The following is a 144,179-nucleotide window of genomic DNA, read 5'->3' on the forward strand; positions in this document are numbered from 1 at the left end:
ACACTAATACTGACCTTTGTGCTGGTTTGAGTAGCTTCGTCTTGTGTCTTTGGAGATGATGGTCTCTGTGGGAGCTTGTTTTTAGACAAGAGATGCAGACTGAGCGCCAGTGCTTCAAGTCTTATTCACTTCCTATGGAGATAAGACCTGTTTGAAGTGATGTAAGATGTGGAGGCCCGATATTTAGGTATTGCACAATATCGGCCGATATCTGCTGTGTGATGGAGACTTCCTGTTGTTCTGCCTTGGAAAGAGCTCAGTCACAGCCTTAAAATGAGTCACTTTCCTGTAGGTCAGGGGCGGACTGGCCTTATGTCCTGTATTCTGGAAGAGCACAGAAGGGCCACCGGTCTGGCCTCTCACTTTACCTTATACCCTCACCCCCAGTAAGCTTTACCCAAATCTAAAAGCTTAACCTCTTAACTCCCGCCTGAACCGAGAGCATCTTCCTCACGTCATCAGAGTTTTTTTCCAGCATTTTTTTGTCGGGTATTGTCATTTTTTTTGTCACTTTTGTGTCTTTTTTTTGTCACTTTTTTGTCACTTTTTTGTCATTTTTTTGTCACTTTTTTGTCATTTTTTTGTCACATTTTTGTCATTTTTTTGTCATTTTTTGCAATTTTTTTGTCACTTTTTTGTCATTTTTTGTCACTTTTTTGCCATTTTTTTGTCACTTTTTTGTCACTTTTTTTGTCACATTTTTGTCATTTTTTTGTCATTTTTTTTGTCATTTTTGTGTCATTTTTGTGTCATTTTTTTGTCACTTTTTTGTCATTTTTTTGTCACTTTTTTGTCATTTTTTGTCACTTTTTTGTCATTTTTTGTCACTTTTTTGCCATTTTTTTGTCACTTTTTTGTCATTTTTTGTCACTTTTTTGCCATTTTTTTGTCACTTTTTTGTCATTTTTTGTCACTTTTTTGTCACATTTTTGTCATTTTTTTGTCATTTTTGTGTCATTTTTGTGTCATTTTTGTGTCATTTTTTTGTCACATTTTTGTCATATTTTTGTCATTTTTTTGTCATTTTTTTGTCACTTTTTTGTCACTTTTTTGTCACTTTTTTGTCATTTTTTTGTCACATTTTTGTCATTTTTTTGTCATTTTTTTGTCACATTTTTGTCACATTTTTGTCACATTTTTGTCATTTTTTTGCCATTTTTTTGTCACTTTTTTGTCATTTTTTGTCACTTTTTTGTCACATTTTTGTCACTTTTTTGCCATTTTTTTGTCACTTTTTTGTCATTTTTTGTCACATTTTTGTCACATTTTTGTCACTTTTTTGTCATTTTTGTGTCATTTTTGTGTCATTTTTGTGTCATTTTTTTGTCACATTTTTGTCACATTTTTGTCACTTTTTTGTCATTTTTTGTCACTTTTTTGTCACTTTTTTGTCATTTTTTTGTCACTTTTTTGTCATTTTTTTGTCACTTTTTTGCCATTTTTTTGTCACTTTTTTGTCATTTTTTGTCACTTTTTTGTCACATTTTTGTCATTTTTTTGTCATTTTTTTGTCATTTTTTTGTCACATTTTTGTCATTTTTTTGTCATTTTTTTGTCATTTTTTTGTCATTTTTTTGTCATTTTTTTGTCATTTTTTTGTCACATTTTTGTCATGTTTTTGTCACTTTTTTGTCACTTTTTTGTCACTTTTTTGTCATTTTTTGTCATTTTTTGTCATTTTTTGTCACTTTTTTGTCACTTTTTTGTCACTTTTTTGTCATTTTTTTGTCACATTTTTGTCACATTTTTGTCATTTTTTTGTCACATTTTTGTCATTTTTTTGGTCACATTTCCATCATTGTTTTCGTCTCAGTTTTGTTGCTTTTTTCCAGAAGCTTTTGGATTGGGGTAAAGCCAAACTGGAGAAAATGTGCTCGGTTCAGGCGGGAGTTAAGGGGTTAAAAGAAAAGCATCCAGAAACAAAAATGTGCTGGAAAAGCGACAAAAAAGTGACAAAAACACAACAAAATGTGACGAAAACGTGACGACAAAGCGATGAAAAAACAACAATAACATGAAAAAAACACCGAAAAACAAGTGACGAAAACAGGCCAAAAAGCCACAAAAAAGTAATGAAAAAGCAACAAAAAAATGAGACGTTACAGTGTTGCTCTCCAGTCAAGAAGCTTTTAGATTTGGGCAAAGCCGAACTGGAGAAAATGCTCTGGGTTAAGGCGGGGGGTCAGAGGTTCACATGTGTATTTGTGGAAGTGTCACATTTACGCTCATTTGGGCCAGACTGACCAGAGTCCAGGCTGGTTTTCAGTCCCAGTCCGGCCCTGCCCCGGCCTCAGGAGCAGAGAAACATCACGGGGAAAACCTGTCACACATTTGTCCACCTCGAAGGCTCTGATTGTGTTTTATATGTTACATGTTGCTCATAATTACAGAACCATAAGTTTTGTTTTGGAATCTGCTGATTTGATCTTTCAACTGAGCTCCCTCTGAAGTACTGACGAAACCTGATTGTCCTGATTAAATGCTAATAAAGCGGCTAGAGTTCAACACCGACACATTTAGTTCAGAAGCATCATGCACAGGGTTTTATACACTGCGTTCCAAATTATTATGCAAATTGGATTTGTGTGTCAAAAAGGTAAAAAAAAAAAGCAATAATAATGAAACTCATGGATGGTGTCGTGTCTCGGGTTCTATGAATCACTGACATTAACCTCAGAGACCTTAGTTGTCGGGTTAAGCCCAGTTAAGGGAAAAACTGCTGAAAAAGGATGTTCCACTTTATTATGCAGATCATCATTTTTAAGCAATAAGGGAAAGAAAAAGGATCTTTCTGCTGATGAAAAGCGTGAAATAGTTGAATGCCTCGGTCTAGGTGTGAAAACCTTCGATATTTCATGAAAAATTAAGTGTAATCATCAAACTGATAAGAGATTTGTGGATGATTCAGACACACACAGGTTTGTGCAGATAAAGGCACAATATGGACGGATGCTACAAAGCAGCAGACAGGTATTTGAAGCTGCTGGTGCCTCTGGAGTCTCCCGAACATGAAGGTGTCGGACCCTCCAGAGGCTGCAGTTGTGCATAAACCTTCTCTCCGGCCTCCCCTGAACTGTTCATTGAAGCTGAAGCAGAAACGGCTGCAGTGGCTCAGAAATACATGAGACTCATTTTCAAACAGTCTTGTTCACTGATGAGGCCGTGTGACCCTGGATGGTCAGATGGATGGAGGAGTGGATGGAGGTGAATGGCCACATGTCCCAACAAGGCTGTGACGTCAGTAAGGAGGGGGCGGAGTCATAGTGAGAGAGCTGGTCGGCCCCTTTAGGATCCCTGAAGGAGTGAAAATGACCTCTTTCTGACTGACCACTTTCTTCTATGCTACAAAAAGAACAAAATCCTCTTCATCATGACAACGCACCATGTCCTGCTGTAAAGAAAACCTCTGCATCACTGGCTGCTATGGGCAGAAAAGGAGAGAAACTCATGATGTGGACCCCCTCCTCCCCTGACCTCAGCCCTATTGAGAACCTTTGGAGCCTCAACAAGAAAAACTTCTATGAGGGTGGGAGGCAGTTTTCATCCAAACAGCAGCTCTGGGAGGTTATTCTGACATCCTGCAAAGAAATCCAAGCAGAAACTGTCCAAAAACTCACAAGTTTAATGGATTTAAGAATTTTGAAGCTGCTCAAAGAAGGTTTCAGTTAGCTTTTGATTTCAGTAAATATGACCTCCTAATGCTACAAATACAACAAATGACCATTTTCAGTTAATTACAAGCTTTAAAATGTATTGAAACGATGAGTTGCAGAATCATTTGGAACAGTGGATTTTGAGGTTTTTACTATATTCATTTTTGAAAAAAATAGGACATTTTTTCCACCACATTTAAATGATCCTCTACCAGGTAAAGACTTGAAAATGATGCTGACTCTCATTTGAGTTGACAATTTAGAAGATCCCTGAGAAAAGCCCATGTCGGTCCTCAGCAGAGATGACGCCTGCGTTGAGAGAGGTTGGAGAATTTGTTACAGTTAAAACTGTACATGAGACTATTGTTTTTGGCAGATTTGTTCATTTGTTCAGCACTATATTCATCAAATTAACGCGAGCCTGAATCTGCAACACAAACTTACGAAGCCTCTACTGAAGTATTTCCATCCCAGATCAGGCTGGCAGTGAGTGATCATGGACCAGGAAATGGCTGTCCACCACGTGATCTTTAGAAAGTCTCAGGTCTGAGCTGATGTTAAGGGGAAATGAACTGGAGTAGACACATCACGCAACGAGCCAATAAGTGAATACTATATATATTTATTTATTTGACAGGGACATTGCACAAATGTGTTGCACAGACCAGAGATGAGACAAGTTAATTTTCATCTGTGGTCCGTGGGCAAAGGCAAAGTGACAGCAGGTTTATACCGGGTCCAATGAGCATCTGACTTTAGAGTCCATTCACAATATAAAACACATAAAGCACCAGCCAAAGGATCACATCAACAAACATTCAGATCCAATATTTACCGTATTTACACTGGCAATTACAATTATATACCGTCTTACACTTTTAACACTAGCCCGATTAACCAGTTTTGTGCTAATGCTCACAAATCTGACCGTCTTTCAACCACCGCTTCAGGTTAAGTTTGAACTGTTGTAAAGTGCTGCTCTCCCGAACAGTTAATGGCAACGAGTTCCACATCCTGCAGTTTCACAGAGAAACTGGAGGAGGCTCGCGTTGTTCTACGTCCTGCCTCGTCACAAGATTTCACAAACATTAAACTAAGCCTCTGCTGAAGTATTTCCATCCCAGATCAAGCTCTTGATACGCAGTGAGTGATCATGGACCAGGAAATGGCTGTCCACCACGTGACCTTTAGAAAGTCTCAGGTCTGAGCTGATGTTAATGGGAAATGAACTGGAGTCGACACATCACGCAACGAGGCAATAAGTGAATAAGATAAGATGTGTACAATCATGTGTTGTGTTTGTGTTGCTTTTTTCATATATAATTTACTATACTGTAAATAACAGAGGTGGGAGTCACTAAGTGCAAGTCTCAAGTCAAGTCAAACTTTTCAAAAAATAATGTTTCTGGATTTAAAGTGTAATTAATATTCAATCGCCACAAAAAAACATATATTGTGACTGCTTTCGTCTATGCACAAAAGTACTGGGGCAGCAGTTTCAGGCAGGAGGCCCGGAGGAATTGAAACAAGAGCTGCTTTTCCAAACAGTCTGAAAGATAAATCTATAATGATATTTTTATTTTTGTTAGATTGTGAGAGTTTTTCTGTCAGTGGTTCCCCTGTAATAAGCAGATTCCACTCAGCCTTCAGTCTCGCTGTCACTGCATGGGCTGTAACTTTAGTGTGAACGCCTTAAACACCGAACTGACAAGATTTGTGTCATTTAATCCAGCTCTTACACACAATACACACTAATGGAATCACGAAGAAGAAGCTAACATTCTAACGGGCAAAGCTAACTGTGGGCTAGTGCCACTTAAACAGTATTTACAGCCAATTTTGAGTGAAAAAAATATCTCCATTGTGTACTTACAATATATATATACAATATCCCTCTCTCGCTTTCTCTTTTCTTTCAGCGTAGTATTTACTCTCACGGACAATTCATGAGTAAAAAAAAACATGCTACGACACCTGCAGTGGCGCTAATGGCCTCTAGGGGCATGAGTTGCTTAGTACTGCTTTAAAGGAATAGGCCACCGTTTTTCCATACTGAGATATGTTCTTACCTAACCTTAGTCGAGTTAATATATCCCCGTCTGGTCTTTGTCCATGCGCTCACACATACGCAGCCTCTCCCACATGTCATATAGCTCCAAAAAAGCTCACGATAGAAGCTACCAAGCTCTTCCACGTGTTCCCTATTTAAATAAAGTTACGTGAAGTGTTTTCATGCCAAGTATATTTACACAGAAATGTAACATGTCGATTTTATAAGCAGATAAAAAGGGGAACTATATTGTGAGGCGTAATGATACGAGGAGTAAAACGTCCGCGCAGTAACTCCTAAAGACTTCCCCGCTCACTTCCGTCAATAACCTTTAGGAGTTACTGCGCGGACGTTTTTCTCCTGTATCATTACGCCTCACAATATAGTCCCCCTTTTTATTTGCTTATAAAATCGACATGTTACATTTCTGTGTAAATATACTTCGCATGAAAACACTTCACGTAACTTTATTTAAATAGGGAACACGTGGAAGAGCTTGGTAGCTTCTATCGTGAGCTTTTTTGGAGCTGTGTGACATGTGGGAGAGGCTGCGTATGTGTGAGCGCACGGACAAAGACCAGACAGGGATATATTAACACGTCTAAAGTGAGGTAAGAACATATCTCAGTATGTAAAAACGGTGGCCTATTCCTTTAATATCTATGAATCTTCACCTCTTCACTCAATGTAAAAATACTTAAATGCATCCAAAGAAGCACACATTTCCTCCTGCCTTTTCGCGAGTCAGACAGTTACAGTAAATTAATAACACATATAATGTTACAGCTATTCACGGAGAGTCTTTGGCTTCAAGTTAAGTCTCAAGTCACAAACGGCAAGTCCTAAGTCAAGTCTTTTTGGAGCTTTGGTCAAGTAAGTTTGTGACTCGAGTCTCCCGCCTCTGGTAAATAACAAGTCAGTTGGAATAAACGTAATATAAGATCCACGTCATTTCAAAACGGCCTCAGTATTTCATCACTGCTGACAATCTAAAGAAGTTAGTTTGGTCTTAAGATCACAGTTATCTAATAGATCCACATGTACTGCAAATGAGGAAGTAATGTGTAAGTGTTTGCCTTGCCCTTTGTCTGTGTGTGTTTGAGGTTATTTTCGGACATGCATGAGAAGTGCCAGGGCTCAAACCTGTTTTTAATAGATGGTTTTTAGCCGAGCCTTTGTCCTCACGGCGCCCTGGCCTGTACAGGCGGCTCGGCTCGTTCATTCAGTTTCCGTCTATCTGATAATGGCCAGTCAGAGGAATGTGACCTGGTTCTTAACCAAAAACCAGAAAAGTCTCTCTGAATCTCTCTGAATCAGCTCTTTGCTACAGTGAGGGCTTGACACACCTTGAGTTGTTTTATTTCATCATTTCAAGCAGCATGCAATTAGTGCTTCATTTCCTTCAATACACAATGCCCTTGAACCCACTTTTTTCCCTTTACAATACATTTTAAATGGTCAAAATGCCTGAATAAACATTATATTTTTACAATTTCATATTAGTTACCTTTTAATTATGTTTTTGAATCATGAAACATATATTTAGGATATTGTGACACCCACCATGACTCATACATGAAGTGTGAGACTCCAGTCATGCAAAAACATGACACCACCTAAATTCTGCTTAATTCTCTTTCTAATAAGTGTTGGGACAAACAGTAAAGTTTCACATCCTGGTTTTAAATGAACCTGTCTCAGACTGTGAGAGGAGAGAGCTGACACAGAGCAGATCTAAATTATAGAACGATCTCTAGACTGACACATGATGGCACAGACTCTTAAAACTATAAATATTGTAATACTTCATTTCCAAAAGTCTTTGAATCGGCCATAAAACACTGTCCTCTTCAGACCCCGGGGCTCAGACATGGAGATGATTTCTTTGAGACTTTTCCTCTCTGCTGTGATAGATGTTTGTTTGTTTACTTTATTGTCCCCGTAGGGAAATGTGTCCTCTGCATTTAACCCATGCTTCGATGCCGCTGGGGCGACCCGTAATGCCCGGGGACCCGCCTCCAGGATGTGGAGCCAGGCTGGTGCTCAGAATCACCTGGCTGGAGGATTCACCTATTGTACATGTTTTTAGTGGCAGGGGAAACCGGACCTTCTAGCTGTGAAGCGAGAGCACTAACCGCTGCGCTACCGTGCTGCCCACAGCTAGAAGGTCCCGGGTTGGATTCCCACCTGGACGGGCCTTTCTGTGTGGAGTTTGCATGTTCTCCCCGTGTCTGCGTAGGTTTCCTCCGGTTTCCCCTACCACTAAAAACATGCACAATAGGCCAGGATGAATGATGTGTGAGTGAATGTATGGTGGTGTCAGAGGGTCCGTTGGCGCAGACGTGTGTAGTCGTGAAAGCGCTTCTGTCAGTCTCCCCCAGGGGGCGCTGAAGCTACAAACGTAGTTTACACTGAGTATGGAGTGAATGTACAATTGTCTCATGTAAAGCGCTTTGTGACCATGTCTGTGAAAGGCGCTGTATAAATAAAGATCTTCTTCTTCTTCTGTGAAGCGGAGGCGCTAACCGCTAACCGCTAACCCTATCAGATTATTATGCTCCAGTTTATCTGTCTGTAAAGAAGCTGCCTTCAGGAGTGTTGATACCCTGTATATTCACATTAATCCCTGTATATTCACATTAATCCCTGTATATTCACATGAATCCCTGTATATTCCTGTTTAATTCCATGGAACATTTTCAACGTTGAAAATGACTGAAAGTGAATTTTGCAACTTTATTCCTAACTTTTACAACGCATTTCACAATTTTTCCACAGGGATGAGTTAACCTCTTACTCTCCGCCTTAACCGAGTGCATTTTCTCCAGTTCAGCTTTACCCAAATCTAAAAGCTTCGACAGGATCTTACAGCCTAGAGTCCAGCGACTCATTTAAAAAAACTAAGGCCTATAAAACTGTCTTTTTCATCACTTTATTGATTTTTTGTTGCTTTTTTGTTTTGTTTGCGTCTGTTTGTCGCTTTCTTATTGTGTTGTTCATCGTTTTTTTATTGTGTTTTTGTCGTTTCTTGTTGCTTTGTTGTTTTTTTTTTAGATTGCTTTTAAGATGCTTTGATTTGTAGTTTTCTTGTCACTTTTTTTCTTAGATATTGGGGGCGGGCGCTTTTAAGCTCTGCTGCAGCGAACTCCTTTTGAGCAGAATGTTTACAAATAAGCTTAACGAAACTGTTGCTTTTCTTGCCCATTTTTGTCGCTCTTTTGTCACTTTTTCTTGTGCTTTCGTCATGTGCTCAGTTCAGGCGGGGGTTAAGAGATTGAAGATGGAGAAATATCACCATGTCAAAGCTAACAACTATTCTGCTATTGATCAAAATGTTTTCTTTTTTTCCACAAATGTCTTTTGCCTTTACAATATACTCATAGAGAACAAAACTAGTTGAATTTCACTATTAAACATATATAAAAATCTGTTCCAGGGCCTTTGTTTTATAAAGTCAGAGATTTCCCGTAGCAGGCAGGAAGAAAATGTCTTGTCATGATCTCAAATTGTACACTATAAAAAGTAAATATCAAGCATTGTCTTAAATGACTTGAATTGAGGAAATCTACCTTGTTTGTTCAGACCAGTTCTAGGGTAAATCTCACTTGAAATAAGAAAGTAAAATTGCCAATGAGATAAGACCAGTTTTCTTTCCCCATTGGCAAAGAAAATGAGCTGAAATAAGGACGAAATGTATCGAAACGAGTCAGAAACATCTCAGAACAAGTGAAAAAATCTGGGACAAATGCCCAACAACTTCTTAACCAGTCAAAACAACTAAAATTTGGATTATTGTGCTCAAACTGAGATGTTTATACTGATCTAATACTTTTTGCAGTGTATTTATTTTATTAGGTTTTTCACTGTGGTGTTTAACTTTTCCTGATTCCTAAATCCTCTGGTTTGGACTCCAGTTGCAGGAACCGCAGACGCTGTACAACTTCAGTGTGCACAAACATGGACGCTACCGGTGGCAGAAACGTGTTATTCAGGTAAAGTTTTTCATTTTTTCTGGTACAGCAATTTACAGCGGCGCCGCTCACAACCTGATTGGTCCATGTGTTTCCCCTCACTGGGATTAGAAATGTCACCCTACATGTGGAGGAGTGTTACGACCCGGCTCTGCTAGGTATAGGACGTGACAAAAACCAAGATGTAAAATGGATATATACAATTGTAATTTAATAAAAGGAGTGTAAAGGTAATTTTAACAAAAATAACCAAACAAAGGCTATTTGGAGTATGTACAAAGGGTAACCGAAACAAAAGGTACTAAGACTAAAACGCAACACGAACAAAACTAAGAAGTGTCTCAAACAACGAGTGTCACAAACAGGCCTACACAAAAAAAAGTGACACAGAAAAAACACACACGAGAGACACAACTGAACGAACTGGAAACGAGTGTCTCTGAACACAAACGTTTACACGAAGAGACACAGAACACAAAATGGCGTCCTGGCCACAAAGACCAGCAGCCCCGAATGAGCCACGGTGGAGTCCTTTTATAGGAGTGGCTGCACAGGTGGCTTTAACGAGCTCTCCCCAGGTGTAGAACTGCTCCCCCAATCAGGCGGCCAGGACCCCAATGCGCTCCACCAATCGCAGCCCAGGACCACAGCAGCAAATTTACATGGGGGAAAAAACAGGTTTAGGCCACACAAACAAAAATACACAAAAAGGAGGGAATCTTATTGGACTGCACAATACAGTTGCAGTATTAGCCAGTGCTATATACAAGCCATTACATACACAGCCTAAAAACAAAACCGCTATTTACTTGAAAATGTACGAAAAAAAGCAGATAAAATCAATAACTACAGCTAATATCTGAGGCATCCATCATTCTACTTTAGGTTCTGTTTTTCATGAAAGTCTTCATTTGTAACTTATGGATTTAATTTCACATTGGCCAGTTAAAGTGACGTATAAGTAATATATAAAATAACTAGTTTTAGAAATGTGTATTAAAGGAACAGGCCACCGTTTTTCCATACGGATATGTTCTTACCTGAGTTTAGACGAGTTGGTGCGTAACTGTCTGGTCTTCGTGCGTGCCCTCAGTCACGCTAAAAGACCAAGACCGGTGGCCATTTTGAATACCGACGTAGCATTATGCAGTACTACAACAATATCTGTACTCAGGATGAAAATGAAAGACGACTGATTGACAGTGGCATTTTTATGTACTCGTAATCATTGCTCAAGAAGATTTTGCGTTTATGTGATATAACCGCAAACGTGGCACAGACGTAGCAGCTCTGTCTGTCGAGTGAAGCAGGATTTACTAAAGATCTGCCTCAGACTAAATGAACACATCAAAGAGGAAACGGAAAACCTTTCTCTGTGATTTTTACAGTTTGTCATGTCAACAGTCTCAGTCTGAGTCAGTGTTTAAGCTGCTCAAGACGTTAGCATGTTACCGGTTAGCGACTGTCAACCAACTGTCTTCAACACATGTGTGGGTCACAATATACTATACTACAGTAACAGACCTCTGTCCCAAGGCTAGATGTTTGTGGTTCAGGGCTTTCTCTTGGAGAGGTCAGAGCTGTTGAAGCTAAATGCTAACCGGTAACATGCTAACATCTTAAAGAGGGGGTGTTCTGCTTGTGTCAGTCCCACAGCACCAGTCTATATCACACTACAATGATGACAAACCTTCTGTCGGTCTGTAAATGCAGTAAATTAGAATAACTGCCTTGTATAAAATGTCTCTCTCAAAATGGCTGTAGTGAATGTCTTGAAATAGGCCTCTGTCTCTTTAAGAACCTCTGAGCCTTTAGACACGCCCCCTCCACACGCTGTCTGTGGCATCAGTGGGGAGGGGGTTCTGCTGAGGAGCAGTGGTTGGTTACTCGGCTGGTGACCAAAGCTCGGAGGCGTCTCCAGGAGGTGGGGGCGTTCCTAGGAGGACTCAGGCAAACCTCTCCCTAAAATGGCCGCCATCAGAGTTTTTACAGATTACTCAGAAATACGTGAATGTGCCAAGGCAACACTTCAGCCATGTTTTTAATGAGGGAGTGACAGAATAACATGATGGAAAGCCTGGAAAAAGTCAAGTTTGCAGAATACCCCCCTTTAAACACTGACTCACTGGTTTCTTCACATAAACGTGCGTCTCTTGAGCAAAGATTCCGAGTAAATAAAAACGCCACTGTCAATCAGTTGTCCTTCATTTATATCCTGAGTAGAGATATTGTCACATATTGTAGTACTGCATAATTCTACTTCGGTATTCAAAATGGCCGCCATAACAACAAAAGTCACATGACTGAAAGGGATGTATAGTTACATAAAATTAAACATGTCGATTTTCTAAGCGGATGAAAAGGGTTACTATAGCTGGAGGAGTTCAAGTTCAAGTGTAATGGTTTTGTAGAGCCCAATATCACAACAGAAGTCGCCTCACAGCTGCACCAAACATTAAGGCAATAAAACAGAGCAATAAATATGACAATTAAAAGTTCAGGTGAATCCAGGCAAATATAACGTCCAATAGGAGGTAGCGACGAGCGGCGTGGGCGTCCCCCGTCCTTAGACTCTCCAGCACGGCAAGGAAAAACTCCAAAACCCGGCAGGAGAAAAGAGAAACCTTGGGGAGAACCACAGAAGGAGAGATCCACTCCCATGGACAGACAGGCTATAGAGACCCAGGGCCGAAGGATCCCTCAGCAGACGGGCCAAGATCACAGACCGTCCAGTCCTCAGATTCCAGAATGCAGGTTCCTCCGTTCACCCAGGTTCCTCCGTTCGATCTAGACAGGCACTCCCGAGGGGGGGGGGCAGGAGACACCATGTGAATAGTGATGAACAGACTACAGATAAATTAAGGGAAGAGGAAGCCTTTGTGGGTGGGTGAGGCTAACGGCTAACACAAAATAAAAGTTACATTTAGTGCGAAGTTTTGAACGAGCCTGTGTAAAAACGAATCGGCCCCATCACTATTAAACACTGTACCTTTGAGCCTGGCAATGTTTTTATATGGTGAAAAGCTAATGATGTTATTGACTGTTTAAGTTCAGGTGTGATTCCATGATTACTCAGAGATTTCTAACCTGACTTGACTTTAATGTAACTTTAACCTCTCGTGAGGAATCTCTGACAGTCCTACTAAACTTCAGCCTTGAGAAAATGCTAACCAGCCTCCTCTTCTGTGCGTAGTTCGACTTCAAGACCAAGTTCCTGTGCAGCATCGAGAAGGGCATCGTCAAGCGGCAGCTGCCTTTCTCCATCGTGAAGAGCTGTGACGACGGCGCGGGCTCGAGGTTCAGCATCTCGTTCAAGGCGCACCACGACTACGAGCTGGAGGCCACGTCGCTGGAGGACAAGTACAAGGTCTGAGCAGGCGAGCCGTGCGGAGCGTGTCATGTCAGCCGCTCCCCGCTCAGGTTTCCTCATGGTTCTGTTTAGATGATGGAGCTGGTGAATAAGATCATCTATGGAAACATCTACGCCGGTGATGACGAGGGCAGTGCAGAGACGGCTCAGAGGCCCACGTCATCGCAGAGCATTCGGGAGGGGGTTCTTCTCCTGCACAGGGGCGGGCTGGCCTCCTTCAGATGGGTCAGGTACAGGCAGTATTCTATTGTATCCTTTTAATACCACATATTATCCGGCTCTTCACAGCGTAAGTAGAAGCTCCGTTGATTTGAATGGGATTTCCCAACGTTCTCCCGGTCATTATTTTCTGATAAAGGACGTCTGAGAAAAATAATGACGCTGCCAATGGTAACGGAGTTGGTGCTTTCATATCACTCCGCACGTACGTAGCAGCGACACTATCTGTCCCGTCACTGAGAGAGAAGAATCGCTCGTGAAGTTAGCGTGAGTCTGACTTTCAACTTACCCAGAGATTCAACATTCCTCCAACTGCACCTTCAGCTAAGTAGCTAGGCTAGCTGCTTTGTAGCGATCTTGCAGGAAATAGTAATAGTGTAATAGTGTTTGCCTCTGTTATTATGTGAATAGCTCAAACAGTGGTTGTGAGTCAAAAAGCTGTTCTGAAAGGAAACGAGTTCTTCATTTTTTGTTTTGTTTCTTTGCTATTGTTCCTTGTTGTTGTTTTGTTTACACTGATTATACTATGAGAAATGAAAAGTTCATCATTTTGAGTTGGGGGGAGGCGCTCATAAGCTTTTGCTTCAGCCTACTCCTTTTGAGCAAAATGTATGCTCAAATAAATAAATAAATAGCCTTGCTGCTTCTAGCCTAGCAAAACGTTACCGAGCAACGCGCAAACTTTTGGGAACTATTTGTTGCAGAAGTCATTAAATAAACCTTTCGACCTTCATAAAAGTGTACGAAGTTTATGTTGTGTGTGTTCAGTTGGCAAATGGCTGAATAATAAGCGGATAATGTATAAAACTCTGGTCATTATTGGGAAAATAAGTAACCTATTATATAGGTTATATAACCTATTTTCCCGATAATGACCAGAGTTCTATACATTATCCCTTACATATCGCACATGTAGTATTACACTTGTATTGGAAAACAAAGGTTATCATTCAGTCACACCAGTGATAATTTCGTCGACTAAAATATTTAGTCTTAATTTTAGTCAAAGTGATATTTTTGTGACTAAAACTGGACTAAAACTAAATTAAAAGTTTCTCATGAGACTAAAACTGTGACTAAAATGTCCAGATATTTGAGTCGACTAAAATCAGACTAAATAAAAATGAAAAGGAGAGACTAAAATCATCCAAACTTGTATTGAGCGTCTGAAAGAGCCTCAGATCATGTTTAAAGGATCAGCTCTGAGCTTTGTTCATGTGGAGCAGAAACATGAAGCAGAGGAACAACATTAAATATCATTATAATTAGGGCTGGGCACCGTTAAGCGATACCAGTACGGTATCGAAAACAAAGGTTTAGGTACTACCGGTATCGGAAAAAAAAAAGTATCGAAAGCAGGTACCGAAAAGAAATATAAAATCTTTATATTCAAGTTTTTATGCTGTTGGTTATACAAATGTAAAAAGAAAAAAAAAAAGTGAAATGCAAATGAAAATTGTGTGAAAAATTGGGAAAAATTTGGGGAATCAAAAATATCAAAAAGGGAAATAACGTGGGAAAAAATTGAAGAAATAAATTTGGGGGTAAATTTTGGGAAAATTGGGGAAAAACACCAAAAAAATTGGGGAAATATTTGAAGAAAAAATTAGGGGGGATATTTTTCTTTTAAAATGTTAAAAATGGGGGGGGAAAAATAAGAAACGTGGAAAGTTTTTTTCCGCCTGTTGTTAAAGGAAGTTTCATCAACAACTAATACGAATGTAAAAGAAATTAAATGGAAGGAAAAGAATAAATTAACATTATTCATCTGTTTTATGGCTCTAAATGAAAAATAATTAAGCACCTGTACCGAAAACTAAGTATCGTTAAAGTACCGGTATCGAAAAAAATGTAACGGTACCCAGCCCTAATTATAATGAATATTGTCAATGCAAAGTCCACTCAATTAGTCTTAAATTCAGTCGACTAAAACTAGACTAAAATTGAAACGTTTTTTTTTGACTAAATCTCGACTAAAATTAAATTACAAGACTAAAACTAAAAGAAGATTTGTTGTCAAAATGAACACTGAGTCACACTCCCTTACAGACAACGTAATGTTAATACCAGCTTGAGATATTGATGATTTGCACACGTGACTTCCTGTAATTTCCCTTTGTTACTGGTGGCGTCTTGTCCAAATGGACAAAAATCTGACAAAAGTCACATGGCAGGCGGCTCGTTACTGGTGGACAGTCACTGTTAAAGACATCACGTCAGGAGCAAAACATTCTAAGACGGAAACTTCCCGCTCATCAGTGTTTTTGTCTTGAAGCTAAAAGCTCATGTAAAAAAAAAATGTAAATGGCAAGATTTTGAACGAGCTTTACCCACATCTAAAAGCTTCATAAACGCCTCATTTCAAAGCTAAGGCCTTAAAAAACTCATATAAACAGATCTTTCTCTTTGAGTTGGCATCACTTTTTTCATAGCTTTTTGGTTGCATTTTTGTCACTTTTTTGCCATATTTTCATCACTTTTTGTGGCTTTTTTGTTGCATTTTCATCACACATTATGTCACTTTTTTAATACTTTTTTGTCCTCGTTTTTGTCGCTATTTTGACGCTTTGTTCAAGAAGCTTTTAGATTTAGTGTGGGGGTTAAGAGGTTTATGGGATATTTCAGGATTTTTGACATAGGGCCTCATTCATGCAGTCCTTATATTTGAAGAGTTTAGTGGTGCTAGGCTAATGCATGTCTATGGTAACTAGCAGCCTGCATTAAAAACAGTCCAAGCACAGAGCACCTGAGGCAGATCACTTAAGACCAGACTACCCATGTCTGTGTTGACTGAATAATCTTTTAAATATAACCAGTGCTTCATTTGATCCCTCGTTAATTTCCAATTTTTCAGGGTGAAGGATCCGGGAAATATTTAGTAGGATCCGGCAAAGATTTGATCCGATATAATGGCGTTTAATGAGTTTTCCGGCAAATGTTTTGCCCGAATCCATCACATCAGACCGAAAGTGTTCCTGAAAATACTAATTTACAAAATAAGCACTGAATATAACCGTTTTGCATAGAAAATAACTGACATTTGAGCAGCTTCCTGGTTGTAGCTACGCAGCGGCGGAGTGATCTGCAGGTGACCGGATCTACAGTAGTTTGTTAGCCGGCATTACTACAAGTGGAATTCACAAAGGAGCTTCTACAAATCAGATATGGCAACGTTTGGAGGACGAGCCCATGATTTTGAAGAGGTTTTCAGGCTACTAGTTACCATAGACATGCACTAGCCTAGCACTAGCCTAGCACTAGCCTAGCACCACTAAACTCTTCAAATATAAGGACTGCATGAATAATAAAAAAAAAAGATAAATTTGATTGATTTGAAAGATTTGGAGCTGATCATCCATGCATTTGTGTCGTCACGTTTAGACTATCTAGGCAGCGAGAATTCTGACCCGCACAAACAGGAGGACCCACAGATCCCCTATTTTAAAACAGCTTCATTGGCTGCCAGTGTCCTATAGGATCAAGTTTAAAACTCTGGTTCTAGCCTTCAGAGCCGTGCATGGTCAGGCTCCTTCTTATCTCAGTGCTCTGGTCCAGCCTTACACCCTGTGAGGCTCTGAGGTCTGAGGATCAGAATCTGCTGAAGGTTCCACGGGTGAGAGGCGACCGATCCTCCCAGGCTCTGGAATGATCTTCCGCCCTCTTTGCTCTATTGACTCTGTTGATTCTTTCAAAAGCGAACTTAAGACACATTTATTTGTTCAAGCTTTTAATTAGCTACTTTTGGGCTGCTGTGATTTCTGTGTTGTTTTGACCCTTTTTATATTGTATGTAATTTCTGCTTTTAACTGTGTTGCGAAGCACTTTGTGGCCTTTGCCTGTGAAAGGTGCTATATAAATAAAGATTACTTACTTACTTACTTACTAAATAAAGATAAATGAGGCCCTATGTCAAAAATCCTGAAATATCCCTTTAAAATCCCAGCCGTTTGCTCTGAAAACACAACCTCTATGCCTTCGGGGTCTTCACAGGGATGAGTTTATAAGCATTTCCCCTGGAGTCAATAAACGGCAGCGACGAGTCTGCAAGTTCACCATTGATAAAACCAAATTTGCCTCCAGTATTAAACCAAAGTAAATAATCAGATATAAGGCCTTTGCTCTGGATGTGTTTTGTGTCTTGTGTTTTGTAAGGTTTCTGTAAATGAGTTTGTGTTTGCAGGAACGAGGTGACGCTGCACCCCGGTCAGCTGATCATGGTCCCTGTGAAGCGCAGAGCTACAGCGGAGGGAGAGATGGCGCCCGCCGTCCCCACGGTCATCCACCTGTCGGACGGAAACGCCGCCGTCCAGAAAACACAGAGCTCGGAGACTTTCAGCCTCAGCACCAACAAGAACCAGTACCAGTGAGTCAGATTCAGATTCATATTAACCTCCTGCCCCCAGCCTGAACCGAGCGCAGTGTCTCCAGTTTGGCTTTACCCAAATCTATACGCTTCTTTACTGTTTAATGCCTCTCTTTTCAAGGAACTTTTAGATTTGGGTAAAACTGTACAAAATGTGCTTCGTTCACTTTAGATGGAGGTTAAAGGATATTATGTAAAATCTACTTATTAGAGTTTTTACCATGTTGTTCTTCCATCAAAAACAGACCTTGAGCTGTGTTTCGACCCACTTGCGCATCTTTCAGTGATCTTTGAATCTTCTCTAGAGACCATTGTAGGCAGTGCGGCGGGACCGTTACATTTTTTTAATACCGGTAATTTAATAATCCTTTTTTTGGTCTTTGATGCCAATACCTGAACAAGACATTTTCCGATGCCTATACTTAAATATTTGTCATAGCAGCATGAACAATAATGTTAATTTATTCCATAGAAGACTCATTCTTTCACATTTGTATTGTTTATTAGAGGTGAAACAACCAAGTAACTTCCTTTAATGCTGTTCCTGGATCAAATAGTTTAACGATGCCCTGCCCAAACTGCCAAAAAATTCCTCCTGAGGTTCTACGTATCCAGGAAATGCTTTCGTCACGTCTCCGTCTCTCGCTAAGCGTAATTGTTTCATTGTGAAGTAATAACATTCACATTTTGTCACTACAGCCAGAAGAGCCACTAAAACAGCTGTGCCGCGAAGGGGAGCAAGACGAGGGTGTGTGAGGGGCTTACGGTGACATCGCTTGAAAATTCACAGGAAGTGAAACCATTATGCTTCATCAATGTTGCATTTTCTAACCCAGTGGTTCTTAACCTGGGGGTCGGGACCCCCGTGGAGGTCGGGAGACAAATTTTGGGGGGTCGCCAGATCATTTAGATAAAATATACATATTTTCATAAGCAAATAATCTAATGTTTTATTGTAGCATTTGTTTGCTATTGTACCAGAGTGCCATTAATTGTAATTATTATCCGGCTCTTCACAGCGTCAGTAGAAGCTCCGTTGATTTGAATGGGATTTCCCAACGTTCTCCCGGTCATTATTTCCTGATAAAGGACGTCTGAGTTGGTGTTTTCATATCACTCCGCACGTACGTAGCAGCGACACTATCTGTCCCGTCACTGAGAGAGAAGTCGGGGAATCGTGAGTCTGACTTTCAACTTACCCAGAGATTCACCACCTCCTCCAACTGCACCTTCAGCTAAGTAGCTAGGCTAGCTGTTAGTCTTGCTGCTTCTAGCCTAGCAAAACGCTGCCGAGCAACGCGCACACTTTTGGGAACTATTTGTCGCGGAAGTCATTAAATAAACCTTTGACCTTCATAAAAGTGTACGAAGTTTATGTTGTGTGTTCAGTTGGAAAATTGCCTGTATAGAACGCTGGTCATTATCGGAAAAATAAGCACCTTCTAGTTCTATACATTATCCCTTACGTAGTTTCATGAATTTTATTTCAGCTATTTGTTTTTTTTCTTTGTTTTTCAAGAATTATGTAGGCTATTGAATCCTATTTCTCATGGTGTGACCCGGGCGGGGGTCACGAACCCCTTTACCTGTTATAATGGGGGTCGCGGCTCCAAAAGGTTGAGAACCACTGCTCTAACCAATAAAGTGTAAGATAGTGATACAGATGTGTTTGACATTATTAGCAAATACCTGCAAAAAGCATAACGCGTAACATACAAGAACAATAAAATAATAGAAAAATAAATATAAAAAATGTATTTGAAATGGATATATCAGGGGAATCAGGTTCATTGTGTAAACAGTTTATAATGAGCAGTGTTTACAGCAGGGATGGAAAAGGTAACAGTGTAAAAGATGTGGCCTTCAAAAGAGGAGGAAATACTCTGTCTTTATTAAGGGGAGACACTACAGGCAAAAGTCAATTTATTCAGTTTTCAGGTTTTGGGCCAAATCTGTCTCTGAACATACAAGCTTTCACCCGGAAACAGAAAATATGCCTAATCTTCACAATAACATGTTTAAATATTGCGCTGATTCAATGTTCCCCCATAGACTTATATGGGAGAACACAATTTCAAGGGCCTTTTTCTCCAAACACATGTTTCTGTCATTGTGGCGACACTATGTCCACGTCAGTCGGACCTAAAGACTTCACATTTTCCAGCCTCGGACTGAACTATATTTGGAACATTTTCTCAGAGGGATTTTTTATTATTTAATCCCTTAAGCCCCATTTATTGAGTTTTGAATGTCAAAAAATAAGGCGAAAATTACATTTTTACAATTTTTTCAACTAAAAAACAGCTTATTTTAAAACTAAACAAGAAATCCTGAATCCGCTCTGAGAAAGTCTTGGCAACTCATTTATCAATAAAATGAAACCATACATTTGAATGTAGCTCTGTCCATTATTCAGATTTCGTCGCTGAAAAGATGGGAAATTTGGGGATTTTTTAGGCATAAAACACCTTGTTCTGATATGAAAAGATAAAATGACATAAAATTGCCATGTATTTTTTCTCACATTTATGCCAGTGATCGACAGCAACAGTTTCAAATTGATATCTGTAAATATAAATTTTTTCCCTATTCACCTGCAGTGTCTCGCCTTAAAATAGTGCGCACTGTCCCACCTGTAGTCATTTCTCTCCTAAGTTGATGTCTGTGTTGTTGTTTTCCTGCAGTTTCCGAGTTCCACCAGCAGAGGGATCCAACCTCTCCGGCTCCGTGAAGAGCGAGTGCGACGCGTGGGTCCAGGTTCTCGACAAACTGTGCTCGGACTGGAAGAGAAAGTCCTACAGGGAGCACTTCGGAGCGGATAAAGTGACGCTGCGCAACAACAGCATCGCGGAGGAGGAGGAGGAGGAGGATGAGGAGGATGAGGAGGATGAGGAGGAAGACCTGAGCAGCAGCAAAGAGGCAAACAATGATGCAAAGGCCAGTTTAGACGTCACTCAGAGTGAAATGTCCAGACCTGTGCCGAAACCGCGGGTTGTTTCAGCTAAACCAGGCTCCCCCAAACCAGCAGGCCACGCCCTCTTCCCCCCCTCCAGCCCTGGACCTTTTTCCAGAAATGCCCTCCCACTTTCTCCCATAGCCATCAGATCTCCCCTTTCGCCGTTCAGTCCACACTCTGACATCATTTTACCGCCGGTGTCGCCGACCAGTGAAAACCCGCCGTCTCGCACGAGTGTCTTGCCGAATTCCCCCGGTGATTTGCACCCACAGACTCTGGTGCCAGTGCTGCCCCCGGCGCCTCTTCCTCCCCCCTCTGTTCCCCCGCCTGTGGCCCCTCCCTTGGCCCCGCCCATGCCGCCGCCGCTGCCCTTCAAAACGAGGACGCTCCACAGGCAGAATCTCACCAAGGCTTTCCACTGGGACGTGATGGGAAATGAAAAGGTGAGTTTAGTCCACTGGGGAAATAAGTCCTGCAAAACTGAACTTTTTTTTTGGTTGAATCGTCGCCGCTCTTTTGTCAGATTTTTTAAACGTTTCAGTCGTGTTTTTAGTCACTTTTTGACGCTCTTTCTTTTGACGTTCTTTTTGATTTTTTTTGTTGATTTTTAGTGATTTTTCATCACTGTTTAATTGACTGACTTTTCCTCCGTTTTCAAGATATTGACAACATAAATATTTGCAAGAAATGTCACTTGAGCCTTAAAGGGGCTAGATACAAGTTGGTCATTTTATACTCACTACTGCCACCTCAGGTCTTATGCGTAACTGCAGCTTCTATATAAAGCTCGTGCATGACGGCCTTTCTGAGCGACAGTGCAGGATTTTAGAGGCAGTTGAGGTGAACAGGTCTGAGCTACACATTAGACATGGAGGAACATGTAGGAAAATACTTAGTTTAAAGGGACTATACAGAGTTTAAAAATGTTAAAGTCTTTAAACCAATGCCCGTTAGCCTTATAATTCACGGTTATGGCTCAGTATTAGGGATGCAGCGATACCGATACCAGTATCGGGCCGATACCACATGCTTGTACTCATTCATGAGGTCCCGATACCAGAAACAGATACCATTTGACGTGTGGCCGGCGCAGCTACGAGGCGCAGCTACGAGGCGCAGCTCTCAGCTGAGGAGAGAAGAAGCAACAAACTGGAGAATTGTTTAGTGTAAACACAATAATCCACATAGAGCTGACTTTATTACAGACTGCGCTCTCTAAACCAGAGTCTGAGCTGGATTTAACCAGAGCTAATGTTGTTAGAGCTGCAGCGTCTGCAGTGTTTACAACATACAGGCTAACGATGCTAACTCGCTGCAGCGTCTGCAGTGTTTACAACATACAGGCTAACGATGCTAACTCGCTGCAGCGTCTGCAGTGTTTACAACATACAGGCTAACGATGCTAACTCGCTGCAGCGTCTGCAGTGTTTACAACATACAGGCTAACGATGCTAACTCGCTGCAGCATCTGCAGTGTTTACAACATACAGGCTAACGTTGCTAACTCGCTGCAGCATCTGCAGAGTTTACAACATACAGGCTAACGATGCTAACTCGCTGCAGCGCCTGCAGTGTTTACAACATACAGGCTAACGATGCTAACTCGCTGCAGCGTCTGCAGTGTTTACAACATACAGGCTAACGATGCTAACTCGCTGCAGCGTCTGCAGTGTTTACAACATACAGGCTAACGATGCTAACTCGCTGCAGCGTCTGCAGTGTTTACAACATACAGGCTAACGATGCTAACTCGCTGCAGCGTCTGCAGTGTTTACAACATACAGGCTAACGATGCTAACTCGCTGCAGCGTCTGCAGTGTTTACAACATACAGGCTAACGATGCTAACTCGCTGCAGCGTCTGCAGTGTTTACAACATACAGGCTAACGATGCTAACTCGCTGCAGCGTCTGCAGTGTTTACAACATACAGGCTAACGATGCTAACTCGCTGCAGCGTCTGCAGTGTTTACAACATACAGGCTAACGATGCTAACTCGCTGCAGCGTCTGCAGTGTTTACAACATACAGGCTAACGATGCTAACTCGCTGCAGCGTCTGCAGTGTTTACAACATACAGGCTAACAATGCTAACTCGCTGCAGCGTCTGCAGTGTTTACAACATACAGGCTAACGATGCTAACTCGCGGCTAGCAGTTTTGGCCATTCTGACGCCGTTTAAAGCCCAGGGGTTTATTCATCTGAAAAACTAACCCAGCGACTAAAAAGTCCTCAGAAAATCCAGATTAAAGACATACAGCATGTTTATATTGAGGGAAAATGAGCTGCAGCAGAAGAATGAAAACGCTGTAGCTTCTCGCTAAGTTACTACAAACACACGAGAAAATCTACAGGAGCTGAAGTAAAGACGAAAAGAGACCATTTAAGAAACATCTCAATACTATTGTTAAATAAAAACACATAAATGAATAAAGCTCAGGCATTGGGAGCTTTAGGACATGGGCTTTTCTGTCTGTGATGGACAGAGACATAAAAATAAAAAATTATATTGAATGAAAATACAAATAAATAAATAAATGGCATCAGCACAATTCTAATATAACTGCTCTTAAATGTGTCGCCTACTTTACTTAAGGAAATGTACATGAGTAAATTAAGTAACTACAAACCAATCTGAATGTTGAAGAAAATGCCTTGTACTCGTATCGGTATTCGGTATCGGCGAGTACTTAAATCAAAGTACTCGTATCGGTTTTAGAAAATATGGTATCGGTGCCTCCCTACTCAGTACACTTCAGTGTTCACGCTCTGCTGCCTGAACTCGCTCACACAGTTCAGTGGTGGAGTGGTTTTGTTTGGACATTTAGGAGCCTGATTGAGCCACGCATGTGCAGTCGAGCTGGGCATTGGGCTTATTGGCAGTTTATTTTAAAAAACAGTCCAAACGTACTCAAAAGCAGCATAAGTTGTAAGATGGCCTTTTTCCCTCTGCGGTCGAGCATTTGACTTTATTATTATCATCAGTATAACGTATAAGTTATGGTTATATCAGTGCTCAGACATAAGGACCGAGGCTATATTGATAGAAATCTGTCCAGAATAGAATGAAGTATGACATTATCAAAAGGCAAAATAAAGGGTGTATCGATTGTGTGGCTGTTTGTGCTAAAATAGTTTTTACTTTCTGATTAATGGTGCCAATATTAGTGGAGGCCTCTTCGATTCATGTTTCTTGTTTTCCAAATGAAATCCGATTTCATTTTCAGCACAAACCTTTCATCTTTTGTTCCTTTTTTGTCGTCGTCGTCAGGTCTCAAAGTCTTTCTGGGCACAAGACGGCGCCAAGAAGATTGAAATCGACACATCGCGCTTGTTGGAGCAGTTTGCTGTGAAGAAAACGGAAGTGCTTGGTCTTTCCGAGTCCAGCCACAGCCAGAATATTCTGCTGGATAAGAAGGTTGCACATAACTTTGGTAAGTAGGAACTCTCCTCGAAAAAACAAAGTCTGTGCATAACTCGCCACATGTTCGAGGCACGTACTGCTTTGATCACGGCACCAGACATTTGCTAGCAGGTTTAAGAAGCAAAGCAATACTAGACTTCTCCTCGGCCTTCAATACAATCCAAGCTGATCTCTCTTTTTAATGTGGATTTTAATCTTGTTGGCTGGATTGTGAACTTCCTGTCACTCAGATCACAGTGTGTAAGAGTGAATGGAGTTGTGTCCTCCACTGGATCTCCTCGAGGCTGCGTCTTATCGTCTTTGCTTTTTATTTTATAAACCAGTGACTGCAGAAGTGCGTATGGGAACAGGCGTGACGGCGAGAGCGCCCATGGACCCATCGCTGATGATTTTACTGATTGGTGTGAACAGTTTCATTTGTCTATCAATGTGTCAAAGACTAAGGACAGGTTGATAGATTTCCGCAAGGCGCCCCCTAGTGGCACCAAAACTGTGATCCAGGGAAAACCAGTTGAAGTAGTCTCCGAATACAAGTACCTCGGGACTATTATTGACAAGGACTTGCTTTGAGTTTTAGGCTGCTTCCGAAACGGGCAGATTGCTAAGAGCTCTTACGCCAAACCGGATGTGCGTCAGCGTCCGCCATGGCAAGTTGCCTCCGAATTGGTAAGTCAGTTAGGAAGTAGTTAGGAGAAGGAGCCTTGATGCTAACTATCATAGCCACTTTAGCATAGGGACCTCTGATGCTAACTATCATAGCCACTTTAGCATAGGGACCTCTGATGCTAACTATCATAGCCACTTTAGCATAGGGACCTCTGATGCTAACTATCATAGCCACTTTAGCATAGGGACCTCTGATGCTAACTATCATAGCCACTTTAGCATAGGGACCTCTGATGCTAACTATCATAGCCACTTTAGCATAGGGACCTCTGATGCTAACTATCATAGCCACTTTAGCATAGGGACCTCTGATGCTAACTATCATAGCCACTTTAGCATAGGGACCTCTGATGCTAACTATCATAGCCACTTTAGCATAGGGACCTCTGATGCTAACTATCATAGCCACTTTAGCATAGGGACCTCTGATGCTAACTATCATAGCCACTTTAGCATAGGGACCTCTGATGCTAACTATCATAGCCACTTTAGCATAGGGACCTCTGATGCTAACTATCATAGCCACTTTAGCATAGGGACCTCTGATGCTAACTATCATAGCCACTTTAGCATAGGGACCTCTGATGCTAACTATCATAGCCACTTTAGCATAGTGACCTCTGATGCTAACTATCATAGCCACTTTAGCATAGGGACCTCTGATGCTAACTATCATAGCCACTTTAGCATAGGGACCTCTGATGCTAACTATCATAGCCACTTTAGCATAGGGACCTCTGATGCTAACTATCATAGCCACTTTAGCATAGGGACCTCTGATGCTAACTATCATAGCCACTTTAGCATAGGGACCTCTGATGCTAACTATCATAGCCACTTTAGCATAGGGACCTCTGATGCTAACTATCATAGCCACTTTAGCATAGGGACCTCTGATGCTAACTATCATAGCCACTTTAGCATAGGGACCTCTGATGCTAACTATCATAGCCACTTTAGCATAGGGACCTCTGATGCTAACTATCATAGCCACTTTAGCATAGTGACCTCTGATGCTAACTATCATAGCCACTTTAGCATAGGGACCTCTGATGCTAACTATCATAGCCACTTTAGCATAGGGACCTCTGATGCTAACTATCATAGCCACTTTAGCATAGGGACCTCTGATGCTAACTATCATAGCCACTTTAGCATAGGGACCTCTGATGCTAACTATCATAGCCACTTTAGCATAGGGACCTCTGATGCTAACTAACCGGTGATTAGGAGCTATGTGCCGTCCCATAAGCCACTGCGCCAAATCCCCCACCCCCCTCGGCCCCACCCTCAGTGATTCATGCGCAACCACTGTTGATTGACAGGAGCACATTTAATAATAAAAATAATAATAATTAAAAATTAAGATTCTGCACAAGCCAAACTTTATAAAGTGATAAATCCATGTTGTCGTCCCCACAGCTCAGTCACATGTCAGTGTTAAAGAGGAAACTCAGGAAACAGATTAAATGCTTTTGTTTTCATTTAGTAGAAACTTAAGCCTCATGGATCATTTGCTGCTGTCGCTTTAAGAAACAGCTGCTGAAATAAAATAAGACTAAAGGGAAATGTTTGGATCATTTGGATTTATTTTTCTCCTTAAATGTCTTTGTTTGGACACTATGTTGTTGTTGGACACTAGGGGGCGACATGCACTTTTGTTTGGCTTGCACTCCACCAATAACTTTAAAGAAGAAGAAAAACAGCTGTTGGTGATGTCACTTCCCTTTCCCCTGTTTAAGGACGGACGGATTGTTCAAATGCAGCTGAAGCTCTAGTTCACTAACTGCAAAGATCTAACAGTCGACCCATGAAAGGTTAAGGAGTTAGATGCTCGTGTAAGAGTTTAGAGGCTACGATTTGATGGTTTCGGATTGAGCCCAACACTGACGCCATCTGCAAAAAGGTGCAGCAAAGACTCTTCTTTTTTAGAAAAATGAATTAATGTAGAGCTTGTAACGTCCTCATGACGATCTTTTACCTCTTTTACTGAGTCAGTTTTAACATTTTGTTTGTATCTTGGTTTGGGCTCTTTCTGTGAATTTGAAGTTGGTCAGAGTAGCAGGTGAAATCATGACCTCTACAGCCAAAGGGTTGTACGTAAAGCCCAACAGATAATGGAGCGCTCGGACCATCCGCTTTTTAAGGAGTTGAACACACTCCCCTCCGGACGCAGGCTCAGAATGCCCTGTACTGGAACTGGTCGGGCCTCTTTTATTCCAGAGGCTGTTGCGAAGGTAAATGATCATATGTTGCTCAGTGAAGCTGCTGCAAATGAGGCTTTATTGGATCTTATTCTGATTGTCTCTCAGCTTCAGAGCCGGACTGAGGATGCTGTGACTGTAGGATCTTTGTCCCAAACACAATTGTCCCACTGTGTTTTTTTTGGTTTCTTTTTGCTTTATTATGTGTGGACGCCTGCGGCATAATCATTTCCTTCTGGACATTAATACAGTTGAACCTTGAACCAAAAAAATCTGTTCTATCAGAAGACGTGTGCACTTTAATATTTTAGGGAAACAGCGCTTTCTACTTGGCAAACATCCAGCAATCTGTCCTGATCGTGAAGCTGTAGCTAATAGTTTCATTTCACTCTTGAGTTCTGCTCGTTCCACTCGAGCAGACTGGAAAAATGTCTCCAGTAAAAGCATTTGAGGTTGTTATTCTGGGTGAGAGTCAGCAGGGGGCAGTGTGTCACTAACTTACTGCTCCTTCATACATTCTGCAGAGCCTTTGTGAAGAGGGATGTTTTCAGGGTGGTTTGTTTGTATATTTTTGGACAGGAGAGACTGTTAAAGATTCCACCACATCAAGTGTCATGTATGAAAAACAGATTGTTACTGAATAAACATGAATTAAGCTTGTCGTTTTAACCCCTTAACCCCCGCCTGAACCGATCACATCTGGAAAAAAATGCGTCAAAATAGCGAGACGTAAATGAGGAGGCAGCAAAAAATAAAGAAATAAATGCAGCAAAAAAAAAAACGAGAAAGACGTGACCAGAAGTGACAAGAAAGGTGACAAAAGAACGGCAAAAATGTGATGAAAAAGTGATCAGAAAATGTGACGAAAACATACCAAGAACATGACAAAATATTGAAAAATGTTCCATGTTTTTGGTCCTGACTGACCAATGGAGAAACGTCTAGACTACATGGTTTAGCAAGTTTTCTCTCCACGGGGAGCGCATGGAAAGAGAATATATTTGTTTGTAGAGGATATTACAGGGTTTATACAGACGGAGGAAGTCAACTTTAATGCTTTAAAGGCCCTATACCTGATTTTAAACAATGAAAGAGGAGGCCACTAACTCAAAATGTTAGTTGTGGTCCAAACTCATTTGTAGCTTTCCTAATGTACTTGTAGACTCCACATTCTTTACAGGGACCAGTATTAATTTCGTCGACTAAAATATTTAGTCTTCATTTTAGTCAAAGTGATGTTTTTTCCGACTAAAATTGGACTAAAACTAAAGGAAAAGTTTCTCATGAGACTAAAACTGTGACTAAAATGTCCAGATATTTTAGTCGACTAAAATGAGACTAAATAAAAATGAAAAGGAGAGACTAAAATCATCCACACTTGTATTGAGCGTCTGAAAGAGCCTCAGATCATGTTTAAAGGATCAGCTCTGAGCTTTGTTCATGTGGAGCAGAAACATGAAGCAGAGGAACAACATTAAATATGATTAGAATCAATATTATCAATGCAAAGGCGACTAAATTAGTCTTAAAATTAGTCGACTTAATTGACGTGTAATTTTCGTCGACTAAAAGTTGACTCCATTTTAGACGCTCTGTAATGAAATGACTCCAGCGGAGAAGCAGGAGACTTTCTGACGACCTGCTGCTTCACAAAGGCCGTGTTTTAAAAGTACTCGGTGGAGTTTTCTTCCACTAAAACAGAGTTTCTGCTCCTGTGCCCTGTGTCTCACTCTGCTCTGAGCGCACCATTTAACTCCGGCATGAACACTTTGGAAAACTCCATGGCTTATTAAGAGGTTTTACTTTTGAGCAGACAAAGAATATTTAAAACAAAAGCAACACTTTTTAAATAAAGGGTTTGTTTTCTTAATGAGCCTGATTATAGCGACATTATGAAAGATTAATGAGCAGTTTGACTCTGAGCAGTTTTCTTCATATGAAAGATCAGGAGACTTTTTAAAGTTTATTTCAAATAAAATCAATTAAAATCGTAATCGTCCAAACTGAGTGAAGAAAATGAGATTTTATTTTTTGGCCTTATCGCCCTGTCCTACTTTAATGCCATTTGTAAAATGCCAAAATTCTATATTTTAATTCCACAAACGCAGAAAACAATCAGTGCATATTTCATCTCTTCAACAGAGGAATGAGAATTGGACAAGACGGCAAACATTTTAACAACAAAATGTGGTGAATTTCAGCTTAAACTGCAGCAGCTCTCTCCCTTTGAGGACTATACGTCTGCCCTTCAAATGATATTATTGATGTCGACCATGGAAATGACTTCATCTCAGCCATTTTACAAACTTTTACAAGTTTACAGCTGTGTTTTATAAATTCCTAATCACTTCTTTGTGGCTTCGTTAAACAGACTTCACTTACTTGTGACAAATATCTAAAAATACTCACAGTTCACGTGTTTTTCGAGCTTAAAGCAGAGACATACGTGACAGAAGTGAAGTCCCAGCTCTCTGCGCTCTGACCTTGTGAGCAGATGAGTGGCATCAGCCTGAAGCCAACCTGAGGCAATCTTTAGCATTTAGCTTTAACATAATGTAGAAGAGCGTGTTCTGAATGAGTCTGAGTCTGTCTCCTCCCAGTGGACCCTCATGGTGGTTCTGAGGGCCCAGTGAAGCTCTGCTGGAGAACTGCAAGTTAGTGAGGTCTGGGTGTTACACAGACACATGTAACTGTGACTTTTCAGTTTAAAAGACTCTGTTTCATTTTTTTTTAAGTCGCCCCCCCCGGGCCCCCTTCCTTAAAATGCTGTCCCAGTAATTTTGTACATAGACTGGAGCATTTAAAATGTATATAGTTTGAATTTTAAGGTGATTAAATATTAATTAGACTTTAAATCCAAATCCATGACATTGATTGATGAGTTTGATTTAAGCCTAAATTTTCTAAATCGCTATATCTTGAGAAAGCACTTGTTATTTTCAAGTTTAAACACATTTTGAAAAGTCGACACGCTTTGTTTGGTTAGGCTACGTGTCGCTATATCATGACGCTGCGCACAGTGTCGCATGTGTGAATGGAGCCAAACAGTTTTTTGACCTCTGCTACCCCTTTTTTGTAATCCCCTGTCTGTCATGTAATGTATGTTTTTTTTTACTCACTAAAGAGTTTTTAAACTGCACATCTTGACTCCATGGATTTTATTATTGACGGCGTTTTGGATTACTTTACGACATGCTAAGGGCGCAGCGAGTCATGCTGGCTTCACTTCATTTTAGAACCTACAGAGTCATTGAGAGTCACTGGCCTCAAGTCCAAGTTAAGTCTCGAGTCACAAACAGCAAGTCCCAAGTCTTGGCACAGCTATTGTTATGTATAAGGTGCATAACCATAAGCTTCCTGAATGTAACAAGAAAGGTTTAAACCCAGAGAGACTGGCTATAATCTCAGAGGAACTCATATCTATCAGAAAAGAGCATTTGGAACAAACACCAAAGCCAGATGTGTCTCAGTCAGAGGAGTAAACGTCTGGAATAGTCTGAATGACACCTTATAAAACTCAACATCCTTAAACGCTTTCAAAAAAATGTTAAAATCTGATGTAATTAGTAGTTATAAGGCACTAGCGCAAACTCGCATATAAACTGTCCTGTGAACATTATATTTTGTCTATTACATTACATTATTGATTGATGTGTGACTTGTGCGAATTCATTTTGTAACTAATTGATACAGAAACATAATCATTTGTCCTCATCTTGCAGATGCTAAAACTGCTGTAGACTCTAAGTTGCTATAAGTTGCAATAGGGTTTGGCTTTAGATCAGTTTCACTTCAGCCAAAACCCTTTTCAGTCATTGTTCTGTGTTTTTATGTTTTGTAGTAAATCGTGTCTGTGTGAAGATACTGACTGAAATAAACTAAACTAAACTAAAGTCAAGTCTTTATGCAGCTTTGGTCAAGTAAGTCTCAAGTCCCGAAAATTGTGACTCGAGTCATGTCATGTGACTCGAGTCTCCCACCTCTGGTAAATGTTGAGCTAAGTATATCTGCCCCTGATTTGAGTAGGTAAGAAGGATGATCTACCAAAAACATACTCGCACTGACATCTCTCTTTCTATGTCTGTAAATGTTTAATTCTCCGCATGCCTTCGTACAGTTTGAGTTTTTGCTGAAATGCTAATGTCCTCTCCGCTCACAACAGCCTCCCCATGAGCCGCAGCCTTGATGATATCTTTGCCTGAGACGATCACAGCGACCGTGCCCTATGCAAACGGCGGCGGCGGCGTTTAGCCGGAGAGCACGCCGCCTGGTTCTGATGGCGGCAAATGTCGTCCCGCTCATTAAAAGTGCACCTGTGGCTTCCTGCGCCCGGTGGGGGCTGATTTAACCGGGGCGGTGGACGGCGTGCGCCAGAGCCAATCAACGCACAGCTGGACTCGCTTGTTTCGGAGAAGATACAGATTAACCTTTTACGAACGAGCGCGTTTTCTCCAGTTCAGCTTTACCCAAAACTAAAAGCCCCTGGATGCGAGACTTTACAGCCTATAGGCCAGTGTAGCGTTGTTGCCGTGTTGTCACTTTTTAACGTTTTTTCATGTAATTTTTGCCACTTTTTTCTCTTTTTTTGTGCTGCACTTTAATCGCTTTTATTTGTGGTCACTTGTTTTTTGCGTTTTTCTCACATTTTTGCTGCTTTTTGTCACTTTTTTTAAGCACTTTTGCCACATTTTTGTCGCTCTTTTGTGGCTGAAAGAGACTGTACAGACTTTAAAAATGTTGAAATTAAGTATGTTCCTCCCCCTACATGTTCCAGCCGTGTCATAATGTGTAGAATGAGCTCAGACCTGTTCACAACAACTGCCTCTAAAATCCTGCACTGTCACTCAGAAAGTATTAATATCTCTTCTATATTAAGGGATATTTCAGGATTTTTGACATAGGGCCTCATTTCCTAGTTATCCAGATTGTTGTTGATTTCTGGAGATGTTTTTTTTATGTAGGCTAATGCAAGGCTAGCACATTTCTATGGTATCAGCTAGCCTGCATTAAAAACAGTGTGACCCGCTCCACAGAGCACCTGAGGCCAATCACTTATAACACCAGACTAACCATATACATGTCTGTGTCAACAGAATAATTTTTGGAATATAACTCCACCGCCGTGTAGCTTATATGGTTAGTCTGGTGTTATAAGTGATTGGCTCAGGTGCTCTGTGGAGCGGGTCACACTGTTTTTAATGCAGGCTAGCTGATACCATAGACATGCACTAGCCTAGTCCCACTCAACTCTTGAATTATAAGAACCGTATGAATTACAAAAAAAATCCCTTTAAAGGGGGGGTATTCTGCAAAATGTACTTTTTCCAGCTTTCCATCATGTTATTCTGTCACTCCCTTATTAAAAACATGGCTGAAGTGTTGCCTTGGCACATTCACGTATTTCTGAGTAATCTGTAAAAACTCTGATGGCGGCCATTTTAGGGATAGGTTTGCCTGAGTCCTCCTAGGAACGCCCCCACCTCCTGGAGACGCCTCCGAGCTTTGGTCACCAGCCGAGTAACCAACCACTGCTCCTCAGCAGAACCCCCTCCCCACTGATGCCACAGACAGCGTGTGGAGGGGGCGTGTCTAAAGGCTCAGAGGTTCTTAAAGAGACAGAGGCCTATTTCAAGACATTCACTACAGCCATTTTGAGAGAGACATTTTATACAAGGCAGTTATTCTAATTTACTGCATTTACAGACCAACAGGAGGTTTGTCATCATTGTAGTGTGATATAGACTGGTGCTATGTGAGTGACAAAAGCAGAACACCCCCTGTTTAATATAGAAGCTGCAGTTACACGTATGACCTGAGGTGGTAGTAGTGAGTATAAAATGGCCAACTTGCATCTAGCCCCTTTACTTTTTAGATTTTCCTTTTTTTGTTTTGTTTTTTTACATTTTTACATTTTCATGTTTTCTTGTTGTCTCTTTACTTCAAAACGCTTTTAGATTTGGGTAAAGCCGAACTGGAGTAAATGTGCTCTTTTCAGGTGGGGGTTAAGTGAATCGCTGGCTCCGTGCTGCCCTCTCTCTACATCAGCAGCAGAGGCAACAGCCCCCTCAGCTGCTCCATCGCCTCCTCTTCCATCCAACAAACTGTTTACCACAGCGCGCTCACGTCTCTGTGCCTAATTTAAAACAAAAGTTTAGAGAAAAATCCTAATTGTTAAATGAAAACAAATTATCTCCCATTTTGCCGCCTTGTCAAACCACGTTTTACCTTTTGTGTTTCTGCCATCCACTTCCTGGCCGGTCTTAATTCTGCCACAAATAAAACATCCGAATAAACAAATCGAGCCCTGCTATGACTGGCACTCACACAAAATGCCCATTTCCATTTTTCCATCAGCGATTTCGAGAGCGGCATCAGCTCCCACTGGGCACAATAGCCACAGGTGCACTTCTAATCAGGACTTTTCAAAGTAGGATTGTTCGCCGCAGCAGTACAGTCGTAAAAGAGTAAAACACGTCAATATAATGAAAAAAATAAAGTAAATAAACACTGAATAGGAGCTTGAGATACTCCAGTGTGAGAAAATCAATTTGTGATGATTCTTTCCAGCCGTATTGTTCACACACAACAAATGAACGGATGTGATTGGTTTGGTTCGACGCCAAACTGGCGGCAGAAAGCGACGCTCCCGTGAGAACCGTCCCACAGCTGGTCAGGCTAATTAAGGATTATACTTGCCATTTTTTCCTACACGCAAACTAAGCAAGGTGCATGGGCCCCGGCAGCCACGAGGGCCCCGCACCCCAGTCAGACTGCGGCGTTGTTTCACTGATTGATCATCGCGTTGTTATGGGGCACTGTTGATTTCTTCGACTAAAATATTTAGTCTTAATTTTAGTCAAAGTGATATTTTTGTGACTAAAATTGGACTAAAACTAAATTAAAAGTTTCTCATGAGACTAAAACTGTGACTAAAATATCCAGATATTTGAGTCGACTAAAATCAGACAAAATAAAAATGAAAAGGAGAGACTAAAATCATCCAAACTTGTATTGAGCGTCTGAAAGAGCCTCAGATCATGTTTAAAGGATCAGCTCTGAGCTTTGTTCATGTGGAGCAGAAACATGAAGCAGAGGAACAACATTAAATATGATTATCATGAAAATTATAAATGTAAAGTCGACTAAATTCGTCTTAAAAATTCGTCTCAGGGGGCACGGTGGCACAGCGGTTAGCGCTCTCGCTTCACAGCTAGAAGGTCCGGGTTCGATTCCCACCTGCACGGGGCCTTTCTGTGTGGAGTTTACATTTACATGTTCTCCTCGTGTCTGCGTAGGTTTCCTCCGGGTACTCTGGTTTCCTAAAAACATGCACAATAGGCCAGGATGAATGACGTGTGTGAGTGAATGTCTGGTGGTGTCAGAGGGTCCGTTGGCGCAGACGTGTGTAGTCGTGAAAGTGCTTCTGACAGTCTCCCCCAGGGGAAACTGAAGCTACAAACGTAGTTTACACCGAGTATGGAGTGAATGTACAATTGTCTCATGTAAAGCGCTTTGTGACCATGTCTGTGAAAGGCCCTATATAAATAAAGATCTTCTTCTTCTTAAATTTAGTCGACTAAATTGACATGCAATTTTAGTCGACTAAAACTAGACTAAAATGTAAAAGTTTTTTTCAACTAAATCTCGACTAAAATTAAATTACATTTTAGTCAAATGACTAAAACTAAAACTAAATTAAAATATGTTGACAAAATTAACACTGCTTCCAAGGCGAGAGTGCTTCTCCGCTCGTGTCCCCGCTCGGTGTCTCCTGGTGCTTGGCCTCATGTCTGCCTGCAGGTCACCGTGTCCCGGGCGCTGCTCATGTTCTCTCTGTGCTGACTCGATGCCTCACACTCATTTGAACTGTCTTCTCACTGTCTCTATAGCGGAGAATCAGGACAGTATTTCTACGCGGCCTTTTTGTCTCAAAGAGGGGTTGAATCCCGCTCCACAGAGCACCTGAGGCAAATCACTTATAACACCAGACTAACCATATAAATAGAGTAATTTTAACCATTTTGCATGTAGAATAACTTATATTTGAGCAGCATCAGCTTCGTGGTTGTATAAGCTACGCGGCGGCGGAGAATCTGCAAGAAAATAGTCCCGATCATTCATGTGATGCAGGTCAGTTATATTCCAAACATGACTCTATGGACACAGACATGTATATGGTTAGTCTGGTGCTATAAGTGATTTGCCTCAGGTGCTCTGTGGAGCGGGTCACACTGTTTTTAATGCAGGCTAGCTGATACCATAGACATGCACTAGCCTAGCATTAGCCTAGCGCCATGAAACTCTTCAAACATAACAAAAAAAGAAAAAAAATCTCCAGAAATCAGCAACACTCTGGATAACTAGGAAATGAGGCCCTATGTCAAACATCCTGAAACATCCCTTACATATAGAGGCTGCAGTTACACATATGACCTGAGGAGGCAGTAGTGAGTATAAAAGCCCCTTTATAGGAGGGGCACCACCTCCTGGGAACATTCTGAAGGTGAAAAGTGAAGAGGCAGGAGTTAAACCATCACTGCTGCAGGTGTTTTCTATGAGGGAACTCCATTATAACATGACTTAAAGCCTCAACATCAAGATTTTGCTTTTGTTTTACTTTTTTTGCCTCCTGAATCTCCGTTAATTTGGACATTTCTCCACAACATTAAACAGCTTCCACTTCACTCAATGCAAAAACAGCCGTATTTCATCTGCGTGTTTGTGCCACTGATTAAGACCGGCCTCCTCGTCTTCTCCTCGAGGCGCTATCTGTCAAACCCACCGCTTTTATCCGCCTCGACTTGCTCTGATCTATCGTAATTCATATGTTTGTTTTCGCAGGTATTTTTCTGAAAAGTTTCCCGGTGGGTCCAGGCGAGCTGAAGGACAGACTGTTCATCGTTAGCGAGGAGGACGGAGGACTTTCCGCCGAACACATCACGGCGCTGAGGAGGTGCGTCGGATTTGAATCTAAAAAAGCAGAGGTCAAACTGTGAGGGTCGGGCGGCTCATGCTTTGTTGCCGCCAGGGACCAAAACTTTTCACAGGAGCACTTTCTTTGTTAAAAATACGTCAGTCCTTTCACTTTGGAACACATTTAAAACGGCCCAGGTCACAAATATCACGCATTTCTCCCGAGCACATTCGACTTTTTATGTGAAAGCGTCAAAAAAAAGTGAGTGTTTTGAATCAGTCACGACTCACTGATTCACCCGACGACCTCCAAAAGGAGCACGCGGTGTGAGAGACATTTACTCCCAAATGTCTGAGTGTCGTTACCTGGCTGGGAACCGTTAAACGATACTGGTCTGGGTTTGGAGAAATAGCTTAAAGGAGCTATATCCTGCTATTTTAGCCATTCCAAAGTTAAGTATAGGCATGTATATGATATATTGTACCTCTACCACTGTGGAGCACTCATTTTTGTGATAAATATAAGTGTTTCCTGGAGGTATTTTTCAAACCCGGACGACAAAACGCTTCGATTCAGTTAACTCCGCCCCCTCTCTCCGCACATACTTTACCGTAATATAAATAAACAGCAATAAGTGAAGTTACTTCACGATGCAGTTATACGGAGTTGACATCTGCAACACAGCTTCATAAATGGCTAACACACAAGCTAATATGCTAACACACAAGCTAATATGCTAACACACATGCTAATATGCTAACACACAAGCTAATATGCTAACACACAAGCTAACCCGCGTTTGGACTGACTCACCGCTCTGGTCCATCGCTGTTTACATTATGGGACTTGCGTTGGTTATAAAAGTTAATCCACTTTGATTCTGGCGAAGGTTCCCCAAACATCCATCAGAGACAGTCACAGAAAAACAATATTTTGGTGAAAGTCGCTGAATCCCGGAGAAAAAAACAGCTGAGTGGCCTCTTCCTGAAAAAGTTGAATAAACTCCTCGTCCTCGTAGCCAAACGCGCTTCTTTTTCTCCGTGACCTGATCGTTAGGTAAGAATAAAGAACAGGTGTGTCCAGTTATAACGAGCTCCATCTTCAGCTGCAGCGCAAACATGACTGATCTGTTCAGACGCGATGTGTTTGTTTTGGCCTCAGCTGACCTGGAAGCACCTCGGGCACATCCTTTTTTTTTTTTTTTTTCTTTGTTTCTCTCTTACGACAGACATAATGAAAAGGGTGGTTTATAAATTAAAATCCGTCCGTAAGCATAGAATTAAGACATTACGTTACAGACGTCGAGCACTTCCGTTCCGCTGTGACGACACAACTGAACACTCAGTCGTTCACCAGGAGAGGGCGGAGCCTCAGAGAGCAGGATTCAGGAGGAGTCGATTTTGCATGATATAGGGCCTTTAAAGGGGGGGTATTATGCAAAATGGAGTTTTTCAAGCTTTCCATCATGTTATTCTGTCACTCCCTCATTAAAAACATGGCTGAAGTGTTGCCTTGGCACATTCACGTATTTCTGAGTAATCTGTAAAAACTCTGATGGCGGCCATTTTAGGGATAGGTTTGCCTGAGTCCTCCTAGGAACGCCCCCACCTCCTAGAGACGCCTCCGAGCTTTGGTCACCAGCCGAGTAACCAACTACAGAACCCCCTCCCCACTGATGCCACAGACGGCGTTTAAGGTCCTGATGTTTGTGTTCAAGGCCATCGATGCTCTGGCCCCGGCCGACCTCGCCGAATTAGTAACGGTCTACGAACCAGCCAGAACTCTGCGCTCCTCTGATCACACCTCCCTCGTCACTCCCAAGTTCAAATACAAAAAGTTTGGAGGCCGGTCATTAGCTGTGGAACAAACTTCCGGTCCAGCTTCGAAACATCACTGAGCTGAGTGTTTTTAAATCACGGTTGAAGACACATCTTTTCAGAAAAGCTTTCGATACAGAGCCACCGACTCCACTGCTGTTTTTGTGTATTTTTGTATTTATTGTCGTCTATTGTGATTCTTGTTTTTATCCTGGAAAGCGCTCTGGGCACCTTCTGGTTGTTGTTGGGCGCTATACAAATACAATTGTATGTATTGATTGATTGAGGGGGCGTGTCTAAAGGCTCAGAGGTTCTTAAAGAGACAGAGGCCTATTTCAAGACATTCACTACAGCCATTTTGAGAGAGACATTTTATACAAGGCAGTTATTCTAATTTACTGCATTTACAGACCAACAGAAGGTTTGTCATCATTGTAGTGAGATATAGACTGGTGCTATGGGACTGACAAAAGCAGAACACCCCCTCTTTAAAGCAGAACACCCCCTCTTTAAAGCAGAACACCCCCTCTTTAAGTTATACCGGTGTCAAAAAAAGCAGGAACAGGGAAAAAAACTTTTCTCTTTAGATCCAAGTTTCGATGCTTTTGGTCCAGGGACAGCATGAAAGGAAGTGACGTGGTTGTTTCAGCTCAAATTAATGTTTTTTTCCCCCCAATTTTTCAACCCATTTTTTAATTATCTAATTTATTCCCAAATTTCCCCATTTTTCAAATGCATTTTTGCTCATTTTTTCTTGTTTTCCCAAAATTTCCCTCATTTTTGCTAATTTTTCATGACTAATATTTTCCCTAATAAAAAACAACATTATCCTCACATTTTTGCCTATTTTCCCCCTATTTCTTTCTTTCATTGTTGTTTTCCCAATGTTTTCCCAATTTTTTCTAAATTCACACATTTCTTGATATTTGGGATGAACCCGATATAGTAAATCAGTAAATCTTCCACACATTATTGTTCTTTTTTGTTCTCTTTTGAGTGGATTGAGGTGATGAAAAAAGCCGACACGTACATGTGTATCATAGTATAACCTCTTAAGCGCCTTAACCAAGTGCATTATCTCCAGTTCAGCTTTACCCAAATCCATCAGATCACTGTAGGGCTGTCAAAGATCAAAAACATGTTCTGACCAACAATTAGTCGACTAAAAGGGGGCGTGGCATGACGCTGACAAGACAACAACTTTTCTGACCCAAACTGCACTTATAAGACATAAAACTTGTGCTGTAACTACTATTTATACACAGAAGCAACGTAAACGGTGCATTTATGTGTAAACAGTCACATTACTCTCACCTTTGCCTGCACAGCGGTTAGCGCTCGTGCTTCACAGCTGGAAGGTCCCGGGTTCGATTCCCACCAGGGACGGGGCCGTTCTGTGTGGAGTTTGCAGGTTCTCCCCGTGTCAGTGTAGGTTTCCTCCGGGTACTCTGGTTTCCCCTACCACTAAAAACATGTACAATAGGCCAGGATGTATGAGAGTGTGTTTGAGAGTGCGCATGACGGATGGAAATCAGCCCAAGGCCGGTGTGGCTTGTTCTTTAACTTGCACTGTCCCGACCAAATAAACCGATAAATAAATAAACCGATAAAAGAATGAAGCTGAAAAAGACACCGCGGGTCCATGAGCTGCTGAGCCTGAAGTCACAGGCCACTTTCAGTTCTGTTCTATGAAAATCTTGGTCGACCAAAGTTGGCAGCCATTGATCACAGCCTCCAGGCCTGAACAACGCCTCATTTGAAAGCTAAGACCTGCGTTGTCGTCACTTTTTTGACCCATTTTTTCACGTTCTTGTTCCACTTGCGTCATCTCTTTACATGTGGGTCGGATTCTACAATTTTTTTTAATTTTTTTTTTTTTAAAGCAGTACTAAGTAACTCTTCCCCCTAGAGGCCATAAGCGCAACTGCAGGTGTAGTAGCAAGTTACGATTCTTTAACTTATAAATTGTCTTGGAGAGAAAATCCTACGCTGACGGGAAAGGTGAAGGGACAGAGGGTTACTGTGCATCCAAAATACACAATGGAAATATTTTTTTTTCACTCAAACTTGGCTGTAAATACTGTTTAAAGTGACGTTAGCCCGCAGCTAGCTTTGCCCGTTAGCATGTTAGCTTCTTCTTCGTGATTCTATTAGTGTGTATTGCTTTCTCCGGTCCGGTGGCAGTCAAGTTGCAAACATGGTTTCCTGGCCAGAGACACCAGGGGGCGATGAAAGACCCTCCAATCATCCCATAAACACTTGTATTACCCCCACAGGGACTATGGAAAGGATTTATTAAGGTAAACACGTTACTTAGTACTGCTTTAACTTTATTTATAAATCTTACAATTATGCAAAACCATAAACAGACAAAGTATAACTTTAATCAAAACACACTCTACCCCTTACCTAAACCCACTGTACATGCCCAATTAGTCAAAGAGGGAAATTAAAAAGATAAATCAATCAATAAAGGGAGGGAGAACATTGAATAAGAGTGGTAGTTGCAAAGTAAGAAAAAATAAAAAATCTTAGCCCGAAACATTCTGAACAGGAATATTTTCAACATAAAGTAGAAAGGGGTTCCAAATTCTTGAAAATGTGTCCTGAGAACCACCTGCACTGAGTCTGATTTCTTCACATTTAAGAAAGTACATCACATCTTTACAATTTGTTTTTGTGATATTGCAATCATTACTTATATATATTTTACGCTCCTACACTACACTGATGACTCCAACATGGCGTCCGCTTAGCAGTAAATCACAGCGGCCTGACCCTTTTAGCACAGCAGCTACGTAATAAAACTTTCATCTCCGTGGTTATTTGTGGAGATGGACACTATTGGCATATACTCACAGGAATATAGAAAGTTAAAGAGGCACCTGCAGCTTTAGCGACCGACCCCCGGCTCTGGGCCTCGGATCCAGGGGAGTTTTAATCTAAATTCTATATGGAAAAGGTAATACTCAGTGTATAAAAAGCATCACGGCGAGTGCGGGTCTTGAAAGCGACCACTCCCAAGCGCTGCAATATTAATGTCCACGGCTGCTCCAGGGGCACATGGCCGGGCTCATGAAAAAGTGAATGTCTTTGGTGAAAAAGAGAGAATGCATCAGAATGACAGGAGGAAGTGCAGTTTAAGACGAGTTCAGATCGAGTGCAAGTGAGAGGATAGCCGCTCAGAAGCTAACCGCACAGGATGGCCGCTCAGGAGCTAACCGCACAGGATAGCCGCTCAGAAGCTAACCGCACAGGATGGCCGCTCAGGAGCTAACCGCACAGGATGGCCGCTCAGGAGCTAACCGCACAGGATAGCCGCTCAGAAGCTAACCGCACAGGATGGCCGCTCAGGAGCTAACCGCACAGGATAGCCGCTCAGGAGCTAACCGCACAGGATAGCCGCTCAGGAGCTAACCGCACAGCACAGAACAAACAAAAGGTGAGCTATTAATTCATGATGGATTGATACAGTATTACCTCTAATTCACACATTTGAAAACGACCTTACCTTTGACCTTTCCTGTAGATCAGATTACAATATACCATGGTCTGGATTACTGGATTCTGATTGGCTGGTGCATTATTTTGGTGTAACCGCACACGTAGTCCGGTAGTTAAATCCCTGGGATGTCACTCCGCTGTGGCGTCGCCATAGCAACGCCTGACACAGCTGAATCAGATAAAGGCGTAATTAGTGACTGACAGGAACGTATGAGATGGATTTAGTGTTTGCTAAATGTTTGTAGAGGAGAGTGAGCAGCTAGGTTAGCTACTGTTAATAACATATGAGCTTTACATTTCTATTGGAAACGGTTAAGGCTATTCATCATTTTCAGGCGTACATAAAATGATCCTGCATTGAAGCATCTTTGTCTGGATTAGTAAAGTCAAACATAAAAGTTTGAGTTGGGGGGGCCCAGGTGTGAGCGACTCCACCGCAGCTGTTTCCATAAACAGTTGAGCTGGTTGAGCTAGCTAGCTTTAGCTTCAGGTTAAACCTTGTAAAAGGTAAATAAGTGGTGCCCACGAGTGGCGCATATCGGTGTTTCCTTCCAGGGAAAAGTGTTTCCGGGTTAGTCCTGTTGTGTTGTGATTCTGTGCTGATGTTGTGTCGTTGAGCCTGACTGAGATCCTCGTAATAGCTGCGGAGAATGACTCGCTCTGAGACCAGCCTTCAGTGACCGGCTAATAACCCACACAAAATAGTCCCGTAGTCTGGCAGATTTAGTGACTTTAGTCAATGAAAAACACATTTATTATAACGTTGCGTTTGTGGGACCCTGGTATAAGCGGATTAAACAACGAGGAGCCGCGTTAGACGTTATAATGCAGGAGGAACAACACTGTGTCGTGGTGTTCTTGACTCCGCGTCGTGCTCCTCGTTGTTTAATCCTTAGATATTATGAAAGTATAGAACAAGACAAAGAGGCATGAAAGTAATCTCCTAAATCTGCTTCATTGCGTAGCACAGGCAATTGAGATGCTGAAATGATCACATACAAGGTGCCGTCATGCACGAGCTTAATATAGAAGCTGCAGTTACGCATAAGACCTGAAGTGGCAGTAGTGAGTATAAAATGACCAACTTGCATCTAGCCCCTTTAATGATAGAAAAAAGTTTAGAAAAAGTTTAGTTCAAAAAACACTTTCTCTTCAAATATCCTGCAATAAACATGAAATGCAATGAGACATAACTTTCTTACTAAGTGCAAAAACAATACCTGTTTACAGATGATACATTTTGAGCCCAAAAAAAATGTTGTTGAATGACTGACTTTTGTGGATTTTTTTTTGTTTTCATCTCATTTTTGCCACTTTTTTGTTGCTCTTTTGTCAGTTTTTTTGTGTGTACTTTTTGTTGCATTTCCATCGCTTTTGAAATCACTTTTGTAATCACTTTTTTGTCACTTTTTGTTGTGTTTTCTGTTGCTCTTTTACAGCACTTTTGTCACTTTTTCATCGCTTTCTCTGCCACGTTTTTCTCACTCTTTTGTTCCATTTTCATCCTTGTTTTCATCTCATTTTTGCCACATTTTCATCTCTTTTTGTCACTTTTTGTTGCATTTTCATCCTCGTCTCCTTTTTGTCACTATTTTGATGCTTTTTAATTGCCTGAAACGGCTTCAGCGCTGAGCCATGACGACCACATCACACTTTCCTCACATGCTCCTCACTCTGAACCTGGCTCCACTAAAGCACAGACTTTGCAGTATTTTCTCTCCACACTATTTCAAGTTTGTTTTTCCCTAAGACCATTAAACAATACTTGGCTTTTACTCTCTCTCTGCAGCTTCTGCCCAGTGGGATAAACCACAGCAGCACATGTGGGAGCAAAGGTCAAAAAGGAAAAGAGTGTTGAGCTACAAACATATCAAATCAATAATTCAAAACTCTGAAAGTGTGTGTAGGTACCATATGTTTCTATTGCGTTTGCCATTCCATCTGTGCACAGCAAAAGGAAAGATATAAAGTGAAATGGACTGTGCTGTGTTTATTGCTTTGGCATCCATGGTGTTTTTATTCTTAGCTTTGTAAAAGATGTTTAAAAGGCCAGAGTAACGCCTCATTTGAAAGCTAAGGCCGGCTAAACTCATCTAAACGCATCATTTTCCTTGCTTTTTTGTCACATTTTCATCACATTTTGTCACTTTTCTGCGACTCTTTTGTTGCTGTTTTGGCACTTTTTTTCAAGAGCCTTTTAGATCAGACTGATTAGATTTATTTATTTATTTGACAGGGACATTGCACAACAAATGTGTTGCACAGACCAGAGATGCTACAAGCTAATTTTCCTCTGTGGTCCCTGGGCAGAGGCAAAGTGACAGCAGGTTTAAACAGTGACCAATGAGCATCTGACTTTAGAGTTTCTTCACAATATAAAATACATATAAGGCACCGGCAAAAGGATCACCTCAAACATTCAGATACAATATTTACAGTATTTACAATAGCAATTACAATTGTATACAGTTTTTTTAAAAACTTGTACCTTACTACTATCCCCGTGTTAATGCTCACAAATCTGACCGTCTTTCAACCACTTCTTCAGATTAAGTTTGAACTGTTGTAAAGTGCTGCTCTCTCCATCAGTCAATGGCAGCGAGTTCCACACCCTGCAGCTTTTACAGAGATTAGACTGGAGAGAATGTGCTCGGTTCAGGTGGGGGTTAAGGCTTGAAAAAGGAGGAGCTGGTGACTAGACGAACAGTGTTTTGTGCTAATTAGAATAGAGTATATTACAGTATTTTAATTTTTTTTTGTTCTGTTTTTTCCCCTTGTTTTTTTTCTGTTCTCTTAGTGTAATGTGTATTATTTCTGTAATAGCCTAATGGTCATATGCATCTGTATAATACATCAAGACAATGTAAACCTACAGTATGTAACGTTATATTATTGTTTCTGTAATGATGTCCTTAAAGGGGCTAGATGCAAGCCATTTTATACTCACTACTGCCACCCCAGGTCATAAGTGTAGCTGCACCTTCTATATTAAAGGAATAGGCCACCGTTTTTCCATATTGAGATATGTTCTTACCTGAGCTGTGACGAGTTCTTTAGGACCTGTCTGATCTTCAGTCACGTAAACACAGCGCAGACGGCGTTAGCATTTAGCCTCTCCCTCTCTCCTCTATAGCTCCAAAACAGGTCAAGATAGAAGCTACCAAGCTCTTCCACGTTTTCCCGATTTAAATATGGTTACGTGAAGTGTTCCACTACAAAGTATAATTACACACAATTAAACAATGTGGATTTTCTAAGCGGATAAAAGGGGGGACTATATTGTAAGGCGTAATAATACCAGGAGTAGTTCGAAATCCGCGCAGTAATCTTCACTTTACTGTGTGGATGCCATTCATTCTGGCCTATTGTCTTCTGTCTGTAAGCCTTGCCGTAAACTAGAAACAGCTTTTTTTTTGTGAATGGCAATTTATATCTGATAAATAAATACATATAATAAGTCAGAGTCTCTGTTTTAAATGTTTCCCAAGCAGTGATTTGAGTATCTTTCAAAAGTGTCACTATATTGAGACTTGAATTGTTCATTGCTTTATAACGTTCCCTCTGCAAACAAGTGTTTTGCTTCAACCCTGATCACTTTGTTTCTTCTTCTTTTTGTTTGAATCTGTACTTCCTGGATTTTGTTGTGTTTATATACGTTTGATGTCCGTTTCTCGTCCGCTTGAAGTAATGGATGGATGATCTGTTTTGAAGGTACGTGCCCACCATTGACGACGTGGAGATGTACAGATCTCACAAGGGGCCGGTGACGGAGCTGCACATCGTGGACCAGTACATGATGGAGGTGAGACCACAGACACACAGAGGACCACACAACTCACGGGGGAAAAAGAGCCAGAGAATAAAAGTGGCTCTTAAAATACTAAACTGTGGGATCGTTCGGACGTGTCCCCCCGGTTTTACAGTTCGTCTTAGTCTTAGGCTGTGTCCGAATGTCCACACTAGTCCCTAACCCCTCATTTACTACATAGGCCGCACTATATAATCACTGATTCTGTTGGCGATTCAGACACAAGTCACGACTTTCTCCGCACTGCATGACGTCTCACGCGCTGCAGCTGCAGATATGATTTTTTTTTTTTAAATCTGAATTTATTTATTGTTCCAAACGTTTATTTTATGAAACAGAACGACTGTTTTGGCACTTTTACAGGCGTTACATCATCACAAAAAAAGGAAAAAAAAAAAAAGTCACCCCAGCGTGAGCTCAGAGACGCCGAAAGTCGGTCAGAGCCCGGTGTCCGAACACCAGCAGATTGAGTGACTACATCTGATAAAAGTTCAATAAACTCCGGGAATAAAGTATTTCTGTGATAAAAAACAAACTCAGAGACAGTGGAATATTTATGGATAAATACGAGTCAGATACGCTTTTACTTCACATGGATTTTACATGATTGGCTTGGATTATTCGAGAGGAAGCTGTCGGTCATTTAACAGCTCAAGCTAAAGGTTAGCAGCTAACGTTAGCATGAAGCTATTGGTCATTTAACAGCTCAAGCTAAAGGTAAGCAGCTAACGTTAGCATGAAGCTATCGGTCATTTAACAGCTCAAGCTAAAGGTTAGCAGCTAACGTTAGCATGAAGCTATTGGTCATTTAGCAGCTCCAGCTAAAGGTTAGCAGCTAACGTTAGCATCTTTTCACCGTAACCGTTTATATTTAGGTCGTTTATTCATGAGAAACACAAACACTCGACTGAAACAGCTGATTTACTTCAGTCGTGTTTAGTTCACAGACCTGTCTCTGTCAGGCTCTTCTCCCACTCTCGCAATGCATTGTGGTCTATATTGACCCGTTTAGTGACCATCGATGCTCACTACTTTTTGAGATGCATTGTGGGAAATTGGCGTGACCACTATATAGTCACTATATTGGGAATAGTGTTGATACGGCCTTAGTCAGTGATCTGATAAGTAAAGAGTATAATCCTTTGAGATACAATTCAAAAAGTATTCTGGGGCCACCAAAAACGCAAAACGGTTCATATTAGTGCATATTTGACCTTCAGTGCCGCAGTGGCTGTATGAGTGGTCAGCATGGTGCCTTTTCCCTCACAGTGGCATCTGTGACGCTCCAGGATCAATTGTTTCTGGGGTTTCTGGTAGGTTTTATGTATGGAATGTGTATCATGGGTATAATTCCATAATAAAATTAAAAACTTATATATAGGAATAAACAACTTTCTCTGTTGTTGTTTAAGAATGGAAGACATTGGGTACAGTTTTATTTCTCTCTCTAACTCGGTCTTCCTGAAGCCAGTGACAGAGCAGCACAGTTTGTGACGGAGGCAGGATTTAAACAGACCCAAACAGACCCTGCCGTGGCCCGTCTCTGTCAGAGAGAGGCCGACAGCCTGGGGATAAAGATCTGGGGTGACTCTGGGTACAAACACGGAGGATTCAGGTCAGCTGGCGTCCAAGTCACCAAGTGCTGAAAAGATCTAGTGCAGGAGTGTCCAGACTTTTACATCGAGGGCCGACATGAAGGTTTATACAGCGTTGAGGATCACAAAATGGTGGTCACTGCCCTGAAACATTCAACTTTCACATTATTATTTAGACTTGAACGCTTAATGCAGATCTGTCTCACAGGAAAATGTTTGTTTTTGAGGCTATGATTGTGCAGAATTATTACATTATTATTACAATTATTACAAGCGGAAGAAAATGGATGGATGGATGGATGGCAATGCTGTGCTGATTTGGCAGAGCTGTCTTGATGTTGTGTTAATAGTTGCAACATCACAAAATCCCGGAGGGCCTGATAAATAAGAGAGTGGGTTTCAACATAAGTTCTGGTTAGAAATTGTAATAGAAGCTTTTTTAGAAGCTGTTTATTTTTGATTATATACTGCTATTTGTTTGGACCATTGGCTTTTTTGGAATGAACCGTTCTGGACACATTTAGTAAACAGTCATAGCTGGGACTCAAACCTGTGACACTTGTGCGTGTGCGAGTACTCGAGCAAAAGTGGAACACGCAGGACACTGGAGGCTGTGTTTTTAAAGTCTGAACATGAGGACGGCCTTTTTAAATCCTGTTAGTGATGTAAAATAAAGGCTTTTTAACTGGAGTAACTGAGTGTTTCCAGCGACCGCCTGACCGGAGTCAAAGCCAAGCTCTGCCTGTCAGTCAGTGCCTCGGTCTTTAGGTGAGACTCATGAAATGTTAATGCCACTCCTCCTCATTCACACTGTGTGGGTGATTCATGTTTATCTCCCCACAGCAGGACACATGCACGTCTGACAGAGCAGCCGGGTCAGCCCACTCTTCACCTCCTTCAGGAACACTCGGCTGAGCACAGAGTTCATGTACGCGACAACGTATGGACTGGAGACACATCCTGTTTTAGCTGGAAGTGAATTTCTCCACCGCTTCTCCATGAGTCGCTCTCTGTCGCTTTTGTTGCATGAAAGTAGCTCATCGTGTCAAAAGGCTGGCTCACAGTATGCGGTTAATACAAGTGCTTTGTCTGTCAGGTCATGTGTGCTCAGATTTGCACTTTGAATTGAATTGTGCTCCACAAAAACATAAACATAACAAACTAAAACATATGAGGAACAGCCTGACAGTCGCGACGGCGTTCACTTATTTCAAAGCCATGATAATTCCTCACTTTACTGACTGTTTATCCAGCTGTCACAGGCAAAGGAGACCACACTCAAACCACTCAGATCCGTGTATAATCAGGCTTTAAAGGCACTTGATAAAAAAACACTTCATCATCATCATTGCAATATCCTGAGTAAGTACAAACTGCTCAGTTTTGACAATCTCATTTTATACAATAATCCAAGAACTATATTCAAAATCACCAATAACGTCTCCTCTTGTAAAGACTAATGGTTCTGTACATTGTCCCTGTTTCAATAAATAAAAGAAAAAAAAAAGCTTTTCCTTGCCTCAGATATATGACGCGATTAATTCATGATTAATGCACTTTGTTACGACCCGGCTCTGCTAGTTAAGGACGTAACAAAAACCAAGATGTCAAATGGTAAAATAAAGTTGTAATTTAATAAAAGGAGTGTAAAAGGTAAAATGAACAACGGAGGGACATAAATAACAACCAAAGGCTATTTACAAAAGGTTAACCAAAACAAGGTTACTAAAACAAGTGCACAAAACCAACTAGACAAAACTTACGAGTGTCTCCCACAACTTGTCACAAAAGGCCTGAATAACAAAACAAGTGACAAGTAAAATGAGACACAAACTAAAACGAGTGTTCCTGAAAAACACAAAGTCATGACAGACACGAAGGAACACAGACACAGACACAAATACAAAAGCAAATGCAAATGGCGTACTGGTCACAAGGACCAGCAGCCCCGAACGAGCCACGGTGGAGTCCTTTTATAGGAGTGGCTGACACAGGTGGCTTCAACGAGCTCTCCAGGTGTTGAGCTGCTCCCCCAATCAGGCGGCCAGGATCCCAATGCGCTCCACCAATCGCAGCCCAGGACCACAGCAGCAAATTTACATGGAGGAAAAGCAGGTTTTGGCCACACCAACAAAAATATGCAACAAGGAGGGAACCTGGAGGCCTGGGGCCGTAACACACTTTTTTAAGTATTAAAATTGCATTAAAAAACATTCAATTCTTCTGCCTGAGCTACCTGGATGACTGACAGTTGACACAGCTTGATAAGTTATTGCTTAAATAGACACAAAAATACAAGAGTCGTGTGTATTTCAGAACATATTTGTGTAGGTCTAATAGCAAATGAAATGAACTGAAGGAAATGTGATCATTACTTCGCCTCCGAGTGCTTAATACTAGGAAAATCATTAAAAATAATAGTTGCTGATTGTGGCCCATCACATGTAATCAAAATGAACATGAAAAACAGTGGTTCAAGCGAGTCCCGCTCACCTTAAAAGCTCCTGCTCCTCCATTTTCTGTGATTTCTTATCCTCACCTTGGAGACTTATTAAAGAAATAAAACAGTGGCCTCACATAGCTTTTATGATTCATCAGGAAATGTTCGTTTGGAAATTGGATTATAAGGCTATTTCCTGCCGTCCTTCCTGCTTTTCTGTGAGCAGCGCTGGGTAATAAGCATGTTCCAGGAATTCTGCAGAAAGGATCCAGAAAGCTTTGCAAGTTCTTTTTGTGTATGATCCATCTTTAGTAGTAGAAAATGTATTGTCCCCGTGGGGAAATTCATTTGCAGTGAGTGGAAATACACAAATACAACAGTGGCCACAGCAGACAGATCCAAACATTGACAACATACAAAGAACAAACCACGGCCCGTCAACCTCAGTTTAAATTATGCTAAAATCGTCATCTACATTCCTTAAAAACCTTCTCTGACAGACCAGCTGTGCAGAATATAAAAAAATGAAAAAAAATCACTGTTGGTTACTTCGTATTGTTGGTTTGTTTTAAAATGGCTTGTGGCACAAATGACTGGCCTGGTCCTGTTTTTAGTCAGGGCGGGGCTCCTGTACCTTCGACCTGAGGGGAGCGGCTCAAACTCTCTACACAGAGGATGTTTTGAGTCCGATAATATTATGTCTGCTTTATTTCGAGCTCGAGCAAAATAAATGTCCTGCAGACCCTTCAGAGGAACACCCAGGATTTTGTTTGCAACTGTACATATTTTCCTAAAAACCTTTTCTGTAAATGTCAAAGGTGCTCATAATCTGTGGCTGTTCACAGTTAAAACAACAAACGGGACAAAACATTAGGCAAGTTCACACACAAACACAATAAATACACAATAAAAAACAGTAAAACAATTATACAAACAATATATGTATATATTAAAATAATAAAATACAATCATCTGACCTTGTGTAGCAAATACACATATTTGGGACATTTTATCCCTGATGATTTGGCAGCGATGATGACGTGCTCCGACAGTGCCGCTGTTTAATGCCTATTGTACCCACTTTATACGGCAAACCTGTGGTCAAACTATGAACGTTCGAGCGTACGAAAACTCAACGTGGCAAATAACGACTGTCTAAGAATGTTGCTGAAAAGACCTGGATGGGAGAGGGCCAGACACTTAGTTGTTTCTGCATCAGAACTTTTCATGCTGTTTTGAGAAATTTAATGTACAGATTTATTTGTCGGCTCAACAACTGTGACTCTGAGCTGTGGCCACACTGGTACAGTCGTCTGCTCTAAATGTTGTTGTGTGTTTGTTTTTGTTTTGTTTTTGTTTTCAACTGGACCTCGAGTCTGCAATAAAGGTTGATGAATCAATGGCCATAGGCAGCAGTAAATAAGTGTGTTTTCAGCCTGGACTTGAACATAGTGAGGGTTGAGGTCTGTCTCACGTCCTCACGGAGGCTCTTCCAGACCTTTTGCTGCGTGAAACTGAAACGCAGCCTCACCGTGTTTAGATCCTCAGGGATCTCAAGGCCCGAGGTGGTTCACACCAGTTTAGTTTAGTTTATTTGTTCATTTGAGCAGTTAAAATTCTGCTCAAAAGGAGTGGGCCGAAGCAAAAGCTTATAAACGCCCACCCCGAAATCATTACAATAAAAGTGGATATCACAACAATAGTACAAAAGAACATATTACAAAGTATGAGAGCCTTGGAACACAGCATGCGCACACGTGAACACAACGTACCCGTTTGTGATTTAACACATCATGATACAATGATACATTTAGCAACGTCATACTTGGATTTGCCTCCTTAGCGAGGAACCTGTTACATTTCAAAGTAGACCACACTTACAAAGCACTTAAGGGAATGTTCATGTAATTAACAGAATTTAGCAGAAGAGAAGCGAACCAGTGCATGTTAGCTTTATACTTTGGAGCCCGACCATGAAGAGACACAAGCAGAGCTGTTTCAAACTCCATTCTCTGAGCGACAGGAACCGGAGCACTGGACTAATATGGTTGTATCTCCTGGTTCTGGTCAGGACTCGAGCAGCAGCGTTCTGGATGTTCTGCAGTCGTCTAACAGCTCGTTTAGAAAGGCCAGTGAGCAGCCGTTACAACAGTCTGACCGGCTGGACACAAACATAGGAGTTAGACACTATGGGCCAGATCTTGTGCCTGGAGGAAGGAGGACACAAACTCCTTACTGCCTAAAGGAACCACCAGATCTTCCTGGCGCGGATCGTTCCTCGCGCGGCCATAAATGTGAAACAAATGGACATATGCAGCATGAAGCTAAAGTTAGCTTCCTGGTTAGCATTGTCTGCTTTTAAGTGTTTATGGGCTGTTGAACCTCTTTGCTCTCCATGTCTCTGTATCTTTATTTAGGAGAAACATATATTTATAATTCAGCATTTGTTAAAGTAATGGTGGAGAAATGAGAGAAAGTTTAGTTGTTTTCCTCTGGGTGCTTCGGACATGACCATGTATGGGCAATTCGAAAGATGCCGTCTGTATGTATTGTGTCTAATATTTGTGTACGCTCTCAATCATCCAGGAATCTACCTTTTCATATAGTCGACTCACTCACAACCCACTTACTTTCAAGTCCTCCCTAACACTGATGGTTACTGACGGACTCCTTACAATGAGTGAAACATAAACAGGAAACAGGTTAAGGATTAAATGAAAGATGGACCTGGTGAGCTGGCCAGAAACGAAGCAAAGAGAAAAAAAAAAGGCCAACAAAGGCGGGGAAAGGCAGGCCACAGGCGGAGCTGGACGCAGCAGCAAAAAAGGAATAATACATTGACTAAATTTTCCTACAAAATTAATTTAAATGACTAAAACCCTATTTGCACAGGATTCCGTCCTCGGAGTTTCTTTGCCCTTTGCGAATCTGCCATGTCAGTAATTTAAAAGGTAAATATTCACCCGTTTTTACCTTGGGTAGTTCTGTAAACTCCGACGGCACCAGGTGATTCTACTCCCATGTGAATAGAGTTTAAAGGAACAGGCCAGCGTTTTTCCATACTGAGATATGTTCTTAGCTGAGCTTTGACGAGTTCTTTAGGACCTGTCTGATCTTCAGTCACGTAAACACAGCGCAGACGCCGTTAGCATTTAGCCTCTCCCTCTCTCCTCTATAGCTCCAAAACAAACAATAAGACCAGGAGTAATTTGGCATCCGCACGGTAAAGTGAAGATTACTGCGCAGATTTCGAACTACTCCTGGTATTATTACGCCTTACAATATAGTCCCCCCTTTTATCCGCTTAGAAAATCCACATTGTTTAATTGTGTGTAATTATACTTTGTAGTGGAACACTTCACGTAACCATATTTAAATAGGGAAAACGTGGAAGAGCTTGGTAGCTTCTATCTTGACCTGTTTTGGAGCTATAGAGGAGAGAGGGAGAGGCTAAATGCTAACGCCGTCTGCGCTGTGTTTACGTGACTGAAGATCAGACAGGTCCTAAAGAACTCGTCACAGCTCAGGTAAGAACATATCTCAGTGTGGAAGAACGCTGGCCTGCTCCTTTAAGACAAAAAGAAACGACAAATAGACTCTGATCAGTTCACAAATGTAGTTGGACTATTCTGTAAAAAGACTGCATTTAACGTTTAATACTTATGCAAATGTTTGGTTTGGCTCGACCATACTTCAATTAAAGTTTCCCCAACTCATTTGTAAACCGTGATTAAAATAAGTCCCTTTTTGGTTGAAACGTGCCAATTTCTCATTATTTTTTGTGCCGAAAAGTGGTGGAATCCTCAAGGATGTGATTACTCTGAGCCCGGTGAGTGATGTTACACATTCTAGCTGGAGAGGAATTGAATTAGCACAGTGTTACCTTGGCATCGCATCGGCGCAATCTGCTAAGCCATCATTAGAAATTCAGAAATGTGTTCAGAAACGTGAGAGGACGGCACTCGAGCTGAGCAGAGGCTCTGGGTTTGTCAAACCAACCAAATGGATTGCAAGTTTTAAAGGGATGAACATTCTGCTCGATAGACTTCAGCCTGCAACTGTTGGTTCCACCTGCTGATGTCACGAGGTGGCCCGAGATACTGACGCTGGATTCTTTCAGAGCTAAAGGAGTTCTATAACACTTTCCCCCAGGGCTTTAGCTCTTAGATCTTGTGGGGCACACATTCTCACTTTATTTAACCCTATAACAGCCCTGGTTCTGCTGCAGCCCAGTTTAAACCAATAGGCCTCTTGGTGTCAGTAGAAATATTCCCCAAGATAAGAATTCCTCATCTCATACCGGCGTAAATGAGAACTGCCGAGAGGGAAAGCTGATCCTTTGACACAGGTTTGGCCACTTGTCAAACCTCCTGTGCCTGTTTTTGGATTGGTCACAGGTTACAGACGATGCTGACATTTTAATAAAGCCTCAACATAACTCATCCCATCTTGTCTTGTCTCGGGCCTGTAAACTCGCCTTTCCGTCAATGAGCCAGCAGCTGGGAGAGTTTAATGCAGGGGTCACCAACGTGGTGCCCGCGGGCACCCAGGTGCCCTTTGGGGCATGCCCGGCAGCCCATGACACTTTTTCTAAAGTTATTTCTGTTCTTGTGAGTCAGTACGGGTTTAAAATGAAGCTATATGGATATAATATGGGGTAAATATCCTATAAGCAAACAGTGTACATTTAAGTCTTTAGGATTTGTTTTTTACTGGTAGGTCTCGAACAACTTGATGCTCTTGAAGTCGCCCTCGGCTGAAAACAGGTTGTTGACCGCTGGTTTAATGGCACAACGCCGGCTAATCAGCTGTGTGCTACCTACCGACACTTGCGCGGGTATTTTACAATACATGTCCATGTTAGCACAAAGCTGATTAGCCGGCGCCGTGATGTTAAACTCTTTATAGTTGACTTTTTCGAAAGGTCAATGCTAATTACACATGGGATGTTTTATGTCGGAGCCCGACACGTGACCGGGAGTGGGTGGGAGATGTTGAGGTCTATAATATCATATACAATGGTCTGGGTGAACACTCGATTCTGATTGGCTGGAGGGTGTCCGTTAAAAACTGACACTTGGTGCGTTCATGCGCTCCTCGGGAACTCGGGTGAACGACTTCAACAATTGCATTCCCCAACTGGGGAAAATGACTGTGGAACTGGGATCTGAACGAGCTTCCCGACTTCCGCACCTGACTGCGGAAATCAGCTGATTTGTTCTTTTCTGAGTTGAGTGTGAGCTGTCGTCATCCTCGTAGTAACAAAAGTGCAGGTAAAATGCCATCAACGTTTGCACAAAGTACATTTACGGGATATTTTTTGAAAACTAACAAACTAACGTTTAGCTTTTGAGATGCTAACAACACATTTAAATGATTAGCTCAGCTAAGCGCTAATCAATGATAAAAGACAGTTTTTATTTGACATCAAAAGCCCCACTTTCCCACATAAAAACACATGAACACAAACCAATGGGGACATGGGGCACTGAACACCTTTGTGAGCGACAGGGCAGGATTTTAGAGGCAGTTGTGGTGAACAGGTCTGGGCATTATGTAGTATAGTCGCTTTAATGCACCCTATATAACTCCCCTGGAGCTGTTTCCATAGTAATGATAAACAACTGAGCTGGAACTAGCTTCAGGTAAAACTGATTCAAAAGTGAAATAACTCCTGCCCAGGAGGCCCCGATGTCGTGTATCATCCCTGACATCACACACACCAACACACAATTGTTTAGGTCCATATCGCCCAAACCTAATCAGTTGATATCTGCACAATTGTAGGAGCCTGTTATTATTATTTTTCCCCCACATACCGACCCCAAAGTGCTGCGATCCACCGGGAAACGTCCCACTCTCTGGGTTATCCAGCTCGCCATTGCATCATATTCACTCTCAACAGAACGTTCAAAGCAAACAACTGTAGATTTCATAACACGGACACTTCACACAGACCCTCTTTTAAAAACAGCTTGGATAATGCTTTATAAAACACTCATTTGTAGTCTTCACGTGAGCTTGTGAGGCCTGTAGTCCGGAGGAGCAGCTACTGGAGTGCAGGATGTGTTATCGGAGGTGAGCATCAACACAAAGGTCGACGGCTGCAGCCGATAGTTCCCGTTTCTCTGTCAGACCCGGCCCAGGGCGGCTGTTTGTGCCCCGGGGTTCATTCTGAGTGAGAGAGAGAGAGGCAAAACGCAAACGCTGATTTTAATATTGCAAAAACAACCTGTGCTCCTTTGACAGCACAAATATTTCACTGATTTCCATAATAAATTAGAATAAATAAAGGTCGCACGTCAGCTCCACGGGAAAAATCAAGGACTCAAACGTGTTTAATTTTTTGGTTTGTCCCACAGATGTTGCCTATGTTATCTTTAAAAGCAGACCTTTGTTTGATTTTAAAACCTTTTAATAGATGGTGAACGAGCAGCTGTTTTTTGTTGACGGGGCCGTGGCTGTGCTGCTGCTTGTGAGTTGTGAACGTGTTGTGAACGTGCTTATAAATGGAAGAATGTGGATGTTTGATGTGTTTGGAAAGTTAGGAATGAGTTTGAACCACAACTAGGCCTGTCACGATAATCACTATATCGACTCATCGTTCAGAAAATGAAAGATAAACAATATATTTATGGGCTGAATATTTATCATTTGTGAATCCATTTGCAGTTTCTTTCCTGTATTTCTATGCCATACTTTAAATTGGTTTCCACTTGTGTGTGATTTAGTATATGGTTAGGAACATTTTGGATTGAAGTTGCTGTAGTTTTGTCGACATAAAATGGTTCTCCATATCAGTGGCGTGCACAGACATTTTGAGGGGCAAGTGCTCAACACCCCCCCCCCCGCCCCCCCCCCCCCAAAAAAAAAAAAAAAAAAAAGAAGTGATCTTTTTTTCTGTACATACTGACACTAACAGACAATTGATTAACACAGCAACATAAAATGTCCAACTATGTGGACCTAACACTAAACTAGACTTTAGAGGATGATGTAGGATTATCACAAGGCTCTGCACTTAAGTCTAGCACAAATACAAATAAATAATGCAAAGGTACTGTACCCTACACTTAAAACATCTGGTTTGTCAATATCATTGCTTTGCCCATGTCAAAAATATCTTAAATAACAATAATCCACTGGACTGGTCGGTTCATATTCCGTGCTCCTCCCACAGAGGCACAGTGCCCAGAGCCCAGGCACCTCCTCACCCTTCTCTCTCCTTCTCTCGCTTCTGTCTCCTTAGCTCAGCTCACTCTGCTCTGGCCCTGGTCTACGCTCAGCCCTGACTTAGTTTGAATAATACAGCTCATTTTCAGAACATTTTATAGCGCGTCAAACAGAACCGCTAAAGTGAGTGACTTGTTACCGCTGACTTTATCTGGACGGTCTCGACACGCGCGGCGGCGCTGACAGTCTCGCCCCGTCGGCCCTTTCGTTTCCTTTCCCCATAATAATCCAGTCATGTCGCGCTGCCTTGTTCATAAAGTTATCGAATATTTACAGTTTCCTTTACTCCCGCGTCTCACAGAGATGGGCTGTACCATCTTCTCAAACGGGGGAAACACGGGCACAGCACAGCCGCTCTTATTGATCAGGAGCGTCAGCGCCGCCGCGGCTCAGAGGCAGAGGAGGAATGAAGCGCGATATGAAGTTGTTGAACATTAAAACTGTATTTTCAGCACATGTTGGCTTAGTTGGGCAAATATCTAAGAACAATAAAAGAAACAATACTTAATATTGGGGAGAAAAAAAACGGGTCTTGAAAAGGGCACTTAAAGGGCAGAGGGCAGAGGGGCACCACCTGCGCTCTATCTGTGCACGTCCTTGCTCCATATTATCGTTTATCGAGATATTTTTCTGCCTCAGTATAACCAACTTCAAACGTTGTTATAGTGACAGGCCTAAACACAACTAACAATTTAAAATATACTGTACATTTAGTACAACAAAATCAGGTACGTTACTTTGAAATAATTGTACTGAATACTCAAGAGTGAAAAAGTGAAAAGTAACCTGCAAAAAATGATCTTGAAATAAGTACCTTTGTCCTTGATTTGAGAGTCCAATTTCAAGGACGGGTCAAGATATTTACACTGAAGTAAAACTATGAAAAGTCTTAATTTACTTAACTCTCATATCAATTGCTTTTTGCAGTGCACCGGGGGAAAAGGCTACTTGAGAAATGAGTAACTGTTTGAGCATAAAAGTCTGATTTACGATTCAGTCGTGACATAAATGACGAGAAACAAAACAACAAATGATGAAAAAATCGGGCATTTCTATTCCTGATGAATAAAATACATGAAACAAACTACAGGGATCAAATAAATGTGACACGTCTATTTAATCTATGAAGCTTTTACCCCTTAAAGATTTACTCACTGTGAAACTAGTAGCTTTTTTTTAACTCAAGAGTAGTAGAAGTAAAAAGTGCCATATAACTCTGACTCTGCTACATCTGGCCCCCTCTCTGTGCGGAAACTGTAAACTCTACATTGTTCTGACCTGACTTTTATTTACATACAGGTTAAAGGTGGATTTATAGTTCTATGTGCACTTGTGATTGTGGTCTTGTCTCCTGCAGATGTGTAACATCCCGTTCCTGAGCTCTCAGCTGGACCTTCTGCTGACCCTGAGGGAGCTGCCCGTCAGTGTGAGAGACCTGCAGCCGGTGAGTCCAGCCCGGCTCTCCACACTCTGACCCAGAGAGCACCACAGGAGAGATGTATCGCAGCTGGGTCTAAATCCTGCCTCACTTTTCATCTTTTCTGTTTTCTGATTTTCCGTTAAGCCAGACAAAGTGTGATGTAACACACTTTTTCAGAGTGTGCGATCGGACGGTCGTGGGTTCGAATCCCAGCTCCCGCAAATGCACACTGGGGTGAAGGGTGAAGTGTCCTTGAGCAAGACACTTCGCCCTTCTTGCCTCCAGTGTCTGCGCACACTGGTGTCGGAGTGGATCGGATTTGATGACTGGACGGCCGTGAATCTGCGGTCCTGGATCTGCAGCCTGACTGGAGCCGCTGTAGATCTTGGACCACAGACTCACGGCCTTCATGCTATCGCTAAGCTAGGATACTGATTTGATTTAATTTATTTGATTTATTCTTATTATTGTGTGACACATTTCAAAACAAAAAAAATTGACCAATTTTTTTTAGGTCAGTTAGAATTTTCTAAATTATTTCTATTTGTGAAATTCTGGAAGAATGATAGATTTTTTATTACTTTTTACAAAACCAAAGGTTTACATACATTTCATTAATATTTGGTTGCATTGCCTTTAAAGGAACAGGCCACCGTTTTTCCATACTGAGATATGTTCTTACCTCACTTTAGCCGTGTTAATATATCCCCGTCTGGTCTTTGTCCGTGCGCTCACACATACGCAGCCTCTCCCACATGTCACATAGCTCCAAAAAAGCTCACGATAGAAGCTACCAAGCTCTTCCACGTGTTCCCTATTTAAATAAAGTTACGTGAAGTGTTTTCATGCGAAGTATATTTACACAGAAATGTAACATGTGGATTTTATAAGCAGATAAAAAGGGGGACTATATTGTGAGGCGTAATGATACAGGAGTAAAACGTAAAACAGTGGCCTATTCCTTTAAACTGTGTAACTTGGTTCAAACATTTTGGATTTCCTTCCACAAGCTTCTCACAATAGTTGGCAGGAATTCTGGTCCATTCGTCCAAACAGAACTGGTGTAACTGAGACACATGTGTAAGATAAGATAAACCTTTATTGATCTCACAAAGGAGAAATTCACTTGTTACAGTCGGCGTTACTTCACAGTCTTATTGTACAGTCTGACAGCAGTGGGGATGAAGGCTTTGCGGTAGCGCTCCGTCCTGCACTGAGGGTGTCTCAGTCTGCCACTGAGAGAGCTGCTCAGCTCTTCTACAGTCCCGTGCAGTGGGTGGGAGGTGTTGTCCATGATGGAGGTGAGCTTGGCTAACACCCTCCTGTCCCTCACCTCCTCCACAGAGTCCAGGGGGCAGCCCAGGACGGAGCTGGCCCTCCTGACCAGCTTGTTCAGTCTGTTCTTGTCCCGCTCTCTGTCAGACCAGGCCCAGAGCCGCCTTGGTGCCTTTTCAGCTCTGCCCAAACATTTTCAACTTCTTTCTGATGCGTGTGATGGTCATTTCCATCATTGTTTTAACAGTTTTAACCAGACTTGTGCTTCCAAGGTCATCAGGCCTCTCCCAAATTCTTTAAAGGTTTTGTAATCTTAGTGTATGAAAACATTTGGTTTTGTAAAAAGTAATAAAAAATCCTATCTCTCATTCTTCCAGCATTTGACAAATAGAAATAATTTTTAAAATTCTAATTGACCTAAGAAAAATAAAAGTAAATTCTGGTTTCATGTCTGACAGTGAGAAAAAAAATGTCAAATGTGTCTTATTATGAAGTGTATGTAAACATCTGGTTCCCGCTGTATAAATATTGTCACAAATTAACACAAAACTTTCTGTCAAAACTGTCTCAGGTTTTGCAGACAGACTGAGAACCCCTTCAGTCTCTCTCGGAGGAATAAGTTAACAGATACAGCATTGTTTTGTTGCGTTGTTAAAGTGCTCCTTAAAGACTGACAGCTTCCACAGGAAAAACAATGAATGCAAAACGTCCCCGTAATGCGGCCGCTAATGCTTCGGCAGATTGGAGAGTTTTCGCCTCAGATGAAAAGTACATCTGGGAACAAACTGACATTAATACGTGAAAGCTTTCTCTTTCTAACTTCACTTTCTGTGTCTGAAGTGACGGAGGCGGCATTTCTGTTCTGTTTGGTGCGTAGTTAAGAGTCTTCAAATCAGCGGCGCACGAGGGCCACTTTGAGCCTGCGCTGTTTTAAATTGACGTCAAAGAAAAAGTCTTAATCAAATCTCGCTCCCTCTTCTCTGCCGTGGGCGTAAGATTTTATCCTCGTCACACGTCCCGCCGCAGAAGGCACTTTGAGGATTTCAGCGGAAACTGGTCAAATAGAAACTAATCGCGTTTATTTGCCATTGCGATACAAACAAACTACAAATGAGCACTTTGTGAAGAAAGGCTTTTTTTAAAGGGGAGCATTATTAGTTATCTGTGCCTGTGTAGGCTCTCAGTCGTGCAGGAAGTTTCCGTCGTCGCTGGAAAGGACTGGGTTGATTGAGTTTTGAAGTTTATTCTCACGATGAAAAGATGGTTAAACACATAAGCTAGAGCTCTATCTACGCTCAGGCACAGTTTGTCTCCTCTGCAGCAAATGGGACCTAGTGACTCGCAGTTTCCCCCCAGCCCAGAACAAAGACTATTATCATTAAAGGGATGTTTCAGGGTTTTTGACATAGGGCCTCATTTCCTAGTTGTCCAGAGTGTTGCTGATTTCTGGAGATCATTTTTTTTGTAGTAATTCATGCAGTTCTTTTATTTGAAGAGTTTCGTGGCGCTAGGCTAGTGCAAGGCTAGTGCATGTCTATGGTATCAGCTAGCCTGCATTAAAAACAGTGTGACCCGCTCCACAGAGCACCTGAGGCAAATCACTGATAACACCAGACTAACCATAGAAATGTCTGTGTCCGTAGAGTCATGATTGGAATATAACTGACCTGCATCACATGAATGATCGCATTCTGAGGGACTATTTTCTAGCAGATCACTCCGCCTTATGTAGCTTATACAACCACGAAGCTGAAGCTGCTCAAATATAAGTGATTTTAAATGCAAAATGGTCACAATTACTGTTTTTAGTGTTCATATCTCGAAATGTTTGTCATCTTGAACCAGAAAACAGAACAATAATGTGTTGAAGATCTGCAAACTTGCAATATTGGGTTCATCTCCAATGTCAAGGAATGTGCGAAAAATGGGGGAGAATTTGGGAGAATTTGTGGCAAAAATAGGAAAAAAAAATTAAAAACCAAAAAAAAGAAATGGGGGGAAAATGGGGAGAAATAAGGAAAATATTAGTGATAAAAAATGAGCAAAAAAATTGTAAAATGAGGAAAATATGGGGCAAAAAATGGGAGGGAAAAAAATAATAATAATAATTCAGATGAAACAACCATGTCACTTCTTTTAAAGCTGTTCCTTTGCTTCCAATACTTTTATTTTTTCATGACCTGTACACTTTTGAGTGATCAAAATAACATGATAAGCAACATCTCTTGGTTTTGAAACAGAAGCCTCCAAGGCAAGTTTATTTGTAGAGCACAATTCATACACAAGGCAATTCAAAGTGCTTCACAGTTGCATAAATACAAGAAAACAAATAGAATCAATAAAAACATAAAGTTAATCAATTACAGTAAAAGGCGAGAGTTCAGATAAAATACTTTCAGTCATATTCACAGGTAAAAAGAACTGTTTTCAGCCTGGATTTGAACATTGTCAGAGTCGAGGCCTGTCTCACATCCTCATGAAGACTGTTCCAGATTTTAGCTGCATGAAACTTGTTTAGTCCTGACTCTGGAACCACCAGGAGGCCCCTCCCTAAGATGGTTCATACGGCTGTAACATGTCAGAGATGGACTTTGGAGCTAAACCATGAAAAGACTTGTAACGAGCAGAGCTGTTTTAAAGTCTATTCTCTGAGCGACAGGAAGCCTGGACTAATATGGTCGTGTTTCCTGGTTCTGGTCAGGACTGGAGCAGCAGCGTTCTGGATGTTCTGCAGCTCTGACAGTGAGCAGCTGTTACAGTATCTAACCTGCTGGAGACAAACACATGGATAAGTCTCTCTAAGTCTTGTTCTGACACTATTCCTCTGATCTGAGCCATGTTTTTCAGATGGTAAATGATGGTAATGTTGTGAAGAGTTTGTCTCCGCACTCTGAAACTTCTTTTTCTCTCTCTGTATTTTTAGTTGTTGTTTTTTTTTACTTTTTACGATCTCCTCCCAAGCTTCCGATCCTTTCAGCTCCGGCGCGTCGGCCCTAATCTCTCATCTGCGAACGAAGAGAAACAAGAGGCGAAAATATGTCGGCGCAATTCATTGAGTGTGACAGTAATTCTTCACTGTCGCCGCGCGGAGCCAAACATATTGCGCGCTGTCGAGATGGCTCCACATGATAGATAAGCAATTTCATTACGTTTAGTGTTTTTCCGCTTAATAACAAAAGTGTATATTCGAAAATGAGATTTCAGATACAAAACTCGCTGCTGTTGAAAAGGCGTCGAGAACTCATGCTTTCTTAAATACCCGATTCAGCCGGTCAGATAAGAGGATGGCAGGAGTTAAAGTCGGCAAGAAACAGGGGCGGACGGGCCATGTGTCCATTCTGGAAGAGCACAGAGGGGCCACCGGTCCCGCCTCAACCGAGCTTTACCCAAATCTAAAAGCTGAAAAGAAAAGCATCAACATGGCGAGAAAAAGAGGATGAAAACATGAGAAAAACACGGACAAAAAAACACAGCAAAAAATGATAGAAAAATAATTAAAAATTCAAGAAAAATGTGACAAAAATGTGACAAAAACTGAACAAAAATGTGACAAAAATTCAAAAAAAATGTGACAAAAATGTGACAAAAATTCAAAAAAATGTGACAAAAATGTGACAAAAATTCAAAAAAATGTGACAAAAATGTGACAAAAATGTGACAAAAATGTGACAAAAACTGAACAAAAATGTGACAAAAATTCTAAAAAAATGTGACAAAAATGTGACAAAAATTCAAAAAAATGTGACAAAAATGTGACAAAAATTCAAAAAAATGTGACAAAAATGTGACAAAAACTGAACAAAAATGTGACAAAAATTCAAAAAAATGTGACAAAAATGTGACAAAAATTCAAAAAAATGTGACAAAAATGCGACAAAAATGTGACAAAAACTCAACAAAAACTCAACAAAAATGTGACAAAAACTCAACAAAAATGTGAGAAAAATGTGACAAAAATGTGACAAAAATGTGACAAAAACTCAACAAAAATGTGACAAAAATGTGACAAAAATTCAAAAAAATGTGACAAAAATGTGACAAAAATGTGACAAAAATGTGACAAAAATATGACAAAAATGTGACAAAAACTCAACAAAAATGTGACAAAAATGTGACAAAAATGTGACAAAAATTCAAAAAAATGTGACAAAAATGTGACAAAAATTCAAAAAAATGTGACAAAAATGTGACAAAAATGTGACAAAAATGTGACAAAAATGTGACAAAAATGTGACAAAAACTCAACAAAAATGTGACAAAAATGTGACAAAAATGTGACAAAAATTCAAAAAAATGTGACAAAAATGTGACAAAAATTCAAAAAAATGTGACAAAAATGTGACAAAAATGTGACAAAAATGCGACAAAAATTCAAAAAAATGTGACAAAAATGTGACAAAAACTCAACAAAAATGTGACAAAAATTCAACAAAAATTCAAAAAAATTCAACAAAAATTTGACAAAAATGTGACAAAAATGTGACAAAAATTCAACAAAAATGTGACAAAAACTCAACAAAAATTCAACAAAAACTCAACAAAAATGTGACAAAAATGTGACAAAAACTCAACAAAAACTCAACAAAAATGTGACAAAAATGTGACAAAAATGTGACAAAAATGTGACAAAAATGTGACAAAAACTGAACAAAAATGTGACAAAAATTCAAAAAAAATGTGACAAAAATGTGACAAAAATTAAAAAAAATGTGACAAAAATGCGACAAAAATGTGACAAAAACTCAACAAAAACTCAACAAAAATGTGACAAAAACTCAACAAAAATGTGACAAAAACTCAACAAAAATGTGACAAAAATGTGACAAAAACTCAACAAAAATGTGACAAAAATGTGACAAAAACTCAACAAAAATGTGAGAAAAATGTGAGAAAAATGTGACAAAAATGTGACAAAAATGTGACAAAAACTCAACAAAAATGTGACAAAAATTTGACAAAAATTCAAAAAAATGTGACAAAAATGTGACAAAAATGTGACAAAAATGTGACAAAAACTCAACAAAAATGTGACAAAAATGTGACAAAAATGTGACAAAAATGTGACAAAAATGTGACAAAAATTCAAAAAAATGTGACAAAAATGTGACAAAAATGTGACAAAAATTCAAAAAAATGTGACAAAAATGTGACAAAAATGTGACAAAAATGCGACAAAAATTCAAAAAAATGTGACAAAAATGTGACAAAAACTCAACAAAAATGTGACAAAAATGTGACAAAAATGCGACAAAAATTCAAAAAAATGTGACAAAAATGTGACAAAAATGTGACAAAAATGTGACAAAAATGTGACAAAAACTCAACAAAAATGTGACAAAAATGTGACAAAAACTCAACAAAAATGTGACAAAAATGTGACAAAAATTCAACAAAAATGTGACAAAAATTCTACAAAAATTCTACAAAAATTCTACAAAAATTCAAAAAAATTCTACAAAAATGTGACAAAAATTCAACAAAAATTCAAAAAAATTCAACAAAAAATTGACAAAAATGTGACAAAAATGTGACAAAAATTCAACAAAAATTCAACAAAAATGTGACAAAAACTCAACAAAAATTCAACAAAAACTCAACAAAAATGTGACAAAAATGTGACAAAAACTCAACAAAAACTCAACAAAAATTCAACAAAAACTCAACAAAAATGTGACAAAAACTCAACAAAAATGTGACAAAAATGTGACAAAAATGTGACAAAAATGTGACAAAAACTCAACAAAAATTCAACAAAAATTCAACAAAAATGTGACAAAAACTCAACAAAAATGTGATAAAAACTCAACAAAAATGTGACAAAAATGTGACAAAAATGTGACAAAAATGTGACAAAAACTCAACAAAAATTCAACAAAAATTCAACAAAAATGTGACAAAAACTCAACAAAAATGTGACAAAAATTCTACAAAAACTCGACAAAAAAAAAAAAAAACATACAAAAGGCGACACAACACAGCAACAGCGTGAGGAAAAAGGTCAGTTTTGTGGGTCTAAGCTTTCAAATGAGGACAGAATGCATTTGGTTTAGGCGGGGGGTCAGAGGTTCAAATATGTATTTGTGGAAGTGTCACATTTACGCTAATTTGGGCCAGACTGACCAGAGTCCAGGGCTGGTTTTCTGTCCCAGTCCTGCCCTGGCAAGAAATCTGAATATTGATCTTTATTCGAGTCGTTTTTGACAAGATTTGTGTTGTTGTTGTTCAAGATTGCGTCTTATTTAACCTCTTAACCCCCACCTGAACCGAGCACTTTTTCTCCAGTTTGGCTTTACCCAAATCTAAAAGGTTCTGGGGGAAAAAAGGGTCAAAATAGCAACAAAAACACAATTAAAAAGTGATGAAAGAGTGACAAAAAAAAGACTCCGAAAAAAGTGACAAAAAAGCATCAAAAGAGCAACAAAAACACAATAAAAAAGTGATGAAAGAGTGACAAAAAAAGTGACAAAAAAGCCTCAAAAGAGCAACAAAAACGTGCCGTAAAAGCAACAACAACACAATAAAAAAGCGACAAAAACACGAAAAGCAAAGCAAGGAAAAAAGAGGTGAAGAAAGACCAAATCAGCAGCATTTTAAAATCACAGCTCATTATTATGTTTCCTCAGTAGTATTTTCCTTTTCACGTTATATGTGGCCCAAAACCTGACTTTGGGAGCTGAATTTCGGCCCACCATCCAAAATAAGTCACACCCGTGCCATATTTCAAACGAAAAAGCAACTCTCTCCTGCAGTGCCTTTCTTTCCTCCTCACCGGCCCCCGCGGAAACACCTGCAGAGTCATTGTTTAGACCTGGCCATATGGCGCTGGCAATGATTACATTTGGAAAAATCGAGGGCTGCGACTGTTCCCCATGTCATTACCTTTCACTAATGCAGTTGGCGAAGTTCCGAATCCCATCCCTGTGTTTTTGTTTTTCCATTCAGACTCACTGAACGCTTGTTAACCAGTGGAATCGGGCCATGTTCTGTTGGCATTCAAACCTGTACCACATCGTTATGTCTGTGTTGTTCTACATTTCTTTATTTTAGGCAAGGCAAGTTTATTTGTAGAGCACAATTCATACACAAGGCAATTCAAAGTGCTTCACAGTTGCATAAATATAAGAAAACAAATACAATCAATATAAACATCATTTTACATTAGGGCTGGGGCTGTCACAAGGCCGTGGGAACCCAGGGTGCTGAGGGCGCCGCTGCAGCAACCCTTTGGTGGATAGTTTAGGAACTGCAGGCAATATCAACCCCTTAACTCCCGCCTGAACCGGGCACATTTTCCCCAGCTTTACCCCAATCCAAAAGCTTCTGGGAAAAAGGTGTGAAAATAGCGACGAAACTGAGACGAAAACAAGGATGAAAATGTGAAAAAAGTGAGAAAACATTGATGAAAAAGTGACACAAAATGTACAAAAAAGTGAAAAAAAATTGAGAAAAAATTGAGAAAAATTGAGAAAGAAATGGAGAAAAAATGGAGAAAAAATGGAGAAAAAATTGACGAAAAAATTGAGAAAAAATTGACGAAAAAATTGATGAAAAATTGACGAAAAATTTAGAAAAAATTAACGAAAAAATTGACCAAAAATGGAGAAAAAATTGAGAAAAAATTGACAAAAAAGTCACAAAATTTCACAAAAAAGTAAGAAAAAATTGACGAAAAATTGAGGAAACAATGGACGAAAAAGTGATAAGAATTTGACAAAAAAGATTTGAATAATTTGATGAAAAAGTGACAAAAAATTGACAACAATTTGACGAAAAAAATTGATGAAAAATGGAGAAAAAACGGACGAAAAAGTGATAAGAATTTGACCAAAAAATGCGAATAATTTGACGAAAAAGTGACAAAAAACTCACGACAAAAATGAGTCGACTGCCCAACAAAAAAAGTGATGAAAAAAAATCTGACATGAGGAAAAAGATCCATTTAGTTTTGCAGGTCTTTCAAACGAGGCGTTACACTGGCCTACAGGATTTGGGTAAAGCTGAACTGGAGAAAATCCTCTCGGTTCAGGCGGGAGTTAAGAGGTTAATAAATAGGATTTATGCACAGAAAAAGTATTTTGGGGGTACGTTCTGTCCCTCAGCGCCCCCTCACTAACACATCTTCCCACGGCTCTGGCCTGTCACAGTAATTATCTCGACTTATCGTTCATTAAATCACAGATAAACAATACAGTTTAGGGCTCAATGTTTATCGTCACTACGTTTTGCATTTCCCCCTCCATTGTTCTGATGTAATGCTCGATTTTTTAGCCAAAATAAGTTGTGTCTCATTGTATTTCATGTTCATTGTGGGATATTTTAAGATGAAGTATTTTTCAAACATTCAAGCACTAAAGCTTTCTTGGTGGAGGCCGATTTTCTTCCTTGTAAAAAGACTGTGTGGAACCTGCCAATTTTAGCCCAAAGTAAAGCACCACTTTAAATGCCAGTGTTGTGCCTCACATGGACATTTAGAAGTCATTTAAATGCCTTTTCTTCATGGCCAAATGATAAATTTTAATGCCACAAACGCAGATAACTGAAAATCCTGGCCGCAGGTTTTATGCTGGAGAGATTTGGCCTGACTTTGCCTTAGTTTCTGTGGCATTATATGGTCTTGGATAATATCGTTTATTGTGATAGTTTCCTGCCTCAGTATATATCGAAGTTCAGATTTTGTTATCATCATGACAGGCCTAGCACTAGCTTTCAGTCGTCCAGGAGGCTCATTTTTCCCCCCAAGGATTGGAAAGGCCCTATTTGCATATCAGCTCCCTAAAACGCCTGAAAGACGCCTTTAGAAAACTCCACTATCCTCAATATTAGGGCTACAGTAAGGTTAGGGTTAGTTAAAATTGTTAAAATTAAGTATTTTCCTCCCCCTTCATGTTCCAGCCATGTCCTAATGCAGGGGTGCCAAAGTGGGGCCCGCCGAAACAATTCTGTTGGCCCGCCAGAGAGTGACCTACTTTTGCGCTAACTCTCTTCCATTCATTCTCAATGGTAAATATGGATGCAGTACACTTTTTGACCAGCAGCGTCAAATTGGGGGCGCTGTTTCACTCCTTTCTCAAGGAAACACTGTTGTGGTGTCTTGGTATATATCAATTACAGAGCGTTGTAGCATCAACTTTCACAGTTTTCCAACTTTTATTGCAAAGGTGGTTGAACAACAGTATATGTTAAAAAGTAACTTATAAAAGAATTGATGCTGAACTGACACTTTCAAAATAATCTAATGTGGTATTTTCTTTGAGTGAACGAATGAGGTAAAGTTACTGTAGGTGCTGCAGATACAGGTGTTTGTTTGTTTTGCACTAAATTGCTACAATTGTTGGTTTTGCTCTCCTAAAACTAGGCTTTTGCCATAGTTACCATTTGTTTTAATATAGCATGTTATTTGCATAGATAGAATCCAATGAAAAATGTAGGCTATCGAAAAAATATAAACTAAATAAAATAAAGTAACTTTGTAATTTGCAGCTATATGTGTTTTTCGTGCTTGACATCGCTGTGTTTGGCCCACGACCCACAGGCACTTTTTCATTTTGGCCCTCGGAGACAAAAAGTTTGGGCCCCCCTGTCCTAATGTGTAGAATGAGCTCAGACCTGTTCATCACAACTGCCTCTAAAATCCTGCCCTGTCACTCAAAAGGTGTTACTCCGGGTCTGAAGTGCCGTCATGCACGAGCTTAATATAGAAGCTGCAGCTACACGTATGGCCTGAGGTGGCAGTAGTGAGTGTAAAATGGCCAACTTGCATCTCGTCCCTTTAAGATTAGGGCTAAGGTAAGGTTAGGGTTAGTTTGTAAACTCCACTATCCTTAAGGCAGGGGTCCTCAGACTTTTCTCTCTGGGGGCCACATTATTGTTCCTGACTGTGATGGGGGGGCCGGGCCGGGCCGGGTCGGCTATAACATATAACTGTCTGACTCAGACCAAAATGCCTCAGTGTGAAGTAGAGCTGACTCGCCTGCTCAGTCACGACTGTTTCCACAAGATCAACACGTGATTCAGGCTCATATTTGTTTCACTGTAGTGGTTTGTAAGTCATCGAGTCTCACACTTTGTTTTAGTTTCCATTTATTTATATTTTCAAATAAAACATCATTATGTAATGTGACCAGAGTAATAACTTCTTACACTTGTGCTTTACAAGCCTGTTCACAAGTTTGTCAAAGTCCTGTCGTCATTATTCATTCTCTCCACACTCCACACCGCGGGGCTATAATGTGTTTATATTCTGATCTCTTATGTCAGTGCCCTCTGCTGGACACCTGTGGAATTATTTTTTATCTATTCAAATTGCCCCCTAGTGGCTGGAATGAGTAAACTGGTTATTTAGTTAAAATATCTTAACTCCGCACAGGAATGGGCTGAGACTTTTTTTTTCGGACATACTCAGGGATTTGAGCTCTACAAGTCGGGGGCCGGATTAAATCACCTCGCGGGCCGGATTTGGCCGTAGTTTGAGGACCCCTGCCTTAAGGCGAGGATCAGGGTGAGGTTTACGGTTAGTTTGGATAAGGTGAAGGTCGTCATCACCTCCACATGTTTTGTGGAGATGATGTCATGGTCGGAGCTCCACTGCCAATGTCGGCGACTGGCCAATCAGAAAGCAGCCTATCCCGTCCTAGGAAAAAATATATCGCGTCCTGGATAGGGCTGAAACAACTAATCGATTACTAAAATAGTTGTTAACTAATTCAGTAATCGATTAATCGTTTTCTAGCAAACACAGACTAAAATAGAGCAAAATAGAGCAAAAAAGACATGACAATTATGTATTTTGGATGAAAACCTACTTTGTTTTTAAAGTGAGGGTCTGCAGTGTTTTGTACATCGTAAATTTCATAAATATCTGTCTTTGTCTCGTCCAATCAGAAAGCAGAATTAGCACAAAGAGCCTCCTACAAACGTTTACTTTAAGTTTACTCCATCAACACGTCCTCAAGCGGCGCCACTTTAGCTCATGTGATAAAAAAAAATGAAAAAATACAATGTCCATGCACCTTTCACAGCGAAGCGATTAATCGATTAATCGTAAAAATAATCGGTACATTAATCGATTACCAAAATAATCGTTAGTTGCAGCCCTAGTCCTGGAGCCATTGTAGCAAAGGTTTTCAAAAGTTTTGGACTCTCCACTCTAAGGCGAATGCTCCTGGACGTGTTTCAAATATGAGCACTGAGTACAATCTGAGTATTTACTGAAGTATTTTAAGCATAAACCAACCAGTCTATCCACCACATTTAACATATATAAAAAGTCGTTGCCTTCTTTATAACGACGGCGTCTCCCTCTGCTCTTGTTTGTGTCTTGCAGCTGATCGACCAGAAGATCCGCATGTGCCAGCGTCTGTGCGACTCGCGGGCGTTTGTGTCCGTCCTGCGGTACCTCCTCGCCATCGGCAATTACCTCAACGAGAACGCGGGCAAAGAGAAGGCCAAGGGGTTCAGACTCTCCACGCTGACCAAAGTACGTGAGAGTTAACACTTACGACTCTGCTCACTGAGATACGAGGCAGCGAACTTCAGCGCCCCGAGTGGTAAAGGCTGCGTTTATTTCTTCGAGCAAACAAGCCTTTCAAAATTGCGTCAGTGCATCAGGTGGAGGCTTTAGTTTCGGAGGACAGATTCACTCACACACTGTGGGACACGACGACTAGACACACTGGTCAAGGCCAAGTCATAAACACTACTAACTAGGGCTGTGCAATTAATCGAAATTCGATTACGATTTCGATTACAACAGTAAACGATTACAAAATTAGCATAATCGCAAAAAATCGATTAAAAAAATTTTTTTTTCAATTTTTTTTCTATTTTTTTTTTTAATGTTTTTTTTCAAATTTTTAATTTTTGGATTTTTGTCACTTTTTTACTGGATTTTTGTCACTTTTTTGATGGATTTTTGTCTTTTTTTTGATGGATTTTTGTCACTTTTTTGATGGATTTTTGTCACTTTTTTGATGGATTTTTGTCTTTTTTCTGCTGGATTTTTGTCACTTTTTTGATGGATTTTTGTCTTTTTTTGATGGATTTTTGTCACTTTTTTGATGGATTTTTGTCTTTTTTTTTTTGTCACTTTTTTGCTGGATTTTTGTCACTTTTTTGATGGATTTTTGTCACTTTTTTGATGGATTTTTGTCTTTTTATATGGATTTTTGTCTTTTTTTTATGGATTTTTGTCACTTTTTTGATGGATTTTTGTCACTTTTTTGCTGGATTTTTGTCTTTTTTTATGGATTTTTGTCTTTTTTTGATGGATTTTTGTCACTTTTTTGATGGATTTTTGTCTTTTTATTTTTTTGGCACTTTTTTGCTGGATTTTTGTCACTTTTTTGATGGATTTTTGTCACTTTTTTGCTGGATTTTTGTCTTTTTTTATGGATTTTTGTCACTTTTTTGATGGATTTTTGTCTTTTTTCTGCTGGATTTTTGTCACTTTTTTGCTGGATTTTTGTCACTTTTTTGATGTTTTTTTTTAAAGGCAACAAATAATCGTTTGAATAATCGTGATTTCAATTATGACAAAAATAATCGTGATTATTATTTTTTCAATAATCGAGCAGCCCTACTACTAACTAAAACTACTGTAGGTAAATACTCAGGTTCATAATACTCAGGTTCATCTGCTGTAATTCCAGTTCATTCAGGTGTTTTGGGTGTTTCTTTCCTTCTGCCCTTCGACGGCGCTCTGACTCTGGGCTAACAAGGCTCCCCTCATTGACATACGCTGCAGGTTTGTGTTTGTGCGGAGCCGTTTCTCTGGAGTGCTGCTGTTTTGGGTCGACTTCGGTCACCGTGAGGTAGGGCTGCTCGATTATTGAAAAAATAATAATCACGATTATTTTTGTCATAATTGAAATCACGATTATTTAAACGATTATTTGTTGCCTTTAAAAAAATCCATCAAAAAAATGACAAAAATCCATCAAAAAAAGGACAAAAATCCATCAAAAAAAGGACAAAAATCCATCAAAAAAGTGACAAAAATCCATCAAAAAAGTGACAAAAATCCATCAAAAAAGTGACAAAAATCCATCAAAAAAATGTCAAAAATCCATCAAAAAAGTGACAAAAATCCATCAAAAAAAGGACAAAAATCCATCAAAAAAGTGACAAAAATCCATCAAAAAAGTGACAAAAATCCATCAAAAAAGTGACAAAAATCCATCAAAAAAATTACAAAAATCCATCAAAAAAGTGACAAAAATCCATCAAAAAAGTGACAAAAATCCATCAAAAACGTGACAAAAATCCATCAAAAAAGTGACAAAAATCCATCAAAAAAATGTCAAAAATCCATCAAAAAAGTGACAAAAATCCATCAAAAAAGTGACAAAAATCCATCAAAAAAAGGACAAAAATCCATCAAAAAAATTACAAAAATCCATCAAAAAAATGTCAAAAATCCATCAAAAAAGTGACAAAAATCCATCAAAAAAAGGACAAAAATCCATCAAAAAAATTACAAAAATCCATCAAAAAAAGACAAAAATCCATCAAAAAAAAGACAAAAATCCAGCAGAAAAATGTCAAAAATCCATCAAAAAAAGACAAAAATCCATCAAAAAAATGACAAAAATCCATTAAAAAAGTGACAAAAATCCATCAAAAAAATGTCAAAAATCCATCAAAAAAAGACAAAAATCCATAAAAAAAAAGACAAAAATCCATCAAAAAAGTGACAAAAATCCATCAAAAAAATGACAAAAATCCAGCAGAAAAAGACAAAAATCCAAAAATTAAAAATTAGAAAAAAAAATGTGAAAAAAAACAAAAAATGGAAAAAAATTCAAAATGAAAAAAAAATATATATATAATCGATTTTTTGCGATTATGCTAATTTTGTAATCGTTTACTGTTGTAATCGAAATCGTAATCGAATTTCGATTAATTGCACAGCCCTACCGTGAGGGTCGTGTGGTCAGGGCGTGAGGGTCGTGTGGTCACTGTGAGGGTCGTGTGGTCACCGTGAGGGTCGTGTGGTCACCGTGAGGGTCGTGTGGTCACCGTGAGGGTCGTGTGGTCACCGTGAGGGTCGTGTGGTCACCGTGAGGGTCGTGTGGTCACCGTGAGGGTCGTGTGGTCACCGTGAGGGTCGTGTGGTCACCGTGAGGGTCGTGTGGTCACCGTGAGGGTCGTGTGGTGACTGTGAGGGTCGTGTGGTCACCGTGAGGGTCGTGTGGTGACTGTGAGGGTCGTGTGGTCACCGTGAGGGTCGTGTGGTCACTGTGAGGGTCGTGTGGTCACTGTGAGGGTCGTGTGGTCACTGTGAGGGTCGTGTGGTCACTGTGAGGGTCGTGTGGTCACCGTGAGGGTCGTGTGGTCACTGTGAGGGTCGTGTGGTCACCGTGAGGGTCGTGTGGTCACCGTGAGGGTCGTGTGGTCACCGTGAGGGCCGTGTGGTCACTGTGAGGTAGGGCTGCTCGATTATTGAAAAAATAATAATCACGATTATTTTTGTCATAATTGAAATCACGATTATTTAAACGATTATTTGTTGCCTTTAAAAAAATCCATCAAAAAAATGACAAAAATCCATCAAAAAAGTGACAAAAATCCATCAAAAAAATGACAAAAATCCATCAAAAAAAGGACAAAAATCCATCAAAAAAATGTCAAAAATCCATCAAAAAAATGTCAAAAATCCATCAAAAAAATGACAAAAATCCATCAAAAAAGTGACAAAAATCCATCAAAAAAAGGACAAAAATCCATCAAAAAAATGACAAAAATCCATCAAAAAAAGGACAAAAATCCATCAAAAAAGTGACAAAAATCCATCAAAAAAAGGACAAAAATCCATCAAAAAAATGTCAAAAATCCATCAAAAAAATTACAAAAATCCATCAAAAAAGGACAAAAATCCATCAAAAAAGTGACAAAAATCCATCAAAAAAATGTCAAAAATCCATCAAAAAAAGACAAAAATCCATCAAAAAAATGACAAAAATCCAGCAGAAAAGTGACAAAAATCCAAAAATTAAAAATTAGAAAAAAAAATGTGAAAAAAAAAAAAAATTGGAAAAAAAATTAAAAATGAAAAAAAAACAAAACGATTTTTTGCGATTATGCTAATTTTGTAATCGTTTACTGTTGTAATCGAAATCGTAATCGAATTTCGATTAATTGCACAGCCCTACCGTGAGGGTCGTGTGGTCACTGTGAGGGTCGTGTGGACACCGTGAGGGTCGTGTGGTCACTGTGAGGGTCGTGTGGACACCGTGAGGGTCGTGTGGTCACTGTGAGGGTCGTGTGGTGACTGTGAGGGTCGTGTGGTCACTGTGAGGGTCGTGTGGTCACTGTGAGGGTCGTGTGGTCACTGTGAGGGTCGTGTGGTCACTGTGAGGGTCGTGTGGTCACCGTGAGGGTCGTGTGGTCACCGTGAGGGCCGTGTGGTCACTGTGAGGTAGGGCTGCTCGATTATTGAAAAAATAATAATCACGATTATTTTTGTCATAATTGAAATCACGATTATTTAAACGATTATTTGTTGCCTTTAAAAAAATCCATCAAAAAAATGACAAAAATCCATCAAAAAAGTGACAAAAATCCATCAAAAAAATGACAAAAATCCATCAAAAAAAGGACAAAAATCCATCAAAAAAATGTCAAAAATCCATCAAAAAAATGTCAAAAATCCATCAAAAAAATGACAAAAATCCATCAAAAAAAGGACAAAAATCCATCAAAAAAGTGACAAAAATCCATCAAAAAAAGGACAAAAATCCATCAAAAAAATGTCAAAAATCCATCAAAAAAATGACAAAAATCCATCAAAAAAGTGACAAAAATCCATCAAAAAAATGACAAAAATCCATCAAAAAAAGGACAAAAATCCATCAAAAAAATGTCAAAAATCCATCAAAAAAATGTCAAAAATCCATCAAAAAAATGACAAAAATCCATCAAAAAAAGGACAAAAATCCATCAAAAAAGTGACAAAAATCCATCAAAAAAAGGACAAAAATCCATCAAAAAAATGTCAAAAATCCATCAAAAAAATTACAAAAATCCATCAAAAAAGGACAAAAATCCATCAAAAAAGTGACAAAAATCCATCAAAAAAATGTCAAAAATCCATCAAAAAAAGACAAAAATCCATCAAAAAAATGACAAAAATCCAGCAGAAAAGTGACAAAAATCCAAAAATTAAAAATTAGAAAAAAAAATGTGAAAAAAAAAAAAAATTGGAAAAAAAATTAAAAATGAAAAAAAAAAAAAACGATTTTTTGCGATTATGCTAATTTTGTAATCGTTTACTGTTGTAATCGAAATCGTAATCGAATTTCGATTAATTGCACAGCCCTACCGTGAGGGTCGTGTGGTCACTGTGAGGGTCGTGTGGTCACCGTGAGGGTCGTGTGGTCACTGTGAGGGTCGTGTGGTCACCGTGAGGGTCGTGTGGTCACTGTGAGGGTCGTGTGGTCACTGTGAGGGTCGTGTGGTCACTGTGAGGGTCGTGTGGTCACTGTGAGGGTCGTGTGGTCACTGTGAGGGTCGTGTGGTCACCGTGAGGGTCGTGTGGTCACCGTGAGGGCCGTGTGGTCACTGTGAGGTAGGGCTGCTCGATTATTGAAAAAATAATAATCACGATTATTTTTGTCATAATTGAAATCACGATTATTTAAACGATTATTTGTTGCCTTTAAAAAAATCCATCAAAAAAATGACAAAAATCCATCAAAAAAGTGACAAAAATCCATCAAAAAAATGACAAAAATCCATCAAAAAAATGTCAAAAATCCATCAAAAAAATGTCAAAAATCCATCAAAAAAATGACAAAAATCCATCAAAAAAAGGACAAAAATCCATCAAAAAAGTGACAAAAATCCATCAAAAAAAGGACAAAAATCCATCAAAAAAATGTCAAAAATCCATCAAAAAAATTACAAAAATCCATCAAAAAAGGACAAAAATCCATCAAAAAAGTGACAAAAATCCATCAAAAAAATGTCAAAAATCCATCAAAAAAAGACAAAAATCCATCAAAAAAATGACAAAAATCCAGCAGAAAAGTGACAAAAATCCAAAAATTAAAAATTAGAAAAAAAAATGTGAAAAAAAAAAAAAATTGGAAAAAAAATTAAAAATGAAAAAAAAAAAAAACGATTTTTTGCGATTATGCTAATTTTGTAATCGTTTACTGTTGTAATCGAAATCGTAATCGAATTTCGATTAATTGCACAGCCCTACCGTGAGGGTCGTGTGGTCACTGTGAGGGCCGTGTGGTCACTGTGAGGGTCGTGTGGTCACTGTGAGGGTCGTGTGGTCACTGTGAGGGTGGTGTGGTCACTGTGAGGGTCGTGTGGTCACTGTGAGGGTCGTGTGGTCACCGTGAGGGTCGTGTGGTCAGGGCGTGAGGGCTCAGACTGTGCAGGCGCTACAGTAATTGTGATCAGAGGCCAAAGAGGTCTTGTTTCGAGCGGCCGGGAAAAATGTCAAAAATCCATCAAAAAAGTGACAAAAATCCATCAAAAAAGTGACAAAAATCCATCAAAAAAGTGACAAAAATCCATCAAAAAAGTGACAAAAATCCATCAAAAAAAGGACAAAAATCCATCAAAAAAAGGACAAAAATCCATCAAAAAAGTGACAAAAATCCATCAAAAAAGTGACAAAAATCCATCAAAAAAAAGACAAAAATCCATCAAAAAAATGAGAAAAAAAAATGTGAAAAAAAAAAAAATTTGGAAAAAAAATTAAAAATGCGATTTTTTGCGATTATGCTAATTTTGTAATCGTTTACTGTTGTAATCGAAATCGTAATCGAATTTCGATTAATTGCACAGCCCTACCGTGAGGGTCGTGTGGTCACCGTGAGGGTCGTGTGGTCACCGTGAGGGTCGTGTGGTCACTGTGAGGGTCGTGTGGTCACTGTGAGGGTCGTGTGGTCACTGTGAGGGTCGTGTGGTGACTGTGAGGGTCGTGTGGTCACTGTGAGGGTCGTGTGGTCACTGTGAGGGTCGTGTGGTCACTGTGAGGGTCGTGTGGTCACCGTGAGGGTCGTGTGGTCACTGTGAGGGTCGTGTGGTCACTGTGAGGGTCGTGTGGTCAGGGCGTGAGGGTCGTGTGGTCACTGTGAGGGTCGTGTGGTCACTGTGAGGGTCGTGTGGTCACCGTGAGGGTCGTGTGGTCACTGTGAGGGTCGTGTGGTCACTGTGAGGGTCGTGTGGTCACCGTGAGGGTCGTGTGGTGACTGTGAGGGTCGTGTGGTCAGGGCGTGAGGGTCGTGTGGTCACCGTGAGGGTCGTGTGGTCAGGGCGTGAGGGTCGTGTGGTCACTGTGAGGGTCGTGTGGTCACTGTGAGGGTCGTGTGGTCACTGTGAGGGTCGTGTGGTCACTGTGAGGGTCGTGTGGTCACCGTGAGGGTCGTGTGGTCAGGGCGTGAGGGTCGTGTGGTCACTGTGAGGGTCGTGTGGTCACTGTGAGGGTCGTGTGGTCACTGTGAGGGTCGTGTGGTCAGGGCGTGAGGGTCGTGTGGTCACTGTGAGGGTCGTGTGGTCACTGTGAGGGTCGTGTGGTCACTGTGAGGGTCGTGTGGTCACTGTGAGGGCCGTGTGGTCACTGTGAGGGCCGTGTGGTCACTGTGAGGGTCGTGTGGTCACTGTGAGGGTCGTGTGGTCACTGTGAGGGTCGTGTGGTCACTGTGAGGGCCGTGTGGTCACTGTGAGGGTCGTGTGGTCACTGTGAGGGCCGTGTGGTCACTGTGAGGGCCGTGTGGTCACTGTGAGGGTCGTGTGGTCACTGTGAGGGTCGTGTGGTCACTGTGAGGGTCGTGTGGTCACTGTGAGGGTCGTGTGGTCACTGTGAGGGTCGTGTGGTCACTGTGAGGGCCGTGTGGTCACTGTGAGGGCCGTGTGGTCACTGTGAGAGGTCTTGTTTCGAGCGGCCGGGATCGTGTCCAAAGTCAGGCTCTGTGGGAGGAGAGCGGTGCTGAAGGGGTTTGAGGTTATACAGCAGTAAGACCGGCCTGGAGGTTTGTTCACTGCCTGCTATCTTTATTATTATTTTCATCTTCATTTGACCAGAATCGAATTCCTTAGGACTAGGGCTGGGTACCGTTACAGTTTTTTCGATACCGGTACTTTAACGATACTTTTTTCGGTACAGGTGCTTAATTATTTTTCATTTAGAGCCATAAAACAGATGAATAATGTTAATTTATTCTTTTCCTTCCATTTAATTTCTTTTACATTCGTATTAGTTGTTTGAGATGAAACTTCCTTTAACAACAGGCGGAAAAAAACTTTCCACGTTTCTTATTTTTTCCCCCCATTTTTAACATTTTGAAAGAAAAATATCCCCCCTAATTTTTTCTTCAAATATTTCCCCAATTTTTTTGGTGTTTTTCCCCAAATTGACCCCCAAATTTATTTCTTCCATTTTTTCCCACGTTATTTCCCTTTTTGATATTTTTGATTCCCCAAATTTTTCCCAAATTTAACCCAATTTTTCCCACTATTTTCATTTGCATTTCACTTTTTTTTTCTTTTTAAATTTGTATAACCAACAGCGTAAAAACTTGAATATAAAGGTTTTATATTTCTTTTCTGTACCTGCTTTCGATACTTTTTTTTTCCCGATACCGGTAGTACCTAAACCTTTGTTTTCGATACCGTACTGGTATCGCTTAACGGTGCCCAGCCCTACTTAGGACAGTCTTTCCCAAAGTCTGGCATGTCTCGGCCCCTTTATGGATCAAAGTCCCGCAGTGTAGTAGTAGTAGTAGTAGTAGTTTATTCGGTCAGTTCATTCCTTTATACGTAAATACATTTCCAATTCTTTGTGTACAACACGACCGAAAGGGTTTAGGAATAAGATGTAGCATTTTTCCAAGTTAAATTCTCTTAATTTGAGCTCCTTCCATCAGGGCAGAGACACAGACTTCCTTGTGCCAAGAGAAATGTGTACAGGAATTCCTTTGTTCCCTTTGCCATCAAGGAGCTAAATAAGTTGTAAGTAGGGCTGCTCGATTATTGAAAAAATAATAATCACGATTATTTTTGTCATAATTGAAATCACGATTATTCAAACGATTATTTGTGGCCTTTAAAAAAATCCATCAAAAAAATGACAAAAATCCATCAAAAAAGTGACAAAAATCCATCAAAAAAAGGACAAAAATCCATCAAAAAAAGGACAAAAATCCATCAAAAAGTGACAAAAATCCATCAAAAAAGTGACAAAAATCCATCAAAAAAGTGACAAAAATCCATCAAAAAAGTGACAAAAATCCATCAAAAAAGTGACAAAAATCCATCAAAAAAGTGACAAAAATCCAGCACAAAAAGTGACAAAAATCCATCAAAAAAAAGACAAAAATCCATCAAAAAAGTGACAAAAATCCATCAAAAAAGTGACAAAAATCCATAAAAAAAAGACAAAAATCCATCAAAAAAGTGACAAAAATCCATCAAAAAAGTGACAAAAATCCATCAAAAAAATGTCAAAAATCCATCAAAAAAGTGACAAAAATCCATCAAAAAAGTGACAAAAATCCAGCAAAAAAGTGACAAAAATCCATCAAAAAAGTGACAAAAATCCATCAAAAAAAATGACAAAAATCCATCAAAAAAGTGACAAAAATCCATCAAAAAAGTGACAAAAATCCATCAAAAAAGTGACAAAAATCCAGCAAAAAAAGTGACAAAAATCCATCAAAAAAAAGACAAAAATCCATCAAAAAAGTGACAAAAATCCATCAAAAAAGTGACAAAAATCCATAAAAAAAAGACAAAAATCCATCAAAAAAGTGACAAAAATCCATCAAAAAAGTGACAAAAATCCAGCAAAAAAAGTGACAAAAATCCATCAAAAAAGTGACAAAAATCCAAAAATTAAAAATTTGAAAAAAAAATGTGAAAAAAAGAAAAATTAGAAGAAAAAAAAAAAAAGAAAAAAAATTATAATCGATTTTTTGCGATTATGCTAATTTTGGAATCGTTTACTGTTGTAATCGAAATCGTAATCGAATTTCGATTAATTGCACAGCCCTAGTTGTAAGTACTAATGTCGTTGAGTCAGTCTGTTCCTTTTCGTGATGTCGTGAACCTGCTGCTGCTGTGTCTGCAGTGGACCGACTTTATAATGAACTGATTTTACTACATTGCTGGGCAAATGTATTGGAACCAGGGTTTCCGTTAGCCGGCTGTAGCCGGCTTTTGGCCGGTTTGAAAAGCAAATGGCCGGTAAAAATTATGTCCATCGGCCAAATTGGCCGACAGTAAAAAAGAGAGAATATAAAAAAATATATTAAACATGTCACCTAAGTCAGTGACTAACAGAACAAAGTGTTTTTCGAGACAGGCCTAAATATTAAAAAAGGGTCAATATTTCTATCAAAAAAGTTTAGATTTACGCCTTCAGCCCGTTTTACAAAGCACAGTCGAAGCGCCATCATCGCTGTCTGGATGTAACGCTCTTTCTTCGTACTTCGTCACATTTTGCAAGAAAACGGCGAACTACAGGTACATTTACTTTTATATAAGTGTGTTAAGAACTCAGCAGCGAATACGTTTGATTAGGATATTCTTGAAACGCGCGTGTGTTCAGTCAGACTGACGCGCTGTCCCACAGCGGCTCTTCCTGGGAGAGTGGCCGGGTTTGGAGGCGCTTCCCTCGGTCAGTCTGCGCAGACGCCTCGGCTCAGTTACCGGTGTTGGAGCCGCTCTAAAGCGCGGCAGAGCTGGGTCCGTTTTGAATCGCTCGAGACTGACTTTTGTGACTTTAGTCCTGTCGATTTGTCTCTCCACAATATTTCCGTATTGAGGGACTTAATCATTTTTTTTTACACCTGAAGCCACGTAAAAGAGCGGAAGGGCATCTACAGCCCAGCCCTCGCTGAGCAGCTGGTCAGACCTGGATAAGGTCAGCGTTAGGGTCGTAGATATCGGCTACTTTCTGTCTGAGTTAAAGTGCATATGAGTGGTGTACATCCGCGTGACACCTGCTGCTCCACCGTCTCCACGAGCACAACTTCATGTTTGGATTTTCGCTGTTGCTACATTTTTCTCACGTCAGTCTTTAATTAGAAATAGCCGTGTTTTGGGACCCACTAAAGCACTTGTGTAGCTCTGTCTAAATGTAGATTGTTATTGATAATAAGCCACGTTCATTATGTATATATTTTTTAATGGCCGGTAATTCTTGCGAATGGCCGACATTTTACGACCCAGCTGGCCAAAGTGGCCGACAAAAAAAAAGTCTAGCGGAACCTCTGATTGGAACATATGAGTGGAATGTATGAGAAGCCAAAGACACATTTCTGCCATCATTGTGCATGGTGGACAATAAAGTTTTTCTATTCTATTCTATTCTAAATGTGACATACTGTTTCACACATGGCAGTGATTATGGGCTGGATACTGACAGTATTTGTTACAAGTAAACAGATACGTATGAAGTTCATTTCAAACATTAATATTTGTTGACGTGAGGACCTCCTGCAGTGCTGGACCGTACTAGTGTTGGGTAGGAACTGAATACATGTATTTAGAAAACACGACAATAATGTGGCAAAAACACGACAAAAACACGACAAAAACACGACAATAATGTGGCAAAAACACGACAAAAACACGACAAAAACACGACAATAATGTGGCAAAAACACGACAAAAACACGATAAAAAAGTGACAAAAATGTGGCAAAAACACGACAAAAAAGTGACAAAAATGTGGCAAAAACACGACAAACATTTGGCAAAAACACGACAAAAATGTGACAGAAAAGTGACAAAAATGTGGCAAAAACCCGAGAAAAAAGTGACAAAAATGTGGCAAAAACACAGCAAAAAAGTGACAGAAAAGTGGTGAAGACATGACCAAAAAGCAATGAAAAAACAACAAAAACAGAGATGAAAACACGACAATACGCTTCAAAAATGTGACACAAACGCGGCGACAACATGATAAAAAGGTCACTATCACTTCTGTAGGCTTTCACATGAGGCATTACACTGTTGCTCTCCAGTTTAGAATACAGTAAGTCTTGTTTTTATCAGGGATGCACCGATCCGATACCGGATATCGGAGCCGATACTGGGCAAAATACAATATTGAAATCGGCTACAAATATCCGATACTGAACCGGGGGAGGCAACGTCAGGCCCGCGGGCCAAATCTGGCCCTCCAGCACAGAACCTCTGGCCCTCGAGATGATTTTGAAAAACATTATTATACAAAAAAGAGATCAAATTCCTTTTACAGGACTAATAGTGTCAGTGTTTTACAAATGCCCAGAATGTCCCACTTGGTCCTACAGTATGTAACGCAAAACAGTGATTCTCAACTGGTGGGTCAAGCCCAAAGGTGGGTCACGAAACCTTTTTCAGTGGGTCTATGGGGAACTTTTAAAAAATATTTTCCATCTGAAACTGAATGGACTTTCAGTTTTAAAGGCATATCCACTGCCTGTTCAATAAAAGCTTGTGTGGGAAAACACAATATTTTGTACGATATATGACAAATGAGGGCTTTATTTAGGTTATTTGGGCCCGAGGGTAACGCGGGGCCCCGACTTGGGAACCACTGATGAAGAAAGTTCTTTACTTTAGGCGACAGTGTTGAGGTTCGGCCCTTGTTGTTACGGCGATGATGAAAATCACCCGACCCCTGACCTGCATCTCAGTGAATCACCTGGACAGTTCAGCCGCTGAGTCAGTTTTAACCTCTGCAAATATATTTCAGATCGCTGCGCAAACTTCTGCGGTTAGCAATAGCATGCTAAAGCTAGCAGGAGCGTGCTATTGCTAATGAAAACTGATCAAGGCTGGGTCAGAAACTATGATAGAAATACCTAAAGTAACCAAATAAATAACCACTTCTGAAGCCACGTGTCTGTATTTTAGATCTAGTTTAAGAAATAACTGATCTGACATATTTTTTATGTTTATATTAATGTCACCTAAAGCCTGTCATTTACCCAAGGATATGTAGTGTAGAAAAGTCCAGTGATCCTTGTTAAATGTTCATCCAAGAGTTTATAAATGGATGTAATTGATAACTGATCTGTAATATCATGACAATAAACCTGATCTTAAGATGAAGAAAAAAGTCAATTACTTGACTTGGCAAAAAGTGGCAAAAACACGACAAAAAAGTGGCAAAAATGTGGCAAAAATGTGGCAAAAACACAATATAAAAAGTGACAAAAACACGACAAAAAAGTGGCAAAAACACGACAAAAAAGTGGCAAAAACACGACAAAAAAGTGGCAAAAACACAACAAAAAAGTGACAAAAATGTGGCAAAAACACGACAAAAATGTGACAAAAAAGTGGCAAAAACACAACAAAAATGTGACAAAAACACGACAAAAAAGTGACAAAAATGTGGCAAAAACACAATATAAAAAGTGACAAAAACACGACAAAAATGTGACAAAAATGTGACAAAAACACGACAAAAAAGTGACAAAAATGTGGCAAAAACACGACAAAAAAGTGGCAAAAACACAACAAAAAAGTGACAAAAATGTGACAAAAATGTGGCAAAAACACGACAAAAAAGTGACAAAAACACGACAAAAAAGTGGCAGAAAAGTGGTGAAGACACGACCAAAAAAGCAATGGAAAAACAACAAAAACAAAGATGAAAATACGCTTCAAAAACGTGACACGAACGCGGCGACAACACGATAAAAAACTATCACTTCTGTAGGCTTTCACATGAGGCATTACACTGTTGCTCTCCAGTTGAGACGCTTTTAGATTTGGGTAAAGCAGAACTAGAGTGCTTGGTTTAGGCGGGGGGTGAGAGGTTAAAGCCTTCCAGGATGCAAAAGCCTAACTCTACCCCTATCCTTGTTAAATGTTCATCCAAGAGTTTATAAATGGATATCATTGATAACTGATCTGTAATATCATGACAATAAACCTGATCTTAAGATGAAGAAAAAAGTCAATTACATTTTTCACTCAGAGAAAGCCACTTTTAAGAAACTCTTGGTATCGGTAAATATCGGATATCGGCAGACACTCAAACCCCAGTATCGGCAGCAGAAAAGCTGGATCAGTGCATCGCTATAGTTTTCATGTACAGCCATTTCCGGACTATGAGCCGCTACTTTTTCCCACTCTTTGAACCTTGTGGCTTAAACAAACAAACAATGAGGGGGAGTGTGATTAAAAAGCAGGAGGAACAGTTCGGAACCGCTGGCCTGTGTGATTAAAAAGCAGGAGGAACAGTTAAGAACCACTGGCCTGTGTGATTAAAAAGCAGGAGGAACAGTTAAGAACCACTGGCCTGTGTGATTAAAAAGCAGGAGGAACAGTTAAGAACCACTGGCCTGTGTGATTAAAAAGCAGGAGGAACAGTTCGGAACCACTGGCCTGTGTGATTAAAAAGCAGGAGGAACAGTTCGGAACCACTGGCCTGTGTGATTAAAAAGCAGGAGGAACAGTTCGGAACCACTGGCCTGTGTGTATCAGCTCATACTCCAGCCTCTGTGATCGTCTTTAACAGTGCGTTTGAAGTTATTCGTGCACCTGTAGAGTCTGAGAGCAGCTGCTTCTGCATTCACGCCGCACAGCCCCCGATGCTCCGGTCTCTGCCGGGAGCCCTCGGCGCCCGTGCTTTTGGCTGCGGAGCGAGAGGTCCTGCGTTCGTTTTAATGAAGCCGAGCCTTTGTTCTTCCTCAGAGGCGTTTGGAGACGTAATTGAAAACAGTAAACACGCTCGGCTCGGAATTACAGGCGGACACTTCGGGAGGAAAGTCGTCTCCAGTCTTTCATCGGCGATGCTTAGCCGTGTTTGCTTTGAGGGGTGTTTGAAAAGCCAGATGAAAAAGAATCCGCGGCTTAAATTAGTGAATAAATTCCCTGACAATGTCTCTGAGAGCGTTGTTAGCGTGAGGGATTTGATCAACAAAAAGAACTCCTTTCACAGAAGGAAGTGTGAATGCAATCAGCATGCAGTTATTAAACGTCAATAGACAAAACATCTATTTACATAAACACAGGCTTTACTTAAAGGGACAGGCCAGCGTTTCTCCACACTGAGATATGTTCTTACCTGAGCAGCGCAGACGGCGTTAGCATTTAGCCTCTCCCTCTCTCCTCTATAGCTCCAAAACAGGTCAAGATAGAAGCTACCAAGCTCTTCCACGTTTTCCCTATTTAAATATGGTTACGTGAAGTGTTCCACTACAAAGTATAATTACACACAATTAAACACTGTGGATTTTCTAAGCGGATAAAAGGGGAACTATATTGTAAGGCGTAATAATACCAGGAGTAGTTTGAAATCCGCGCAGTAAAGTGATTTGGAATTGGTCATACGACAGTTCTGTTTAAAATCTTTGCCCCCGTCTCACTGTAAGACGTGTGTTTTTCAGCCGAGATTTTCCAAGTGATCGTTCGTCCCAGACGCCAAAAAACGTGCATTGTAACAACTGGCTTTAAACAATGTTTTTATATGTATTTAAAGTCTTAACCCCGACCTGAGCTGAGCACAGTCTGAAAGCTTAAAAAAAGCATCAAAATAGCGACGAAAACCAGGATGAAAACACAACAAGACTGTGACAAAAAAGCTGCGAAAACAGGGCGAAAAAATGTGGCGAAAACACGACAAAAAAGTGACAAAAACACGACAAAAATGTGGCAAAAACACGACAAAAAGGGGCAAAAACACGACAAAAAAGGGGCAAAAACATGACAAAAAATGTGGCGAAAACACAACAAAAAAGTGACAAAAACACGACAAAAAAGTGGCAAAAACACGACAAAAAAGGGGCAAAAACATGACAAAAAATGTGGCGAAAACACAACAAAAAAGTGACAAAAACACGACAAAAAAGGGGCAAAAACACGACAAAAAAGTGGCAAAAACACGACAAAAAAGGGGCAAAAACACGACAAAAAGGGGCAAAAACACGACAAAAAAGTGACAAAAATGTGGCAGAAAAGTGACAAAAATGTGGCAAAAACACAATATAAAAAGTGACAAAAACATGACAAAAAAGTGGCAAAAACACGACAAAAAAGTGACAAAAACACGACAAAAAAGTGGCAAAAACACGACAAAAAAGTGACAAAAATGTGACAGAAAAGTGACAAAAATGTGACAGAAAAGTGACAAAAATGTGGCAGAAAAGTGACAAAAATGTGGCAGAAAAGTGACAAAAATGTGACAGAAAAGTGACAAAAATGTGGCAAAAACACAATATAAAAAGTGACAAAAACATGACAAAAAAGTGGCAAAAACACGACAAAAAAGTGACAAAAACACGACAAAAAAGTGACAAAAACACGACAAAAAAGTGACAAAAATGTGACAGAAAAGTGACAAAAATGTGGCAGAAAAGTGACAAAAATGTGGCAGAAAAGTGACAAAAATGTGACAGAAAAGTGACAAAAATGTGGCAAAAACACAATATAAAAAGTGACAAAAACACGACAAAAAAGTGGCAAAAACACGACAAAAAAGTGACAAAAATGTGGCGAAAACACGACAAAAATGTGGCGAAAACACGACAAAAAAGTGGCAAAAACACGACAAAAAAGTGACAAAAATGTGGCGAAAACACGACAAAAAAGTGACAAAAATGTGGCGAAAACACGACAAAAAAGTGGCAGAAAAGTGGTGAAGACATGACCAAAAAGCACAACATGATTAAAAGGCCACCATCACTTCTGTAGGCTTTCACATGAGGCATTACACTGTTGCTCTCCAGTTGAGACGCTTTTAGATTTGGGTAAAGCAGAACTAGAGTGCTTGGTTTAGTCGGGGGGTGAGAGGTTGAAGCCTTCATGATGCAAAAGCACTGATCTACACCGAACTCTACCCCTGCGTCCATGAGTAAACCTGTGCCTTTAAGCCGCCTCCCCCTCCAGCTGAAAACAAAGCTCTCATGACGCTAACATGTTCCCCGTGTCCCTGCTCTCAAAGCTCTCATGACGCTAACATGTTCCCCGTGTCCCTGCTCTCAAAGCTCTCATGACGCTAACATGTTCCCCGTGTCCCTGCTCTCAAAGCTCTCATGACGCTAACATGTTCCCGTGTCCCTGCTCTCAAAGCTCTCATGACGCTAACATGTTCCCGTGTCCCTGCTCTCAAAGCTCTCATGACGCTAACATGTTCCCCGTGTCCATGTCTGAGTAAACCTGTGCCTTTAAGCCGCCTCCCCCTCGAGCTGAAAACAAAGCTCTCATGACGCTAACATGTTCCTGTGTCCCTGCTCTCAAAGCTCTCATGACGCTAACATGTTCCCGTGTCCCTGCTCTCAAAGCTCTCATGACGCTAACATGTCCCTGTGTCCCTGCTCTCAAAGCTCTCATGACGCTAACATGTTCCCGTGTCCCTGCTCTCAAAGCTCTCATGACGCTAACATGTCCCTGTGTCCCTGCTCTCAAAGCTCTCATGACGCTAACATGTTCCTGTGTCCCTGCTCTCAAAGCTCTCATGACGCTAACATGTTCCTGTGTCCCTGCTCTCAAAGCTCTCATGACGCTAACATGTTCCCGTGTCCCTGCTCTCAAAGCTCTCATGACGCTAACATGTTCCTGTGTCCCTGCTCTCAAAGCTCTCATGACGCTAACATGTTCCCGTGTCTCTGCTCTCAGACCGTGCAGCTCCGAGGCTCAGACAGATCCTTCACGCTGCTGCACGCGCTGGTGGAGCAGGTCCTGCTGCACCAGCCGTCTCTGGTGGCGTTCACGGAGGAGCTGGCGGAGTTCGAAACCGTCCACGGAGGTAAAGGTTCACTGTGATCAGCTCAAATCTTTAAAACAAGAATCCTCAGCTTAGTCACTGATTTGTTTTGTATCCCTTCGACAGCTTCCATCAAAGGCCTGACAGCAGAAGTAGACGGTGAGAAGATCGCGTTTTAGAAAGAAACTGATGGCATTAGACACAGGAACTTTTCACTTTAACCTGTACAATCCTAGTCTTAACAAACACAAGATTAAAAAAAAGTCTTATTGTTGCTTTGCTTTAGTTTTGAAGAATGAGCTGCAGAAGATCGTTCAGTACCGGAAGACGACCAAAAAGAGGAAACTAGGAGAAACCTGCCCAAACTTCGTCAAAAACTTGAAAGTAAGTTGTCTTGAATAAACCTTTGCCTGATGGATAAATCCTCTATTCTTAACCCAGCTGGTCACTGGTCCATGTGACAGTTTCTCTTGTTTTGTTTCCTGTTTATCTCTTGTTAGGGCTGCTCGATTATTGAAAAAATAATTAGCGCGATTATTTTCACGATTATTCAAACGATTATTTGTTGCCTTTCAAAAAAAAGTCTTTATTTTATTATGTATCACTTTTTTAGAACACAAGTAGACACAAAGAACGTACGAAGATTATTTTATTATGTATTAATGAAAAAACTATGCCAGCCCTCAGCAGGGGGCAGGTGTGCAAATGTCTGTGTCCATAGAGTCATGTTTGGAAAATAACTGACCTGCATCACATGAATGATCGCATTTTGAGGGACTATTTTCTAGCAGATCACTCCGCCGCTGCGTAGCTTATACACCCACGAAGCTGATGCTGCTCAAATATAAGTTATTTTAAAAGCAAAATGGTTAAAATGATTCTTTTAACACAGACTTGTATATGGTTAGTCTGGTGTTATCAGTGATTTGCCTCAGGTGCTCTGTGGAGCGGCTCACACTGTTGTTAATGCAGGCTAGCTGATACCATAGACATGCACTAGCCTTGCACTAGCCTAGCGCCACGAAACTCTTCAAATATAAGAACTGCATGAATTACAAAAAAAATATCTCCAGAAATCAGCAACACTCTGGATAACTAAGAAATGAGGCCCTATGTCAAACATCCTGAAATATCCCTTTAACCTCATGTTACGTCACCTGCTGGGCCCGTGTCCAATAAGGAAGTACAATAAGAAACAGACCTAGTTTTCCGTTTGGCCTCACCAAGGCATGACGTTTGACACAACAAGGACACGTAGCTTTTCTTTACTCACTAATTACGCCTTGTTCACCCCCAGACTGTGATCGAGCGATACCAGTCGGACCTCGCGGCTCTGACGAAGACGTGTGAGGAGATGAAGAAACTCTACTCTGTCATTTTGGTAATATCCACAGCTTATATGTTTAGATTTCCGTGTTGCTCTGCAGATGGATGGCTCCCTCCTCTGTTCTCTAGTTCAGGGCTTCTCAACCTGGGGGTCGCGAGACAAATTTGGGGGGTCGCCAGAGCATATAGATAAAATATATATTTTAATGTTATTATTATTATGGCGTGGTAGCAAACATGCTGTTTTACCAGGGTGCCATTATTTGTTCTAAATTTAATTCATTTTTGTTTTAGCCATTGTTTTTTCTTTGTTTTTTAAGAGTTGTAAAGGTTAACCTCTTAACTCCCGCCTGAACCCAGAGGATCTTTTTCCTCATGTCAGCACATTTGTTTTACATCATTTTTTTGTTGGTTATTCAACTCATTTTTGTAACTTTTTCATCATTTTTTTGGTCACATTTTTGTCATTTTTTGTCACATTTTTGTCACATTTTTGTTATTTTTTGTCGGTTTTTTTGTCGTTTTTTTGGTCATTTTTTGTCATTTTTTTGTCACATTTTTGTCGTTTTTTTGTCATTTTTTGTCTTTTTTTTGGTCTTTTTTTGTCACAATTTTGTCGTTTTTTCGTCAAATTTATTCGTCAATTTTTTATCAATTTTTGTCATTTTTTGTCACATTTTTGTCATTTTTTTGTCACATTTTTGTCATTTTTTGTCGTTTTTTTGTCATTTTTTGTCACATTTTTGTCTTTTTTTGTCACATTTTTTGTCGGTTTTTTGTCACATTTTTGTCATTTTTTTGTCACATTTTTGTCATTTTTTGTCGTTTTTTTTGTCATTTTTTGTCACATTTTTGTCATTTTTTGTCGGTTTTTTTGTCATTTTTTGTCACATTTTTGTCATTTTTTGTCGTTTTTTTGTCACATTTTTGTCATTTTTTTGTCACATTTTTGTCATATTTTGTCGTTTTTTTTGTCATTTTTTGTCACATTTTTGTCATTTTTTGTCGGTTTTTTGTCGGTTTTTTGTCACTTTTTTGTCGTTTTTTGTCGGTTTTTTTGTCAATTTTTTATCAATTTTTGTCATTTTTTGTCACCATTTTTAAAAAGATTTGTCACATTTTTAACACATTTTTGTCATTTTTTTATCAAATCATTTTTTTGTCAATTTCTTGTGACATTTTTGCCACTTTTTCATACATTTTTTGTCGCTTTTTTGTCACATTTCCATCATTGTTTTCGTCTCAGTTTTGTTGCTATTTTCTCACCTTTTTTCCAGAAGCTTTTGGATTGGGGTAAAGCTGGAGAAAATGTGCTCAGTTCAGGTGGGAGTTAAGGGGTTAATGTCCCTGTTCTTCCCATTGTCTGACCCGGGCGGGGGTCACAATCCTGATTAACTGTTACAATGGGGGTCGCGGCTCTAAAAGGTTGAGAACCACTGCTCTAGTCGGTCGTCTCCCTGTATTTGTCTCTTCCTAAACCTACAGCACATGTGTGGAGGCTCCCACGGTCACGCTTTGTCTGCACGCGTCCCTGAAAACACACATGAAATTGCAGCACACGTAAACATTCTTGTGCCTTAGAAACATTTTGAAAAGTTCTATAGAAGGTTTGGACTTTTCATGGCCACTCTATTATTCAACACAAATGTGAGATGGAGTTTGAACCTGGTTTCCTCTTGGTTCGCTCTGCGTTTTAGTCTGTTTATTTACTGTAATGACTGATTTACTGAACGATCTGCAAAAGGAAAGCGGCCACTTTGTCTCCATCATTTAAAGATTACAGTTAAACAGCATTTACATCGAGCCTCTCACCGACGCGATCTGGGCTAATCAGCTTTCCCGGAGCGAACGTCTCATTTGAAGTGGAGCGGAGCCGTGTTGCGATGCGTTCATTTTATGCTCAATCATTTATCAGCTGCAGCGCTTTGAAGTTCACTGGAGTCCTGGACTTCAGATCAGTAAGCATTTGGAGAGTTTCAACTGGATGGAGACTTAAACAGACTGGGACATGTAGGTGTGGGCGATTAATAGTTTATGGAATGGATCTAAGGATCGGAATGGACTTTTTACCGTTAGACCTGAGCAGATACTGATGCTTGGGCAGCTGTACGTTTAGTTTAAGGTCCTACATTTTGCTTCTTTAGGATTTTACTTCAGTGCAACTAAAATATTTGTCATCATTTCAGTCAGAGTCATATTTTTGTAGACTGTAACTAGAAAAAAACAGAATTAAAAGTAGTTAGCATGGTAGGCAACATTTATGTCCAGATCTTCCGCCTGGCGCAAGACGGCCCTGCTCCAAACGCATCGTTAAGGCCATGAGGGGATTTTTAAGACACGGCACTTCAGAGGCTTTTCTCAAACCATGCAGGGCTTTAAAGACCCTATACCTGATTTTTGGATTGCAAACAATAAAAGAGGAAGCCACTAAACGAAAATGTTAGATGTGATTCAAACTCATTTGTAGCTTTCCCTAATATAATCTTTACAGAGACAAGTTTACAGACACATTTCACAACTTGTAGGGTCACTTTTTAGGGTCACTTTCACAATAATGCTGGAAAAATGGCCTGAAAGTTCATACAATGTATTAAAATGTTTTACAGTTTGCTGCAAGCGGTTTTCCCCACAAAATAAATGTCACTCCATTTCTAGAAGTCAAATCAGGTATAGCTCCTTTAAAGGAACAGGCCACGTTTTTCCAGACTAAGATGTGTTCTTACCTGAGCTTAGACGAGTTGATCCGTACCTGTCTGGTCTTTGTGCCCGTGGAAGAGCTTGGTCGCTTCTAACTTCACCCCCGTTTGAAGCCATAGGAATATGTCGGGAGAGGCCAAATGCACAAAGACCAGACAGGTACGGATCAACTCCTCTAAGCTCATGCAAGAACACATCTCATTAGGTAAAAATGGTGGAGTGGAGTGGAGCTATCCACTCATTGAGGGGTAAAACTTCAGGAGTGCAGGGAATATTCTTCAGCAACAGGTCAGTTAGTGTTTTCGAAACACCCGTCCAGAAAGTTTTGACAGTCCCAAACCATATGCATAAATGCCTTGGGTTTTGAGATGGCAAAATGTACAATTGGGGGAAGGCAGCACTTTCATTTTGAACAGAATGTAGGGAGTGAAATATGTTCTATGGATAAAATTGAAGTGAATAACCTGATGATTAGGATTTCTTGACGATAACTGCATATTTTGCCAAATCATATTCCAATTTAAACTGTTTCCACCGTTGGAGAACACGCATAGGCTCATCATGTGCTGACTGAAATATAGAATATAGTTTAGAAACTGTTCCGTGAGAGGTAAGTAGAGTTGAGTACGATGGTTTCTCTGCCTCCGCGGCTTCTCTTTCCTTCCAAACCAAGTTCACTGTGGCCTCCCTGTCTGTCACAGGCCAGGCCGGCGTCTGTGCCTCTGCAGAAGGTTTAAAGCCTGTGTTTTACTCCGCGGCGCTGCATCAGGATTCCACAGATCTGAATCATGCCCTCGGCCTCTTGCTGACTCGGTGCACATAATCAGAGATGGTCCTTTTTATTTTAAATGTAATAATTCTACACAATTCTAACATGTTATTGTGAGACAGAGCTGGCATGAAGGTTTTAAGCTTAAATAAAGATGCGGGGCACAATTTAAACCTCTGCGAGTTGAGAGTTTCGCGGCCCTTTATGGCTCTTCACCCCGTGTACGCTTCACTATGTGGCCCCCAATGAAAACAAGCTCGGACACCCCTGTGCTAGATTCACATTTTATGGGACTTTGCAGCTTTTGAAAAAGAGAATTAGATGATTTTTGAATTGTCAACAACTATCTACATTTGATTGAATGTCTACAAATCTTCCGCAATAAAATATAGCAAGATTACTGCATTTTTGGCAGTAATATTATAATATTTAGGCATTAAAGTGGTATTAAAAAGCACTACATTTGACTTGCTGCCACCTGTAGAAACCAATAATCAGAGCTACAATGATTATTTAACAAATTACTGGCAAAATTGTATTACATTCTTGTCCTTTTGTCCTAAAATGATTCCGCTGTTGTTCCCTCGACACCCTCTCCCTAAACCTGCGACTGTAAACCTCTCCTCACAAACCTGCTTACATTGACTTTACGACTCCCGCACTGAGTTGTGACATTTTAACTGCGGCTGCTTCTCTTTTTACACAGCGCTCGCGAAACAGCAATCAATATCACAGCGGTTGCTTTTTCTCGCATAAAGTATCTCCTATTTTTACCCCAGTGGCAGAGAGGGAACGCGCCGCCTCCTGCTGCGCGGAAACTGAAGACGGACAGGATTCGACTCTAGATTTGGCTCGGGCTGAGCGATGTGGGAAAGATCTGAAGTGCGAGTTCTCTGACGAGTGTTGTAGCTGCTTAAAGACTATGAAACACATGTTATGAGAGAAGTAAAACCAATACAAGAGTCACATTTCTACCTCAGCAACTTGATGTAATTGTATCAGTGAAAATAGCCGCCTGTTCAGACGGGTTTGTGCTTTTAGACATCATTAGCTCTTCTGAAAAACTTTAAGAAATGTTGAAGAATAAAGTGAAATGTAGTTGTAAACCTTGACTAACTTTGGACTTCAGTGTCATTGTGTGAGGGAATGAACGTCTCGTGAAATGCAGCTTAAAAATAACATTGATAAAAGTAGAAATTCTAACAGGAATTTGTAGCAAAAATATTGTGTGTTGCATTGTCGGCTTTGTAGAATGCATTTCATTCAGCTCATGCTATAAATGTTAATTCCATGAAGGTAACATTCTTCTGTGCTCTGTGGTTGAAGTGTCGAACGTTTCACCTCATCCAAAAGGCTTCGTAGCGACACTTAATAATAATAATAATAATGCATTGGTTTTATACAGCGCTTTTCTGGACACTCAAAGACATTGCATTATTCATTCACTCCATACTCGGTTATTTTTAAGCTCAGCCCGCAGACTAGACATTGACCACTAGGAGGAGTTTAGCTTGACTCTAGCCTGGCACGAGCCAGACTGATCCTCCATGTTAGAGATACACGGGGATACAGTCTGGAATTGTGTGATTTGAATCTCGCTGACTCCGGCAAAACCAGGCAGAGCCAATCATAGCGCAGGAGGCGGGAGTTAACAGTGCGTCATCTTCCGCGCTAGGATTTCCCATAAACACCTGCGCTCCTCCTGCAACCAAAACAGTGAAGATGGCGGCGGCCGCGACACAGCGATCTTTTACCAGTGCCTTTCTTCTGTTTTAAATGAGCTGGACTTGCCGTTAAAGCCAAAGCAGAAGCTGCTCTGAGGGCTTTCACCGGAGCATTTACTCGACTGCACGTGTGGACGACAATCATGGCAGAGGACGTGAACGCAAAGCGTAAGTCGCTTTGTGTTTGATTGGTTCGCTCTAGTTCAAGCTGCGATCGTTAGCCCCGCCTCCAGTCTCGATTTAGAAATTGCGTCCTATTACCACAATTCCAGACTGTCTTTATATGTATTTATGAATACATAAATGTAGTCAGTCTGGCTTTTGCCAGGCTAGCTTGACTCAGTCCCTCTCCTCTATTAACGGCTACTCTCACCTGTAGGTAAACAACATCTTTGTAGTTTTAAGTCCTAACGACCTAACTCACACCTGAGTTTGACTGAACGGCCCTAATCTCAGCTGATCATCTGCCTAATGATCTGTCCTGGGCTGAGTTTCAGCCTCATTAGCATTTATTTATTTACTTTTTGGTTGGACAGTGCATGTTAATGAACAAGCCACACCCAGTGTTAATTTCATCGACTAAAATATTTAGTCTTAATTTTAGTCAAAGTGATATTTTTGTGACTAAAATTGGATTAAAACTAAAGGAAAAGTTTCTCATGAGACTAAAACTGTGACTAAAATGTCCAGATATTTGAGTCGACTAAAAAAATAAAATGAAAATAATATAAAAAAATGAATATATTATAAAATAAAAATGAAAAGGAGAGACTAAAATCATCCAAACTTGTATTGAGCGTCTGAAAGAGCCTCAGATCATGTTTAAAGGATCAGCTCTGAGCTTTGTTCATGTGGAGCAGAAACATGAAGCAGAGGAACAACATTAAATATCATTATAATCAATATTATCAATGCAAAGGCGACTAAATTAGTCTTAAATTTAGTCGACTAAAATCGAATAACATTGTCGTCAAAAGACTAAGACTAAAACTAAACTAAAACATCAAAATGAACACTGGCCACACCAGATTGCAGCTTTGGGCTAGTTCCCATCCGTCGTCCCATTAGCATTAGCATTAGCATTAGCATTACAGAGCTCTCAGCGGGGACTAGGGCGCCATCTGCTGGAGTGTGTGACGAATTGTTCTTTCATTTTTGAACCCACGCTCCCGTTATCCACAACATCACTGATTTACGGGCACAACTTTGGAACAGGAAAGGATCGAGACGTGCGGTCTTTTGTGTCGAGCCTTCCCTGTAGGGCTGCAACTAACGATTATTTTTACGATTAATCGATTAATCGCTTGGCTGTGAAAGGTGCATGGAAAGTGTATTTTTTTCAATTTTTTTATCACATAAAGCTAAAGTGGCGCCGCTTGAGAACACATGGATGGAGTAAACTTAAAGTAAACGTTCGCAGGAGGCTATTTGTGCTAATTCTGCTTTCTGATTGGACGAGACAAAGACAGATATTTATGAAATTTACGATGTACAAAACACTGCAGACCCAAACTTTAAAAAACAAAGTAGGTTTTCATCCAAAATACATAACTGTCATGTCTTTTTTGCTCAATTTTAGTCTGTGTTTACTAGAAAACGATTAATCGATTACTGGAATAGTTGACAACTATTTTAGTAATCGATTAGTTGTCGATTAATCGATTAGTTGTTTCAGCCCTACTTCCCTGGTCCCTCCGTGGGGAACTGTGTAACCCGGCAACGAAAAGGTTTAAATCGACCTCAGAAGGAGAGTTTCTGCTGCAATATAACTGTTGTACACACGTTTGAATAGATCATCACAGTATAATACAACAATGATAATGAGAATCGTAATAAAAACAATCAGGCTGCCTGTGTGATAGAAAAACACACAGAAACATACATTCAATTTCATTAGTCATTTCTTTTGTTTGTCGAATCTTGCCTAGAGGGACGGCCCTGAGCGGAGACAGGTGAAATCTCAGTCCACCATTCCTGGTCATGGATTTAGTTTCTTCACAAAAATGGCTGCTTTGACTCCTCTTTCAAACCAACGTTTTCCTTTAGCTAAAGTTTGACCTCCCTGTCCTCAGAGGAGGGGCTGGCGGCTTCGAGGTGGAGGTGAGCAGCAGACTGAGGGCGGCTTGTGCTCTCTCTGCTGTCCCAGCCCTTTTACAAAACACAGAGACCTACAGAACCGCCGTCCGACCAGATCTCCGAGAGAGCAGGAAGGCCAGAGATAATAAAACCATCCAGACGACTACTTCAAAAGCACAACAGCCGTTCTAAGCGAATGCAGCAGTTCTGCCTCCCCAAATACACGGCTCGTACTTACCTTCTCCTGCCCCTGAACTGCAGCTTTGTGCTAATGCGCGGCTCCATCGATTTCTTTGGCTCGAGCCGTCACTGATCGCGAGCTAAAGTAGTTTTCCGCGCAGTCATTAGCGGCGCCTCTGAAACCCCACACCAATTACTCGCGCATCTTCTGTCGGCGTAAATTGGACCTAAATAATCTGGACTGGGTTTGTCGTGGGCTGAGTCTGCTCCGCGGCTACGCTACGATGGGTCCAACCTTCAGACAAACAGCAGTCAATCCCATTATCCTCCAGCAGCTCACGCGCTAATGACAGACAGAGGCGCTTTCTCCTCGCGCTCCCTGTTATTCTGCGCCGGAGCCTTCGGGGTGTGGGGGGTTTGTGTTTGACGTTTGTTGGATCCCCTGCAAAGGCGGCGAGATTAATTGCAATCAGTTAGAAATGGCCGTTCTTTGGGTGACGTTAGGGGTCATTTACTCACACAGCAGTCCCTCATTTACATGTCACATTTGGAGGCCTTTCTACTGTAAATACACCCAGTTTCAAATGGTGAATTAGGCTTAACCTGCTTTAAAATAGCTGGTGTGGCTATTTTCCAGCTTGACCCTCGCTGTTCAGCACTTGTCTTCATAAATGAGCCCCTTGGACTCGTATGTGCAAGTGAAGAGCTTGTCTTATGTGGAAATTAAACCTTATCCTGTTTACTTAAAGGGGCTAGATGGAAGTTGGCCATTTTTTACTCACTACTGCCACCACAGGTCATTCGTGTAACTGCAGCTTCTATATTAAGCTCTATGTAAGGATTAAACAGCTCGGAGCCGCGTTAGCCGGTTCTAACGCCCGACACAGTGTTGTTCCTCCTGCATTATAACGTCTAACGCGGCTCCTCGTTGTTTAATCCGCTTATACCAGGGTCCCACAAACGCAACGTTATAATAAATGTGTTTTTCATTGACTAAAGTCACTAAATCTGCCAGACTACGGGACTATTTTGTGTGGGTTATTAGCCGGTCACTGAAGGCTGGTCTCAGAGCGAGTCATTCTCCGCAGCTATTACGAGGATCTCAGTCAGGCTCAACGACACAACATCAGCACAGAATCACAACACAACAGGACTAACCCGGAAACACTTTTCCCTGGAAGGAAACACCGATATGCGCCACTCGTGGGCAGGAGTTATTTACCTTTTACAAGGTTTAACCTGAAGCTAAAGCTAGCTAGCTCAACCAGCTCAACTGTTTATGGAAACAGCTGCGGTGGAGTCGCTCACACCTGGGCCCCCCCAACTCAAACTTTTATGTTTGACTTTACTAATCCAGACAAAGATGCTTCAATGCAGGATCATTTTATGTACGGCTGAAAATGATGAATAGCCTTAACCGTTTCCAATAGAAATGTAAAGCTCATATGTTATTAACAGTAGCTAACCTAGCTGCTCACTCTCCTCTACAAACATTTAGCAAACACTAAATCCATCTCATACGTTCCTGTCAGTCACTAATTACGCCTTTATCTGACTCAGCTGTGTCAGGCGTTGCTATGGCGACGCCACAGCGGAGTGACATCCCAGTGATTTAACTACCGGACTACGTGTGCGGTTACACCACAATAATGCACCAGCCAATCAGAATCCAGTATTCACCCAGACCATGGTATAATGGTGTTTAATGCGAGTGTTTTGGCAACTGTTCCCCGAATCCATCACATCAGAGCAAAAGTGTTCCTGAAACCACTAATGTAGAAATGAAACATGTGACGTGGGGGTTGTGACTGATTCATCCTGAGGGCAGAAAGGAAATCCTCGATTACTGATCATCTCTGTGATTTACTGTCCTGCCGTTTAATCAAACCAAAGGAGGAGAAAAAGATGAGCTAAAACGTTCCCGACTCAAACTGCCTCACTGACAACTCTTTTATTACGATGACTCGTGATTTCAAAAATGCTCATCAATGGCAATTAGATATTTCTCCACATAATGAGGCAAACAATGTAAAACAGAATTAAACTGATATTCAATTTCAAGCAAAAAGTCTGGACAATCCTTGGCATTTTCTTCAGCATTTAACCCACTTAACCAGAGTGACCCGCGGTAATGGAGTTTGGCTTTAAAGTGGAAACATTAATTCAGTTCGTTCTATAAGTCGACTATGCAAAGACACCGCGGCCGCAGACTGTAAAAGACGAGATTATTTCACTGAGAACATGGAGAACTCAGACTCCCAAAGGTCATAGACTTATGGAACAGGACGATCTTCAGCGGTAGTTGAGTTTTCAGACTTTTGTGTTTGTGTTTTGTAAACCAGGTGTTAATTGGTGTTTGTATTGTGTTTCCTTGAGAACTTGGATTTACAGCACAGTGCTCAGATAATCACTAAGTGGAAGTTATGTTATGGAGATACAAGTATAAGAAAGAGGTGGGAGTGTTTTTACTGAGATGTTATTGAGCCGTACATTATGTTGTGCAGATTGGAGTTATAAAAAATGTTTGCATTTATTTGTATGAGTTTTTTCTCTGGTTTGAAATTAACATTCATTCATTCATAACCCTTTATACCATGGTCTGGGTGAATACTGGATCCTGATTGGCCGGTGCATTATTTTGGTGTAACCGCACACGTAGTCCGGTAGTTAAATCACTGGGATGTCACTCCGCTGTGACGTCGCCATAGCAACGCATGACACAGCTGAATCAGATAAAGGCGTAATTAGTGACTGACAGGAACGTATGAGATGGATTTAGTGTTTGCTAAATGTTTGTAGAGGAGAGTGAGCAGCTAGGTTAGCTACTGTTAATAACATATGAGCTTTACATTTCTATTGGAAACGGTTAAGGCTATTCATCATTTTCAGGCGTACATAAAATGATCCTGCATTGAAGCATCTTTGTCTGGATTAGTAAAGTCAAACATAAAAGTTTGAGTTGGGGGGGCCCAGGTGTGAGCGACTCCACCGCAGCTGTTTCCATAAACAGTTGAGCTGGTTGAGCTAGCTAGCTTTAGCTTCAGGTTAAACCTTGTAAAAGGTAAATAAGTGGTGCCCACGAGTGGCGCATATCGGTGTTTCCTTCCAGGGAAAAGTGTTTCCGGGTTAGTCCTGTTGTGTTGTGATTCTGTGCTGATGTTGTGTCGTTGAGCCTGACTGAGATCCTCGTAATAGCTGCGGAGAATGACTCGCTCTGAGACCAGCCTTCAGTGACCGGCTAATAACCCACACAAAATAGTCCCGTAGTCTGGCAGATTTAGTGACTTTAGTCAATGAAAAACACATTTATTATAACGTTGCGTTTGTGGGACCCTGGTATAAGCGGATTAAACAACGAGGAGCCGCGTTAGACGTTATAATGCAGGAGGAACAACACTGTGTCGGGCGTTAGAACCGGCTAACGCGGCTCCGAGCTGTTTAATCCTTACTTATAGCAGACGTTCCCTCAGGCAACAAACCACCTTTTGGCTCTGACACTGGCCCTTTAAGTTTATTTTATTATTTTTTACAATGTTGCCAGACATGTTTCTGTCTGGAATCAGGAGCTGAAGTTTAGGGGCATTTGTGCAGGGAGAGAAAGAGAAGTTATGCTTTAAGTTCTCTGCATCTGACCCCTCCTCAATGTCTGGGCGGCCTGTAGGAGCCGTGAGCTGCCAGCAGGGGCCGGCCCTCGGGAACCCGTCTCCATGAGGTGGAGCCAGGCTGGAGGTCAGAAACACCTGGCTGGAGGATTCACCTATTGCACATGTTTTTACCACTAACCTACGCAGACACAGGGAGAACATGCAAACTCCACATAGGCGGGAATCAAACCCGGGACCTACAACTGAGGCACGAGCTGACAAACCTGTAGTAAAGTGACAAAGATAGTTATCACTTTACTGCAGGTTTAATTAGAATAACTTGTTAAATGAATGTCAAGAAGCACATGTTTACATTAATTATGTTTTTTGTTTGTATTTGTACTAAAACTGTGCTTTTCCACTTTGTTGCCTCAAACTGAAAAAGCACAGACTCAAACTTCTGTTGGGAAAATACATAATGCAGACATGTTTTTCTACTGTTCTGTTTGTCCTAAAGTGGGTTGAAACATGTTTTACCCCTAAAATAGAAAGTGATACCACAGAGGGATGAAACATGATTTACTTCATTTTTGTTCATTGAAAACCCACTTCATAAGCTCTGCATATTCTGCCCAGACAGTTCCCGTTCCTGTATCTATTCACCTTATTCTGGAAGTTTCAAGTGTAATGGTTTTGTAAAGCCCAACATCACAACAGAAGTGGCCTCACAGCTGCACCGAACATTAAGGCAATAAAACAGAGCAATAAATATGACAATTAAAAGTTCAGCTGAATCCAGGCAAATATAATGTCCAATAGGAGGCGGCGACGAGCGGCGTGGGCGTCCCCCGTCCTTAGACTCTCCAGCACGGCGAGGAAAAACTCAAAAACCCGGCAGGAGAAAAGAGAAACCTTTGGGAGAACCACAGAAGGAGAGATCCACTCCCATGGACGGACAGGCTATAGAGACCCAGGGCCGAAGGATCCCTCAGCAGACGGGCCGAGATCACAGACAAGTTTGCGTGGTTCGCGTGGGCGCCGCCATGAATTGTGCCCGCCCCTTTTCTCCTCTGTGTTAACATGGGGCTGGAGAAGCCCAACTAAAATCAGTCCCTACACGAAAACAAAGCTGTTTTTCGGCCGCGCAGAGAAACTAGATCAGTATAAACATCTCAATTTGAGCATAATTATCCAAATTTTAGTTGTTTTGACTAGTTAAGAAGTTGTTGGGCATTTGTCCTGGATTATTTCACTTGTTCTGAGATGTTTCTGACTCGTTTCGATACGTTTCGTCCTTATTTCAGGTCATTTTCTTTGCCAATGGGGAAAGAATCTGGTCTTATCTCATTGGCAATTTTACTTTCTTATTTCAAGCAAGATTTACCCTAGAACTGGTCTGAAATGTCCTCAAACAAGCAAAGCAAACTCGGTCCGATCAGGAAAAGTGTCTAAATGAGTGAAAACCGCTCAAAACAAGAAACATTTCCTCAATTCAAGTCATTTAAGCCAATGCTTGATATTTACTTTTTGCAGTGCAGGCGGATTAACTAATCAGAGAAGCACAAGCTCTGTCCACATCAAAGCCAACATGGCGGCTTTCACCAGAGTTCCCCAAACGCTTTTGGCTGCGACCCCCAATGCAAACAACCCTGGACCCCCCACTGTAATATTTATTTCAATGTTGTACAGAATTTCCGCTACCTGCTGGTTTACACTAAAGATTATACCAAAAAACTGACACTTTTCTGGGCCTTGCGACAAAGCTATATAGTGGCTCTTACAACTTCTTCATGTTGTCGTAAAAGTAGCTTCTCTTGTGTTTCTTCCCGGAGCAAAGGATCATGGTCATCGTTGTACCCTCTGTTTTAGACCCAGGGCATAACCTTACAAACGCATCACAAAAGACACAACAGTCTTTTTTAGGCTTTTAATGTTGCGATACGACAAAGGCAAATGAACTCCGAAGGTCGTGACGGAGCCGTTCACTCGTGGCGTTTGTCTTCATTTGCAGGCAGCTCATCGCGTGTGCTTTTCCTTGTCTTTTGCGAAGGTGAAATTCGGAGAGGCGGCCGACCAGGACTCGCAGGAGCTGTTCGGAGTCATCAGCCAGTTTATCCACGACTTCAGGAGGGCCCACGCGGAAACCGTATGAGGGAAGGTGGACGGCGCGTAAACCTGACGGACCAGGAAAGACGCCGGACGCTTCCAGAAAGAACTCATGAGGGTAAACGTTCATAATGTGCACAAGAAGAACAAGCAAACGGCGGCGTGTTGGAGTGAATGGGACACTATGGGGGGGCCAGCTTCACACAAATACATTTTTAACACGGATGATTGTCAATTAAAGATTTGTTTTTGTAAGAAATGTCCTTTCAATGGCTGCTTCTTATTACAGACAGCGACAACATGGACTAAAGTGAAATAAAACATCTGCTTTCACTGCAAAAAGTGGATTCTAAGTAAAAAATGTCTTACTTTAAGAAACAAGTTCTTATTTTTTCCCTTAAAAGTAATAATGTTTTGCCGAGAAAAGTTTTCTTGAGAAAAAAATTCTTATTTTAGGAAATAAAATCCAGCCATTTCTTGTTCAGATATATTTACTAAAAACATGGTATTTTTTCTTGTAACAAGAAAGAAAAACTTTTTGAATCTTCAGTTTTTGACAAAGAATATTTTTTCTTATTTTAAGAAAAACTAAGATCAGCAACTCTTAATGTAAGACCTGCTTCTCACAGAGAGATAAAACATTCCATTCTTTAAAGTGGGCGGCTCGGTGGCACAGCGGTTAGAGCCTCAGCTTCACAGCTCGAAGGTCCCGGGTTCGATTCCCACCAGGACGGGGCCTTTCTGTGTGGAGCATGTTCTCCCCGTGTCTACCACTAAAAACATGTACAATAGGTGAATCCTCCAGCAGGTGATTCTGACCATCAGCCTGGCTCCACATCATGGAGGCGGGTCTCCGGGCGCGGGAAATACTTTCCTTAAATATTAGTATTTATGAAGAACATTTTGCTAAAAAATGTGTAATTTAGAACATTTTACTTAAATCAAGCAACATTTAAGTAAAATATCCCACACATTTTCACTAAATAAGAATGTTTTCCTCAAATTATTCCATTTCCTGAGGACATTTTGCTTAATTCTAGTTGTTTATTTGCTTAAATTTAGTGTTTCTTTCTTGTTTTATGATGTGAAAAATATTCTACAAATAAGAATGCTGACCCCATTGGCAGAACTTTTTCCTTAAAACAAAACAAAATGTCTTATTTTAAGATTGTTTTCCTTGTTTTTAGGAGGGTCCTTTTTGCAGTGTTGCACCCAGACTCTTCACAAAAGCTCACAAGGCCGTTTGAAGCACATTTGAAACCACGACAGTGACGACACAAACGTTTTAGGAAATCCAGAGGAGACACACTCGGTCTGGCAAAGGGAAAGTGTCTTGGCCAAATTAAAACCATGGCTGAAGTGTTGCCTTGGCACATTCACGTATTTGTGAGTAATCTGTAAAAACTCTGATGGCGGCCATTTTAGGGATAGGTTTGCCTGAGTCCTCCTAGGAACGCCCCCACCTCCTGGAGACGCCTCCGAGCTTTGGTCACCAGCCGAGTAACCGACCACTGCTCCTCAGCAGAACCCCCTCCCCACTGATGCCACAGACAGCGTGTGGAGGGGGCGTGTCTAAAGGCTCAGAAGATCTTAGCCTCTTAACTCCCGCCTGAACCGAGCACATTTTCTCCAGCTTTACCCCAATCCTTCTGGAAAAAAGGTGTGAAAATAGCAACAAAACTGAGACGAAAACAAGGATGAAAATGTGAAAAAAGTGAGAAAAAATGGACGAAAAAGTGACAAAAAATTTCCAAAAAAATGACTAAAAATTTACAAAAAAGTGAGAAAAATATGACGAAAAATTGAAAAAAAAATTGACAAGAAAGTGACAAAAAAAAATCGAAAAAGTGATGAAAAAAAATCTGATGATGTGAGGAAAAAGATCAATTTAGTTTTGTAGATCTTAGCTTTCAAATGAGGCATTACACTGGCCTACAGGATTTGGGTAAAGCTGAACTGGAGAAAATGTTCTTGGTTCAGGCGGGAGTTAAGAGGTTAAAGAGACAGAGGCCTATTTCAAGACATTCACTACAGCCATTTTGAGAGAGACATTTTATACAAGGCAGTTATTCTAATTTACTGCATTTCCAGACCAGCAGAAGGTTTGTCATCATTGTAGTGTGATATAGACTGGTGCTATGGGACTGACAAAAGCAGAACACCCCCTCTTTAAAGCAGAACACCCCCTCTTTTATTTGGGTCCGAAGTGCCGTCATGCATGAGCTTAATATACACTGCCAAATGATTATGCAAATGACATTTTTCTAAGATTTTCTAAATTGTCAACTCAAATGAGAGTCAGCATCATTTTCAAGTCTGTAACTGGTCGAGGATCATTTAAATGTGGTTGAAAAAATCTCCCAGTTTTCTTTCACAAATAAATATAGTAAAAAAACTCAAAATCCACTGTTCCAAATTATTATGCAACTCATGGTTTCAATACATTTTAAAGCTTGTAATTCACTGAAAATGGTCATTTGTTGTATGTGTAGCATTAGGAGGTCATATTTACTGAAATCAAAAGATATTTCAATCAAAAACATCTCAACAGGTCAAGTTATATTTTACCATAGGAGCTTCTCTGAGCAGCTTCAAAATTCTTCAATCCATTAAACTTGTGAGTTTTTGGACAGTTTCTGCTTGGATTTGTTTGCAGGATGTTAGAATAACCTCCCAGAGCTGCTGTTTGGATGAAAACTGCCTCCCACCCTCATAGATGTATTTTTTGTTGAGGCTCCAAAGGTTCTCAATAGGGCTGAGGTCAGGGGAGGAGGGGGTCCACATCATGAGCTTCTCTCCTTCTCTGCCCATAGCAGCCAGTTGACATGAGTTCACATGTGCCGACAGAGGAGATCATGAACTTTGTGACAGTGTTTGTTTCATGTGGATTCCTCCAGTAATGACTGAGATTTGAGCCGAAAAACAAAGACATAAATCTATGCATTTTGTCAGTTTTGTGAGATTAATAAAGGTTTATCTTATCTTATTTTACTGCAGTTGCCATAGTTACCGGCTCTTTAGAATGCGGCGATGTCACGTGAACGCCACCTGGTCACATGTCGCCTGCCCCGTTGCTTAGAAACGATTCCTGTCATGTGATTGGCTGACAGCGTTCTATTGTATGACATCATGTTCTTGTCAGCTGTGAGTGTGTCTCAGAGCTTCAGTATCAGTCATTCTGAGCTCAGAGGTGAACGATTCCTGTGTTTTACGCACGTCGCTCCAGCAAAGACGCTTCAGAAACAACGGTTATAGAGACTGAAGAATTTTTTGCCACAGTTCAAACCTGAACATGGCCGGAAGAACCGAAGGTGAGGACGACGCTCGTGTCCAGACGGAGCACGTGTTGATCAGAAACATCCTCTCAACGATCCAGAACAAACTGGGAGGAGATGCAGAGGAACGAGCTCGCAGGCTCAGATCTGTGGACACGTTCCTCAAAGAAGAATACGCATGGGAACGGAGGACGCCCGAAGACCACGCCTCCACACGCCCCCAAGAACCAAGCCAACCTCCACAACCACAGGCAGATGTTTTACAGAGGTGTGTGGAGAGCGAGCGATCAGAGCAGGCGGTCGTGACAGAGGAAAGCACTGAACTACAAGCAGACTGTGCGGATCTAGAAACACAAGTCAAAACGCTACAACACAGCATAAACTTTAAACAGAAGGTTAATCAAAGCCTGAGACTCAAACAGGACGACCGCTCTGTCATGGACCCGAGTCAGGACAAACTCACAGAAGCGATACGTGTCCTCACAGAGCAGAAAAAGGCTCTGAACAAGGAAGCTGACGAGCTCGGCAGAGGAGTTCAGCTCAAAACATCAGCACTTCCCCAAAACTGCCTCGACTTAGAAGCAGAAAGAGAGTCCATTCGTCAGGAAGTCGAGGCCAAACAAAAAGAGGTCACTGAGCTCAAAGAAAGGCAGTCGGACGAGCACAGGATTTACGGAAAGCAACTTCAAGACGAGCTGGTGGCGGCGAGAGCCTGTAGAAGTGCTTTAGAAGTTGAGGAAACCAAGCTGAAAGCTCGCCTGCTCAAACAAGAGGAGTTCAAAGTTCGGTGTAAAGAGTTGGAAAGTGTCATGGAGAAGGTTAAGAATGAAAACAAACAAATAGAGGAAAACATCACGGAGATGATCATCAAATCGAGTGACGCCGTCAACATGGAGATCCGGCTCACGGAGCTGTGGGAACAACAAGAGGTCCTGAAAGGAGAAAACAAGGCAATGAAGAACTGTCTGAAGCAGAATGAGCAGGTCTGCGATGACTACATTATGTTTTTACCGAAGCACGAGGAGAAGTCCCGTGAACACGACGACTTGAGGAAAAGCAACGCCGCGCTTGAGGAAAGAAATGCTCAAATAAAGCGTGAAGTAAGAAAGGCCAAAGCAAAAGCCGATAGTTACACAGCGACGATCAAGGGCAGCGCTGGGCTCGAAGCTAAGAACAAACAACTGCTCAAGGAGCAGCAAAGTTATGAAAAACAACTTCTGAAGCTGAACATGGTGGATGAAACACGTGAGCAGAAGCAGCAGGAGGCCACGGACGCTTCGAGAGAGGAAAACCAACGCTTACATGAACAGATCGCTGCACTGGAGGAAAAGGTCACACGCAAGGAGGTGCTGGCAGCGAGAATCAAGAGACTGGAAATGGAGGAGAGGTCGATGAAGAAAACAAACGGTTACAGCAGGGAGAGGATCGTGTACTTAGAGAAAATAATGCAGCAGCAGAACCCTCTACAAGAAGCAATCAGTGACTACAAGGAAAGAGTTAATGCCCTGCAGCTGGACAGGCAGAGCCTTCAGAAGACGCACGAGGAGCTAACTGTGAAAGTCTGCACCCAGAACATCCGGCTGGCTGAGCTGGGGGCACTGGCGGGAGAGGAGAAGGCTCTGAAGAATCTGCAGAAGGAAGTTACAGCGAGGTTCATACACGACAGAGAGGAACGGGACGCCAAACAAAAACAGGTCACTGAGCTCAAAGAAACTGGCGAGCTCGCCAGAGGAATTGTGCTCAAAACATCAGCACTTCCCCAAAACTGCCTCGACGTAGAAGCGGAAAGAGAGTCCATTCGTCAGGAAGTCGAGGCCAAACAAAAAGAGGTCACTGAGCTCAAAGAGAGGCAGTCGGACGAGCACAGGATTTACGGAAAGCAACTTCAAGACGAGCTGGCGGCGGCGAAAGCCTGTAGAAGTGCTTTAGAAGTTGAGGAAACCAAGCTGAAAGCTCGCCTGGTCAGACAAGAGGAATTCAAAGTTCGGTGTAAAGAGTTGGAAAGTGTCATGGAGAAGGTTAAGAATGAAAACAAACAAATAGAGGAAAACATCACGGAGATGATCATCAAATCGAGTGAGGCCGTCAACATGGAGATCCGGCTCACGGAGCTGTGGGAACAACAAGAGGTCCTGAAAGGAGAAAACAAGGCAATGAAGAACTGTCTGAAGCAGAATGAGAAGGTCTGTGATGACTACATGATGTTTTTACCGAAGCACGAGGAGAAGTCCCGTGAACACGACGACTTGAGGAAAAGCACCGCCGCGCTTGAGGAAAGAAATGCTCAAATAAAGCGTGAAGTAAGAAAGGCCAAAGCAAAAGCCGATAGTTACACAGCGACGATCAAGGGCAGCGCTGGGCTCGAAGCTAAGAACAAACAACTGCTGAAGGAGCAGCAAAGTTATGAAAAACAACTTCTGAAGCTGAACCTGGTGGATGAGACGCGTGAGCAGAAGCAGCAGGAGGCCACGGACGCTTCGAGAGAGGAAAACCAACGCTTACACGAACAGGTCGCTGCACTGGAGGAAAAGGTCACACGCAAGGAGGTGCTGGCAGCGAGAATCAAGAGACTGGAAATGGAGGAGAAGTCAATGAAGAAAACAAACGGTTACACGAGGAAGAGGATCGTGTACTTAGAGAAAATAATGCAGCAGCAGAACCCTCTACGAGAAGCAATCAGTGACTACAAGGAAAGAGTTAATGCCCTGCAGCTGGACAGGCAGAGCCTTCAGAAGACGCACGAGGAGCTAACTGTGAAAGTCTGCACCCATAACATCCGGCTGGCTGAGCTGGGGGCACTGGCGGGAGAGGAGAAGGCTCTGAAGAATCTGCAGAAGGAAGTTACAGCGAGGTTCATCCACGACAGAGAGGAACGGGACGCCCAGGACAGACGACTCCAGAGGAGGGGAGGGAGGATCTGTAACAGCCCAGGACAGACGACTCCAGAGGAGGGGAGGGAGGGAGGATCTGTAACAGCCCAGGACAGACGACTCCAGAGGAGGGGAGTGAGGGAGGATCTGTAACAGCCCAGGACAGACGACTCCAGAGGAGGGGAGGGAGGGAGGATCTGTAACAGCCGCTTCTAAAGGAACACTGAGACCTGTTCTTACCTGAGCTTAGACGCTGATGCTGAACTGTCTGGTCTTTGTGTGTGTCTCACAAAAAGACCAGAGATGTAGCTCGCATTTAGCCTCTCCCAGCCTGTTCCTATGGCCCCAAACGGCGCTGAGGTTAGAAGCCACCGAGCTGTCTGTGTAAGCTCTCAGTCGTACAGGAGTTGTCCATCTTCAATGAAGGTGTTCAAATCGTCTTCTGTACTGGTGGTTGAAGTCTCGAACGTTTCGCCTCTCGTCCAAAAGGCTTCGTCCAAAAGGCTTCGTCCAAAAGGCTTCGTCCAAAAGCCTTTTGGACGAAGCCTTTTGGACGAGAGGCGAAACGTTCGAGACTTCAACCACCAGTACAGAAGACGATTTGAACACCTTCATTGAAGAAAGCCATCAAGCTCTTAAACGTTTTCCCTTTTTGAAAACGGTTACGTGAGCATTTACGCGATCCAAGTGTAGTCACACAAAATGAAACATGTGGATTTTCTGAGCAGATAAAAGGGGAACTATATAGCAAGGCGTAATAACACCTTAGGAGCAGACGTCTCCTGAGGTGTTATTACGCCTTGCTATATAGTTCCCCTTTTATCTGCTCAGAAAATCCACATGTTTCATTTTGTGTGACTAGACTTGGATCGTGTAAATGCTCACGTAACCGTTTTCAAAAAGGGAAAACGTGAAAGAGTTTGGTCACTTCTAACTTCACTGCCGTTTGGGGCCATAGGAACAGGCTGGGAGAGGCTACATGCTAACGACGGCTAAGACCAGACAGTACGAGTCAGCTCCTCTCAGTGTGTCAGCCTGGAGCCTTCACCTTCCATCACAGAGTCTCTACAAGGCTCCATCACAGAGTCTCTACAAGGCTCCATCACAGAGTCTCTACAAGGCTCCATCACAGAGTCTCTACAAGGCTCCATCACAGAGTCTCTACAAGGCTCCATCACAGAGTCTCTACAAGGCTCCAGGAGCAGAGGTTCTGTAGGTCTTCTGGTGGGTCCGTTAGGCGTGAAACAGTTCAGTATCTTCTGTGCTGTAGCTGAAGTGTTGAATGTTTCACCTTCTCATCCAAAAGGCTTCGTCAGTAACACTAACGTTTCTGCTCGGCCCGACGATCGGATAAAGATCTGGTCTGTGGGCGGAGCTTAGTGTTGCTAACGAAGCCTTTTGGATGAGACGTGAAACAGTCAACACTGCGTGTGTGCGTGTGCGTGTAAAGCTCTTTGTGTTACAACTTTGTATGAAAAGTGCTTTATAAATAAAGTTTTGATTGATTGATTGATGAGGAGTCTTTTTTTTTGCGAGCAACAACAATTATGCCGCTTTCGTGGCAAACACCGATATCATTGGATCGGCCTCGATGCCCTGAGTCACTCTGTGTTTTAGGGACTGGAGGGGGGGGCCACTACTTTCTTGTCTATGTTGCGTCTTGTCTGGATTTTTCACCTTTTTTCATGCGAGCAGTTACAAATGTGCACACGCCTATTTCACGGGACAGGGCGGGTGCCGGGAGCTCCCCCTATTACTGTCTGATGCATGGGGAGCCCCCCCTATTACTGTCTGATGCATGGGGAGCCCCCCCTATTACTGTCTGATGCATGGGGAGCCCCCCCTATTACTGTCTGATGCATGGGGAGCCCCCCCTATTACTGTCTGATGCATGGGGAGCCCCCCCTATTACTGTCTGATGCATGGGGAGCCCCCCCTATTACTGTCTGATGCATGGGGAGCCCCCCCATTACTGTCTGATGCATGGGGAGCCCCCCCTATTACTGTCTGATGCATGGGGAGCTCCCCCTATTACTGTCTGATGCATGGGGAGCCCCCCCTATTACTGTCTGATGCATGGGGAGCCCCCCCTATTACTGTCTGATGCATGGGGAGCCCCCCCTATTACTGTCTGATGCATGGGGAGCCCCCCCTATTACTGTCTGATGCATGGGGAGTCCCCCCTATTACTGTCTGATGCATGGGGAGCCCCCCCTATTACTGTCTGATGCATGGGGAGCCCCCCCTATTACTGTCTGATGCATGGGGAGCCCCCCCTATTACTGTCTGATGCATGGGGAGCCCCCCCTATTACTGTCTGATGCATGGGGAGCTCCGCGCTCTGCCTGTACTATTACAATAGCCCTGCAGCCGCTCGGGCCTAAAGATCAGATACTTCACAATGCAGTTATGAGGAGTTGACATCTGCAGCTTCATAAATGGCTAACACACACACATGTGATTTACTGGCCGCTCCATCGGTTGTTTACATTATGGCACTCGCGTTGGTTAAAGTGAATCCACTTTGATTCTGGCGAAGGTTCACTGAACATTATTCTGCTTTTGTCAGTCCCACAGCTCCAGTCTATATCTCACTACAATGATGACAAACCTTCTGTTGGTCTGTAAATGCAGTAAATTAGAATAACTGCCTTGTATAAAATGTCTCTCTCAAAATGGCTGTAGTGAATGTCTTGAAATAGGCCTCTGTCTCTTTAAGAACCTCTGAGCCTTTAGACACGCCCCCTCCACACGCTGTTTGTGGCATCAGTGGGGAGGGGGTTCTGCTGAGGAGCAGTGGTTGGTTACTCGGCTGGTGACCAAAGCTCGGAGGCGTCTCCAGGAGGTGGGGGCGTTCCTAGGAGGACTCAGGCAAACCTATCCCTAAAATGGCCGCCATCAGAGTTTTTACAGATTACTCAAAAACACGTGAATGTGCCAAGGCAACACTTCAGCCATGTTTTTAATGAGAGAGTGACAGAATAACAGGATGGAAAGGTTGAAAAAGTCCATTTTACAGAAACCCCCCCTTTAAGAGAGTGCATTTTCTCTTGTTTACTCAAACCTAAAAGCTTCTTGACTGGAGCTCGCTGCCCATAGGTCAGTGTTGACCCCTCATTTGGAAGCTAAGACCTTCAAAAAATGTTGTCACGTTTTGTTGAAGTTGAACTGGTGAAAACATGCCCAGTTAATGTGGAGGTTAAGGGGTTAAAAATGAGGCGGGCAGTCGGTAGGAATTCCATGATGGCAACGATGGTAACTGTCAATTTTCTTTTAGCTAATACAGCGGTGATTTCTTTCATAAACTTTCTCTCATCATCAAATTCTGGAACGTGAACACAACACCCACCCACCCACCGACCAACCCATCCATCCATCCTGAAAATGGTCATTTGTTTAATGTGTAGCATCCTATTTCAATCAAAAACATCTCAACAGGTCAAGTTATATTTTACCAGAGGAGCTTCTTTGAGCAGCTTCAAAATTCTTCAATCCATTAAACTTGTGAGTTTTTGGAGAGTTTCTGCTTGGATTTCTTTGCAGGATGTTAGAATAACCTCCCAGAGCTGCTGTTTGGATGAAAACTGCCTCCCACCCTCATAGAAGTGTTTTTTTGTTGAGGCTCCAAAGGTTCTCAATAGGGCTGAGGTCAGGGGAGGAGGGGGTCCACATCATGAGTCTCTCTCCTTTTCTGCCCATAGCAGCCAGTGATGCAGAGGTTTTCTTTACAGCAGGACATGGTGCGTTGTCATGATGAAGAAGATCTTGTTCTTTTTGTAGCATAGAAGAAAGTGGTCAGTCAGAAAGAGGTCATTTTCACACCTTCAGGGATCCTAAAGGGGCCGACCAGCTCTCACTATGACTCCGCCCCCTCCTTACTGACGTCACAGCCTTGTTGGGACATGTGGCCATTCACCTCCATCCACCACTCCATCCATCTGACCATCCAGGGTCACACGGCCTCATCAGTGAACAAGACTGTTTGAAAATGAGTCTCATGTATTTCTGAGCCACTGCAGCCGTTTCTGCTTCAGCTTCAATGAACCGTTTAGGAGAGGCCGGATAGAAGGTTTATGCACAACTGCAGCCTCTGGAGGGTCCGACACCTTCATGTTCGGGAGACTCCAGAGGCACCAGCAGCTTCAAATACCTGTTTTTGTAGCAGCTGTTCTCTTAATCTGATGTGTTTGTCTGGCAGAAACCGTCCATATTGTGCCTTTATCGCAGTGGCTTATGTGACGGCACATAGCTCCTAATCACCGGTTAGTTAGCATCAGAGGTCCCTATGCTAAAGTGGCTATGATAGTTAGCATCAGAGGTCCCTATGCTAAAGTGGCTATGATAGTTAGCATCAGAGGTCCCTATGCTAAAGTGGCTATGATAGTTAGCATCAGAGGTCCCTATGCTAAAGTGGCTATGATAGTTAGCATCAGAGGTCCCTATGCTAAAGTGGCTATGATAGTTAGCATCAGAGGTCCCTATGCTAAAGTGGCTATGATAGTTAGCATCAGAGGTCCCTATGCTAAAGTGGCTATGATAGTTAGCATCAGAGGTCCTTATGCTAAAGTGGCTATGATAGTTAGCATCAGAGGTCCCTATGCTAAAGTGGCTATGATAGTTAGCACCAGAGGTCACTATGCTAAAGTGGCTATGATAGTTAGCACCAGGGGTCACTATGCTAAAGTGGCTATGATAGTTAGCACCAGGGGTCACTATGCTAAAGTGGCTATGATAGTTAGCATCAGAGGTCTCTATGCTAAAGTGGCTATGATAGTTAGCATCAGAGGTCCCTATGCTAAAGTGGCTATGATAGTTAGCATCAGAGGTCCTTATGCTAAAGTGGCTATGATAGTTAGCACCAGAGGTCCCTATGCTAAAGTGGCTATGATAGTTAGCATCAGAGGTCCCTATGCTAAAGTGGCTATGATAGTTAGCATCAGAGGTCCCTATGCTAAAGTGGCTATGATAGTTAGCATCAGAGGTCCCTATGCTAAAGTGGCTATGATAGTTAGCATCAGAGGTCCCTATGCTAAAGTGGCTATGATAGTTAGCATCAGAGGTCCCTATGCTAAAGTGGCTATGATAGTTAGCATCAGAGGTCCCTATGCTAAAGTGGCTATGATAGTTAGCATCAGAGGTCCCTATGCTAAAGTGGCTATGATAGTTAGCATCAGAGGTCCTTATGCTAAAGTGGCTATGATAGTTAGCATCAGAGGTCCCTATGCTAAAGTGGCTATGATAGTTAGCACCAGAGGTCACTATGCTAAAGTGGCTATGATAGTTAGCACCAGGGGTCACTATGCTAAAGTGGCTATGATAGTTAGCACCAGGGGTCACTATGCTAAAGTGGCTATGATAGTTAGCATCAGAGGTCTCTATGCTAAAGTGGCTATGATAGTTAGCATCAGAGGTCCCTATGCTAAAGTGGCTATGATAGTTAGCATCAGAGGTCCTTATGCTAAAGTGGCTATGATAGCTAGCACCAGAGGTCCCTATGCTAAAGTGGCTATGATAGTTAGCATCAGAGGTCCTTATGCTAAAGTGGCTATGATAGCTAGCACCAGAGGTCCCTATGCTAAAGTGGCTATGATAGTTAGCATCAGAGGTCCCTATGCTAAAGTGGCTATGATAGTTAGCACCAGAGGTCCCTATGCTAAAGTGGCTATGATAGTTAGCATCAGAGGTCCTTATGCTAAAGTGGCTATGATAGCTAGCACCAGAGGTCCCTATGCTAAAGTGGCTATGATAGTTAGCACCAGGGGTCACTATGCTAAAGTGGCTATGATAGTTAGCATCAGAGGTCTCTATGCTAAAGTGGCTATGATAGTTAGCACCAGAGGTCCCTATGCTAAAGTGGCTATGATAGTTAGCATCAGAGGTCCCTATGCTAAAGTGGCTATGATAGTTAGCATCAGAGGTCCCTATGCTAAAGTGGCTATGATAGTTAGCACCAGAGGTCCCTATGCTAAAGTGGCTATGATAGTTAGCACCAGAGGTCCCTATACTAAAGTGGCTATGATAGTTAGCATTGAGGCTCCTTCCTAACTAACAGGGCAATTTGAAAGCTTCCCATAATGGCGGACGCTGCCGCACATCTGGTTTGGCGTGAGAGCTCTGACCGATCTGCTGGTTTCAGACGCAGCCTGTGAGTGGGTGAGTCGATCCTGACTGTAAAGCGCTTTGAGTGCCTTGTAGGTGGAAAAGCGTTATATAAGTTCACACCATCACCATTATGTGCGAATAAATACTTTCATTGTCACATGTCACAATGTCACTGTTTAGTCCTGACTCTGGGACCAGGAGGAGGCCACTCTCTGAGGTTCTCCCAAGCCCGAGATGCTTCATATTGTTATGGTTTGCAGAGGAGGAACCCCAAAGCGGAGACTGAGGCAGGTAAGGTTTAACAATTTAGGGGTAACCCAGAGCGTATGAGAACCAACCTGGGCAAAGACGGAGACATGCAAGTATCACAAAAAATACAAAAAAGCAGGTAAGGCTTCTGCCGACTGAGACGGAATGATCTGGCAGTGTGGAGAGGACTGAGCAGAGTGTTTGTAGGCTGGTTCCTAATCAGGTCCAGGTGTGCCTCATTGCTGCAGGTGCCAGCCACGCCCCCGTCAACCACCAGCTCTGCACAGAAGGGAAAAAACAAAGAGGAGGGGAACAAAACACAAACCCAAACACACATGGCTCTAATGTCCGAGATGTCCTTTGGTGTAGAAGAGACTTGTAATGAGAGCTGTTTTATTGACCCGCTGAACCATCTGAGCCGCTCTCCATGTCCTGTAACTTGTCTTCACTAATTCATGCAACACTCGGCTAAATGTTCATGTGACATTTTTAATCAGACAGACAGAGACTTGTATCTGTGAACCGCGGAGGAATAATGAGCCAGCCCCTCGCGGAGAAAACCAAAAGTTGCCGCTTTCTCGTCAAGCTTTTCTTAATTAAATCTACAGGAACCTGTTATTCATCAGCGACGAACATGCAAATGCAGCACTAATTCATCAGACGGATTCTGCAGAGAGATTTATGCCGCAAAGGTTACTTCCCCGTTTGTCTCTGTGGCATTAGATCTGTGTTTAAATCCAATAAATATCGTTCAGAACTTTACACAGACTTCATTGAATGTAACTCCATAAGTGAGTCCAAAGTGAAGCAAGAAATCAACAGTAAATGATGAGTGTTTCACATAATTGTAGATTATTCTCTTTTCAGTTCATTATAAATACAAACTACACATTACAGTGAGGGGTTGTTGGTCTTGTGATTTTTGGAATCGAGACCCAGCACACTTAAAGTATAAACAAACAAACAAACAAACAAACCAGGCGGTGGCAGCCGAGGGTCAGACACATCACGGCCCTGAGAACAGAGAGAACAGAGAGAGCAGCAGCACATCTCTGCCTCTCCCACACCTCATCATCAGAGCAAAGAACAGACTGCTCTTCTTTACATTCACAGACCAAAATGGAGAATAAGCCTCAATCTCAAACTGTTTATTGAAATGTATATGTTGGAGAACAACCGCGGCACTTTCTGTCAAATATGAATCATTTCTGCAGATCCAAAGGGCCAAACCTGCCGCTCTGACGCTTCCACGAGCTCCTCCCGGGTAACTGAGCTCCTCACCCCCAGCCACCCTGCGAAGGAAACTCATTTCGGCCGCTTGTATTCGCGATCTTGTCCTTTCGGTCATGACCCAAATCTCATGACCATAGGTGAGGATCACATGACCACAGGTGAGGATCACATGACCATAGGTGAGGATCACATGACCATAGGTGAGGGCGGGAACGCAGATCGATCGGTAAATCGAGAGCTTTGCCCCGACTCAGCTCCCTCTTCATACGGCTGAAACAACTGATCAATTCAATTCAATTCATCTTTTTTATTTGAGCATCTGAGCTCCATAAAGTTCTTCATAGGAACAGAGTTCAGCTCAGTATGTGATGCTCAAAAGGAGTCGGCAGAAGCTTCAGCTTGTTAGAGCCTCCCCCCCTTTCGTACTTAAGAAATAGATACATTCATTAACTCTGCACAAAGAAGATCTGACATATAGTCATTTTATCATATTCCAGTGACTTCACAATCATCAATATTTATGTTACAACATTCTGCTGGTTCCAAGACGGGGAAAGAAAACTCAATCATTACAAATACCCGTCACTGCCAACACAATATTATCGATTATGTTATTTACGACCACATTATATGATTGATTAATAAATGTAATTTGTTTTATATTTTGTGCTATTATATCATTATTGGTTAATGTATTATACTATTATTTTATTATTATTGTTGCTATTAATTCATGATCAGTCACTTCATTGTCACCATCTACAGCAGACTATGTGACAGGGAGAGCCCTATTCTGTGAGGTGCATTAAAAAGCAGAGTGTGGGTCAGCTGGGAGGGGGCAATGAACCGGCCCAACCCTGCTGCCCTGAGTAGTGACTTTACAAGTACAACTAATCGATTATTGAAATAGTTGTCGACTATTTTACTAATCGATTTATCGTTTTCTAGCAAACACAGACTTAAAAAGAGCACAAATTACATGAACATTGTTTTTATTTTTGATGGAAACCTCTTTGTTTTTCCAAGTTTGGGTCTGTAGTGTTTTGTACATTGAAAACTTCATAAATATCTGTCTGTTTCTCATCCAATCATGAAGCAGAATCAGCAGAAAGAGCCTCCAAAAACACTCACTTTAAGTTTACTCCATCAACACGTCCTCAAGCGGCGCCACTTTGGCTTTATGTGATTAAACAAAATGAAAAATGTCCAACAGAACAACATCGTCCGCAAACAGCAGAGCTACAACAGACATATTAATGAACACAAACTTATGATGCTACATGACTGTGTATCATTACAGTTTGAATGACTGTAAAGCTTCAATCTCTGCATTAAAAAGGATTAAAGTTTATCTAAGTGTAAGTATGAGACGCTCTGCAACAGACCTCCTTGTAACAGAAGTAATTGCGTTGTGTTTTGTGCTCGGAAAGAGACGTGTCCCGGAGAGAGCGGCTGTTAAGGTGAACACTATTTACAATTAGCTTTTATTACAGGGGGAAGACGGAGACGCGGTTCGGTCTGCAGTGTTTTACTTACAACTTATTTAGTTTCGGTAATTGGAAAGCGAGGGAGATGTGAAATAATTGACTTATTTGACGAATGAAAAAATATCTTTATTGTGCCGAGTAACTTGTCGGTCTTGTTGCACGTCATGTCTGTCACTGGACACAGTCGAGGAAACAAAGCAGCATTTTCAAAACATTGTCCTTCAAGGCGGACTGAGCAGTGCGAAAGAAACAACGAAACAGCAACAAAAACGTGCCGGAAAAGCAACAATAACACGATTTTAAAAAGCGACTAAAATAAGTGACAAAATAAGTAACAAAAAAAACTAAAATTACAAAGACAAAAAAAACATTTATTCAGAATGTCTTAACTTTAGAAAAGTATATGGTTGAAACAGATAAGCCAAAAAACACAGAAGTAGATGGGATGGTCTCAAATGCTTATTTTGAAAGTGTAATTTTGATTAGATTATTTGAAATCTGTTGTTTTCCTAATGTGAGTGAACATATAAATAAAAGCGTGTGTTGCTGAGCCCGACCTGGACATGATCTGGACTGGACCTGGTTTTAAGAACCCTATAGACCTGGTCTGGTCAAGATAATGTACAATAATAAATAAATAGACAAAAAAGTACCTAAAATAAAACTAAAACAATTATGCATGAATTTGTAGTTTATGAAAATGGTGCTGTCAATGGACCAGCAACACACACAGTTCCTGTGCCACGAACTTTGCAGACTGCAGTGACGTTTACTGTGGGAGCCAGAGGATTGATACTGTAGTAACAGCCCTTTTGTGTGAATGAGTGTAAATGGGGTGGAGGGAGGGAGGGAGGGAGGGTTTTTGGGTTGGTGCACTACCTGTAAGTGTATCTTGTGCTTTTATGTTGAATGAATAATAAAAAATTTAAAAAATTAAAAAAATTACAAAGACAAAAATGTGACAACGTGAATACACCAAGTTCCAAATGATTATACAAACTGTATTTCAGAGCCATAAAGGTTAAAAATGAAACTCATGGATGGTGTTGTGTCTCTTTGAATCACTGACATTAATCTCAGAGACCTCAGGTTAAAAACTAGTGCAGACCATCATTTTCAAGCAATATGGGAAAGAAAAAGGATCTCTCTGCTAATGAAAGGTTAGGTTGATTTATTTGTACCCGTGGCTAAATTCGTCTTGCATTTCTGAGAACTAGTGAAAACATTAAAACACATTATACAAAGATAAAACATCACACTAGGGCTGCAACTAACGATCATTTTGGTAATCGATGAATCTACCGATTATTTTTACGATTAATCGATGTATCGCTTGGCTGTGAAAGGTGCATGGAAGTTGTATTTCTTCTTTTTTTTTATTCACATAAAGCTAAAGTGACTCCGCTTGAGGACATGTTGATGGAGTAAACTTAAAGTAAACGTTTGCAGGAGGCTCTTTGGGCTAATTCTGCTTTCTGATTGGACGAGAAAAAGACAGATATTTATGAAATTTACAATGTACAAAACACTGCAGACCCTCACTTTAAAAACAAAGTAGGTTTTCATTCAAAATACATAATTGTCATGTCTTTTTTGCTCAACTTTTGTCTGTGTTCACTAGAAAACGATTAATCAATTACTAAAATAGTTGACAACTATTCCATTAATTGATTAGTTGTTTCAGCCCTGCATCACACATTTGAATATAAAGCTTGTAAGTCCAGATACTAACAGGAAGTGCCTTTGTTACAGAAACAACTGAAGTTTAAGCCACTGGACAGTAACAAAGATAAAAAGACGTGTCAGAGGCAATGTGATCCCGACTTGTTCATAAAGGAAAGGGCAGCGGGAACAAAGCTTTTCTTAAAACGGTTCCTGTGGTTTATCGGCATCAAAAACCGACGCCCAGACGGAAACATCGAAACTCTGAATGCAAAGGCTGCTCAGTGTCTTTATGATGCTTCGTGCCGTCCTCTCTCACTGCAGAAAGTCCAAACTGGTCTGAGGCCGAGGACTTTGACCACTTGACCAGCTGATTCAGGGCGTTTTTGTTTTTAACAGAAGAGCTCCCGTACCAGGCGACCAGGCAGAGCTCGGGTCGCGATCAAATAGTGTCATTTATTTATTTATGGTTTATTTGGTAGGGACAGTGCAAGTTAATGAACAAGCCACACCGGATTGTAGCCTTAGGCTAATTTTCATCCGTCGTCCCCCATGTGCACTCTCAAACACACTCTCATACATCCTGGCCTATTGTACATGTTTTTAGTGGTAGGGGAAACCGGAGTACCCGGAGGAAACCTACGCAGACACGGGGAGAACATGCAAACTCCACACAGAAAGGCCCCGTCCTTGGTGGGAATCGAACCCGGACCTTCTAGCTGTGAAGCACAAGCACTAACCGCTGTGCTACCGTGCCGCCAATCATCAGTTTTAAGCGTGAAATAGTTGAACGCCTTCTTGTTTGGGTGGTTCTTCTGAAACACAAAACCTTCCACAGCAGATTAGGGCTGTGTTGCTTTTAGGGACTGTCTTGGAAAACCTCATCTGCACCGAACTTCAGGAACTGTGAACGTAATGACTCTTGAAAAAATAAGATTTATAAACTCTACAAATATGAACAAAGGGGAAATAACCTGGAATCCGTTATTGAAATATATTGAATCCTAACTTGTTGGCATTTATCTTTCTTGTTTTTTTTACTATAACGTTTCCTTATCATGTTTACACTTATTTGTCTCTGTAAGATGGTTTCAAATAATTTTTACTCTTATACTTTTTATTTTATTTTTAACTTTCCTGTTGTAGTGCCTCCGTGTGAACGGCTGAGGGTCCCCAGGAAGTGATCCAGCGATGGCTTCCTGGGGACCCTTGATGCAGAGCAATATTCATCCATCTTGTTCTGGACTGGACCCTCTGCTGATCCTGAGCCAGTACAGGACGGATGGATATATATATGTATATATATATACAATATCTGAGTCTTCTCTCAAATAATGTAATGTCTGTAAACCACTGTGAGCCTTTAGTCTCTCTCCTCGAGTGTGCATGTGTGACAGAGTGAGTGGATGAATGTGGTTAAGGCTGTGAGTGAACAAAGTGTGAGCGACCAATGTGATTTTAACTGTAAATTCAATAAATATATTTGGATAAAAAAATAGTTGAATGTCTTGGACTAGGTATGAAAACCTTCGATATTTCACGAAAGATTAAGCGTAATCATCGAACTGATCAGAGATTTGTGGATGATTCAGACACACACGGGTTTGTGCAGATAGAGGCACAATGAGGATGGTTTCTGCCAGACAAACACATCAGATTAAGAGAACAGATGCTACAAAGCTGCAGACAGGTATTTGAAGCCGGCCTCCCCTAAACTGTTCATTGAAGCTGATGAACACGATGAACGGCTGCAGTGGCTCAGAAATACATGAGACTCATTTTCAAACAGTCTTGTTCACTGATGAGGCCGTGTGACCCTCAGATCAACGGAGTAGTGGATGGAGGTGAATGCGGCGATTTGAGCACTGAAATGATGAGTGTGATTCCTGTGATGCAGAGTCTCGAGACGCTGCAGTTCATTAAAGGCAGAATGTGGGCGAGAAGCGGCTGAATGAAGTCTGTTTAGCAGCAGACGAGCCTTAAAGAGAACCCGTGACTGCTTTGTGGATGTGTGAATTAGCAGAGTTCTCCCAGGTCGGGCGCGGCGGCTCTCGGACGCTCTTCATCGCGTGTTCTGTCGGAGCAGCTGCCCTCTCAAGGACCGCGGCGAAGACAAGGCTGCGCCCAAGGTACTTCTGATGCAAAACCATTTCTCACTGCTCACTTCCATCTGCGCACGGGGGAAAAGCAACCCGGGCTGGATATCAAACACAAAACACCGCACAGTTTGGCCTCACAGTGAAACGATCGCACCACTGTGTACTTTTACTGCATCATTAGTGCGATGAAAGGTTAATAAGATATAAATGTCCTTGACTTGCATAGAAAACACAGCAGGTAATCATGTAAAAATGAGATGATGAATCTGTCAGAGTGACTCGTCGGAGCGAAGGCTGTGCAGAACAATACGGCACCTTGTAAGTCACAGGGAGGACATTGAGCATCGATTCGGTTCAGTGTGAAAGACGCACCGACACAAGGGCGAACACGACGAGGGCGCGGCGAATCTCAGCGCATATTCAGACGGGACGCGGGTTTAATGTCGCCTCTTAAAGGTCGAGTAAAATGTAAACGTTAAAAACAAAATGTACAGCTAAACATATAACAATGAAGTGAACCATGAACAAAGTCAAGTAAAGAACATTGTGTGTAAATGCCAAAGTTATTACATGTGACCTGTGGGATGTTCTGCCAGGGGACAGTATTCTGACAGTATTTCCCACATTTTAGAGTTCTTTAACGGGTATTTGATCTCTTATTTGCATAATAATATTTCTCATAATCATCCTGGGGCCAAAGGGTCTGTGCTGGAGGGCCAGATTTGGCCCCCTGGCCTGACGTTGCCTAAATATCAGCTTCCACAATATTGGATAAGAAACCTATTTATCACTAAGCGGTCCCGATAAGTAGTAAGGTATTAAAGGGGGGGTTTTCTGCAAAATGGACTTGCAGAATGGACTTTCCATCATGTTATTCTGTCACTCCCTCATTAAAAACATGGCTGAAGTGTTGCCTTGGCACATTCACGTATTTCTGAGTAATCTGTAAAAACTCTGATGGCGGCCATTTTAGGGATAGGTTTGCCTGAGTCCTCCTAGGAACGCCCCCACCTCCTGGAGACGCCTCCGAGCTTTGGTCACCAGCCGAGTAACCAACCACTGCTCCTCAGCAGAACCCCCTCCCCACTGATGCCACAGACAGCGTGTGGAGGGGGCGTGTCTAAAGGCTCAGAGGTTCTTAAAGAGACAGAGGCCTATTTCAAGACATTCACTACAGCCATTTTGAGAGAGACATTTTATACAAGGCAGTTATTCTAATTTACTGCATTTACAGACCAACAGAAGGTTTGTCATCATTGTAGTGGGATATAGACTGGTGCTATGGGACTGACAAAAGCAGAACACCCCCTCTTTAATAAGCAATTGTAATCTGTTTAGGATAAGGGTTTAGGGTTTAGTGTTTAGTGTTGGCCAGGGGTCTCCAACAGGTGGCCCATGGGCCAAACCCGGCCCTCCAGATGATTCAATCCGGCCTCTGACAGAGGCACAAATTCCTGAGTATGTAAAAAAAACTCTCTGGCCCATTCCTGTGCGGAGTTATGAACTCTTAAAGAAATAACCAGAATGCTCACTTCAGCCACTAGGGGGCAGCTTAAATACGAAAAGGAGAGAATTCCACACATGTCCAGCAGAGGGCTCTGACATAAGAGGAGATCAGGATATAAACAACTCCAGACTGTCCATTTGGCTCTAATAGCCAGTATTAAAATGGTCTGTCTGGGCGGCTGTGGCTACAATAGCAGCTTCTCACTACCACGTTCTGAGTGAATGAATAATGACTCCAGTGCAAGTGTGAGCCGAGGTAACAGTCCTGTCTGGCTCATTGTTATTCATTCATTGAAAATAGTATATTCCCAATCAAAACATATGTTACTGGAGCTTTAGTTTATGGACCCCGACAATACACTCCCAATGTGTTTTGGCCCCAAGGGAAATGCACTTGGCGCCCCCTGGTGTAGGCCATGAATAAGCATCTAAATTTGCATATTATTATTAGCATTATTACCTATTAGCAATAACTAATAATATATTTACATATTATACATGACTTAATAATTCATCCTTAATGAGCCCCCCTGATATAAAGCGTTACCAAAACCTATGTGACGGCACATCGTACAAACATGGTACAAACATGGTACAAACATCGTACAAACATGGTACAAACATCGTACAAACATCGTACAAACATGGTACAAACATGGTACAAACATCGTACAAACATCGTACAAAAGCACAACCACACTCACCCGTTCACGCTCTCATTCACACACTCATGCACGCAGACACTGGAGGCAAGGTGGGTGAAGTGTCTTGCCCAAGGACATGTGTGGCACCTTCAGGAGCTGGGATTCGACCATGATCATGAGACGACCCGCTCTTTTCAACTGTGCGTCACCACTGGTGAGTCGTCAGTGCTCTCTCTCTCTCTCTCTCTGAGCCGGGGCGGACTGGCCATATGTCCTGTATTCTGGAAGAGCACAGAAGGGCCACTGGCTCTGGGGCCACCGGTCTGGCTCCTCACTTTACCTTACCCTCACCCCCGAGCTTTACCCAAATCTAAAAGCTTAACCTCTTAACTCCCGCCTGAACCGTCATCAGACATTTTTGTCATTGTTTCGTCTTTTTTTTGTAATTTTTTTGGTCACATTTTTATCCAATTTTTGTCACATTTTTCGTAACTTTTTTGTCACATTTCCATCATTGTTTTCGTCCCAGCTTTTTTCCAGAAGCTTTTGGATTGGGGTAAAGCTAAACTGAAGAAACTGTGCTCGGTTCAGGCGGGAGTTAAGGGGTTAAAAGAAAAGCGTCCAAAAACAAAAACGCGCTGGAAAAGCAACAAAATGTGACGAAAACACAACAAAATGTGACGAAAACGTGACGACAAAGCGATGAAAAAAGCGATGAAAAAACAACAATACTATGAAAAAAAAAACCGAAAAACAAGAGACGAAAACACAACGAAAAAGTGACAAAAAAGTTACAAAAAAAGTGATGAAAAAGTGATGAAAAAGCAACAAAAACATGACAAAAATGCAGCGACAACGTGACAAAAAGTTACCATCACTTTTCTAGATCTTATCTTTCAAATGAGGCGTTACAGTGTTGCTCTCCAGTCAAGAAGCTTTTAGATTTGGGTAAAGCCGAACTGGAGAAAATGCTTTGGGTTAAGGCGGGGGGTCAGAGGTTCACATATGTATTTGTGGAAGTGTCACATTTACTCTCATTTGTGCCAGACTGACCAGAGTCCAGGGCTGGTTTTCAGTCCCAGTCCGGCCCCTGGTCTGAGCCTCCACCAGAGCCTCCGTCAGCGGGAACTGTGAGCTCCCAGAGTTCAGGCCCCGTCCAGCTTCTCCTTCGAGGGGCCATTGGACAAAAGTCAGTGTCTTTATAGCCGAGAGTCCAGAGTCGTTCCCTCCATGTCCCGCCATGTTCTGGGTTCTGGAAATGAGGACATGTGACCTATAACACTTCAAAACTATTCATCTGGTTCGACCTATAATGTTTTAAATAAAGGTTTTCCTGTGTGTGAGTCATGACCAGTTCTAGGAAAGAAAGTGTGCCATAGTCTGACGTCATCCTCACCAAGTCCCGCACAGTCTGGAGAGCTTCTTTCCCACAACGTGTCTCTGGATCTTGCGGGACGTACGACGTATTACGCACGGATCCACTGAAATGTCCCTTTATTCTGAGTTTAAATGACGCGTCTGTGTGTGTGTGGCTCATTAGTAACACGTGATTAGTTTGGTGCTGGATCTGCGGCAGGTAAAGCTCTTGTTAAGTGCCCTCAGGAGCGTGCGTAAAGTGGATGCAGTGCGCAGGCGGCGCTTCACTGCGGGATCAGCTGCAGCCGCGCGCGCATCAGGAGCGGAGGGGAACGTGCCATGGACCAGTCTCTGCTCCTCCTCAACAAGATTTAACTGGAGCTTTTCCTCATTCGGGAGTTTGTCGCCATGAGGCGCCACAGTCGGTGATCGCCGGGGCTGGACTTTGCGGATGGATGACGCGCCTCCCCGGATCCGCTGAGAGAATCTGAGACGCGCGCGGGACTTGGTGTTTGTGTGTTTGGTTCTGGTGCAGCCGCGGGAGCCAGGAGGAGGAACCCGCTCTGCGCTTCCTCGGAGTCATGGGGAAGTGCCTGTTCCTGCTGCTGAGCCTCGCCGCGCTGTGCGAGCGGCTCCGCGCGCAGAACGACACGGAGCCCATCGTGCTGGAGGGGAAGTGCCTGGTGGTGTGCGACTCGAACCCCGCCACGGACTGGAAGAGCTCGTCCCCGCTCGGCATCTCGGTGCGCGCCGCCAACTCCAAGGTGGCGTTCTCCGCGGTGCGCAGCAACAACCACGAGCCGTCGGAGATGAGCAACAAGACCAGGATCATCTACTTCGACCAGGTGGGCGCGCGCTGGGCAGATGTCGGGAGTTCATTGCTGGAGGATGTTTGGGGGGAGGTTAGACGGTCTTTCAGTCTCTTGTTGCTCCTTTATCATGTGTCAACTTTGTTTATTGCAAATGGATCTCACGCAGGTTCAGAGTGAGTGGCGAAATGTCAGGGGGACCGGGGCTATTTGTCAGGGGCGGACTGGCCATGTGTCCGTTCTGGAAGAGCACAGAGGGGCCACCGGTCCCGCCTCAACCGAGCTTTACCCAAATCTAAAAGCTAAAAAGAAAAGCATCAACATAGCGAGAAATAGAGGATGAAAACAAAACAAAAATGTGCCGGAAAAGCAACAAAAAAGTGACAAAAAATGTGATGAAAAGGCAACGAAAACATGAGAAAAACACGGACAAAAAAAACTACAAAAACGTGACAAAAATTCAACAAAAATTCGACAAAATTTTGACAAAAACTCAACAAAAACGTGACAAAAATTCAACAAAAATTCAACCAAAATGTGACAAAAACTCAACAAAAATGTGACAAAAATTCAACAAAAATTAAACAAAAATGTGACAAAAATTCAACAAAAATTCGACAAAAATTAAACAAAAATTAAACAAAAATGTGACAAAAATGTGACAAAAATGTGACAAAAACTCAACAAAAATTCAACAAAAATGTGACAAAAATTCAACAAAAATGTGACAAAAATTCAACAAAAATTCAACAAAAATTCGACAAAAATTCAACAAAAATTCAACAAAAATGTGACAAAAATGTGACAAAAACTCAACAAAAATTCAACAAAAATGTGACAAAAATTCAACAAAAATTCAACAAAAATTCGACAAAAATTCAACAAAAATTCAACAAAAATGTGACAAAAATGTGACAAAAACTCAACAAAAATTCAACAAAAATGTGACAAAAATGTGACAAAAACTCAACAAAAATTCAACAAAAATGTGACAAAAATTCAACAAAAATGTGACAAAAACTCAACAAAAATTCAACAAAAATGTGACAAAAATTCAACAAAAATTCAACAAAAATGAAAAAAAAAAAGAAGAAAAAAAAAACATACAAAAGGTGACTCAACACAGCAACAGCATGAGGAAAAAGGTCAGTTTTGTGGGTCTTAGCTTTCAAATGAGGCGTTACACAGCCAAAAGAGGACAGAATGCATTGGGTTAAGGCGGGGGGTCAGAGGTTAAAACATGTATTTGTGGAAGTGTCACAATTACGCTGATTTGTGCCGGGCTGGTCAGAGTCCAGGGCTGGTTTTCAGTCCCAGTCCGGCCCTGGTAGAGTTCACTCCTCATGAACAGGAAAGAGTCAGAGCTGCGTTAAATGAAAGCTTGAACCCGTGACTTGGACCTCACTTCATTCTTCCTTTCACTTTGCAATAAATAGTTATTAACTCAAACACAAGGGAATCGACTGCGCCCCATATGCGGGCTCACGATTCTCGGGGTTAGTCGTCACTATTATTTTAAAAGGATTTTTTTAATTTGAACTTGATAAACCTTTGTAACTTTGTAAGCGGATAAAAGGGGGGACTAGTAATCTTCACTTTACTGTGCGGATGCCAAACCACTCCTGGTATTATTACGCCTTACAATATAGTTCCCCCTTTTATCCGCTTAGAAAATCCACATTGTTTAATTGTGTGTAATTATACTTTGTAGTGGAACACTTCACGTAACCATATTTAAATAGGGAAAACGTGGAAGAGCTTGGTAGCTTCTATCTTGACCTGTTTTGGAGCTATAGAGGAGAGAGGGAGGGGCTAAATGCTAACGCCGTCTGCGCTGTGTTTACGTGACTGAAGATCAGACAGGTCCTAAAGAACTCGTCACAGCTCAGGTAAGAACATATCTCAGTGTGGAAAAACACCGGCCTGTTCCTTTGAGATTAAGTGATCAGAAAATCATTAGACACAAAAATGTCCATTTATACCCCATGTGACAAATAACCCCGAGTGTCCACTTTGCGAACACCGTAAGCTAGCTAACAAACGGCTTTAGCATGTTAGCTCTAAAACGGCTCAAATCAAAGCTAACTCTCTGTCGTACAGATCAGAGACTTTTGTTTATGGCTCTAACAAAAGCAAAGCTCTCACTACAGGAACAACCCAGACATTAAAGGGCCTATACCAGGGGTGTCCAAACTTTTTTCATGGGGGGCCACATATTGGAGCGTACACGGGGTAAAGGGCCAGGGTCGGTGGTTAGTTCTGCAAAACCTTCGAGTAGCAGAGGCTTAAATTGTGCCTCATGCCTTTATTTATGCTGAAAACCTTAATGCAGCTCTGTCTCACAATAACATGCTAGTTTTTAGGTTAGAATTGTGTAGAATTATTACATATTAAATAAAAAGGACCATCTCTGCACTTATAAGCTTTTGCTTCAGTCGACTCCCTTTGAGCTTCCATTAACTGTACGATTGTGAAACTATGGAGAAAGAGAAAATGTTAATTGCTCAAATAAACTACACAAACAAACAAACAAACAAACAAAAAGGACCATCTCTGATGATGTGAACCGATTCAGCAAGCAGCCCGAGGGCCAACAAAAATTGGTCTAAGGGGGCCGCACTTTGGACACCCCTGGACTATACGGAGTTTAAAAATGTTAAGATGAAGTATTTTCCTCCCCCTACATGTTCCTGCCATGACCTGTTCACCACAACTGCCTCTAAACTCCTGCACTGTCACTCACAATCATGTCACGCACAAGCTTAATATTATAATATAATATAATAATAATAATAATATAATAATATAATTGTCTCATGTAAAGCGCTTTGTGACTATATGTCTGTGAAAGGCGCTATATAAATAAAGATCTTCTTCTTCATCTTCTTCTTAATATAGAGACTGCAGTTACGCGTAAGACCAAATGTGGCTCCTCATGTCTTCAGTCCAAATGAGAAAATTATACCAATACACATAATATACATCAGTGCCACAGCGCCCTCTAGTGTGGCTATATATATATCGGCTGTTTGTGAGGTGGTTGTTTTTCTTTTAGCCTCTTGAGCGTCACATTGCGTCTTTACCGTTTGTCCAGTCGTGCTGATGGATCTCGCGCAGTCTCAAAGGTTCAGAGTGAGCAGCTGAAATGTCCTGAATCCCCTCGTGCACCAGTTTCGCCTGGAGCCGCCTCTGGTCGTGCGCACCTGTCCAAACACCAGCGGGCGCCGGGCCAGGCCGCTGGCAGAGAGCTCGAACACGAACACGCCGCCTCTCCGGAATGAAAAGGGGAAAAAGATATCGGCTCCGGCCCAAATGTAATTCATACCGGGGAAGTTTTGTCCTCTGCTTTTCAGAGGCCATGGGGTCAGACCTGGAGCTGTAAGGGTTCCTGTTCTTGGTCAGGAACCCTTCAGGCTGGAGGATTCGCCTTCCATTACTGAGGATTTGGACTGATTTGAATTGAAGACCTTTCTGATGAAGCTGCTCTCCATGATGCAATCTTCATTTGGATTCATCTTAAAGGAACAGGCCACCGTTCTTCCACACTGAGATATGTTCTTACCTGAGCTTAGACGAGTTGATGTGTACCTGTCTGGTCTTTGTGCCCGTGGAAGAGCGTGCACTGGAAAAAATGAAATCTTATCTAAATGACTTAAAAGTGCTTGAAATAAGACTTTTAATGCTGCTTTTGATACGGTTTTGACTCGTCTTGAAACAAGATTGCCAACGTAACTAGACAGATTTTTCTTGTCTTTGACCATTTTGTCTCATTTCAGGTTTTTTTGGTCTTATTTTAAAGGAACAGGCCACCGTTTTTACATACTGAGATATGTTCTTACCTAGCCTTAGCCGAGTTAATATATCCCCGTCTGGTCTTTGTCCGTGCGCTCACACATACGCAGCCTCTCCCACATGTCATATAGCTCCAAAAAAGCTCACGATAGAAGCTACCAAGCTCTTCCACGTGTTCCCTATTTAAATAAAGTTACGTGAAGTGTTTTCATGCCAAGTATATTTACACAGAAATGTAGCATGTCGATTTTATAAGCAGATAAAAAGGGGGACTATATTGTGAGGCGTAATGATACAGGAGCAGTAACTCCTAAAGACTTCCCCGCTCACTTCCGTCAGTAGAAGCTGCGTGACTTGTACAGAGCCTTTTACAACAAGCAGAAAATATATTTTGGGAAAGTGCTCTCGCATTCCTACCTCATGGTGGAGCTCCTGAGTCCTGTGTCGTCGTCCGGGGTGAGTTGTAAATCTGTGAAACATTACTACACTATATACTTTCTGCTTGTTATCACAGCCCGGCACGATGCACGTAAAAGGCATCGTTCACAAGTTATCCACGCTTCTTCAACTGTTCTCTGCTGCTCTACAAGTCACGCAGCTTCTACTGACGGAAGTGAGCGGGGAAGTCTTTAGGAGTTACTGCTCCTGTATCATTACGCCTCACAATATAGTCCCCCTTTTTATTTGCTTATAAAATCCACATGCTACATTTCTGTGTAAATATACTTCGCATGAAAACACTTCACGTAACTTTATTTAAATAGGGAACACGTGGAAGAGCTTGGTAGCTTCTATCGTGAGCTTTTTTGGAGCTATGTGACATGTGGGAGAGGCTGCGTATGTGTGAGCGCACGGACAAAGACCAGACGGGGATATATTAACTCGACTAAGGTTAGGTAAGAACATATCTCAGTATGGAAAAACGGTGGCCTATTCCTTTAAGCGTTCAAGTTAATCTGTCTTATTTTGAGCAAATTAATGCTTGTTCCATTGGCGATCTTATTTCAAGACGAGTCGAAACCTAGTCAAAATCAGCATCAAAAGTCTTATTTCAAGTACAAATCAAGCTATTTTTCTAAGATAAGATGGCATTTTTTCCAGTGTGGTCGCTTCCAACTTCACCCCCGTTTGGAGCCATAGCATTTAGCCTCTCCCAGCTATATTCCTAACAACATCTGTGCGTGACTGAGGGTACGCACCAAAGACCAGACAGGTACACATCAACTCGTCTAAGCTCAGGCAAGAACATATCTCAGTGTGGAAAAACAGTGGCCTGTTCCTTTAAGGTGCAAAACATTTACCAATGTTTGTTTGAATACTTTATTTTGTTATTTTGTCTATAGTTTCACACAAATATGCAATTTAAAACCAAATACACACAAGTCATCATTTTTGACATTTTATTTATTTCACTTTATAAAATCTTTCTGTTTTTGCCCAATGTTTTCTGCATTTTGTTTTTGTCATGGCCAGATTATGTGGAGCGGCCGATGTGAAAAGAGAAGAAATCAATCCAACAAACTACCAAACACTGGGCTGTCGTTCTACGAGCTGCGCCATGAGTCAGTACCAATGGGCGCCGGCTGCTCTGCTTTAAGACCACGACACTAGAGGGCGCCCTTGCTGTAGTACCTCCATATCGCCGCTAGGCCCCCATTGAAAAGCATTGGACTTTAGACACGTTAAAAACAACTTTAACGCCTGGTTTCAATTTTTTCAACACTAGACGAGGCTGATCTTCCTCCTGAGATAACGCTGGGTTAGTCACAATATATGAAACCAGGCTGGTTTTCGTAAAAAGAATTTTTGAAATCTGGTACTTAATGAGGGTCGGACTGTTAGCATTGGAGCAGCACGAGCTACACGTCACGCAAGGGCGGAGTCTACGGTGAAGATCCCGCCCTTATGCCCTTTTTAGGAACTTCATCAGAGCTGGGGAGGAGGAGTCTGTGAATCCGCCATCAATTCCCCCACTGCCGTGGTCATTATGGTGAACGGGGAGGAGTGAGGAGAAGACGTCCATTATTTTTACAGTCTATGGTCAGTAGAGGTTAGAGCGGGACGTCAAGTGAATTTAAAGTGCATATGACAGGTTTTAATGCTTTATTTAGAAGGATAACACCAGTTGCATAATTATAATTTCAGTGAAGCAACAATTTTAATGAAGAAATGTTGAAGAAATGACGTACAGTAGCTAGAGATAAAGTTCAACAGCAGTTTGACTCATTTCCCATTGACTAAACGTGGTCGGCACGGCAGCGGTTTAAAGTTGTTTGCCTTCATCTATGTCACTTCCTGTCAGTGTCCGATAAGGAAGTGAAACGACATCACAAAAATGACCAAAACTAAAGAACGATGGGAACAATCTTTTAGCAAAATCTAAAATATAATTGTACTAACTATGTTTTTGCAAAAAATGTGTCTAGTGTGTCATATGCACTTTTAAAGGGGATAGATGTGCTCACTACTGCCACCTCAGGTCAAACGTGTAACTGCAGCTTCTATATTAAAGAGGGGGTATTCTGCTTTTGTCAGTCCCATAGCACCAGTCTATATCTCACTACAATGATGACAAACCTTCTGCTGGTCTGTAAATGCAGTAAATCAGAATAACTGCCTTGTATAAAATGTCTCTCTCAAAATGGCTGTAGTGAATGTCTTGAAATAGGCCTCTGTCTCTTTAAGAACCTCTGAGCCTTTAGACACGCCCCCTCCACACGCTGTCTGTGGCATCAGTGGGGAGGGGGTTCTGCTGAGGAGCAGTGGTTGGTTACTCGGCTGGTGACCAAAGCTCGGAGGCGTCTCCAGGAGGTGGGGGCGTTCCTAGGAGGACTCAGGCAAACCTATCCCTAAAATGGCCGCCATCAGAGTTTTTACAGATTACTCAGAAATACGTGAATGTGCCAAGGCAACACTTCAGCCATGTTTTTAATGAGGGAGTGACAGAATAACATGATGGAAAGCTTGAAAAAGTACATTTTACATAATAGGCTTTAAGTAGGTTTTGGTTCATCTGTTATTTCCTGTTGCATTATATAGTTATTAAGGAAAATCGACTGTGAAAATTCTAATTGACCTAAAAAAAAATCTAAAAAATAATTCTGGTTTCATGTCAGAGAATGAGAATATGTCTCTTTTTATGAAGTGTTTGTAAATATCTGGTTCTCACTGTACGTCCCTGTTGGTATTAATGATATTTTTAGTGTTAACTTGAATTTGGGGGGGAAAAGAAGTGTGACTTGACCCTTAGTCAAAAAGAAGTTTGACTAAGGGTACGGTAGCGCAGTATAGGGCTTGTGCTTCACTGCAAGAAGGTCACGGGTTCGATTCCCACCTGGACGGGGCCTTTCTGTGTGGAGTTTCCATGTTCTCACCCTGTCTGCACAGGTTTCCTCCGGGTACTCTGGTTTCCCCTAAAACACGACAAAAAAGCAACGAAAACACGACAAAAAAGCAACGAAAACGCGACAAAAAAGCAACGAAAACACGACAAAAAAAGTGACGAAAAAGCAACGAAAAACCGACAAAACGTGACGAAAAAGCAACGAAAATACGACAAAAAAGTGACGAAAAAGCAACGAAAAACCGACAAAAAAGTGACTTTCCCCTTCTGATATAGAGCTTTTTGCTAGATAAAAGAAATGTCTCATCTACAGGCTTTTTTTTAACACAAAAGTTGTCCAACCCCTCCAAAAAAGACAAATCCTCTCCTCATTCCATTGTTTTTTGGGTGAATGAAAACATATTACAGCAGGAGAATCAGGATGTTAAACTTAAACTAACAATATCAAGTCACAGCGCCCCCTAGTGTGGCTGTAAAAAGCAATGTGACAACCAGCCCTCTCCTGACCAAGCTCCTGGCACATGTTTGTGCTGCTCTGAGCATGTTTTAACCACTATGTTGAGGATAATGTCTCCGTGATAGATGATCCTGTGCCCCGGCCTGGCTCCTCCGGGCCCCCAGTAAGATTCCAACTTAAAGCCTGTGTCACCTTGAGTCTGCGTCTGGACTGGGGCGGCCTCGGGGCAAAACAGACCCCGCGCCGGATACGTATGCGCACAGTTAACGCCGGCTCATATTCCTTTGTTTTTCCTCTTTTCAGATTCTGGTGAACATCGGAAACTACTTCACCTTCGACTCGGTGTTCCTGTCCCCGAGGAAAGGAGTTTACAGTTTCAACTTCCACGTCATTAAGGTGTATCAGAGCCAGACCATACAGGTACAAGCACACGTGCACTTCATATGAACATCCTCAGGGGCGGACTGGCCATATGTCCATTCTGGAAGTCCACTTATCCCCCGCCTTAACCGAGCTTTACCTAAATCTAAAAGCTTAAAAGAAAAGAATCAAAATAGCGACGAAAATGAGGATGAAGACGGAACAATAATGTGCCGGGAAAGCAACAAAAACCCACAAAAACATGAGAGATGAAAACACAACAAAGCAATGGAAAAATAAAAAAATTATGAAATAAAATCCGTTTGAATGTCTGATGTTATGTTAGAAAGTTAATAACATGTGCTGTAAGTTAAAAAAAAAAAAACAAGTGCAGGCAAAATAAGCATTAGCTTCAGCCTACACCTTTTCGGCCATTTTGTTTGTTATGTTATGAAGAAGTAAACCTAACTGAATGTAAATCTTTTGTCATAATTTTGACCGAATAAACTGAACTGAACTAGAAAAAAGCAATGAAAAAAAGCAACAAAAAAGCCACAAAAACACAATACGAAAGTGACACAAAAGTGACGAAAAAGCAACGAAAACAGGGGCGGACTGGCCACATGTCCTGTATTCTGGAAGAGCACAGAAGGGCCACTGGCTCTAGGGCCCCCGGTCTGACCTCTCACTTTACCTTACCCTAACCCCCGGTAAGCTTTACCCAAATCTAAAAGCTTAACCTCTTAACTCCCGCCTGAACCGAGAGGATCTTTTTCCTCACGTCATCATTTTTTTGTCATTTTTTGTCATTTTTGTGACATTTTTGACACTTTTTCATCAATTTTTCGTCACTTTTTTGTCAAACTTTTTTCACTTTTTTGTCACATTTCCATCATTGTTTTCGTCTCCGTTTTGTTGATATTTTCACAGCTTTTTTCCAGAAGCTTTTGGATTTGATTAAAGCCAAACTGGAGAAAATGCTCTTGGTTAAAGCGGGAGTTAAGGGGTTAAAAGAAAAGCATCCAAAAACAAAAATGTGCTGGAAAAGCAACAAAAAAGTGACAAAAACAAAACAAAATGTGACGAAAACGTGACGACAAAGCGATGAAAAAAAAACAATAACATAAAAAAAAAGAAAAGAAAAACAAGAGACGAAAATACAACGAAAAAGTGACGAAAAAGTAATGAAAAAGCAACAAAAAAATGAGGCGTTACAGTGTTGCTCTCCAGTCAAGAAGCTTTTAGATTTGGGCAAAGCCGAACTGGAGAAAATGCTCTCGGTTAAGGCGGGGGGTCAGAGGTTCACATATGTATTTGTGGAAGTGTCACATTTACGCTAATTTGGGCCAGACTGACCAGAGTCCAGGGCCGTGTTTCAGTCCCGGTCCGGCCCTGAATGGCCCTGACAAAGCTCCAAGAGTAAATGGGACAGATTTGTGTGTTTAGACCATAGAAATAAAAAGGAGAAGAGGTGTTTCCTGATGTGTGCAGATAGTTAGCCAGCCAGAGTCCGTTAGTTTGTTCAATGTATTTTTCATGTAGCCGTTAGCATTGGCCATCAAATATCGCAAATGATGAATGATCCAGATGTTTTCAGCTGTTGCCAACCCACTGACCACAGCAGAGTTAGAACGTTCAGTTTAACGGGTTCCGCAATAGACACAAAGGGCACTGCGTCAGAGAAGGGGGCGTGGCCTCGCCAAGGGGTAAAACAGAATCTTTTGGGAAATGTTCCCTCTTTTTAGCCATTTTTCGGGCGAAATCTAAACTTATTTATCACATACAAAAAAAGTCAAGTCTAAATTGGGCCCGTGTGGATGTTTATTCACAGCAGATTGTTCAGTAGAAAAACGGCAGTCGTAGCTTCTAGCGCTAGCATTAGAACGATGCTAACATGAAGCACCAGGTTAGCATTCTCCGTTATTCATGTATTTATGGGCTGTTGAACCACTTTGCTCCTCCCCATGTCTTTGTATCTTTATTTAGTAGAAAAGTATTCTCATAATTCAGCGTTTGTTAAAGTAGTTGTTGAAGAATTAGAGAAAGTTTAGATTTTTCTCCAAATTGTTTTCCCCCTTAAATGTTTTCAAACATGACCATATACAGGGGCGGACTGGCCATATGTCCGTTCTGGAAGAGCATAGAGGGGCCACCAGTCCTGCCTCAACCGAGCTTTACCCAAATCTAAAAGCTAAAAAGAAAAGCATCAAAATAGCGAGAAAAAGGGGATGAAAAGTCAAAAAAAACGTGAGAAAAACACAACAAAAAATGATTTAAAAAAAAATAAAAAACAACAAAAATATGACAAAAATGACGTGATCACTTTTGTAGGTCTTAGCTTTCAAATGAGGCGTTGCATTGTTGCTCTCCAGTCGAGAAGCTTTTAGATTTGGGTAAAACCCAGTATTAAAAAAACATGAATCTAAAAGGAATTCCGTGGAGTTTGGTGCACCACAAGGTTCAGTTTTGGGACCATTATTATTTATTATTTATATGAATGATTTTGCTTCTGTTTCTACGACCGCCTTTCCCGCTCTTTTTGCTGATGATGCCGATCAAAAAAATAATAATAAAAACCCGAACTGGGGAAAATGCACTCGTTAATGTTAAGGCGGGGGGTCAGAGGTTAAAATATGTATTGGTGGAAGTGTCACAGTTACGCTAATTTGGGCCAGGCTGGTCAGAGTCCAGGGCTGTTTTTCAGTCCCAGTCCAGCCCCTGACCATATATGGGCGAGTCCAGAGACGGCGTCTGTATCCATGCGACGGCTAACAAAACGTGTTGGAACATGGCTCCGACAGCTAAAAGCATTTCTGTGATTACATGTTGTGTTTGTTGCACCGCTGCACTTACGTTTGGTGAAGAACATTATTTTGGCGAATCACTTTAAAACATCGTAAAAATGAGGTGTTTTTTACCATTTCAATTCATCTTTTCAAACCTACATTGTACGTAATAACTATCATCTGACAATGGAACCGTTCTAGGAAAATACGGATGTACGTAGGTCTGTATTGTTATTCAAGGCCACACTTCTCCATAGATATAAAGATTATTATAGAACAACTACACAGCAGCTCATGGAGAGCGTCAGGCCGAATGAAAGGTTGAAGGTCTACCTCAGCTCCTGACAGAAACGTTACGTCGTTGAGCAAGACACTTAACCCCACATTGTCTGCTTTTATTATTACTGTATGATGAGGATCCGGTGCAACAAAGGAGAATGTTTAGTCATCCTCAGTGAATGTTCAGGAGCACATGGTTCCAGGGGTTTTCAGTAGACGTAGGGCCTCATTCATGGAACCTCCTTCTGCACATTTGGTTTTAAGGTGCACATTATTACTTATGCAGATTTTTAAGCGTTCACAAAATTTGTTCTCAGCCCGAAATGGATCTTCTGGGAGAACAAATCCAAATCCTCAAACAGTCAATGATTTCATTTACAAATACAATAATTTCAGAGGATAAGAGTGCTCATTGTAAAAGAAGAGCATAAGAAAACACACATAAACACACATCGAATAGATTTACTCAAGAGCATTTTGTCAATAATGATATTACTTTAAAGAGGGGGTGTTCTGCTTTTGTCAGTCCCATAGCACCAGTCTATATCACACTACAATGATGACAAACCTTCTGTTGGTCTGTAAATGCAGTAAATCAGAATAACTGCCTCGTATAAAATGTCTCTCTCGAAATGGCTGTAGTGAATGTCTTGAAATAGGCCTCTGTCTCTTTAAGAACCTCTGAGCCTTTAGACACGCCCCCTCCACACGCTGTCTGTGGCATCAGTGGGGAGGGGGTTCTGCTGAGGAGCAGTGGTTGGTTACTCGGCTGGTGACCAAAGCTCGGAGGCGTCTCCAGGAGGTGGGGGCGTTCCTAGGAGGACTCAGGCAAACCTATCCCTAAAATGGCCGCCATCAGAGTTTTTACAGATGACTCAGAAATACGTGAATGTGCCAAGGCAACACTTCAGCCATGTTTTTAATGAGGGAGTGACAGAATATCATGATGGAAAGCTGGAAAAAGTCCATTTTGCAGAATACCCCCCTTTAAGTATAAAATAAAATACGAAACTGAGTACTTCTCATGATGCTCCTGTCATGCCCATACATGGAAGTGTAGAGGCGTATCTTTGTATTTCAAAAGTCATTATGATGTATGGCCTTGATAATGGGGGGATGGGGGTGGGAGATATATCGTCTACAAGATAAGATTGAAATCGCAGTTTGGAAGATACGCAAATGCACAATATCGAGTTTATGTTAAGAACTTGGGAAAAATGCGGGAAATTAAGATAAATGCCAAAATGTCGCTGCATCATCGTTATCGAGAAAGTCCCCAAAAATATCAAGATATTGATTTTCATCGATATCGCCCAGGAGTAACCTTAGTCATGTTGGTGAATTTCTCTCTTTCACGAAGGGATTTGGGTTTTCTCTTTGACAGAGAACCTGCAGAAGCTTCTTAAAGGTGCATAAAGCAACATTATATGTGCGAGGTTTCACCAAAACCTACAAAACAACTGATCCTGGTGCGTTGTAGAGGCCACTGTGATGGGAAGTAAAGGCGTCTCATACAGCCGTCACTACAAGGTCATACATGCACAAACATCAACTATTTTCCCACGTATAGAGTTGCATAATGCACCTTTAAAGGCCCTGTACCTATTTTTTTTATTACACTTTTTTTATAACACTTTCCTGACACATTTGGGAAGTTTATCGGCACATTTCACGACTTGCAGGCTCACGTTTCATGGTCTCGGTCACAGAAATGCAAGAAAATGAACCTGCAGGTTCATCAAATGATATAAATGCTTTTTAACAGGATGCAGATGTTTTTTTTCTCCACAAATGTCAGAGTTTGGAAGACAAAAAATATTTGGTAACACTTTACATTACGGGCCGGTAAGTCCTTGGTACTTACAGTGGAAATACGAGTAATAATAGTGGTACTTCTAGGTACTTATTGTGGTACTTAAAGGATACTATAGTGAGAATTACAAGGTATGTACTTCTGGAAACAGTGGTAACTCTGAGTAATGAAGGTCGTACTTCTTGTTTTCTCTAATGCTGTTTTATGTCACATAATCCTAGAAATTACTTCTGTTTGTAGAAGTACCTCATTTACTACTTATGAATTACTGCTGTAGTATCTTTGAATTACCAATAAGTACCATAGATGTATCATTGTAACTACTAGAAACTTATAATACCAAAGTAAATAGAAGTACTTCATTACTAAGAGTTACTCCTGTATCTCTTAGTAATGAGAGATACAGGAGTAACTCTGTGACTCCCTGACCCTAACCCCAATTACTAGTAATTACCACTGTAAGTACTATTTTTTTATTTATTTGAGCACACATTTTGCTCAAAAGGAGTCGGCTGAAGCAAAAGCTTATGAGCGCCTACCCCCAACTCAAAATGATGAACTTTTCATTTCTCACAGTATAATCAGTGTAAACAAAACAACAACAAGGAACAATAGCAAAGAAACAAAACAAAAAATGAAGAACTCGTTTCCTTTCAGAACAGCTTTTTGACTCACAACCACTGTTTGAGCTGTTCACATAATAACAGAGGCAAACACTATTACACTATTACTATTTCCTGCAAGATCGCTACAAAGCAAGTAACAAAGCGACCGTTCATATATTTCTTTCAGTTTCTAGTGCCAAACATCAGCCACGTTCACTAGTTTTCATGACATAAGGGCACATTAATGCACGTATTATAGTCCGTGTTCTTGTTGCTCCAGTTGTCATTACCAGGCTCAACACAATTTTAATCTATGTGCTTCTTTATTGTATTAGTATTATTTATATATAATTTATTATGTACAGTGTATGATGTGACCCCTACATCGAGTGGTGCGTTAAAAAGCCGGGTGTAGAGCGGGCCAGTTGAAGAGGGAAGGACCTCCCCATCAACAAACCCGCCCCCAGCCGCCCTAACAGCTGATTTTGTAGGTGATGTTCGTCTGCTGTAAAGTGCATTAACCAATGAGGTTCTTGAGCCCGTTGGAGGGGCTCATTCTTTATTTTGTTTTGAGCAATAGAAATGACATCCGTTACAAGTACCACGGACTTACCGGCCCGTAATGTAAAGTGTTACCAAATATTTCCACTGTAGGAAAATATCAGGTCTGTAAAGTGGTGCTTATAAACTTTTTCTGAACAAAACATTAATGAATGAGGCCCATTGTTTTAGGCTTTAATTACTTTTCAGCCATAAAATGTAAAAAGTCCAAAAGAGTCTAAACCCTGAGTAATGTTAAACAGGACCATTAATCATCTGCTTTTGTCCAGGTGAACCTGATGCTGAACGGGAAGCCCGTCATCTCCGCCTTCGCTGGAGACAAAGACGTGACTCGTGAAGCCGCCACCAACGGAGTCCTGCTGTTTCTGGAGAAAGAGGACAAGGTTTATCTGAAGCTGGAGAAGGGGAACCTGGTCGGAGGCTGGCAGTACTCCACCTTCTCCGGCTTCCTGGTGTTCCCTTTGTAAAGAGCAACCTCATGCTATTGATGGGTTTCACTTCGCACCGCGGCGTCCTGTAGTCCTGACGTGTTGAAGAGAGATGAGGGTTATATCACTCCTGTAAATGATCATGGTCAGCGTTTGGATTTTACGGCTCATCTCAACCGTAAATCACTTTCAGAAGCCGTTCATTCACTCGTCAGCATCTCAGTCACTTTCCAACGTTCGAAAGGTTGGTGAAGTGTCTTGCCCAAGGACATGTCACGGACAGCACGGACTATTCAGAGCTGGAGTCAAACCTGCAATAAAATCACCATAAGGAAATGAATATATATGGAACTGGAGCAGATTTGGACGATGGAACAAGCTCTTTTTCTTCATCATTCTTGTTTTAAGTGGTCGAACACTTGTCCATTGGCAGGATCATTTCATGGCATCGTCCGAACCTACTCAAAAGTCAATATAAACACAACCAGTTCCAACATTTTCAAGGAAGTTAGTTCATTTAAAGTATTGCGTTTGGCAGGTCTGACTGCTCAGTTTCTAAGACCAGACCATCGGGTTTTCTCAAGCTGTAGTTTTGTAGTTACAACTCCTTAATGACAGGTTAATGATTAAAGGAACAATGTTGTACAAACGTAAGCTCATAAAGCACCCGTCAAAAGTTTGGAAACACTTTTTATCAACACTATGAAGGCATAAATAAATAAATAAATCCTTCCCGTAGTCCCTGTGGGGGTAATGCGAGTGTTTATGGGAGGATTGGAGGGTCTTTCATCTCCCCCTGGTGTCTCTGGCTAGAAAACTACACTTGCAACGTGACTGTCACCGGACCGGAGCCACCAATACACACTAATGGAACCACGAAGAAGAAGCTAACATGCTTATTAGGTTATTCTGTCACTCCCTCATTAAAAACATGGCTGAAATGTTGCCTTGGCACATTCACGTATTTCTGAGTAATCTGTAAAAACTCTGATGGCGGCCATTTTAGGGATAGGTTTGCCTGAGTCCTCCTAGGAACGCCCCCACCTCCTGGAGACGCCTCCGAGCTTTGGTCACCAGCCGAGTAACCAACCACTGCTCCTCAGCAGAACCCCCTCCCCACTGATGCCACAGACAGCGTGTGGAGGGGGCGTGTCTAAAGGCTCAGAGGTTCTTAAAGAGACAGAGGCCTATTTCAAGACATTCACTACAGCCATTTTGAGAGAGACATTTTATACAAGGCAGTTATTCTGATTTACTGCATTTACAGACCAACAGAAGGTTTGTCATCATTGTAGTGAGATATAGACTGGTGCTATGGGACTGAGAAAAGCAGAACACCCCCTCTTTAAAGCAGAACACCCCCTCTTTAAAAATTCATAACTCCGCACAAGAATGGGCTTGAGACGTACTTTTGTTTTGTTTTTTTCCCCCCCATACTCTGGAATTCATGCTCTACAGGGCCGGATCCGGTATATGTTTGGCACCCCTGCATTGAATAGTAAAATAGTCTTGAAATAATAAATAACGATAAAGAAACGTTTCCAACTTGTCATCCAAACATTTGTGTAGAAGAGCGGAAAAGAACTGATCATTTATTCATTCATAGGTATAATAAATATTAATATGTAATGCTTTGAAAGGAAGTACACTGCCTTAACAGAAAAAAACCCCATTGAGAGTCTTTGGGATGTGCCGAAAAAGGTTTCCCATCATTAATACAGCACAAGATCTTGGTGAAAAGTTCATGCCACACTGGATCTTTTGCCATTGCAGAAGCTCACTGAAAGGCGGAACAACAGAAACATTAAAGCGAGTGACCTTTTGTTAGTTAATATTCAAACGATGAACCTGATCGTTTATTTTACAGTGACATGTTCACGATCCCAACACATTCTTCCGAGTCCCGACCACAGAATCTGCAAACACGACCAGCATTTCCCCCTCCCCCGTCTCAATGAAGCCCCCCAGGAGTGCCGAACGCTGCGGTGCCGTGTGAAACCCATCAGCAGGCCTGTACACGACGCAGAAAGGACTCCGGAGCTGAAGCCAGACTTCCCCGTGAAGCGCCGTCACTGTATAATAACCAACTCATCGCCACGTGGACTTGAACAGAGCTCTGGGAGAGACGTTTGCATCGCGTGTGGACGGAAACAGAGAGGAGAGAGCTCGCTGTTAGTGTGTGAACTGCCACATCGAACGGAACAATGACAGAAACCCTGGGGGACGTCTGGCAGGTGCCGGTGACGACCGCGGCGTCGGGCGTTTCATCACCGAGTAACGACGAATGTAGAGACTGCCGTTGGAGCGAGCGTGAGAGCTCTTCTAACGAGGGGGAGAGGACTACTGTAAATATGGAGCTGCTGTGTGGTAGGGCGACACCAGGGATCTCCGACCAGGAGCCCAGGAGCTGCCAGCCCTTTCTCGGTCGCTCGCCAAACACTTTCTACATTTCAGTGTATAGTGTTCGCTTGCTGACTCACACTGTAGATGCTTTGTGTTCTGAACATGAGGGACACATTTCGATAACATTACATAACGTCAACATAGTAACGGACACAGTGGGAGGGAAAAGTATATGAACCCCTTGGAATTTCTTAAATTTCTACCTAAATTGGCTATAGAATGTGTTTGATCTTTATTTAAATAACAAGAATGATTACCCGGCCCCAGATAAAGCGGAAGAAAATGGATGGATGGATGGATGGATGGTGGATGGATGGATGGATGGATGGATGGATGGATGGATGGTGGATGGATGGGTGGATGGATGGTGGATGGATGGTGGATGGATGGATGGTGGATGGATGGATGGTGGATGGATGGTGGATGGATGGATGGATGGATGGATGATTGACAAAAACGGGCCAGAAGGGCAACAATAACACAATGGAAAATACAATCAGTTTCGTAGGTCTTAGCTTTCAAAAAAGGCATTACGCTGTTGCTCTCCAGTCGAGAAGCTTTCCCACTGCAAAAAGTATTTAACTAGATCAGTATAAACATCTCAATCTGAGCACAATAACCCAAATTTTAGCTGTTTTGACTGGTTAAGAAGCTGTTATGCATTTGTCCCAGATTATTTCACTTGTTCTGAGATGTTTCTGACTCGTTTCGATACATTTCGTCCTTATTTCAGGTCATTTTCTTTGCCAATGGGGAAAGAAAATTGGTCTTATCTCATTGGCAGTTTTACTTTCTTATTTCAAGCGAGATTTACCCTAGAACTGGTCTGAAATGTCCTCAAACAAGCAAAGGAAACTCGGTCCGATCAGGAAAAGTGTCTAAATGAGTGAAAACCGCTCAAAACAAGAAACATTTCCTCAATTCAAGTCATTTAAGCCAATGCTTGATATTTACTACTACTTTTTGTAGTGTAGATTTGTGTGAAACTGAACTGGAGAAACTGCGCTCGGTTAAGGCGGGGGATAAGAGGTAAACAGACCCAAGTCGGGACACTTTTAGGTCCTGACCCACCAGTAAAGAACCACTACCATAAGTCTCTCATATTAAACAAAATGGCCGAGAAATGACTGTCTTTTAACCCTGTTGTAGCTCCAGTGGGGGGTGGGGCGGAAAATGTCCTTTTTTTTTTTTTGACAGGTGTGGATGAGATGAGTTTGTAGCTTGTGCTCATTTTCAATAAAACAGAAGCGTTCACTGTAGCCGCACAAGTACAGCACCTACTCTTCAAACCAAATCTGAATTATTAATGATCAAAGACGAGACGTTTCTCTGAAAACGAGCGTCTTCGTCTGTGTTTCTGCTCGTGACAACACACACATTTAATTGGTTCTGTTTCACAAAGATGGCAAAGCGTAAACATGATGCCGTTGATGAGAAGCTCCTCTTGTGACACAAAGGTCAAACATATATTAAAGAAAAGGAGTTGTTTTTTTCTTCAAATCTTTCCTAAACACAACTACAAAAACACTTTATTGGATGTTATTCACGTTTTGGTCGTTAATCCCATCCCTTAGAAACAGATAATACAAGATTTATCTTCCCTCCGTATGTTTTGACGTAACGAAGCGACATGAACCAATAAATAAACTTCCCATTGTCCAATCAAATCGCCCGTAGAGCCTCATGCTGTGTGTTGCCAGATCTAGATTTAACCTACTGACAGGAAGTGACATAGATAGAGGTAAAGTTCCAAAGCAGTTTCCTCTTTAATAAAATTCTAGATATGGCCATAGTCATACGTTGGAACTTGGAACGAATGGCAATTCTGGCGGCCATCTTGTGCCTGGCCCTTCGAACCCAGTGCAATAGAAACAAATGTATTTCCTGATATGTTTTGATCTATTTTAAGTTATTCTGGCAAGAGAACATCATTTTTTACAGTTTTTTAAATGTTATTTCAGTCGCATAGATTTGTTTCCTCTGTCAAACACTTCAAACCATTCAGTTCTATTCATATCATATCATATTTTAACACATTACCATCATTTATTGAACATG

At 41.4% G+C, this 144,179-nt stretch overlaps 2 protein-coding genes across 2 annotated transcripts; both read left to right on the top strand.

Annotated features, from left to right (window-relative positions):
* Positions 1–4,149: 4,149 nt before the first annotated feature.
* LOC306977265 (uncharacterized protein) lies at positions 4,150–102,054 on the top strand (the record flags this gene model as incomplete). The annotated part of the gene is made up of 16 exons (XM_079575470.1): positions 4,150–4,197; positions 9,618–9,695; positions 12,868–13,041; positions 13,117–13,274; positions 17,444–17,626; positions 20,311–21,025; positions 23,852–24,014; positions 35,716–35,827; positions 44,821–44,911; positions 57,543–57,629; positions 70,204–70,356; positions 87,453–87,582; positions 87,667–87,699; positions 87,827–87,924; positions 88,838–88,921; positions 101,947–102,054. The coding sequence occupies 16 exons, from the start codon at positions 4,150–4,152 to the stop codon at positions 102,046–102,048; spliced, it is 2,409 nt and encodes an 802-aa protein (XP_079431596.1). The 3' UTR covers positions 102,049–102,054.
* Positions 102,055–125,066: 23,012 nt separating this feature from the next.
* Positions 125,067–139,831, top strand: cbln4 (cerebellin 4 precursor; the record flags this gene model as incomplete). Its single annotated transcript, XM_079575004.1, has 3 exons — positions 125,067–125,330; positions 133,190–133,306; positions 139,560–139,831. The coding sequence occupies 3 exons, from the start codon at positions 125,067–125,069 to the stop codon at positions 139,755–139,757; spliced, it is 579 nt and encodes a 192-aa protein (XP_079431130.1). The 3' UTR covers positions 139,758–139,831.
* Positions 139,832–144,179: the final 4,348 nt, after the last annotated feature.

Source organism: Gobius niger (assembly GCF_951799975.1).
Source record: "Gobius niger genome assembly, chromosome: 17".
Taxonomy (NCBI): Eukaryota; Metazoa; Chordata; class Actinopteri; order Gobiiformes; family Gobiidae; genus Gobius; species Gobius niger.